The 144,179-nt window shown below is 42.8% G+C and overlaps 1 protein-coding gene across 2 annotated transcripts; it reads left to right on the forward strand.

The window, feature by feature from the left end:
• The first annotated feature begins 15,284 nt into the window (after nucleotides 1–15,284).
• LOC124596233 (troponin C) lies at nucleotides 15,285–73,078 on the forward strand. 2 transcript variants are annotated; one of them, XM_047135297.1, is made up of 7 exons: nucleotides 15,285–15,405; nucleotides 24,151–24,157; nucleotides 41,781–41,805; nucleotides 47,702–47,839; nucleotides 60,544–60,663; nucleotides 64,743–64,874; nucleotides 72,833–73,078. In XM_047135297.1, exons 2-7 carry the CDS (start codon nucleotides 24,155–24,157, stop codon nucleotides 72,859–72,861), a joined length of 447 nt encoding a protein of 148 aa, XP_046991253.1. In that variant the 5' UTR covers nucleotides 15,285–15,405; nucleotides 24,151–24,154; the 3' UTR covers nucleotides 72,862–73,078. The 2 variants fall into 2 exon arrangements, with proteins under 2 accessions (XP_046991253.1, XP_046991251.1); XM_047135295.1 differs by lacking the exon at nucleotides 24,151–24,157 and having other exon boundaries at nucleotides 15,292–15,426.
• Nucleotides 73,079–144,179: the final 71,101 nt, after the last annotated feature.

Here is a 144,179-nt window from a genome sequence, read left to right on the forward strand (position 1 = left end):
TTCTCCGATTTACTCTCAAACCATACTGTGTACTCATTAGACTGTTGATTCCGTTCAGCAGATCATTTAATACTTCTTCACTTTCACTCAGGATAGCAATGTCATCAGCGAATGGTATCATTGATATCCTTTCACCTTGTATTTTAATTCCATTCCTGAAACTTTCTTTTATTTCCATCATTGCTTCCTCGATGTACAGATTGAAGAGTAGGGGCGAAAGGCTACAGCCTTGTCTTAACACCCTTCTTGATACGAGCACTTCGTTCTTGATCGTCCACTCTTGTTATTCCCTCTTGGTTGTTTTACATATTGTATATGACCCGTCTCTCCCTATAGCTTACCCCTACTTTTTTCAGAATCTCAAACAGCTTGCACCATTTTATATTGTCGAACGCTTTTTCCAGGTCGACAAATCCTATGAAAGTGTCTTGGTTTTTCTTTAGCCTTGCATCCATTATTAGCCGTAACGTCAGAATTGCCTCTCTCGTCCCTTTACTTTTCCTAAAGCCAAACTGATCGTCACCTAGCGCATTCTCAATTTTCTTTTCCATTCTTCTGTATATTATTCTTGTAAGCAGCTTCGATGCATGAGCTGTTAAGCTGATTGTGCGATAATTCTCGCACTTGTCAGCTCTTGCCGTCTTCGGAATTGTGTGAATGATGCTTTTCCGAAAGTCAGATGGTATATCGCCAGAGTCATATATTCTACACACCAACGTGTATAGTAGTTTTGTTGCCACTTCCACCAATGATTTTAGAAATTCTGATGGAATGTTATCTATCCCTTCTGCCTTATTTGACCGTAAGTCCTGCATAGCTCTTTTAAATTCCGATTCTAATACTGAATCCCCTATCTCTTCTAAATCGACTCCTGTTTCTTCTTCTATCACATCAGACAAATCTTCACACTCATAGAGGCTTTCAAAGTATTCTTTCCACCTATCTGCTATCTCCTCTGCATTTAACAGTGGAATTCCCGTTGCACTCTTAATGTTACCACCGTTGCTTTTAATGTCACCAAAGGTTGTTTTGACTTTCCTGTATGCTGAGTCTGTCCTTCCGACAATCATATCTTTTTCGATGTCTTCACATTTTTCCTGCAGCCATTTCGTCTTAGCTTCCCTGCACTTCCTATTGATTTCATTCCTCAGCGACTTGTATTTCTGTATTCCTGATTTTCCCGGAACATGTTTGTACTTCCTCCTTTCATCAATCAACTGAAGTATTTCTTCTGTTACCCAAGGTTTCTTCGCAGCTACCTTCATTGTACCTATGTTTTCCTTCCAAACTTCTGTGATGGCCCTTTTTAGAGATGTCCAATCCTCTTCAGCTGTACTGCCTACTGCGCTATTCCTTATTGCTGTATCTATAGCGTTAGAGAACTTCAAACGTATCTCGTCATTCCTTAGTACTTCCGTATCCCACTTTTTTGCGTATTGATTCTTCCTGACTAATGTCTTGAACTTCAGCCTACTCTTCTTCACTACTATATTGTGATCTGAGTCTATATCTGCTCCTGGGTACACCTTACAATCTAGTATCTGATTTCGGAATCTCTGTCTGACCATGATGTAATCTAATTCAAATCTTCCCGTACCTCCCGGCCTTTTCCAAGTATATCTCCTCCTCTTGTGATTCTTGAACAGGGTATTCGCTATTACTAGCTGAAACTTGTTACAGAACTCAATTAGTCTTTCTCCTCTTTCATTCCTTGTCCCAGGCCCATATTCTCCTGTAGCCTTTTCTTCTACTCCTTCCCCTACAACTGCATTCCAGTCGCCAATGACTTTTAGATTTTCGTCCCCCTTTACATACTGCATTACCCTTTCAATATCCTCATACACTTTCTCTATCTGTTCATCTTCAGCTTGTGACGTTGGCATGTATACCTGAACTATCGTTGTCGGTGTTGGTCTGCTGTCGATTCTGATTAGAACAACCCGGTCACTGAACTGTTCACAGTAACACACCCTCTGCCCTACCTTCCTATTCATAACGAATCCTACACCTGTTATTCCATTTTCTGCTGCTATTGATATTACCCGATACTCATCTGACCAGAAATCCTTGTCTTCCTTCCACTTCACTGACCCCTACTATATCTAGTTTGAGCCTTTGCATTTCCCTTTTCAGATTTTCTAGTTTCCCTACCACGTTCAAGCTTCTGACATTGCATGCCCCGACTCGTAGAACGTTATCCTTTCGTTGATTATTGAATCTTTTTCTCATGGTAACCTCCCCCTTGGCAGTCCCCTCCCGGAGATCCGAATGGGGGACTATTCCGGAATCTTTTGCCAATGGAGAGATCATCATGACACTTCTTCAATTACAGGCCACATGTCCTGTGGATTCACGTTACGTGTCATTAAGCAGTGGTTTCCATTGCCTTCTGCATCCTCATGTCGTTGATCATTGCTGATTCTTCCGCCTTTAGGGGCAATTTCCCACCCCTAGGACAAGAGAGTGCCCTGAACCTCTATCCGCTCCTCCGCCCTCTTTGAAAAGGCCGTTGGCAGAATGAGGCTGACTTCTTATGCCAGAAGTCTTCGGCCGCCAATGCTTATTATTTATCAAAATTTAGGCAGTGGGGGGGGGGGGGGGGGGAAATCGAACCCGGGACCGAAGACTCTTTGGTTATGAATCAAATACGTTACCCCTAGACCACGGGGTACACTCTGATGCCTTACAGCAGCTAACTAGGAAGTTGAGACCGAAATTCGCAAATAACACTGAGATTGGAGTATTAAATAAAGAAACAAATGAAGTAGTTTTGTAAGAGTACACACACAACAGTCGTGCCTAGAGACAGAAGCTGAATCAATAACCAAAATGATATGGAACCGGACGTGAACGCGGAACAAACTATCAGAAACCTACCGAACTGGCAGTCACAGTACTGCTACAACAAATAGCAATTGTAGCTATGGTTACTGCCGATGCTCGGCTCACTCGCATCCTTAAAAATCGGAAGCTCACCAGAAATATCAGTACAACGACCCACCGTGGAGCCGACCCAGAGTAGAGCCGACCCACAAGTTCATCACGGCGGCGGTCCTAGTCCGCCTCCAGGTGCGGTCGGTCGCTGAAGCACTCAACACGCTCCTTCCCTCGGCACGCGCCGCACGCAGGCCACAGGCGGCAGCGAGGTAATACGGTTCGCAGTCAAGGAGCCAGCCTGAGTGTCTCTTTCTGGGATCGCTGCTAAGCTCAGGTTCTGTTACTGTAATCTGCCGAACTTTTACCAGCCATCAACTGCCGGCTCACTACTCGCCTCGCCGCCAGGTTCCAACTCGGCCGTCTCACCCCGAGCGAACTGTTTCACCTTCTCGGTCTCGCTATCACTGCCTTCGCGACTCCGATCTTCGCTCGAACCACGCCTTGCTAATGCAAAGATGGTCTACTAGAGACCGTGGCGCGACCTATCAATCACGCAATGGTTCACCTACCATAACATTATACGATCATACTTTGCATCTTACTATCTCCTGAAACATTTAGTAGTAGATATGTAACTACTTGATATGTAATTATAACCAACTGTACCAAGAACAATGTGCTTTTTGGATCCTCAATCTACCATTGCTTTGAAATGCCTACTTTCGTAATATGCAAGTTGTAATAATTCTTTAATCACTTATACGTCGTTACCCATCATTTCATCACAACTAATCGTCCAATTAACGACAGATTTTCCAGATATCCTCAGATTGCTAGTGCTTAGAAACCTCATATGTACACTCGTACCATAAGTTAAGGATAATGCTGATACATGGTGAAACAACGCTCTGGTGGGCGGTTTGCGGGTTTAAATCATCTCGGGCTATGACTGTGCGGTGCATCTGACCAGCGGTCGTCGCACGGTGGGGCTGGCAGCAGTCCACATACGCAAAGGGGTGTTGGTGCATGTCAGAGTACGGTGCAGCGAGTAAGTGTGCAGAGGTTTTCAAACGTGCTAATGGTGACTGTGTGTTGAAAATGGCTCAAAGGACACATATTGATGACGTTATGGAGGGAAGAACACTAGGGCGACTGGAGGTTGGTCAAACGCAGCAGGCCGGCCTAAGTGGCCGTGCGGTTCTAGTCGCTGCAGTCTGGAACCGCGGGACCGCTACGGTCGCAGGTTCGAATCCTGCCTCGGGCATGGATGTGTGTGATGTCATTATGTTAGTTAGGTTTAACTAGTTCTAAGTTCTAGGGGACTAATGACCTCAGAAGTTGAGTCCCATAGTGCTCAGAGCCATTTGAAACACAGCAGGTCCTAGCGCGGGCCTTCCGTGTGCCACAAAGTACGATCTCACGATTATGGCAACGATTCCAGCAGACAGGAAACGTGTCCAGGCGCTACGGGACGGGACGTCCACAGTGTACAACACCACCAGAAGACCGATATCTCACCATCAGTGCCCTCAGACGGCCACGGAGTACTGCAGGCAGCCTAGCCCGGGAGCTTACCGCAGCCACTGGTACAGTTGTCTCCAGACACACAGTCTGCAGACGTCTGAACAGACATGGTTTATTCGCCCGGAGACCTGCATTCCACTGACCCCTGGTCACAGGAGAGCCCGTAAAGCCTGGTGTCAAGAACACAGTACATGGTCATTGGAACAGTGGTCCCAGGTTATGTTCACGGACGAGTCCAGGTATGGTCTGAACAGTGATTCTCGCCGGTTTTTCATCTGGCGTGAACCAGGAACCAGATACCAACCCCTTAATGTCCTTCAGAGGAACCTGTATGGGGATCGTGGTTTGATGGTGTGGGGTGGGATTATGATTTGTGCACGTACACCCCTGCATGTCTTTGACAGAGGAAATATAACAGGTCAGGTGTACCGGGACGTCATTTTGCACCAGTACGTCCGCCTTTTCAGGGCTGCATTGTGCCTCCCCTTCCTCCTGATGGATGATAACGCACGGCCCCACCGAGCTGCCATCGCGGAGGAGTACCTTGAAACAGAAGATATCAGGCGAAAGGAGTGGCCTGCCTGTTCTCCAGACCTAAACACCACGAGATGCTCTCGGTCGACGTATAGCTTCAGGTCTTCAAACCCCTAGGACACTTCAGGAGCTCCGACTGTCACTGGTGCAAGAATGGGAGGCTATACCCCAGCAGCAGCTCGACCAACTGATCCAGAGTATGCCAACCCGTTGTGCGGCCTGTGTACGTGTGCATGGTGATCATATCCCATATTGATTTCGGGGTACATGCGCAGGAAACAGTGGCGATTTGTAGCACATGTGTTTCGGGACGGTTTTTTCAACTTATCACCAATACCGTGGACTTACAGATCTGTATCGTGTGTGTTCCCTATGTGCCTATGCTATTAGCTCCAGTTTTGTGTAGTGCCACGTTGTGTGGCACCACATTCTGCAATTATCCTTAATTTATGAGCATGAGTGTACATACGGGCTTCCACGGAAAGCCAATATGGCGTCTCGCGACTCTGTAGTGAAGGGAGATGAAGTGCATGTAGCGTAGGTGACGCTCTTCCGTCTCATCCGTCTACGTTCAAACGCACATTGAGAATATGTGACATGCTAGATACTGCTCTGCACGTTCGGAAAGAATCCGCAATGCGCTTTTACCGCGCTATGACGTCAGAAAAGCACCTTCGAATGCTCGGTCGGTGTGCCAAAGATTTTACAGCATGCAGTTGGACAGATGCTGGTGAACGCCCAAATTGTTGGTGACTGTCTGCAGAACCACATAGCCCCGATGCATGGAATAGCCCTTTCCTCATACTTGGTGCTGACAAACTGGAACACCTTTAGCTAGAAATGACGGCTATTTATACTTGTTAGGTGCTCATTTTCTATGCTGACGTACCGCTTCCAACCACGTATAGTATTAAAAGTTCGTAACTTGATGATGTGGAAACCCGGCCATCCGGTCCTGCAGTAGTTCCGTCCTTTTGCTGTTTCGTCGCTATTGCGACGCTCAGCTCGCCTCCGCTCGGAATGCGTAAACGAGGTGGTTGCCGCAACTTCCGTGACTGTGTTTTGGCTCCCGTGGGCTTCTAAAGATTCTTGCAACTATTGCGGCAGAGTTTAGCTATTTTCACAGTAGCGCCCAAAAGTAGTGGCTGCACAACAGAAAATACTAAGACCATGAAAAAATATGGGAATAACCTTAAATTTTCGAAGACTGGGCATAAAATGATAACAGCAATCAGGCAAATGTAATGAATTAATGTTATTAATACTGAAACGTAAGAGAAAATAATTTAACCAGATAGCTAAAAAAATGAATAAGTTCTCAAGGTCAACAATTATTTGATCTTTTATTGAGAAATTTTTATTTTTCTCCTTATTAACTTATATTTTTCTTCCAAATATTACAGCAATGAAGGCTAGCGAGGATACGCATAACTAGATGATGCACACAGTTGTGAACCAGAAGTAGGGGGCTGCTGCCTGGACTACGAGGGACTACGAGGTCCTCATGGGCTTGGAGGCCCAGAAAGAAATATGAAAATGGAAAGCAGTTACCGAGAATGCTGCGGAGAAATAGTTCTGCAAAAGAGAAAGAGTAAAAAAATAACATGTCAGAAAAATGTGTTTAGTTCGTTATATCTCCATGATGGACGAAATATTCTTTTCAATTCTTTAAGATGTTGTATAATAAGTTACTTTTAAGAAAAAGAAAATATTTCTTTCAAAAAGGATACACTGGATTTACATCAGTTATAGAGGCGATTAATTTAGTTATGGAATAAAAAGCGATTGAAGCTGAAGGTAGCTATCCAAAGCAAGAAAAGAACAAGAAAATAAAAGTTAAAAAAGGGATAGCGTCTTTGATTAGTAGTAAAAAAATCCTGGATCCCTGGTTCGATTCCAGCCATTGCTTAATTATAAATAAAAATTGTCAGCAATGGTCACCAAAGACTTCCGGTATAAGGCCTTCTCAAAGAGTACGGAGACTGGACAGAGGTTCAGGGTAGCCGCTTGACCGTGTGGTCGCAGACTGCCCCTGAAAGGCGAAAAAATTGGCAATGATCAACGGCAGGAAGATGAGGAAGGCAGTGGAAACATTACATTAAAGGGATACAATGTGTATAGAAACGATATGTGACCTTATCGATGAAGAGTCATGACGATCTCTCCATTGGCTAAAGATTCTGGATTAATCCTCCATTCGGACCTGCAAGAGGTAACTGGCAAGGGGGAAGTGACGATGAGAAAAAGATTCAATAACCAACGAAAGGGTAATGCTCTACAAGTCGGAGCGCGTACTGTCAGATGTCTGAACGTGACAGGAAATCTAGAAAATCTGAAAAGGGAAATGCAGAACCTATGATAAGATATAATGGGGGTCAATGGAGTGAAATGGAAAGAAAATAAGTATTTCTTATCAGACGAATTTAGGGTAATATCAACAGCTTCAGAAAACTGTGTAATGGAAGTAGGATTCGCTATAAATAGGAAAGGACAGAGAGAGAGTTACTGTGAACAGTTCAGTGACAGGGTTGTTCTCATAAGAACTCACAGCAATTCAACCGCAACACCAATAATTCATGTACACATGACGATGTCACAAGTAGAAGATGTAGAGATAAACTGTCTGAGGAGGTTAACCGTGTAATTCAGTATGTAAAGGAACATGAAAATCTAGTATTAATAGGTGATTGGAACGCTGTAGTAGGGAACGAATAGAAAACAAGAGTTACAGGAAAATATGGGCTTGGTAGCAGGAATGAGAGAGGAGAAAGGGTATCTGAGTTCTGAAATAAAGTTCAGAAAACATGAGGAGATATACGTGGAAAACGTCCTGAGACATGGGTAGACTTAAGCCTAGTTACATCATGGTCAGATATTTCAAAATCAGATATTGGATTGTAAGGCGTATCCAGGAACAAATATAGACTCAGATCGTAATTTAATTCTGATGGAGGGTAGTCTGAAGTTTCAGGGGTTCTCCCTGAAGAATCAAAGTGGGGAAAATAGGGCATATTGAACTACTAAAGAAAGATGAGCTGTGTCTGAATTTTTCCAAGGATGTAGATGTTGCGATTGCTAATACCACAGTAGGCAGTTAATTTAAAGGAATGGATATCAATAAACGGGGCAATCACAGAAGTTGGACTAACAAACATAGGTCCAGTGAAGATAACTGCTAGGAAATCTCGGCAAACAGATCAGCTGATCGACGAGAGAAGAAAGTACAAAAGGCAGAAGGCAGAAATACAGCTTATGTCACTTACCAATGTAAAAAATAGGAGGAGGAAGAGAAGCCAAACAAAAGACTACATGAGAAATGTGAAGAAATGTAATAAGAAATAGTTATCAGAACGAGTGATTCAGACTATGGAAAAGTCAAAACAAGCTTCGGTGACGTTAAGGGCAATGTGCATTCAGAGTGCTATGGGAGTTTCACTGTTAAAAGAACAGGAGTGCGCGGGTAGATGGAAGGAGTACCCAGCAGGATGTAACCTCCCCCTCACTTATCGACCTTAATGACAGTGAAAAATGAAACCGCGTGTACCTAATGGGAATTTTGGAAAAGCAATCGTCACCGAAGTTAACCTGTCGGTAAAGAGGGAGGAAAGGGTTACATCTAAATGAAAGGAAAAATGCAAGTGAAACTGGTGGAAATTAATTTTGAAATAGGGATAAAGTTAATAAAGAAAGTAAATGTGCGGCCGTTACGTTAACAATCAACTAGCGGTAATTAGATATTTGAGATTTGGGGGAAATTACGGTCGCCAGTCCTATGGACAATTACTATAATAGCTGAAAAGGAAAGGTTATTACACATATAATTAGCACTAGAAGCGTGGCAACTGAAGGTTGACACGTGTAGCGTGAAAACTGAAAGTTTGTCAGAAGTAATAAATTTCGCTACACTCTGACTTAATTTAGCAAAAGAATTAATAAAACTGGAAAATCGAAAGTTAATTTAGTGACTGAAGTTAATAGTGAGCTTTCTTTCTGAAGCACATCGACATTCAGTAAAATAAGGTTAGTCTTGGACTACCTCAACAATCATTTCAAAAGCTACTTGAATCTACGCAATTTAGAAATAAGAGAATTAACTTTGAACTTGAATTAAATGATTCTGAACAATTAACAATAGTAAAATTTAGTACGTACCAAGGTGAGCTGCAGTCACAGGTAACTAAAATACGGTAACAAAACTCGCACTCTTAATTTGTGCTTGTGCAATCTAAATATTGTAGCCAGCTGAACTTTGAAATTAAAGCAGTGAAATCGAATGATGCTGGCGTTTGAATTTCAACGACCCTCGGGCTCATTTCGGAAAAGGAAGGGACCCTGCTTGGCAATGCAATTGGGACAATGAGCAACAAAGGTTCATGCTAAGTTGCTGTAATTTTGCGAGGCAAATGGAACAATTTGAAAAGCTGAGGTCTGCCATACAGATCTGAAACTTTACGTGCTTTTAGTCTTCCTTGTTGGTTGATTGAAGGTTTGAAGCCGTCGATCGAGGAGGTGGCGACAGTCACTCACTGTCGGCCGTCGCTGTTGCAGAAGCTGGATGTTGGAGCGCCTTCTTCTCGACACGGTCACCAGGCGAAACGGGCTCTTGATGTGCGCCAGCTAATGCTTCCCGTCCGCAACACCATGTCAGAAACTATCATCGCGAGTCGAGCGCAATTACATGCTGCCAAACCCCGAAAGCGCGGTAACTCGCGGGAGCGTCACACAACACACCTGCTCCACTCGCTACCCCAGCCAGACTCTCTCTGCCCGCGCTCCACGCGGCATAGTTAACACTACCAAAGATCCTACACACTTTGATTCTTCACACGACCCATCGATGTAATCGTTCGATAGCAGTTTTCCCTAGGCAAGACCCAGCGTAAAAATACAAATAATATTTACGAAACAAACCAATTATACATCGACATGAGTGCATAAATACATATATACAAACAGTAAAACAATTACAATATATAAAGAAACAGAAATGTCATATCTTGAGGTAACAAAACAAGGAAAAAAAATAATAGTACAATAGATGGAAATAGGAGGATATGCATTTCCGGCGTTACAAGGACTCTTCGAGGGGGAAGACTTGTGTAATGATGAGATAGAAGAAGATATGGCAGTCGACGAGGAAGGTATAGCGGATCCAGTATCAGAGTGAAAGCTTTGTAAGACTGGAGGTTAAATAAGACAGAAGGCTTAGATAACAGTCCTTTGGAAATTCTATAGTCATAGGGGTAGGTGTCAGCCAAACGGCTATTTAAATAGGCGTGTAGAATCTATGAGACATACCATCTGACTTTCGGAAAAATATTTCCACACAATATACAGAAGATTGGAAAAGGAAGTAGAGGTTCTCCTAGGTGATGATCAGTTCGGACTTCGTAAATGTAAAGGCACCAAAGAAGCAGTTTTGAAGTTGTGATTGTTAATGGGAGCAAGACTTAAGAAAAATCAAGTCACGTTCATAGGATTCGTGGACCTAGAAGAAGGAATCGACAGTGTAAAATGGTGAAAGAGTGAAATTTTGGAGAAACTATTTGTGAGCAACAGCGAAAGACGGGTAATATATAGTATGTACAAAAACAAACAGGGAAAGATAAGAATGGAAGACCAAGAACGAAGTGTTCGGATTAAAAAGAGTGTGAGCCAGGGATGTGTTTCGCCACTACATTTAGTCTATACATAGAGAAAACAATGAAATAAAAGAAAGGTACAGGAATGGGACTAAAATTCTGGGTGGAAGCATATCAGTGATAAGATTTGCTGATGACATTGTTAGCCTCACTGGAAGTTAAGAATAGTTACAGGATCTACTGGACGGAATAAACAGTCTAATGAGTACAGAATATGGATAAAGCTAAGGAAGACTAAAGCAAATAGGAATAGAAGAAGAGGAAATTAATGATAAAATAAAGTAAACGAAGGAATGCTGCTGCACTGGAAGAAAAATAACGTATGGCGGACGAAGCTAGGAGGTCACAAAAAGCAGACTAACTTAGAAGAAGAGTGCATTCCGGGCCAAAACAAATCTGCTAGTGTCAAATATAGACCTAAATTTGAGGAAAAAAATTATGAGAATGTACGTTTGAGTACAGCACTGTGTGGAAGTGAATCATGGGCTGTGGGGAAACCGGAACAGAAGGGAAACGAAGCGTTGGAGATGTGGTGTTATAGAAGGCTGTTGAAACTTAGGTGAACTGATAAGATAAATGTGGAGATTCTTCGCAGAATCAGTGAGGGAAGGAATGTATGTAGGACACTTAGAAGATGAATGTACAGGGTGACGGGTATTGTATTAAGACACCAGGGCAGTGGTCGTTAAACTGCGCCTAGTTAAAAAATTCGTGCAGCCCGCTGATCACACCAGCATTTCATAACAAGCACCTATGATCCAAAAACGTCAAATATGGTTAAGAGCTTCTTAATAGTGTAGTTTTCCTGCTGACTGACAAAAAGCGAAGGTAAATTTTAAAAGATGCTTAATTTTAATTAACGTTTGTGAATTCGGCCATGAACTAAGTAAAGTTGGCAGCTTACGTTACGGGCAGAGGCAACCTCTGTGGAGTTACAGGATGTATGAGGAGGAATGTTCTGTTATATGCAGACAACCTTGTAGGCAGGGTAACAACAGTTATGAATAGTCATCTTGGGTATTAGTATCTGCTTCACCCGTATTTAGTCCTTTATTTTGTTGGATCACTACCGGTTTTGTGGCGCTAAAAGCCACATCTTCAGCTTTCCCGCTCGAATGTTTTAGTCATATGTTCACCTGAAAATGTGGCTTTTGGTGCCACGAAACCGGAAATGATCCAATAATAAAGGACTAAATACTGCTGAAGTGGATATTAGTACCCAAGATGGTTCTGTTATATGTCTTCCAGTATGCCAATTAATGGGCGTGCACGACTCATACCGATCATCTGATATGGTACAATTTTTGACACGAAAATAACATGGATTCCTAAATTTGCATTATAGGGGAGATCATCTTTTAATGTGGGTACTTATTTGTAGCAAGAAATGAGAAAGTCAATTAAAGCCTTTTAGTACAATACAATGAGGAAAAGAAAAATGACATTCAACACATTTCGCAAACATTTGTGATCGTGTCTCATACTGTATAATTCATTAAATATAAGTGCAGTTACTGCTATTAATCAATTAATCGTCCGCTCAGAAAGCCACAATTACTTTGTCACAACATTGGGTCACTCAGTGGGACACCAGTCTGAAACAGAACAGTTGACACGAAGTGTTTCGAATGGTGTCGACGTTTAACAATCAGTACTTGGGAGCTGGCGGCCAACCTAACACTCGCCTTTAGTCTGCTGAGAGCTCAGAACCTAGTAATTTATGTGAGTCACCAATTAATAATGACATCCGTACGTACGCGGCTCGAGATGCCGTCCCACAGTGTCAATATTGGCTCTTGAGCAAAATGGTATGACGAACCCTGCATCAGGAAGTAACTTCCACGGTATGAGAGGGAGCTGTAGTAGATGAAAATTATAGGGGAAGGCAGAAACTGGAATATCTGCAACAAATTATTGTTGACGTTTCCCAGCAAGTACTATTCAGAGATGAATAGGATGGACAGAATAGGAAGGAGGTCCGCATCGCTCCAGTCAAAAATGACGACGAAAATGCAGAGGCATATTTCGGCACTGTGACGCGGTGATTTCGATGTGTACCTGTGAACATAATTTTTTCGTGGCGGTAATTAGAACTCTACTAGTGCCACTGTCCCTCGTAGCGCTAGAAGAACTGGTGGTTAGGTGGTGTCTGTTACAACTTAAGAGGGAGAATGAGAACTGCTCTATGGCTGGGAAAAATCTTCCGGCTAAAAGCGACGCCGATATTTTAACCCCGAATAACCGGTATATTTCGGAATTTGTTTGGTCTCGGTTATAACAGGTATCTTTTATTTTTAATAAATTGACGAGGAAACACCGAAATGTCAGTTAGCCATAGCAATTTTTATACATACGATTTGAATTATTCTGAAATATTGGGTTATTATAGAAAATGTGGCAACCGATCAGTGCTATTTTAATAACAATGCTAACAGAAACGGTCAACAAACGCATGGCACAAGAATTAGTACACCATAGCTAAGACAATAATGTCTCTGTTGCTTGTGCCCTGGCTTAAGGTACGCGTGTGCGTGCAGTGGGCAAGACTTGCCCCCATCTGTTCTATACGATAGTTTCTCATTGTCGTCTCCAAACATCAGCTGTACTGCACCCCAGTGTAGAAACACGAGGGCTATTCGGAAAGTAAGGACCGATCGGTCGCGAAATGGAAACCAGTGTTAAAATCAAAAATATTTTGTTTCCAATTGTTAGCTACACCTTCCAGCCGCTTCTCTATATAGTCACCGCTCCGATTTAGACATTTGTCGTAGCGCTGTACCAACTTTCCAACACCTCGTCATAGAAGGCTGCTGGCAGTGCTTTTCGCCAATTCTCTACGCTAATCTACGGCACGATGTCTGGGCCAAAACATTGTCTTCAGCCAGCATTTCATGTGAGCAGAGATCAAACCCAGGGAAAGCCAATTACGGTCTGTATTGTGGGTAATCAGACAATTCCATCGATAATGCTGCAGGAGCACCTTCATTGTCCCCTGGCCGGCCGGAGTGGCCGAGCGGTTCTAGGGGCTGCAGTCTGCAACATTGCGACCGCTACGGTTGCACGATGGAATCCTGCCTCGGGCATGGATGTGTGTGATGTCCTTAGGTTAGTTCTAGTTCTAGGGGACTGATGACCTCAGAAGTTAAGTCTCATAGTGCTCAGAGCCATTTGAACCTTTTTTTTTTTTTTTTTTTTTTTGCATTGCCCCTGCAGAGTGCGGCCGAGAATTGTGACGAAGAAGGAAGAGTATTACAGTTGTGTTTTGTGGGCAGCATGACATCAGGCGCAATCTCTCACCAGGTCCTCATACTTGGCGGAAGACACTAATTTCTAGGCATCTCTAGGTGCTCACCCTTCGCTCAGAACTTAAAAGAGCGACGTGACACAATCGACAGGCAGACTAGAGACACTTTCCAACACATATGTGCAAAGCTTCATCAGATTTTTCACTGCAGTTTCCATTTCGTGATCGATCAGAGCTTACTTTCCGAATAGCCCTCGTAATTTTTTTTTATTTTACGAATTGATGTAACAATGAATCGCAATCCTTCATTTGCTCTAACAGATTAAAGAAGAAAGATTGACATAGTAAAAGATGAAGGAGATTAGGTAACAGAAATAAATTAAAAACATAAGAACTATTCATTAAAAATGCACAGTTACAATAGAAATTAGCTCATCTGCTGCCGAGGTCTACACAATACGCCTTTACCTGCTTGTAGCCCTTGAAAACGCACAAATTAAAATGAAAACAGACTTCTTCAACTTCAATGATGACGTCTTCTCGGTTTATCAGCCGAGTCAACCCGTCGTTCTGTGGAAATTTTTCAACATGTTTCCTACTTGTCATCTTCAGATTTCGCCTGAAGATGATAAGTAAGAAACTTGCTGAAACGTTGCTGCAGAACGACGCCTTGACTCGGTTGATAATCCGAGAGGACTTTATCATCGAGATTCGCCGAGAAAGTCTAAATTCGCACTTTCTTCAACCTCCGTTTTCAGTCTTTAGCACTGACTATTCGTAAGGCGTAAGTGCGTATATGATCCATGATTACAATATAATTTCTGAGCAGAGATTCAAAAAATTAGAATCAATAAGAGAATGGTGATTTTTTTCTAATATTGAACCACTTACCACTTTTCTTTGTCCGATTTCTACCTTTATTACAGGAAATAATGTGAACAAAAAACAGAAAACTGATTATTTCAGAAACCGGTTGCCATGAGTGCTTTTAGCAGTCAGGTTAAATTGGCGTAGAAAAAAACCGATGTAACCGAAAACCGATTGTTTTAGTAGTAATCGCCATCCTTAAACTGTTGCCGGATGTGGTCTAATTTCGATTCGTTCATAGTTACGTATCCTTAAAAAAGGAAAGTGATAAAATTGTGTTCAACATCTCCAAAACAAAGTTCCTAGGTACGCTAGGTTATACAGTAGTAAGGTCGCAACTAATAACTTTGCGATCCTCAGTGTTTTTCCAGGTCTGAAAATAGGGCTGACGCAGCCGTGCAGTACTCGCAGAAACCGCTGACGACGTTTTGCTGGCAGGTGCCGAGATTCCAGCAGCGACAATGTACGGCGCCGCCCACGCTCCCCGTGGCCTATTTTTATTGTCACTAGGATTTCCGCCGGTGCTGGTGGGTGCGGCCTCGCAGAAGCAGGGAGAGGGGAGAGAGAGCGGCGCGCATAGCCGATGTGACGCTGCAAATAGTCGTCTAGCTGCTTGGGGCGGCGCCTGCTATATAGGCCGCCCGCGACGCACCTCGCGTTCGCCAGTCCGCTCGCAACAGACACCGCCGAGGCTTCGCCGCCAAACACCACACCAGCGTCACCACACCAGCAGCCATGGTGAGTCACGAGCTCCGCAGGTGCCACCCCGGGCAACTGGCCACTCGCCGATCTCCGTAGTATCAGGATTGCACCGCCCACTTGTACAGTGGGTCTGGCGGATTTCGAGTCATCGTGGCAATAGCGTGAAGGTTTTGAATGTGCCGTTACAATCTGAAGCACTCCGATAATGCAGTCGACCAGAATCATGTAGGACTACTGAAACCATTACCGGGCTCCACTGTTTCAGGGCAGCTCAAAAACCTAATAAAAACAATCGATTCGGTTGATTTTAGTTCTGCGTATCACTTGGATTATTATTCACTCATTTCTTTCGAGTGAAACCAGTCTGTGGTGACAACCGAACAAAACAGACGATTCAGATCATTGTGATTTTGCATATTGACTGAATTGCTCTTGTTTTTTCAAGTGAAACCTGTCTGTACTTCTTCTGTCGGTTGAACTATGTATTCGTTCTTTCAGCCAAAAACTCTCTTAGGTGTTTTAGTTTACTGAGCTATCCATTCGTTCTTCTCAGTGAAACCAGTCTTTTCATCACTTAAAACTGATTAAATCATTGGTGGGAATTGTATTGTTCCAGCTACAGTTGCCTTGTAATTAATTAAGCCGATATATCGTTGGGGGTACAATTTTGAGCGTAAAAGTTGCCTTATGGATACATAAAGAAGACGGGAGCATTGTCAAATTTTAGCGACTGGCTGCATTTCATTTCACTGAAAATATGTAATCTGTCCATGAATTAAAAAGCATTTAAATCTACAGTCGGAACTGCTGGTCTAGCGGTGGGAAGCGAAAATCTCCAGTGAGATTCTCCTGCGTCCCAATAGAATCTTCCTTCCCATAACGAAGAACGATACAAATATGTGGCTTGTCGGACGTTATATTCATTACGTAGTGGGAAGCGGATATGATCCGGACCCTTGTAGCTTTTACCAGTATATTACGGCCCTGGATATGGCAAAGGATACCATGCTATCGTGGGCGTTTTGCGAATATGATGTATCTAGCATTAGTCGTCAAGGATTTGGATGAAAAGTAGTAACCCTTTTCCGTTTGAGTGTTCTGTTTCTGTGTCCTCACTTTTGGTAAAACAAAAAAAAAAAAAAAAAAAAAAGAAACAAAAAAAAGGTGTTGAGTTAACAGGTCCTCATAGTATTTTCATCATGGTCCCTTTGCAGTGCTATTGATACACAGTGTATTTCCTTTATGTGGCCCTCATTGTCTTGGTTTTTTTCGTTTGATTCATAAAAAATAAAAATTGTTGCAGCTCACGACTGGAAATGATTTTTTTCTTTTTTATATCGCTGAAACCATGTAGCATAAGCTCCGATTTTGTTTCTTTCTTTCTTGAGTAGCGAGTTGTAAGGTTTCACCAAAAAACAGATAAATAAAAATAAAAAATCAAAGGCCATTACTATGTGGGACCAGCACAGTGACAGGCTGGAGGGGGGTGGGGAGGGAGAGGGTGCAAGTTATCACGCCGAGGCCTCGGGATTCCACCCCATCCCTGCGTACCATGTCTCCACCCAGCCTGAACCTGACTTTCTCCGTTCTTTCTTGCCACTACCAGCTAAAAAAGAGATAGTAAAGTGCGTGCATGGAAACCAGAAGGTAGCGGAAAAAAACAGAGAAATGGGGTAGCATCTAAAAAAAGCTGTAAGGCACCTACCTGAAAACAGGTCACAGCATCGAATTTAAATTCGGTCACGGATTTTTCAGTCTTCCTTTTAACTTAGCCTTCACATCTCAGTGATGTGAGGAGTCGCCAAAAACGACACGTGGTTCGGATTCCACGTTAAACAGTATGTCCACTTTCCCCGGTTGGATAGCTGGGGCAGATTAGAGACATGCAGGCCGCCGAAGTGGCGTCCGATAGAAAGACTTGCATCAGGCCAGTGAGCAGTACGAAATTAGTATTATTACTTGAATTTAGTACTTAAAATTTTATCCAACTATTTGTGCCGAAGGTAAATATATTTTACAGGATATTACCTTATTAGGTACGTGCAAACCAATTTACATTTTACAGCTTTGCAGGTGCAGTATTTCACTGGAGTGAAAAAGTACTATTCACATTCACACACTGGTGCTTTAGTTACACAGTTAAGCTGTTCTCTGGCCACCACTGTAAACAGTCTGCAACCACGTTCGAACCTCCCTCGACCGCTGGAAGAGACAAGTGGAGTCGCTTGCTGCAGGTGCACCCAGTTCCGAGTGGAAACATTTGGCATCAAATGATCGTTTTGGCATTGTTAAATATCTTTGCGCACGCTCCGTTGTCGCCCATCATCACTGTTATTGCCGTTCCAATACTTGCTTCTTATTGAGTACTACAAAATAGATTTACTTCAGTTTCTCATCTATATTTATGAAACGGTATTTTCTTAATACTGAACTTTGTGTCTGGATCGGAATCCGAAACCCTCAGTGGCGTATTAACGGAAGAAATCATAAGACAAGATAAAAAGCGACCCTATAAATTAAGTGCAATGTACAGTGTCTGGAAGTGTGCTTCATCTTCTGAAACTATACTAACTAAAGAAATTTTCAGAATAATAACGAACGAAGACAAATATTTATTGTGAAAGAAAGAATACTTCCGTCAGGTGTCAAAAAAAGAAAAAAAATGTTCAAATGAGTGTGAAATCTTACGGGACTTAACTGCTAAGGTCATCAGCCCCTAAGCTTACACACTACTTAACCTAAATTATCCTAAGGACGAACACACACACCTATGCCCGAGGGAGGACTCGAACCTCCGCCGGGATCAGTCGCACAGTCCATGAATGCAGCGCCAGAGACCGCTCGGCTAATTCCGCGCGGCGGTCAGGTGTCAGTATATGCTTAACGAGCCAGTGATTAGCTCACCAAACAGTTAAAAAAATTATCATGTGCTTGCTGTTCACGTCACCTCAGCACTTACCGAAAGAATCGGTGATGAGTCCAAATCAGTGCGAAGAGAGACACAGGGCTTCAATAAATTTAAATAAAAATTAATTTTTTATTTATTCAGAAATAAATTCATATTGTAACACCACCTATTAACCTTTGCAAACCAATCAGAAATCCGTGTTTAGTGCCGGAAGAACGATAGAAATAACATTTAAGAATGGAAATATGTAAATTTCGAAAATAATTCAGTTTTATAAATACCCTTTTTACTCATCTCTGTTTAAAATAAGATTTTGCTCCAAAAGTGTTAGCAGCCCTAATTATGGTTCATATGTAAACGAAATGGTTAAAAGGTTTAAATGAAATAATTAAAACCCGGTGACAGTGGAAACAATCATAAACTGCCGTAGCTGCTAGCGACTTGTGGCAGTAGGTTTTCTCACATTAAGTGAAACCACTGAAACACGGAGAGTGAGTGAGAAACATTCACGTAGCGGAAATGGCTGAAAGGATAGTTGTTTCCACACGACTGAAAAAAAAAACGACTGAACGAAAAAAACTACCGACTGTCCAGTCGGTTGGCCCATCAGTAACATTTGTACAGTGGACCTTGCGGATATCTTTCCTCATGCGAGAGTGTAGGTTTTAAATATGTCGCTGCGATCTGAAGCACTGCGATGATGGAGTAGGGTTTTTTTTCGCTTTTTAATAATAAACCGGTAAGAAGCAACTGACAAATCAATTTGCTATAGCAGCTGTATAAAAAGTTTTGGTTCTTAAATAAACTTTCGTTCAAAAATGAGCAATGTTTATTTGCAAAATTTCGATTGCGTTGAAATACTGGGCTACTATTGTAAATGGGAAAAGTGATATTACAGCACCAACAGTAGAAACGAGCAACAAACACCCGACATAAGAATCGTACCTCGTTTGTATTGCAGAAAGGTATCTCCGTAGTTTTAAAGTATTTTATGAAGTGCCGTAGCAATAAAACACACTGCTCCGTTTGCTTCACAAGATTAAAGACGGAGGAGGCATAACAGACTTGCGACCTAACACTAGGAGAAAACATTCACAATGGTTCTTGGGATAGAATGTAAATTTGACTGATATACTTGTAATTTTATTGGCATGTTACAAACCTGGGATAATAACTGAATCCTTAATTTTATGGTTACTTCAGGGCGAAAAATTGTTGCCATCGAAAGTGACGATGCAGAACAGTCATCAACTTGGGACCTTTCACTCACGATATTACCGCGCGTCTCCTTCACCTTCACCATCTTTGCTGCAGACAATGAGACCAATTTATGCCACAGCCCCGATCCACTATCGATCGAGATGCCTTAGATTACTTCAGACGGTTTTAACAGTTAGGTTAAACTGGAGACGAGAATACTGGTATAACAGAAAACCGATTATATAAGAAAAAGTACCACCACAGCTGTACCTTGAGAATGCCTTTATTCTAGCGCACGACTAATTTGGATGGCACGTTATTGGCATCCTGACACTGCCAAAAGCGTATTTGACTTCCTTGGCGCATTTACTGTGTGACCCTTGTTACTAGCACACGTGGGCTAGCATTCATCTGGGGTCTATACTCGACACCACGTTGTTTCCAGAGAGTTGAAGCAGCACAGAACAACTTACCAATAACTGTCCTCCCATCCCAGTTTGCCTTGCTGCCAAACTGGGTTAGAGTCTTTGTTGTTGCTAGATGTGTAACAAACTTCGCACCCGGTAATCCCCCGCCAAGGGACTTGCTGCAGTGGTAACACCGACCCCTGTCACAACACCGAAGTTAAACGCTGTGCTACTTGGCTAGAACTAGAGTGAGTGACCGTCCTGTTCTGCCGAGCGTTGTTGCCAAGCGGGGTGCACTCCGTCCTCGTGAGGCCAGTCGAAGAGTTACTTCACTGAGAAGTAGCGGCTCCAGTCACGAAAACTGACAGAAGCCGGGACACCGCCGACTACTTGCCCCTGCATATCCGCATCCAGTGACGCCTATCGGTTAAGGATGAGACGGCGGTCGAGAAGTGTCGTTGGCCCTCGCGATGCCTTTTCGGACGGAGTCTGTAATCCCCCGAAGCCTAAGGGCTTGCTGCAGCAGTTCTAGGCGCTTCAGTCCGGAACCACGCTGCTGCTACGGTCGCAGGTTCGAATCCTGCTTCGACATGGATGTGTGTGATGTCCTTCGGTTAGTTAGGTTTAAGTAGTTCTAACAAGGGGAGCCCATGACGTTTGGAACGCGGATTTACTGCAAACTTCGTACACTCGTAGTACTCCATAAGGACTACAAAATGTATGAGCAGTAGCATGTACTCCTCAAGTGTTATTGAGAAAATCGCAAGATAATTTCGGTCGTCAAATATATACCTGCGTGTGGCCATTTTTACCATGAAGCGGCGGCAGCCGAGTGGTTAGCGTTCAAGCCCGTAATCGCTGGATCGATGGATCTAGGCCCGTTCGTCAGTTTCTTTTTTTATTTTCAACAGAGTCATTTTCTTTACTGTTTATATGACATTTGATATAATGGGAAAAATACATGTAATCGGATGAACTTTTATGATATTTACAATGTTTTTGGCTGTCTACAAATTTTTTTATCACAAATAAAAATACTATCGAATAGTAAACGACCAAACGCATAAAGTGATACTGAAAATGTATGCTTGTCCGTGATTTGAGAAATCCCTTATACATGGAAGGAGCCCAAAACTACCTGTTACCTGCAAGTTTTGACCGGCACACACGGCTTTCGAAAGATGTACAATTAATCGTCGCTTTCGACATTACGAGTACAAGTTGCAGGATGGTATTTTTCGTCAAAACATGGAAAACCTAAAGTTATGAATATTATATTATTTGTGATAATAAAAATTTGTAGATTGCCAAATAACATTGTAAATTTAATAAAAGTTCATCCGATTACACGTATTTTTCCCATTATATCAATTGTAATACAAATAGTAAAGAAAATGACTGTGTTGAATATAAAAAAAACTGACGAACGGGACTCGATACAGCGATTCCGGTGGTTGAAAGCTAACCACTCGGCTGCCGCCGCTTCGTAGTAAAAACGGCCACGAGCAGGTGTATATTTGACGACCGAAATTATCTTGCGATTTTCTCAATAACGCTTGAGAAGTACGCGCTACTTCTTACTCATTTTTTTGTCCTCATGGGGTACTACGAGTGTACGAAGTTTGCAGTAAATTCGCGTTCCCCTTGTAAGTCTAGGGGACTGATGACGTCAGATGTTAAGTCCCACAGTTCTCAGAGTCATTTGAACCATTTTTGAACCCATCAGCTCACGAAAAACATTGGTTGTATAAATAAAGCATTTTTCCAGTAGCTCAAGGCGGTAATACGACAGTTTTCGAAGTAAGCGCAGTCAGGCTTGACTAGCACTTGGATGGGTGACTGTCCGGTTCTGCCGCGCGTCTGTGGCAAGCGGGATGCACTCAGGCCTTAGAGGCCATTTGAGGAGCAACATGATTGAGAAGTAGCGGCTGCGGTCACGAAGGATGACAGCGGCAGGGAGAGTGGTGTGCTGAACACATGCCCCTCCATATCCACATCCGTTGACGCCTATCCGCTGAGGATGATACGACGGTCGGTCGGTGCGTTGCGCCTTCAAGGCCTGTTCCGACGCAGTTTCGTAATTCCCAAAAATCACCCACAAATGTATTCTTCCTACTGTATCATGAAGGCACAAGACGTAGAAGTCGTAATTTCCCATCGTTCCTGATGTTCCGGATTTTTATAGACAACATTATAAGAATGGTCCTAGAGATAACTGAATGGCTAGGTGTCTCACAAGTCTCGAGCTCCCTTGTGATTGATTTTGCGTGAAACGCTGTATACCAATTGGTTCTGTAAGATATTTCACTGACAGAGCGCCTCTGAAGTGGCTGTGGAGGAACTTTTGCAGGTACATAAGGTAAGCTTGTGAGGAGGTAGCCAGACGTGCAGGTGACGCACAGGCAGGTAGACCCATAACCTACGCCAAACCTCGGGCCGTTACACACTGTCGTCAGCCTTTTATATCTGACACTGCGACCCGTATTAATAGAGCAGGGCCCTGCTTTTATTCTGCAGAAATGCGCCTGGCTCGCACCCAGCACCTCGTTACGCCAGACGAGCCGTTTATCTTTGCCACACTGGGGGAAGATAACGGGAAGACTAACTGCGTCTCACTTTGAACAATAACTCGGGCGGAGCTCCGTGGCAAAGGTACGTCTTTGTTGCTAGGGAGACTTCTTTCTGAATGAGCTGCTGAAATTATGGCGACCTGGCACGGTCGGAGGTGTTGCCCTTTGTCTTCCTTACTATGTAAATCAATTACTGAATGTAGTGACAGTAACGCCGACGTAAAATCCACACTGTTTCTGATCTCTCACCACTCTGGACTCTTCGGGCACCAACGACAACACGTGAAGTGACAGTACCTGCATATTGGAACCGTATAGATAATACTGTTCGTTGGTGAGAGCATTTAATAAAAGTCTTAAAGTTCGTTGACTACTTTACTGTGTACAGGACAGCCAAACACCTGTCGCATGGACAGATTCGTCTTACGATATTTCCTGGAAACTGATTTAACTGTAGACTGGATACGGCGGCGGGAAATAAACGTCTTCAACACTATGACGTTACTGTTTACTAAATAATTTCACACATTCTTTTATGCTATCAGCACGACGGATTGATATGCTGCCTTTTTTATCCACAGATCACCGATCGAGTTGTATGCGCGGTATTTTGCGAAAATAATTTAAACTTCTGTTCACTCGTGTTATTCGCTGAAAATTCTCGCAAGTCATTTAACTTTATTGTGGAAAATATTGCGAGCCCGCAGACGTAAGCATTTCAGAGCCAAAATGGACAAAAATCTACCGCAGAATATCTGAAGTTCGTGAGCACGTGAAGAGATTTTACAAGCTTCTAGACCTGTGGGATAAAATATTTTAAACATTGTTAGAAGCGATTGATTCGTTGCACATCCGCAAAGTTCTTTTCTAAGGCCACTTTCACCTCTACGAATGCTTGCAACAGACTGACTCCGAGCAATGTAGCCTTCATTTCGCCATTAACAAACTCATAACAGTACATTTCCTGTACATGATACAATGCAAACTTTATATATAGCCACACAACTTGAGGTTAGTGCTTATTTCTCTGAAATGTTACAATATTACAATTTCATTGTGATTCGATGGTACATCTTGTGCGTAATAAACTTGCTCCTCACGTGCAGAGTTTCAAGTGAATAGAAACTGTATTAAAATTAATATCTATCACAAAAGTTACATATCAATGAGGACTAGAATTTTGACAGTTTTACGAGATGTCTTGCGTTTTTTCTGGGGTACTTACTTTCGGTTTTATCTGCTTATTATTATCATTAATCGGCCAAACATTAGAGCTACTTTTAACTATTTTTTTAAAATTAACAAAAGTAATGTGTCTACAGCTTGCTACTCTCGTTTATTAACATATAATGCCACTATACTTGCAGTTTTTCGTATTATTGTTACATAAATTATTTTTTAATTATCGGAATCGACATTGTGCCCCATTATTAACGTTGCATATTTTTAATGAAAAATCTGATACTTAAATTCGGTAGGGCTGGTCAAGCGCTGCCAGCAGACACTTTGTTTCCTATGACGGATTAGGGCAAATTGAAGTTATTAATGTATAAAGAACAAAGCTGGCTCTAAATCTATGATCGTCCGTAATTAACTATTCCGCAAATATGATCGGTCTTTAAATTGCCATTCGCCGTGGACTTCCCGATATATAGCAACCTGTTGCTCTCATTAGAGCCATGGTTTACTTTATGTTCGTACATACTGCCGGTACCGGTCGCTGCACAAACTCTGGCAGTTCCCACATGCCATGTGTCCGCACTCACGCCACGCCTCCAATCAAACCTACACGCGAGAATGTTTTCGTATTACAATGTGGAATTAGTTATTCACAAATGATGAATGCTTTTGAATGTACACGCGTCAGACCAGTTGGGAATAACATCTGAAATGCCTTGGATATCTGTTTCAACTAAGTGTTTACAAATTCAGCGATAAAGAAGTAAAACGTTTCCAGAGCATCAAGCCTAGCTGTCAAGAATTTTTTCTTGAATAATATCTTAAAAAACACCATATAGAATCACCGTTTACTTATCAATACTTGCAAATGAAGTAGGTACTGCTAATAGAGAATATTTATGGACATCGTGGTAAAAATTAACTGCCAGTTCGTTCTGAATTATAATGAAATCGTGGCAGGAGTTGCCAACATATCTACTGTTAGCTGTCTATCTGCTTTAATAATTGGACTAGCCTTTGCTAGGCAGAGCCGAGACTGAAAAAAATTATTTGAAAGGTGTGCCCTAGAACCATATAATACGTGATTATATTTTAGTGTAAATGGGTCATTCATTGTAGGGACAGATCTGTGCTGTTGTATTAGGTCTAAAAATACATAAAAGAATAACTGATAAAAGTATACACTCATATTGCTACGGAAATAACACCACTGGTTCGTTTACAAGCTCAAACAATGCCTGCATCTCACCAGTCGCGCTCCAGCTCTCGGCTGATGTACATCTACAGAGCGCCAGGTTAAGTGTTTGTCTTTTTCTGTGTATATTTATAACATGTTGTGCGTGTTTTTCTGTTTAAGAGGTTCAATCTCAGGTTTTTGTCAGTGTGAATTCATTCAGCACTTCCTAGTGTACCCGACGCGGTGGATCCGCTCTCGCAGCAGGTTGAGTGGCGGGTGGTAACGCGTTCGCGTGGCTCGAGGAGGAGGGCCAATGTGGAGACTGGCCACTTAGCCTCGCCCATTCACCCTGAGACTGGACAGGTGGCCGCTCCTTCAGCAGGGTCCGAGCAGGGGAAGAGGTTTACTAGTTATCGGGAGATCCAACGCTAGTCTTGTTACGGAGCCCCTTAGGCAGATAATGTGCAGGACTGGAAAGAAAGCCAATGTGCAGTCGGCATATCTGCCGGGGGAGTCTCATCCGAGATGTAGAAGCAGCTTTGCCTGCGACTATCGAGCCTGCACGATGCATTCTGCAAGTTGTGGCTCACGTCGGCACCAGCGACACCTGTCGCCTGGCTTTTGGGGACATCCCCAGTTCATACAGGCGGCTGGCGGAGGTTGTGAAGATTGCTGGCCTCATGAGCGGGGAGCAAGTAGTGCTCGCAGATTGCAGCATTGTTCCTAGAGTTGATAGGGGCCCTTTGGTTTGGAGCCGAGTGGAAGGTCTCAACCAAAAGCTTCGTCGACTCTGTGACGGTTTTGGCTGCAGATTTATGGACCCGCGTTATCGTGTGGTCAATCGTAGGGCTCCCCTTGATAGGTCAGGGGTGCATTACACAAAGGAAGCAGCTACTTGGGTAGCTGAGTACCTGTGGAGCGCACATTAAGGTTTTTTAGGCTAGGTGGTAGTTTGAGGTGGACTGATGGGACACTCGCCAGTCGATGCCCAGCAAGGAAAGTCAGACAGCATATATACAATTCAAGTGTCAAGACTTCATCAGTAAACTGACGAAGTATTCGTAATAAAATTCCCTATTTTAGTGCTTTCCATGAAAGTTCTCACGCTCAAATTATCCTTGGAACCAAGAGCTGGATGAAACTTGAAGTGGAAAGCTCTGAGATATTTAGCAAGTCGTGTAAAGCATATCGGAAAGACAGATTTGGAGCCATAAAAGGGGAAGTGTACATGCTAGTTGACAAAAATATCGTCTCTATTGGGATCGAAGTTGAGTGTTCAAAATGGTTCAAATGGCTCTGAGCACTATGGGACTCAACTGCTGAGGTCATTAGTCCCCTAGAACTTAGAACTAGTTAAACCTAACTAACCTAAGGACATCACAAACATCCATGCCCGAGGCAGGATTCGAACCTGCGACCGTAGCGGTCTTGCGGTTCCAGACTGCAGCGCCTTTAACCGCACGGCCACTTCGGCCGGCCGAAGTTGAGTGTGACAGTGAAGTTATCCGGTGGTGTATAGCAGGTGTGGGCGAAACTAAATTAATTGTTGGACGTTTTTACCGGTCGCACGAATCAGCTGTGGCAGTTCTATAGTCATTCAAAGAAAGTCTACGGTCAGTAGCGCGGAAATACTCAGATCATGCCATACCAGTTGGAGGCGACCTTAACCTACCGAGTATACGTAGACTGCGATGTTTATGGATTCAGTTCGAGGGGTACAGACAGCCAGTCATTCGAAATACTTTTGAACACGTTTTCTGAAAGCTGTCTTGAACAGCTAGCTCGGCAGCCCACACGTAATGGAAATATCTTAGATCTTGTACCTATAAATAGGCGAGACCTTATCGACACTGTCAGTATAGAAACGGGGATTAGCGACGATGATGTCATTATAGCAACTATGGTTACTAAATAAGGCTAGGAGAGTGTTTCTGCTAGACAGAGAAGATAAGCAGTTGTTAGCACCTCACTTAGTGAACTGAAATTAAGTGATTTCAGTAAGATGGACGTAGAGGAATCATGGGCAAAGTTTAAGCAGACTGTAAATCGGGGTCTGGACTATTATACCCCTAGCAAGAGGAAAAAGGATGGGAAAAACCCACCATGGGTTAATAACGTTATTCAAAATGTTCAAATGTGTGTGAAATCTAATGGGGCTTAACTGCTAAGGTCATCAGTCCCTAAGCTTACACACTACTTAACCTAAATTATCCTAAGGACAAACACACACACCCATCCCCGAGGGAGGACTCGAACCTCCACCGGGACCAGCCTCACAGTCCATGACTCCAGCGCCTGAGACCGCTCGGCTAATCCCGCGCGGCAATAACGTTATTCGGAAAATGCTGAGGAAGCAGAGGTTGTTGCACTCTCGGTTGCAAAGAAAGCACTCAAATAACGACAAGCAAAGTTTAGTAGAGATTATTGCGTCTGTGAAAAGAACTACATACTAGCATACAATAATTATGAATGGTGGGCTCCATGTGGTAACCAAGTCTTTCTGCTATCGTAAACCATAAAATTAACAAATATGCAGCAACCAGTCGCAAAATTACGTTTTATTTATTCACCTCTGCAAATCGATTTCAACCGATTAACAGCCATCATCGGTGCTTTAAACCAATATGTGCCCTGAGTAGTAATACTGCTCTAAGCAGAGGTCAAAAATAAAGTTTATGTACCGATGATGGCTGTTAATCGGTTGAAATCGATTCGCAAAGGTGAATAAATAAAACATAATTTTGCGATTGGTTGCTGCATGTTTGGTAATCATACAACAATTACCAGCGTCACACCTTAGCAAAAGATCTGCCACAGAACGCTAGAAAATTCTAGTTGTATGAAAAGTCGCTAAGCGGATCTAAGGCTTCCATTCAGTCCCGTGGTAACCAGTCTCGTGCGGGGGTTGAAGAAAGGAAAACTAAAGCCGAAGTTCAAGAAATCGTTCATGCAGAAGAATCTTACAAATATACCGTCATCTGACCATCGGATAGACTCTTTTACGGGTGACATAGTAATAAGCATCTCTGTAGAGAGACAACTGAAAAATCTGAAAGCATCAGGTCCGGAAGGAAACCCAATTCAGTTACAAAGAGTACTCTATGGCATTAGCCCCTTAACCGAGCTTACGTTTATCGAGAAACGCCCAGCACCAAGACTCAAGCGACTGGAAAAAAGCGCAGGTGTTTCCAGTGTATAAAAGGGTAAAAGAACGGACCTCCAAGATTACAGACCAATACATCTAACTTCTGTTTGCTGCAGAAGCCTTGATCATATTCTCAGTTCGAATGTAATAAACTTTCTTGAGACTGATAAGCTTATGTCCACGAACCAGAATGGTTTTAAAAAGCATTGCTCGTGCGGAACTCAGCTTGCCCTTTCCTCGCTTGGTATACTGCGAACTGCGGATGAAGGGCAACAGACAGAGTCGATATTTCTAGATTTCCGGAAAGCATTTGACGTTGTGTCTCATTGCACGCTGTTAAGGTGAGAGCGTATAGAATAAGTTCACAGATATATGAGTGGCGCGAAGACTTCTTAAGTAATAGAATCCAGTTTGTTGTCGTCGACGGCGAATGTTCATCAGGGATAAGGTTATTGTCAGAAGTGCCCCAGGGAAGCGTGATAGGACAGCTGTTGTTCTCCACATACATAAACTATTTGGTGGACAGGGTGGGCCGCAATCTGCTGTTGGTTGATGATGATGATGATGTGGTGTACGGTAAGGCGTGGAAGTTGAGTGACTGTAGGAAGATACAAGGCAATATTTCTAGTTGATGTGATAAATGGCAGGTTGCTCTAAATATGGAAAAAAATAACTTAATGCGGATGAGTAGGAAGAACAAATCTGTAATTTTCGATTACAGTGTTACTAGTGTAAAGCATGACACAGTCAAGTCAAGTATATGGGTGTAGCTTTGCAAAGCGATTTGAAATGGAACGAGTATGTGAGAACTGTGGTAGGGAAGGCGAATGGTCGACCTTGGTTTCTTGGGAGACATTGAGGAAAGAGTGGTCCACCTGTAAAGGAGTCACTGGGAGACACTGGGACGACCAATTCTTGAGTATCGCTCGAGTGTTTGGGATCCGCACCAGATCGGATTAATGGAAGACATCGAAGCAATTCAGAGGCAGGCTGCTAGATTTATTTCTGGTAGGTTCGAACAACATGCAAGTGTTACGACGTGCTTGGGGAACTCAAATGGCAATACCTGGAGGTAAGGCGACGTTCTTTTCAGGAAACACTATTTAGAAAATCTAGAGAACCGGTATTCGAACCTGACTGTCGAACAATTCTACTTCCGCCAACATGCATTGCGCCCAAGGACCACGAAGATAAGATTCCAGAAATTAGGGCTGATACGGAGGCATATAGACAGTCGTTTTTTCCCTCGTTCTGTTTGAGAGTGGAACAGGAAAGGAAATGAGCAGTAGTGGTACAGGGTACCCTCCGCAACCCACTGCACGGTGGGTAGTGAATTATCGATGTAGATGCAGGTGTAGATGTAGAAAGAAAACCAAGCATGAGACCAGTAGTGATTCTCAGCAGTAAGAGGTTCCTACTCAATGGTCTGAAGATGACCACAGCAGTGGTCGAAACCAGTCACCTTGATAAATAAATCGTGATCAAGACTGTTTTTAATAGTAAATATGAGACCATTAAATTTTGTGTCGTTGCTACCCCGACAGCAGAAAATGGTCCCATACTGGACGTGTTTGTTCTTCACTTTTCTTCTGTGGTCGTCCAAAGAATTATCAAAGATATTCTTGTGATAAGCCTGGGTGTTGACTCAAAGATCACAAAACAAAGTGGGCTAGGAGCTTCATTTTGGAAGTGCCACTGACTGCCCTGGTCAACTCATTTTTCAGATCATAATTTGCTGCAGATGCCCATCAGTAGAAAGTTAATGGTTGCTTCACTGTGAGTACAAGGTTTCTAGAAGTGATCGTTAATGGTACTCAGCGCTTTAGCGTAGGTGGCACACATTCAGTCTGATGAGGTGCCTGTATTTACACACTAAGGGAATGTCAGGTGTGATGTCACTCATGTTACGGATTGGTGGCACCACCCTGGTGTCCATGTGCCCCCGGTTGTGATCCAATAATAAAGGACTAAATACAGCTGAAGCGGTTTATCAATACCGTAGATGACAGCTCGTAGCTGTGGCTGGCCCACCTTCAAGGGTGCTGCACTTCTCTGTTTGCTTTCGTACTATTCTGTGAACATGAATATTTTGTAGTTAACCTACCAATATTGAGCATCTGTATGAGAATTTAGAAATGAGGTGACCAAGTTTGACACGGTACAGTGTGTGAGGAAATTCCGCCTCAGTTTCTAATGATGAAAGCTGCTCCTCCAGATCAGTAGAGACACACAGTTGTTATCTGGACTTTCCCGCGGCCGGATCAGCTGCCGCGGAAACCTGCTCAACTCGTGAAGTGTTTGGTTCGTATTTTTCAGTGAATACTAGAGCATATCAGGTATAACAGCACCCCTTTCCACTTTCTGTACTGGAAATAATTCTGTTCAGTTTGCACTCAAAACCGTCCCCTATTGCAGTATTCCTAAAGCAACTGCAACAATTGTTTTCTAAGCTGTGCTGCAAGTTCATGGCTTGAGTTTGTTCTCTCATGTACACTGTAGTCAGCGTTCCTTGCTGGACATCTAACGTACTGAAACCCATACTCAGGAGTTCCCCAGTGACCATTTGCTTGGCTTGAGCATTGTTCTCCTCACTGAAATTACGGTTGGAAATTTTCAGGTCTGTTGACAACAGATGCAGGTGCTGATATTGTAATCTTTCAGGGAAAAGCAGAGATACCGTCTGTCGCACAGATTAAGGTGATTAGTGGAGTATACGAGGGGGTATCCCTCTCCCCCCCCCCCCCCCAAAGAAAACCGGAACAACAGTGGCGTGAGCGGAGCTTGTGTAGTACGCATTTCTACCGCTAGGGGTGTATAGCGCAACTCATTGCGAGTTCCATGCCGCTTTTGTTGTAGACCCGGTTTGTTTTGCTCATTTGCAGTGATTGTTTTTGCTAGTGCTGTTCTGTTCTTGTTTCGTTTTCTATGACGCCAAGTTTAAGTCAACAACGCATAGATGTAAAATTTTGTTTTCTACTCGATAAAGATGCCACTGAAACTGTTTTAATGTTGGAAACATCTGACCAAGCTTTGGGAAAATCTCAAGTGTACGAGTGGTTAGATCGATTTAAAAAATGTCGACATGTCGACTGATGACAAACCTCTTCCTGGACGTCCATCAACTGCCCGAATCGATGAAAATATTAAAACAATTCGAGAGCTTGTGCTCACAGACCGTCGACAAACAATTGTTCAACTCTCAAAGATTAGTGGGTTATCTTGGAGCTAGATTCAGCGAATTTTAACGGAAGATTTAGGAATGAAAAGGATTGCCGCAAGTTTGTTACTCAGTTTCTGACCAACAATGAAAAGGAAAGTCAGCTGAAACATGTCGTGCTTTGAAACAACAGTTTTAAACTAATACAGATTTTCTGCCAGTGATCATTTCTGATGAGAAGTCATGCTACTATGGTTACGACCTAGAAGCAAAGCGACAGTCAAGCTAATGGAAGACGTCATCGTTACCCTGTCCAAAAAAATGTTGTCGAGTCAAATCAAATATCAGAACAATACTGATTTGCATTTTTGTTGCCAACGGTGTAGTTCATTCAGTGTTTGTTCCCCCAGGTCAGACTATCAATAAAACCTTTTATTTGGAAGTTTTAGGAAGATTGTCCTACAGTGTTTGTCAAAGAAGATGCGATATGTGCCAGATAGGAGATTCTTCCACCATGACAACGCACCTGCACACATAGCCGTCTCTGTTAGATAGTTTTTGGCTAAAAATGGCGTGGTTACGCTGCCACACGCGACTTTTACTGATTTCCACCCATGAAAAGGGGCACGAAAGGACAATAATTTGATAGCATTGAAGAAGTCAAGAATGAAACGAGGGAGTAGTTGCCAGCCATTTCTAAACATGACTACAAAAAATGTTTAGAACTGTGGAAACACCAGTTAGACAAATGGATTAGTTGTAATGGAGAATGTTTTGAAGGGGATAAGGTTGTTTTGTAAACATTTGAGAACATGTACCTTTAAAAAAATAATTCCTTTTTTTTTTGGGGGGGGGGGGTACACCCTTGTACATGTACAGGTAGATGTTGATGTTACGTTCTGGTCACTTCCATGTAAAGTAAAAATTTGTAAAAGTTTTCAACAAAGATTATGTTAGAGATTAATAGTAATCCATCTAGAAATAGGTACACTACTGGCCATTAAAAATGCTACTCCAAGACGAAATGCAGATGATAAACGGGTATTCATTGGACAAATATGTTATACTAGAACTGACATGTGATTACATTTTCACGCAATTTGGGTGCATAGATCCTGAGAAATAAGTACCCAGAACAACCACCTCTGGCCGTAATAACGGCGTTGACACGCCTGGGCATTGAGTCATACAGAGCCTGGATGGCATGTACAGGTACAGCTGCGAATGCAGTTCAACACGATACCACAGTTCATCAAGAGTAGTGACTGGCGTATTGTGACGAGCCAGTTGCTCGGCCACCATTGACCTGACGTTTTCAATTGGTGAGAGATCTGGAGAATGTGCTGGCCAGGGCAGCAGTCGGGCCCGTACAGGACCTGCAACATGTGGTCGTGCATTGTCCTGCTGAAATGAAGGGTTTCGCAGGGATCGAATAAAGGATAGACCCACGGGTCGTAACACACCTGAAATGTAGCGTCCAGTGCTCAACGTGCCGTCAATGCGAACAGGAGGTGACCGAGACGTGTAACCAATGACACACCATACCATCACGCCGGGTGACACACCAGTATGGCGATGACGAATACACGCTCCCAATGTGCGTTCACCGCGATGTCGCCAAACACGAATGGAACCATCATGATGCTGTACACAGAACCTGGATTCATCCGAAAAAATGACGTTTTGCCATTCGTGCACCCAGGTTCGTCGTTGAGTACACCATCGCAGGCACTCCTGTCTGTGATGCAGCGTCAAGGGTAACCGCAGCTATGGTCTCCTAGCTGATAGTCCATGCTGCTGCAAACGTCGTCGAACTGTTCGTGCAGATGGTTGTTGTCTTGCAAACGTCCCCATCTGTTGACTCAGCGATCGAGACATAGCTGCACGATCCGTTACAGCCATGCGGATAAGATGCCTGTCATCTCGACTGCTAGTGATACGAGGCCGTTTGGATGCAGCTCGGCGTTCCGTATTACCCTCCTGAACCCACCGATTCCATATTCTACTAACAGTCATTGGATCTCGACCAACGCGAGCAGCAATGTCGCGATACGATGAACCGCAATCGCGATAGGCTACAATCCGACCTTTATCAAAGTCGGAAACGTGATGGCACGCATTTCTCCTCCTTACACGAGAGACATCACAACGTTTCACCAGGCAACGCCGGTCAACTGCTGTTTGTGTATGAGAAATCGGTTGGAAACTTTCCTCATGTCAGCACTTGTAGGTGTCGCCACCGGCATCTTCTTCCTGTCAGTTAAATTTCGCGTCTGTAGCACGTCATCTTCGTGGTGTAGCAATTTTAATGGCCAGTGGTGTATTTTGTCTGTGGCGAGCGTTGTCTTGGGAACTGGACGAACTGTAACAGCATGATCCGAGAGTAGTGCTCTGTGGTTGACAGGGTTAGGTGAGCATAAGCGACCGTAAAAGTAACCCTACCAATTATCTGACAATAAAGAGGGTTTAAGCCTCAAGCACAACTGTATTTTGTTTTCAGGTAGGGTGTTCAGAAAATACAGTGTTTGCATACCGTTTACCTCCAAGTGAATTCTTATGAATGGTTGTCGAGTTGTGAGGCTGCTGTAACTTCTAGCTGTAGGTGCTCCGCGGCTATCCATTTTCCTCCTATTCTCCCCAGTCTGCTGGAACATAGCGGCTAGACACGGAGCCGGTTTTGGCGCGCTGATTGTCAGTGCTCAGTTCTCCTATAAGTCGTTTTGGAACGAACTGTCTCGTTAAACTCTATCCGCATTTGCAGCCGTGTCACCGAGTTTTCCGACGTCACTCGCGACGCAGATTTGCGATGTCTTGCTCTCTGCTCGGATTTCTATTATTTTTAAAGCGAGACTCGGTCGTAAAAATAGTTGGGATGTATGTCGGCTGTCGGTTGCAATTATAGCTCAATTTCTTTGTAAACAAGAATGTTAGATGGCAGCAGAGCGAATGTGAAAAAGGAAGGAAGAGAGCTTGCGGAAAATTAATGCCTGTGCGTTTCGCCGCGAGTCCTTTGAGAAATGAGCGGCGGGCTGGGACTGGCAGAGGAGTCGGGTCTGCTGCCAGCGTTTCCGGCCCACGCACAGCGGCAGCGCCTAGAGGGCCGTCTGCGTTACGTAATTTTAGGGCCGTATCAGAGGCGGCGCCGTAAATAGCAGAGGCAGCGATCGAGGAGCGGTGGTGGATGTGTTCGCTGACCATCGGCCACGGCTTCTGCCGGCCGACGTTCTCTAGTCCTCCAGAGAGCCGCCAACCTTCTCCTCTGGGAAGTTGTTCCACTGCGTAAAAGGACAATAGTTATTGTTACTCTTTAAATCTTTACTTTGAAAGTTGTTTAAGCTTCGTATGAAGTTCATATACAGTAGCATCCAAAATTAAAAATAAGGAACATAAAAAAATTGCAGCAACGGTAGAAAAAATGGTCTTCGCTTTTTCCCACACAACGTATTTACACACACATCCAGACAACTCGTTAATCTGCTCACTATGGGGTGTGACCACCTCTGGAAGCAATACAGGCCTGACAAGGACGAGGCATGCTGTGAATGATGTCATCAATCTCACGTTGCAGAGCATAATTCGCAAGCCACCTGACGGTGTGTGGCGGAGGGTACTTTGAGTACCTGTATCGGTTCTCCCTTCTATTCCAGTCTCGCATTGTTCGTGGAATGAAAGATTGTCGATATGCCTCTGTGTGGGATCTAATCTCTCTGATTTTATCCTCATGGTCTCTTCGCGAGATATGCGTAGGAGGGAGAAATATACTGCTTGACTCTTCGGTGAAGGTATGTTCTCGAAACTTCAACAAAAGCCCGTGCCGAGCTACTGAGCGTCTCTCCTGCAGAGTCTTCCAATGGAGTTTATCTATCATCTCCGTAACGCTTTCGCGATTACTAAATGATCCTGTAAGGAAGCGCGCTGCTCTCCGTTGGATCTTCTCTATCTCTTCTATCAACCCTATCTGGTACGGATCCCACACTGGTGAGCAATATTCAAGCAGTGCGCAAACAAGTTTACTGTAACCTACTTCCTTTGTTTTCGGATTGCATTTCCTTAGCATTCTTCCAATGAATCTCAGTCCGGCATCTGCTTTACCGACGATCAACTTTATATGATCATTCCATTTTAAATCACTCCTAATGCCTACTCCCAGATAATTTATGGAATTAGCTGCTTCCAGTTGCTGACCTGCTATATTGTAGCTAAATAATAAAGGATATTCCTTTATATGTATTCGCAGCACATTACACTTGTCTACATTGAGATTCAATTGCCATTCCCTGCACCATGCGTCAATTCGTTGCAGAGCCTCCTGCATTTCAGTACAATTTTCCATTGTTACAACCTCTCGATATACGACAGCATCATCCGCAAAAGGCCTCAGTGAAGCTCTATGGGGCTCAAATCGGGAGAGCTAGCAAGCCACGCCATGTGTCGAATATCTTCTGTTTCCAAGGAAACATCAAGCACCCGCGCTCTATAGGGTCGAGCGTTATCGCCCATCAGTACGAAGTCTTGGTCCACAGCAGCTCGTAAAAACCGCACACTGGGCCGCAAGGTCTCATCAAGATAACTGACAACAGTTAAACCCTGCCGATTCACTTGTACAATTTCATGAAGAAGTGTTCCGTGATCAACATAATCCCTGCTCACACCATTAGGGATCTTCCTCGATGTTTGGGTCCCGAAAACGTGTTCCACGTCCCTCCAGATGCAAATCCGTAGAGAATCACTCTCCAGCGCAAATCGGAACTCACCTATGAAAAGAACATTGGGCCAGCGTTCGACAGTCCAGGTGGGGTGTTAACGACTCAACTCTAGACGCTCCCTTCTGTGAAGACACGTTAGAAGTTCACATACAGCAGATCTCCGACAATAAAGGCCACTCTGTCGAAGCCTTCTGTACACACCGTCTGCCCATCAGTACAACAAGTCCAGTGAATGCTGCGACGTCAGATGCCAGTTGCTTGCATTACTAAGGCGATACTGTCGTGCCCTTACAGCCAAATAACGCTCCTCTTTTTCTGATGTTACACGTGGTCGGCCCGGCGCTGGAACAGAACGATTCACAATCCAATCTTCCTATGGCCCTCCACCGCAGAGAGGCTGGAACGCGTCTTCTCTGCACCGTCTGTGACTGTGCACACCGCGATTCTGGATGTGGGACTACCCGGAAAACGGTACACCATTTGATAGGTGCCCTGACGTCATCGTCGGCATGGTTGCCCGTTGACCGGAATGCGATCTTCCGTGCAAAGCACGTTCTTACGGACATCCGTTGACTGTTTTTATAGTTATTTTGGGACAAAGGACGGTGAAATAGTGGTTTGTTGCTTTAATTTTGGACACCAGAGTAAATTCGATTATACAGTGCTGTGAGGAGAATGATGTCCATTTCAAGTAATAGTACACGTAGTTAAAGTCGAACGTCTCTCAATAGTTACTATTCGCTTAGGGATATGGCTGGCTTCATAAGAGTATGACAGCGACTTTTCTCTTAAACAGCAGATTAAATAGGACAACATAATCTATTTTATTTTCAGGGTGAATGTGGTTTCTGCTTGTACGGCTGTTGATGACCTAGGACACATTCACAAGTATCTGATAATAGTAAAAGAAATTAAGTTGCTTCGTTGTTCAATCTACGCGGCTGGCTGCGTTCTGGTGTACCTGAAGTAATTTGTAATTCTAACCATATGCGCTTCTATTTATTGCACATTTTAATCAAGCCAGTTTTTAGCGAATATGTGAGCGCCAGCCCAGCTTTAGGTGAATGTAGAGGATGTTGCAGCAATGGTTGCCAACAATTAACGTACATTTGCTACGCTGAAATTGGCAACAACTCGGAGGAAAAGTGCTCGACACATACATGAACATTAAATAGAATCAGTTATTTTATCTTAACGAACTATAATTATATTCTGAGATAACAAACAGAAATTATTACATCACAGACCTTTCCATCCACATAACGAAATGTTAGCGTAGACGTTTGCGTCTTATTCTGCCAAGGACTCGAACAGAAGTGTAACGGTCATTACACAATTAGTGTGAACAATGAACATTGTATTTTCTATGATTTTGTTGCAACACAGACACGACTAGTATCTTAGCTTAGCGGATTTTGTACTTTCGTCACTTCGTATCTTTTCACACGCAAGAAAATATTTATTTAGCACTTTTTCCATTTTCAGGCGACTATACAGTTAGTTCCTCTTCGTACTCAAAGCCACTGTTTCTAAGAGCGTTAACACTGGAAATAATTTTGAACTACATTAGGGAAAGAGCGCAATTCGAACATATGTGAAGTTATTACTTGCAATTGCATAGGACTGTTATACGAGGGCGTTCGATAAGTAATGCCTCGCATTTTTTTTTCTGAAAGCAGGTTGGTTTCATTCGGGATTCCAGTACACCATATTATTCCTCGTTCGTTTGGCTACAAAACCCTATTTTTCCACGTAATTTCCGTTCAATGCGACGGCCTTAGGCCATGTTACTGGAAGGGCCTCTATGCTAGCATCGCACCACTCTTCTGGTCGACGTCGGGGCCAACATCTTGCTCCATGAATATTCTCAACATCATCCACATACCGCTTCCCACCAAGCGCATCCTTGATTGGGCCAAAAAGATGCTCTTTACAGTCTTCTGTTAGGCAAAGACGAGGCCAGCGGGCACACATCTCTCGGCTCCCTAACTGTTGAACGAGGCGTTCAGCTGAGCTGCAAGGAGTTTCATTGTGATTCGCAGGCCCCCCTCAGTGAGAGTATACGCACGTTCCAACACTGCAGGAGTCACAGCTGTGTACGGCTGGCCGACACGTTAGAGATCGGACAGGTTTGCTCGAACTTGGTGCGATGATGACAGACGCCTCGCCCAACGACTCACCGTGCTTTTGTTCACTGTCTGGTCCCTGTAGTCTGCAAGCGCCTGTGAATAACTGCGATGCTTTGATTTTTCGCTAAAATAAACCCAATGAGCTCTCTGGTTGGAACGCCATTCCGTTATAGACCCCATTTTGAAGGATATGTATAGCGCCGTCACCTATCTGAACTTCGTAGAAACTGTGGAGGATGAAGCGGGAATATTCCAACAAATTTCGTATCTTTTCAACGGAAACTGGCCGAAAGAAAGGTTTCAATATTTACTGAAGGCCTATCGTATATCTCTCTTCATTTTATGGGGGTGCTTTTTGCTGTCAACAAACGTTTCTAATGTAACCCATCTTATCTATACGTTAAATTTAACTTGCAGGTTATTTTTATGGGCAAGATAATCCAAATATATCACCATACGAGACGGATTAAATGTAAAATATGAACTTTCACGGCCGAAAACGTCACGGTTATTGTTTTTTTTCTGATTTAGCACAATATAATAGTTGCTTCTCGTATCCTAGCTTCCAAAGTTTCCTATCTTTGCAATCTTTCCAATTTGTTTTCGGGCGTCCTTTTTTCCATTAGCTGGGGTTCCTTCCATCATCTTCTTACTCCATCCACCCTAACTTAGACGGCATACGTCGACATACAATCTCAAACCTTTTGTTTCGATTATGTCTGTTACAATGGTACCCAGGTACATTCTCTTACATGTCTTTCATTTCAAATGTTATCCTGTTGTGTTAACGTACAGGAACACCTCGAAAATCCCTCGCCATTGACAATAAGTTCCTCATAGTGTGCATCGGACCGTAGAAAATGTTACAACCCCCCCCCCCCTCCTCCCCCTCCCCCTCCGCAGATTCCTTTGGGGAAGGGGTTGAAACGTTGGTTTCCAACAAGAAATTTGTACGACCACGGCATAATAGGCCGAATAGGCCGGAATACTTTAAGAAGTGTGAATTGAACAGATATTGTTAGAACAGTAACAAAATATAATGCACTTCAGCTCATGATATACAAATCCAAAGTCGTAGTTTTTAATCAATAACTTGATCCACTTTTTCGGATTACTTCTTTTTTCAGTCACAAAATCTGTTTAGAAATATCTTCACAATTAGCTTCTCTCACTCTCACATCAAAAAGCACCAAAAGTAGTGTCCAGTTTTAAAAAATGCAGGGCTCAACCATGAGCTGTTCTCCAGTACTGCTCAACCAAGTAATGTACTACAGTTACAAGTGCGTGAGATATCTATAAAACTTTCAACAATACAAAGCCGCGCTCTGTTCTTAACATTCCCAATGTCAACCAAACTGCAAAGAGCTGCCAGCTTCTAGTGGTATTCCCTTGTTGTCATACCTGAATCTTTATCCTCGAAATCGCTATAGAATTGCAAAAAAACATCGAATCAAACACATGATGATTGAATAATTACAGCACTGAACTTAAGCTTGGCAATTTTATGTCTGAATATTTTCCACAATCGTTATTAACACTTTCACAAGGTTTTTGTGTAATTTATCACAACTCTACACAAATGAATCCTTAAGTAATTTATCACTGCTGAAAGTTTATATGAAAGCTATTAAAAAAACAATGAGTACCTCCTACCCACTTGGAACCATTATCAAAGCGTTAAATGTCATAAGAACAGATACTAGCACAAAATAAATACCAATTATACGGAAATCTTGCAATTGCAACCGAACGTGGAAGAATGAAGCACCCCAATTAATAAATTAATGTAACTACGAAAAAATACATACGCCATCGCGTTACCTACAAATTGGGAACCGTGCTCCCCAACACCACCCATCATTGGCAAATATATTGCAACTCTCTTTTACTAACAGATTTTCTGTTTATTTCCTCTGCAAAGTGCCAGAAAGAAATTGGAAGCTCTGTGTAGGAAGACTTAGAATATTTATGGGTAAAAGAACTTTCGAGAAGGTGAAAGGTTTGTTCACGCTAGAAATGAATTCCATTAGAACTAAGCAAGAGATTCAGCAAGCGTTTTATCTAGGACGCTGTACTGTATGGCAGCGAATCATGGATAGTCAAGAGGAAAGAGGAAATATACCGGGATAAGTTATGCTAACAATGATATGGACAGACAGAGTGATAAATGAAGGAAGAATTCTAATATTGGCACGCGAAAGAAGTGGAAATGATACAAATGAGGATAGCAGACTGCGAAGAAACTGCTGCAACGAACAGTCATTGAGAGAAATATTACTGGGAAGGCAGGAAGAGGAAGAAGAGGACTTGAAATGTTGAATGACATGAGAAATGGACGAAGTTAGGATCAAATTGAGGAAGAAGCGGCAAAAGACAGTTGAGAACGTCCAGTAGATACACGGAACACGTAATAGAGGGCAGTAAAAGTAATAAACAGGACTCACTAACTATCCAGAAAACGCTAAAAAAGTAACGATTGTGTGGTGTGCGTACTGTAAGACCTTCGGTACACACACCATCAGATTATTTGACTTGTCGCTCTAACAAAGTAGGCGAGTGTCAGCAATATGTCTCGCGGTCTTATCGTTGCGTGTTTATCTTCTGCCGTTAGGTCAGATGATAGAAATGCCACTTGCATGCTTAGAGTAGCAGATTGACAGTGACCAACTTTAAGCAGAACTTGATTAATTTTCACACACATTTATTAAAATAATAACAAGCATAAAAATTACTTCACTTGGTTCTGGATGCTATTTACAATTGACAATCGGAAGTTGCTTTGGTATTGGTACATTAATCTTATTCTCACATATATCTCTGATACATGACAAAAGTGTCTATACATTTATCTTCATGGCTATGTACAGGAATATGGTAATCTTATTAGGCGCAGACTGAAACTTGAGTATAGACTGGTACAGACAAATGTAGACTGGTACAGACTGGTGCAGACAAATGCACACTGAATAATCGGAGGTCTGTACACTCCTTATAATACATCGCGCGTTCATGTATCACTGCGCAAGTGTGATCCGCGAGGAGAAAAGGTTCTACGTTAGCAGCAATCTCATTGGCTGCGTTACATATTAATACGCGGATCGGCGGAAGCAGAATTTGGTCCGTCATTAAGGCAGCGCAATCTCGTAGTGTGGAGACGGACGAGCGCTGCGCCTGCGCTGTTGTGCTTAGCGGGGCGCGCTCTAGTGGGAAAGTTGTGTACATGCTGACTACGTAGAACTATGTACACAGTAGATTGTATCTGACTTGCTGAAAGAATGGTCTAGTACTTAGACGAGATACAGGGTGAGTAAACACTGTAGGTGTATCTGAAGGCATCCATGAGTGCTAGTTGTTAAATTAACCTAATTCCAATTAGTTTAGAGTCCAAGGAATAGCAGTGACTAATGATTAAACCAAATGGATCATAATTTTACTAGGCAAAATATTAGCCAGCCCATGTAAGAGCCGATTAGTCACTTCAAAGTACTGTAGGTGGAGTAGGACCTGTCCCAGACTCTCCACCACTGATGTCCGTCATTGTGGTGAAAACATGTGGTTGAGCCAGACGGGTGCATGGAATTAGCGCACTGTACCTGATATGTATGGTGCTTAAACATACATTATAATATCGTTCCCTGTAACATAACATGCTAATTTAGGTACTACCACAGTTTTATATTCGTTTGTCTTTTCAAGATATGTTTGTGTATTACTTTTTTCTAGTGAAACTTATAGTGTTTAAAGTAACTGTCTGAAGTGTTGGCATTACATCAAGAGGTGGATATTAACTGCCTTCCCTTTTATGTTTCCAGGAGGACGAAGAGCAGAAGATGCTGAGTAAGTACCTATACGACGAGTGGCTATTACAGCGTGAGCGGTATGTTACTGAGCATAATTAATTTTAATAAGAAATCCTAAAAGATAATTCATCGAAAATATTTCAGATATATTTTCAGTGTCTAGTTGTCTGTGATAACATTTTTCCATTCCAAATACCTTCCTTTCCTTACCGAAAATGTTTGAATAGTCGAATATAGGCTGTCGCAGACTTTGAACACTTGGGGGAAGGGAAGGAGTCACACTTCACCAACAGATCACAAAGGACATGATCGTAATAAATATAAGGAGAACTTCGGGAAGAAGATCTACCAAGAATTGGAGAGGGTAAGGCCTTAAGTACATCGTAATGGGGATTAATGGGAACAAGATAGGTAAAATCATATTGTCCAGTCCACATGCTCTCCCTTTGCAGATGTTAGCGCCAATAAGGCTATAACTTTGATAGATCACTTCGTGAAGAACGAATATGGATGGTCACTAACCTACACTGTAGACCGCGTGGTGAGTCATCTGCAATCCTTTAAACTAGACGTGAAATATTACGACCGACACAGATTCAGATGGATAGTGCTAAATGACACTATTAACTTGATGGCCCTGATGGCGCTTGACCAACACACGAACTCGTCGTGTTAATGCCAGGATTTGAGATTCAGTAGCCCACTGACGTTAACTGAGACTTCTGTGAAGAAAGTTTAGCACTTCACACGTCTCGAGAAATACTTTGGGCCGTGGTAGCCTAGTGTACAGTAATTGGGACTGTCAGAGGCTCTTCTGCCTAGGCTCTCTTTTCTAGCCCGTATTAAGAAATATTGAGATACGTGGATTGAGCGAGCTCAGGTAATTGCTTTAGCACATCCAGATACATCTACGCCCATCCCATGATATATAAAGTACGGCGAAATAAAAAATACCGCACACCTTCGATATACCTTTTTTTATTTAGGGAGAAAAAATTATAGAAATTAGGACTAAATGTTTGTTAGTGGAGCTGGAAAAGGAGTTGAATAACAGTAAGTAAGGATAACAAAAGTAATGAAAACACAACCAACGATCGAATGTAATTAAAATCAGAAAATACTTCTTCTTGAAGAAGAACGACATCAGATAATTCAGGATAGGATTTATTGTAAACATTAAGTTAAAGATTCTCGTAGAAGGGTAAGATGTGTTTTAAAAATTAACAAAAAGTGTTCTGTGGGAATCATTCAGCTCTATACGCCGTTGTGTTTACATTATGATGGGGGTGTAAAGGACCCTATAAAGACTTGCTGAAACTTATAAACGACAGCAAATCTCACTGCAATGTACTAATGGAGGATTTTAATTCATGTATAAAAACAAGAGAATGATTCTTTAGTAATAAATTTCGGGGTTGATATACGAAATAATCGAGGTCATACTGAAAGTTTACCTTCCTCCAACTGGTAGTTCATAAGGGACTACGACCCTGGTTTTATGCACTGAAATGTTACTACTTTTCGTATCAAATTTCACTCACGTATAAATAACGGCAATCTAAGAAGATTATGAAAATTTTGGACTGCAAGGACTTTGTGAAGCGCAACCGAATAAAAAATATGGTGTGTTATAGGTGGGTGGGGTTTAAGTAAAATTAACAGAGGCAAAATTGAAATTAGAATCCTCATCGTAGCCTTCATGCTCATTTGGTACTGTACAGGTAACTAAATTGAATCTTATAGATTGAATTTGTGTAAAACAAATGGTTTTGCCATATGTGCCCTACAGTACCTAATAAGCTGAAAAACCGAAGTGGTAGCAGAAATTATCTCGATAATACCGTCTCCACTGCTACGTGTCTCCACTGCTACGTGTGTCTAAGTTACACAGTGACACAGACATACCTGTGTAGCTGAAATTCTTCTTTAATATATTTATAATCTCTGCTTACGGCAGGCGACTTCACTCCAGCTTTGATATCATTAAAATGACCGGGGGATGTTTCGAGAAAGTAGCTCTTGAGTGAACACATAAGCAGGTATGGAAAACTTGAAATGATTCGTTCAACAAAGACCAGGAGGAGGACAATGAGTTCACAAAGTACCAGCTGTGCCATTCGTAACATAATGATCAATATTCATTTACACGATGAGATACTTGATGTATCAACACAATTCAGTAGACCATATATACAAAAGAAGAGAAAGTTGCAGCACATCATTATTAATTCGTGAAACATTGTCTTACGAGAGGAAGAACTTCGAGATAAGTCACTTGAAATCTTGGATGGCTAAATTAGAAATGGATATTGATCAGCACGTGTTCTGGCGAGACGCAAACGAGCAAACGAAAATTCTTCACGCCAAATATGACTGCATAATGTATCACGGGTAGAAAGGTCTCGTAAATTACAATCATGTAAATGTAGTGTAAATTGTGCAAGCCAGCAACAATCTCACAATAAGCCAGAATCAACTCACTTAAATGTGTCCATTTCATTATTAGAAGACAAACCGAAAATTGGCACAGCCAGTGCTTATGGCAGCAGAAGAGGAAGCAAAGTACCTTTGTGTGCTCGGCCATGGGGTCTTCTGAAAAGAATTCTGTCACCTAACATTCCTATTATCCATCGCAATCAAAACTAGCACCATCCGGCAATATATACCTTGCAGTTTCCTCCCAGGCATGTACTACACTAACAGACAGATAGGTGACTGCATTTCTCTGAGGCTGTCAAATGACTATTTGTAGCGCGCATGAACACGTAAAATGAAAGGTTGTCCGCGCCAAAACAGACGCCTTTCACTACGATAGTAGAATTTTCCAGGGGGAAGGAAATGATTATCAGGAACACAGTTTCACGAAAGGAAATAAGTAGAAACATTTGACTACTTCAGCTAGGACTAAAAACTAAACCGACTATTTTTCATCAAACAGTAAAAAAAGTGCAAGATGTGAGATTCTATGGCAAAGTCAACATGAAGTAAGACGGAATTATGGGAAATAATAATATATTTAAGAACAGACCATGTTAAATTAGCCAACTAGATCAGTATCTTATATAATGGTTGTACACACATAGACGCAAGTTTTTCCTTTTTTTAAGAAAAGTTACTACTCATCACAGTTGGTAATGACCATGAAGGTCGAAACAGATTGTGTGCAGCCTATTGTGTTTTTCCAGAACGTCTTTTACTGAATCCGTTAAGGCTGTTAGCGACTGCTATCATCCAACCTTTTATAGTAATCGGAATTGTGCACTATTAGCAAGACTAGTTTTAATATCAATAAATTTTTAAACGTGCATAGAAAACAACGTAACTGCACGTCTCTCATCATTCAACAGGAAAGGACGCCAGAGCGATAAGATACCAGGAAATGACGGTATCCTGAATACTATAAAAATTTAGGAAGCAAATTATAACAGAAGAGATAAATTTTATCAACCTCATACAGTGACGACTGAAATTTTGTATCTGCAATGTATGAATGAGCAATAACACCATAAATACAGAAATATTAAAACTGAATAGTTTTGAAAATCCATTGCAGTTAAGGCGGCTACAGATTGTACTGTAATTTAATGTTTTCTATCGTCCGTTCGTAGAGATAGTAATCTAAAAGTATGATTCATTGTGCAGAACTGAACATTGAACGTTGGTGGAAATTGTTCGCGCCTGTTTTAGATCTTGAAAATGCAACATTCTCATGCACCTTGATACAAATAAAAAGGAAAAAAAGTAAAGTGGATGAAGCTTGAAGTTTTGCCTTGGTAAACCTGATCCTTAGGATGTAGATATAGTAAAGGAAATGAGACTCTGGCTTGCCTTACTGGTCTGCTTTTTATTGCATCTTCATGTGTATGCAGTGAACATACAGAAGAGCACAGACACTAGTTTACAACTTCAGTAAGTGTAAAACACTGATAAGGCTCGGTACATTCTCCAGTCAGTCACCAGAACAAATAGCCACCCCGAACCAATATGAAAACTATTCCGAAACCGAAGGATGATCACAGAGCAAACGGTAGCCGCATGTTGGGAATCGCTAAGAGCTGCGGAAAGAAATAAACCAAGGGCCGTACTGGATTTGGAGACGCCATTATGAATGTAAGGCAATTACAATGTCGGCGGCCGGAATACGGAGCCAAGCAAATGGATGGTGTATGGATCAAGAAAGTGCTTTGGTGACTTGAAGAGATAATAAATGCTAGGGCTACGACGTGATGGAAAGCAGGTGGGTGGCGTTAGAAAACGTGGGTACTTATTATCTCTGACGGTAAAACACCAAAATATCCCAACGTGGCCTGGATATCAGATGGCTAACGTTAGCCATCACGGTGGCCTACTTAGTGTTAAATTTTAATGTAAGTTGTTAACATGCGGTAAACAGTAACGATTATTGTTAAGGTGTAGCTTAGACACACCAATTCATAGAATGAGGCCCAACGAAAATTATGAAATTGCATTTAGTACGAACGTGGGATAGAGAGTAAAATTCTGGGTAGAAATAATATCAATGACAAGATTCGCGGATACATTGCTACGTTCATTGGAAGCGAGGAAGGGTGCAAGACATATTGAATGAAGTGTGCAATATACCGAGCTCAGAATACGGAGTGAGAGTTAACCGAAGAAAGACGAAAGCGAAGAGGAGTAACAGAAAAGTGATTAGTCATAAATTTAAACGTCAAAATTGGAGACAAGAAGTAAACCAAGTGAAGGAATTCTACTTCGGAACAAAACTAACTAACGGATAGGACATGAAGAAAGGAGGACCAAAAAAAGCGGACTAGCATACGCAAAGAGGGCATTTCTATCCAAAAGAAATCTGCTAGTGACAAATACAAGCTTTAATGTGAGGAAGAAATTTCTGAGACTGTACATGTGAAACACAGCATTATGTGGAAGTGAATGATGGACTGCGGAAAAACCGGAAAAAAGAAGGGAATCGAAGCGTTTGAGAAGTGGTGGGATAGAAGGATGCTAGAAAGTAGGTGGAATGGTGAGAAATGAGGAGGTTCTTCGCAGATACATGTGGAAAACGCTAACAAGAAGAAGGGACAGAATAACAACAGCACGTGTGTAAGACATCAGGGGATACGTTCCATGCATCTAGATGGGGATGTAAAAGGTAAAAATCATAGAAGAAGATAGAGACTGCAATATATCAAACAAATAGTTGAGGACTTAGGATGCAAGTGCTACGCTGAGGTGAAGGGGTAGGCGCAGGACAGGAAACCGTGGCGGGTTGCATCAAACCGGGCAGACCCATAAAAAAAAGAGAAAACATAATCTTAATTGGGATAAACAGTGCCGTAAGGACTACGAAACCGGGATGAATGAGAAACAGTAGGGAGAGTAATCACGTGGTTCTGTTTGGTCTCAAGAAGAAGATCCTTCGCACATTGGGTGTCAGCAACGCGAGCATGCATGCTTTGCCACAGCATTAGTAACGTTGCGGGAAGAGTAGCAGCGAGGGGAGGGCAGCGTCGACTTTTCCCTGCAGTGCTAACACCATTACCCGTGTTTCGTGATATTATGTAAGCCGAGGTGACTCGCTGGCTAATGTTGGCAGCGCTCGGAGATAAATCAGTATCTTTCAGTTACTGCCGATTTTCTCCATTAGTGGCAGCACCAGTATTTTGGCTCTTCCTATTGGGAACAAACAGTACTGACTGTTGTAAATCAGTACATTACATTACATACGTTACACTTTACTCTTAGCCAATAATAAATGTGAGTTAGTCTGATTAATAGGCTCTTTCGGGCTTGGTTCAATCCCCTCCTCAGGGAAGTTGAAACTGGGCGTGACATACGTGTAAGCTACCTCCATTGTGCCATCCATTACCTTACACATTTATTTAAATACATAAAAGAAGGATTAAGTATTTCGACTGTGTCACAGAAACTTTTTGTTGTGACTGTTACAGTGTTGCGCAAGGCATTCCAGATGTTCGCCAAGTCGGGTACCATCGATACCATCAAGATCAGCACCATCTTGAACACCATGGGGCAGCTCTTCGATGACGGAGACTTGCAGTCCATCATTGACGAAGTAGACACAGAGGGTAAGCGCCACTTCCATTGCAATGCACGGAATTCATTGCGTCAGTCTTACGAAGTTTATGTTGCACCAGAACATTCTTATACACCAGGATCGTCCGCAGCTCGTGGTCGTGTGGTAGCGTTCTCGCTTCCCGCGCCCGGGTTCCCGGGTTCGATTCCCGGCGGGGTCAGGGATTTTCTCTGCCTCGTGATGACTGGGTGTTGTGTGATGTCCTTAGGTTAGTTAGGTTTAAGTAGTTCTAAGTTCTAGGGGACTGATGACCATAGATGTTAAGTCCCATAGTGCTCAAAGCCATTTGAACCATACACCAGGATCCAAAATTTTATAACAACCAGGGAATCGGAGTGTATATGGGTGTGGGATATCGGCAGGGAAGCAGAACAAGGTGGAGCTTACTCATAATGCATTCGGTATATAATAAAATCTGAAAATACTCCGCCGGCCGGGGTGGCCGAGCGGTTCTAGGCGCTTGAGTCTGGAACCGCGCGACCGCTACGTTCGCAGGTTCGAATCCTGCCTCGGGCATGGATGTGTGTGATGTCCTTAGGTTAGTTAGGTTTAAGTAGTTCTAAGTTCTAGGGGACTGATGACCTTGGAAATTTAGTCCCATAGTGCTCAGAGCCTGAAAATACTCCAGTAGAAATCCCTCAGCCGGAGATAAAATTTTCAAAAGAGGTAATGAAATCAGAAAATGTATTCCATAAACAGTTAACAGCTGGCGAATAAGCTTGGTAGCGATGTACCATGCTCTCTGTGTGGCGATTCGTGAGCTTCGTTGACAGTCAATCCCATTCCTAGAGAAGTGCTGAGTGACGGTCATACCGGGGCGGTGACGGACTGCTGTTTGTCTGCACATCCAGTGCCAGACAAGCCCTGTAGAAATCAGTACCAAAAGCCTTGACCGCCATCCCGTATCAAGAGTTTATCTGTAAGATACTCGTCTGCCAGATGATCTCAATAAAACCTGGTTTCTTTTTGAATACACTTCGTATTACAAACAATCCTGTCGGAGGTACATCCGCAACAGAGCATTATATCAGAGTTTGAAAATACCGCTATAGTTGTAAGGTTCTTTTATTTAAGACACGATTGGTTTCCTGCTCTTATACGCCCATCTTCAGGTGTCGTAACTTGGTGCTGTGACCCCGAGCGTGGCGGAGGACGTGTACAAGACGCGGCGTGTTACCAACGACCGCTCACTGGTAGCACACCGTGTCTTGTACACGTCCATCGCCTTGCTCGGGGTCACAGCACCAAGTTACGACACCTGAAGATGGGCGTATAAGAGCAGGAAACCGATCGTGTCTTAAATAAAAGAACCTTACAACTGTAGCGGTATTTTCAACCTCTACGACTTCGTATTACACTACTGGCCATTAAAATTTATACACCACGAAGATGACGTGCTACAGACGCGAAATTTAAGCGACAGGAAGAAGATGCTGTGATATGCAAATGATTAGCTTTTCAGAGCATTCACACAAGGTTAACACCGGTGGCGACACCTACAACATGCTGACATGAGGGAAGTTTCCAACCGATTTCTCATACACAAACAGCAGTTGACCGGCGTTGCCTCGTGAAACGTTGTGATGACTCGTGTAAGGAGGAGAAATGCGTACCATCACGTTTCCGACTTTGATAAAGGTCGGATTGTAGGCTATAGCGATTGTGGTTTCTCGTATCGCGACGCTGCTGCTCGCGTTGGTCGAGATCGAATGACTGTTAACAGAATATGGAATCGGTGGGTTCAGGAGGGTAATACGGAACGCCGTGTTGGATCGCAACGGCCTCGTATCACTAGCAGTCGAGATGACAGGCATCTTATCCGCAAGGCTGTAACGGATCGTGCAGCCACGTCTCGATCCCTGAGTCAACAGATGGGGACGTTTGCAAGGCAACAACCATCTGCACGAACAGTTCCACAACGTTAGCAGTAGCATGGACTATCAGCTCGGAGAGCATGGCTGCAGTTATCCTTGATGCTGCATCACAGACAGGAGCGCCTGCGATGGTGTACTCAACGACGAAACTGGGTGCACGAATGGCAAAACATCATTTCTTCGGATGAATCCAGGTTCTGTTTACAGCATCATGATGGTCGCATCCATGTTTGGCGACATCGCGGTGCACGCACATTGGAAGCGTATATTCGTCATCGCCATACTGGCGTATCATCCGGCGTGATGGTATGGGGTGCCATTGGTTACACGTCTCGGTCACCTCTTGTTCGCATTGACAGCATTTTTAACAGTGGACGTTACATTTCATATGTGTTACGACCCGTGGCTCTACCTTTCATTCGATCCCTGCGAAACCCTACATTTCAGCAGGATAATGCACGAGCGCATGTTGAAAACGTCTGGTCAATGGTGGCCGAGCAACTGGCTCGTCACAAAACGCCAGTCACCACTCTTGATGAACTGTGGTATCGCGTTGAAGCTGCACGGGCAGCTGTACCTGTACACGCCATCCAAGCTCTGTTTGACTCAATGCCCAGGCGTATCAAGGCCGTCATTACGGCCAGAAGTGGTTGTTCTGGGTACTGATTTCTGAGGATCTATGCACCCAAATTGCGTGAAAAGGCAACCACATGTCAGTTCTAGTATAATGTACTTGTCCCACGAATACCCGTTTATCATCTGCATTTGTTCCTGGTGTAGCAATTTTAATGGCCAGTAGTGGAGATACAGGTGCTGTCGCATGCATACCGATGACATGAAAGGCGACTTTAAGTGAACTTTCACTTTCACTCTGTAACGAGGTACTAGAGACCATGCGATCCTTACACTAAAATATTTAAAAAATGTAGCCGAAAAACTTCCTAAATTTTGCCGCTATAGTTCATAGTCTCTTTTTGAGCCGAACAAACACAGCGGAGACAGCCCTCGTTACAGTTTTACTTCGCCCAGACACTGGCAGACTATAGCGAGCCGCCGGCCAGACTTGAGCAGCGTTACGAGCCAGCGAGCTGACAGCCGTCCGTCCACGCAGTGTCCGCACTACACAGCCGCAGAGCGGCGGCGCTCGTTAAATAAGCTCCTGGCCGGCCCGCGTATTGTGGCAGAAGGGGCCTCGCCTCGGCGGCCGCTGTCACGGATGACGGATGGCGCTCTGTTTGGCAGCCGTCCGCCGCATTCCGGGGGCAAATATAAAACCCGGCGCCGACGCCGCTGCGCTGACAGACGCCTCTCACCTTCTGTCCCTGCCGTCCCCCCCCCCCCCCCCTCTGCCCCCCTTCTGTTTTTAACCATCTTTTCCTGCGCTGAGGACGCCGGCACTCTGCTCACCCACCACGTGTCGGCCGTGGGTAATTGCGTAGAATCCGTTTGTGGGATGGAGGTGCCTTCGTTCTGTATGATACTCAATCGCAAGCAAATGTTGCGGAACGTCTGCGCTCGGCGGCATATCTCTGGCACAGCCCGGCAGGTGTTTTCCATTCACAATGGCCTATTATTCGCTCCATTTCAAACTTTTCAACTCCTAATTACTCTGTTCTTTCGCAGAAATGTCTTAATGTTTTAAATTCCCTAACATTGCGACAGGGAAAATAATGCGCTATTATAATATTTATGGCACCAAATAGCTGCTACTGATGTCATTTTACCTGTGTGCGCCCCCGGTACCTGAGTGTTCAGCGTGACAGATTGTCAATCCTAAGGGCCCGGGTTCGATTCCCGACTGCGTCGGAGATTTTCTCTGCTCAGGGACTGGGTGTTGTGTTGTCCTAATCATCATCATTTGATCCCCATCGACGCGCAAGTCGCCGAAGTGACGTCAAATCGAAAGACTTGCACCAGGCGAGCGGTCTACCCGACGGGAAGCCCTCGTCACACGCCATTAATTAAATTTGACCTGTTCGAATGAATCTAGCCACCTTCGGGCAACAGGTATTCTGGAGATACTGATATTGCATGTGATAAGACTGTAACTTCTCAAGCGCCTGTCTTCACCGCTGTTAAAGCTCCGATGAGGACTATGTTTGCGAAATTATGTTTACACATACGATAATCGATTTTTAATATTTAGGAATGCCTTGAACACACACAAGGAGTGGACAAAATACGGAAACACTAAAACACTATCCCGCGTCCGGCCAGCCTGATTTAGGTTTTCCGTGATTTCCCTAAATAGCTCCAGGCAAATGCCGGGATGGTTCCCTTCAAAGGGCACGGCCGACTTCCTTCCCCGTCCTTCCCTAATCCGATGAGACCGATGACCTCGCTGTCTGGTCTCCTTCCCCAAAAACAACCAACAACAACCACTAAAACACATCACATTATCGTGCTCAATAGGGTGGTGGCATACAAAAAATTTTCCAGTCGCCTTGCTGTGGATAAATACAGATCCTGTGTGGTTTTCAAGAGAATCGTATGCCGTACTTGCTCCAAAATAGTGTTAAGATCGAGTAACGATGATGGAGGTGCATGGCAATCACACTTCTCTCCAAACTAGACCACAAAGGCTGAATAATATTGATATCTGGTGATTGGGGTGGCCAGGAGAGACACGAAAATTCATCTTCGTGCTCACTAAACCAGTCCTGGACTATGTGAGCTGCGTGAACAGGGGCTAGTGTATTGTTGGAACACAAAAAAATTGTTCAAATGACTCTGAGCACTATTGGACTTCACATCTGAGGTCACCAGTACCCTAGAACTTAGAACTACTTAAACCTAACTAACCTAAGGACATCACACACATCCATGCCCGAGGCAGGATTCGAACCTGCGACCGTAGCGGTCGCGCGATTCGAGACTGAAGCGCCTAGAACCGCTCGGCCACACCGGCCGGCGTTGGAACACAGCACCACCATTGGGGGACTGATATTTTACCATTAACGGATCAGTCTAAATGTGAGCACAATCACTGGCAGTAATGCAACCGCCGGCGGGAGTGGCCGAGCGGTTCTAGGCGCTACAGTCGGGAACTGCGCGACCGCTACGGTCGCAGGTTCGAATCCTGCCTCGTACATGGATGTGTGTGATGTCCTTAGGTTAGTTAGGTTTAAGTAGTTCTTAGTTCTAGGGGACTGATCACCTCAGAAGTTAAGTCCCATAGTGCTCAGAGCCATCTGAACCATTTTTTGAGTAATGCAACCCTGCATAGTAGAGATGTGGCCAATGGAATACTACAATATGGATTCCCAAATCATCCTGAACACTCTTCGAACGTAAAATCGGGCAGAAGTTGGGAACTGTGTGGATCAAGACACATTCGACCAAATGATTTTTCGTCCATTGATCCATAGTCCATGATGGATGATGATGATGATGATGATGATGGTTTGTGAGACGCTCAACTGGGCGGTTATCAGCGCCCGTACAAATTTACTCAGTCCAGTCTCACCATTTTCACGAATGATGATGAAATGATAACTCAAACACCCAGTCCCCAGGCGGAGAAAATCCCCAATCCGGCCGGGAACCGAACCCGAAACCCCGTGATACAGAGGCAGCAACGCTAGCCAGTAGTCCACGAGTTGCGGACTCCACAGCCCAGGTTTTATGGCTTCGGGACCACGTTTCCCTGTTACTGAAATTTGCATCACTGATGAATAATTTTGGGATTCCAACTCGCCCTGCATTTCCCAGCTTACGAAGAAGTTGATTTTGTGCTGACAGCGGTCGATACTTCGTGTCGTACTCTTTCTTTTTCGTCACAGTCCTCTTCGGTGACCGTCTGTCGCGATGACTCAACACACACTTTCATCCGCGTTGTTACTTAGCGGATGATGTTTTTCTGCATTTCCTGTATGTGGTATAAATCTTCGATTGGCACCGCTTGAAACACCTAACACTTCGTCTGCTTTGGTTGCGGAACTACCCACCATACGATCATCAACAATTTTCCCACCTTTGAATTTACTTAGCTCCGACATGATGCACTCACAACTGCACAGAACACTGTTCTGACCATGACTGACACTTGTAACGTGTTCAGGACATTTCACGGGTTCCTTTCTTGGTAAATAGAACAGCGCAACCTGCAGCTAGCACATGCATTTATGTTCAAGCAAGAATTTCTCGCACTGTTTCCCTATTTCGTCCAACCAATGTGATTCCAATAATAAATCCAATGTAGACTGATAACTACTTACCAGAGGACACCAAAAAGAAAGTTACACACTTTTATGGCTAGCCTAGTGACTTCTATTGAATGGTGCAATACACTTCAAATGCACTACTGGCCATTAAAATTGCTACACCACGAAGATGACGTGCTACAGCCGCGTAATTTAACCGACAGGAAGAAGACGCTGCGATATGAAAACGACTAGCTTTTCAGAGCATTCACACAAGGTTGGCGCCGGTGGCGACACCTACAACGTGCTGACATGAGGAAGGTTTCCAACCGCTTTCTCATACACAAACAGCAGTTGACCGACGTTGCCTGGTGAAACGTTGTTGTGAGGCCTCGTGTAAGGAGGAGAAATGCGTACCATCACGTTTCCTACTTTGATAAAAGTCGGATTGTAGCCTATCGCGATTGCGGTTTATCGTATCGCGACATTGCTGCTCGCGTTGGTCGAGATCCAATGACTGTTAAGAGAATATGGAATCGGTGGGTTCAGGAGCGTAATACGGAACGCCGTGCTGGATCCCAACGGCCTCGTATCACTAGCAGTCGTGATGACAGGCATCTTATCCGCATGGCTGTAACGGATCGTGCAGCCACGTATCGATCCCTGAGTCAACAGATGGGGACATTTGCAAGACAACAACCATCTGCACGAACAGTTCGACGACGTTTGCAGCAGCATGGACTATCAGCTCGAAGACCATGGCTGCGGTAACCCTTGACGCTGCACCACAGACAGGAGCGCCTCCGATGGTGTCCTCAACGACGAACCTGGGTGCACGAATGGGAAAACGTCATTTTTTCGGATGAATCCAGGTTCTGTTTACAGCATCATGATGGTAGCATCCGTGTTTGGCGACATCGCTGTGAACGCACATTGGAAGCGTGTATTCGTCATCGCCATACTGGCGTGATGGTATGGGGTGCCATTGGTTACACGTCTCGGTCACCTCTTGTTCGCATTGACGGCACTTTGAACAGTGGACGTTGCATTTCAGATGTGTTATGACCCGTGGCTCTACCCTTCACTCGATCCCTGCGAAACCCTACATTTCAGCAGGATAATGCACGAGCGCATGTTGCAGGTCCTGTTTGGGCCATTCTGGATACAGAAAATGTTCGAATGGCGCCCTGGCCAGCACATTCTCCAGATCAGTCACCAACTGAAAACGTCTGGTCAATGGTGGCCGAGCAACTGGCTCGTCACAATACGCCAGTCACTACTCTTGATGAACTGTGGTATCGTGTTGAAGCTGCACGGGCAGCTCTACCTGTACACGCCATCCAAGCTCTGTTTGACTGAATGGCGAAGCCGTTATTACGGACAGAGGTGGCTGTTCCGGGTACTGATTTCTGAGGGTCTATGCACCCAAATTGCGTGAAAATATAATCACATGTCAGTTCTAGTATTATATATTTGTTCAATGAATACCCTTTTATCATCTGCATTTCTTCTTGGCGTAGCAATGTTAATGGCCAGTAGTGTAGTCATGACACTATTTTTATACATAGTCACCAAGTCTCTGTAAACTAGGTCGGATTGTCTGCTAATAGTTGAATTCCTCTAGGATAGAGATCCGCTCCTTGCTCACAAAGCCATTCAAGAGCCGTTGTGTGTCTCATCTTCGGAAAACCTGCGATTGCTGCGAACTAGTTTCTCGACTGCCTGGAAATTATCCTTTGTAGTCGATGTCCACGACCTTCGTTCCTGATCAAAATCGCCCAACTCTGTGCGGAATTGGTCAAATTCTAGGGTACATTTCACTACATCTGGACGCTAAATTGTATGTAGTCGATTCACCACCAGAATTTCACGGTGAATGTGTGTGCGCTTTATACGTTTTGCCTACAAGAGCCGTACTATCCCGTGTAATCCAAGTTTGGTGTAATTTTCCAGCTGCCTCGCTACTTCACTTCCATACTGCGATACACGTGTTATATGTACAGCAGCTGAACTGTGTCTCCAGGAAATCGTGAATGTTTTATCTGTTCTGGCAACGCGCCACTGATGTTGCGCACTATTCATAGCATGGTACCTCATGAGTAACTTATGTTTTGGTCTTCTCGTATTGCAATACGAAATTCAGTACGGCCAATGACTTCCTGTCATAGGCATTATGTGTAGATTGAAAGTCTTGGAAGGGAGAACTGCTGACAAGGAACACCGTGCATTTTCCTAAGCTCACTGGCGTTAAGGAAAACGCGAATTTCGATCAATCCACTGTGACGTAGAAAGAATTACAGGAGGCCGCGCTGGGTAGCCGTGCGGTCTAGGGCGTCTTGGCATGGTCCGCGCGTTTGCCCCCGCCGAAGGTTCGAGTCCTCCCTCAGGCATGGGTCTGTGTGTTGTCCATAGCGTAAGTTATTGTAACTTAGGGTAAGTAGTGTGTAAGCTTAGGGACTGATGAACTAAGCAGTTTGGTCCTGTATGATCTTCGCCCACCACAAAAAAGAATTACGGGAACAGCCTTCTGAAAGTGTGAAGACACTGCCAGTCTTACATCTGTTTTAAGCTGTTGTCGAGACCGTTTGCCATTTCAGCTTATCCGCAGTGTAATTCTTATTTAAAAGACAGATCTATTTAGGCTAATAATGTCCAGGAGTTGTGAGCTGTTTCCCTCAGGAAAGATTCCACATCTCCATCACGAAGTTGCAAACATGATATCAATGTTCCGGTCAACATACGTGTGTGAGAGACATTTTTCGATTATGGAACGAAATAAGACACGATTATGTGATCAGGTGAGTGACGAAAATCTGTAAAACTGCCTACATCTTCCCATCTGCTGACTGTCTGTGAGTTATAAATTTTATTAAGTCTTCAACACACCAGAAATAATTAAATATTAACAATTTACTCTGTATGTGATCTGTTTTGTTGAGAAATACGAAATAAAGCCGCATGCTTTCGCAGTTCCCGTCCCTTCCCCCTCTTCCCGCTCAGACAGCGTGAAGTGGCAGACGGGGAAGAGTAGAGCAGGAAAGTGGCTCAAATGGCTCTGAGCACTATGGGACTCAACTGCTGAGGTCATTAGTCCCCTAGAACTTAGAACTAGTTAAACCTAACTAACCTAAGGACATCACAAACATCCACACCCGAGGCAGGATTCGAACCTGCGACTGTAGCGGTCTTGCGGTTCCAGACTGCAGCGCCTTTAACCGCACGGCCACTTCGGCCGGTCGTAGAGCAGGAAGAGTGCGCTTTGGTGAGAGGGAGAGACTGGCACGCGTGCAGGCGAGCAGAGTTGTTGGCCTTCCCTGGCCTACAAGGTCAACTACCTAGGCCTACAATTAGGACGGGGTTAAAAGTATTACATGTCTTTGCATAAAGAACATGTGTGATGGACACAGTTCATTGCTGATCAAAATGAGTACAACATTCAGTAAGTACATGAACAATAGAATGGTGTCAGTAACTAAAGGCTACAGAGAGTCGGTATTAAACTTCCAGTTACATGTCCGAGCACCCATAATGATACGAAATTTTAATCTTGTAACACTTCTACAATTCCAAGTGTCTCCATCACTATGTGTAATGTAACATCTCATGCAAGAAAGCATACCTATGCTTTTGAAGGGCAGGAGCGAGGTCGTGACAAATTACAACTTTGCCACTGCGATGTGCCTGAATGTCTCAAATGGTAGGATGTTGCCTGCAAACGATATAGGCATGGGCTGCAAAAATGTTTTATCTATCACTCGTAATATGATTATTAGATAATCGTGGCCAGATGTTCCATTAACAGTAATGAACATTAGTCAATACTTCCATGCAGGGGCATACGAATAGAATCCTTATCAATGTGGGTTAGCAGAAGAGATAGAGATAATACAATGAAGAGCTGCTAATATCCTGTACCGTGCACTGTAACAGAAGCTTGCCTAGTATATATGTTGAAGTTTGGCTTCGTGTACTGTAGATTCCGCCCCAGTGTGCGAAACACAACAGACTGGATCTTGATATTGATACATGCATGCATGCACCCTCTCTGGGACTACATCTGTGGAAGTGTGGAGGTTGGCTCTACAGCAGGACAGGTTTCACGTTGGCATGATGGGTTGCCGTCTGGATCTCTCACGGAAGAATCGGATGTAATTCAACATTCGTGACGAGAATGGACGACCTGTAGCATTACGCGAATGGCCTCTGTTCCCAGAAATATCGTATGTGGCTGCCAGTTATCGGGGACTGCTGGAGGTACGTTAACGTAAATCACGGCGATCAATATACCAGAAACAAATGGAACAGCACCGACGTTCAGAATCGTAGACGTACAAATATTCTCACAAAAACCAGATTAATTCTTTGTGTCCCTTTTTGCTGTTCTGCCATTGGACTACTCATCTGAAAGAACGCCGACTGCTTCCCAGCCCTATTAAAACTTGTTGCCAGTTTGCGGAGGGCCGTATATGCTGTGCAGCTATGTGTAATATGTACATCGGACTAATCAGGCAAGAATGTGACAAAAATCAGAAACTCTTAGAACCAGTAAACGAAATTTGTGTGAATACTGATTGATAACTTTCTTGTGGGCAAATTTAATAAGCTCCGCGACGATGTCTCCCAACAACTTGGCAAATATGAAGCAATTACAAAAGTACAAGAATCATACCGCGATTACGTCCATGAAGATACACGAATGTACAACCCTACTTGGCCATTATTTTCTACTTCTTGCCCTCTGTCATCAGTCATAGCGTAGTGAGAGTCCATCCGACCATAATGTTTTTGTCTTCATCTATTGGATGCAATGTTGAGCGGTTATACAATCAGCGGGCATCCTTTCGTGTGATACGACCTGTTGATACAAGACGTTTGCATTAGCCTTACGATATTTGAGTTGAATCCGAATCTACTGTTATTCAATGTCCGGCACTTCTGTTCCGTCAAAGATTTTACATGAGATTTTTAGCTCAAATTCTATTGTAGTGTTTCAAATCTTATCGTGTATTTTATCAGATAATTGGATATCGTCTGCCAATTTCGGAACATTACTTTTGTACTTACGAGTTGGCTGCGAAAACAAAATGATTTCCAAACGTTTGCCCAGAATGCATTCATTTAAATGGACCTCTTTTCCCTTTTCTTTTATACAATGCCTACACGGGACCGGCTTCATTATTATCCAGATTTGAACATTTGGTGTTTCGAAATTCACATAAAGACAAAAATGGACAAAACAGCGTTCCCCAGAAAAAAATAGAGATACAAAAACTGATTCACGTCACATGTATTCGTTTGCCTGCACATTGGCATATTTTTCTATGTTACGTTAGTCAATCCTATAGCATACAAACAGGCGCTAATTGTTTGAATATTCTTATACTGCAAAGAAACAAACGATACGCTGCTGACTATTCTAACCGTGTACTACAAGTGTATCCATTTAGAAATGGGCATAATGGGACAAAACCGATTGTGAAAATATAACTTTCTTGGAAATGAGAGTGGAATGAATTCGCTTCAGATAGCAATCAAACGACCTTCAGTTTCATTATAACATCGATTTCGAGGCTTCTAGCCTCATCTTCTAATGCACCGGAACATCTGCATTAAATCGATGTTTGGTGTGTTAGGACCAAGTCTTTCTGTCTTCAGTTGACCTGCAGTAACGTGCATTATTAAACCACGTACCCACAGCCCCACAGGGTATTCAGAATATGTTTCCAAAGAAGTCACGTCTTCAGAACAATTGACAACAAGATGTAGTACTAAAATGAACATACCAGAAATCGATTTGATGCATATGACGGGGCTAGAATTCTTCAAATCGATCATGTTGCCATAACATTGAAGGTCTGTTAATTGCAGTGTTATGTAAATTCATTCTTACTCTCAACTTACCATACGACTGCTTTCCCACGACGATGAAATGTTTAAATACTAAGTAAAATAACTTGTATCTGGTTGCGATGTGCCTCAATAGTCTTTAATCGAAGAATAGCCATGGGGTACAAGTTCAAGTATCGGACAAATACCATTATTTGAACTTACTGAAGAGAATACATGTCCACCCTAATTTGAAGTAACTTTGGTTTCACTTACTGGATAGTTTGACCGGTAAGTCTCTTTTACAACCAGAATAAAGTAGCTCAATTCTGAAGGTTGACAGCGAGTAGTTGACTGTTGCAGTGTTTCCTAATAAGGAAGAAAAATGTACGAGATGATATGCTAAAAAATCTGTGCAGCCTCATTGTTCATCGTTTCCTTTGTCAAATATGCTGAGCTTGCAAAATAATATAAATGTAAATCTACGAAATGTGCATCATACATTGAACATTTTGGTTCTTACATCCTATTTTCTGCGATTATTTTTTTTCATTCCGTTTCTTGCAGTCCCTTACGAAATACTATGCTAATACTACAGGTGTTAGTCATTTGTACATTCTTTTCGAACATTTTATTACTACTTATTGGGATACCGGTACTGATACTATGTTTGATGCTGATGATAAAGTTTCATTGCAGAACTGTATACTTATTCCTTTCTATGATTGTCTATGTACATGCTCAGTAGTTTTGGAGCTACCTGATGGATGTTTGCGCCGAAGAATACTGTGCTCAGAGGTTATAATCAGGAAATAAAAACAGAACGTAGTTACGATGTTCACTAACTGTTGCAGGATCAGGCAAGGTGAACTTTGACGGCTTCTGCAGGATCGCCTCCCATTTCCTGGAGGAGGAGGACTCGGAGGCCATGCAAGAGGAGCTAAAGGAGGCTTTCAGGCTGTACGACAGGGAAGGTGAGCGACGATACCTCTCAGTGAACTTCTTTCATATTTCTTTACAACTCGCCGAAATTTTTCTGAAGTCGTCACCTTTCGGCTGGTTTGAGGCTTTTCCTACCCTGTGTTTATCTTTCCATCCCTACATAACTATTATAACCAATATGCTCTGCATGTTTTTGAGTAATATAGCTCTGGATTGCCCGTACTACCTCTCTCCTCTACTGCTCATTCCAGCACCGACGCCCCGTTCCTGTACCTGATGTCTTCACGAACCTGTTCATTCATCCTGTAACAGTCGTCCGTTAACGTCTATCCTTCATCATACTTTGTGCTAGTACTTCATTTCGTATTCCACTAATCTTTTAATCTTTAACAATGCTCAAGAGCACAACGTACTAGACACTTTCAGTTTTTTCTTCTACGGATTACTGATGCTGATGCACACAGCATTGTGCTCCAGACGTACACTTTTCAGGAACTCCTTCCTCTGTCCCACTCAAATTTCTTACACTGGTTGAGCTCTTTCATTGAAGAAAACTTTAATCACTGTGCCAATCAACTTCTTATACACTATCTGATCAAAAGCGTCCGAACACCCCTACGTAATGAGGAATTTACCACTGTTGCGGCTTACCTTGATGCGGCAGCAGAGGGAGTTTGGCCGACAGTAACTCGCCGAACGACAACGCTGGACCCCGGGGAGTAGGAGGGCTTCATTTTTCGATCAAGTCCTGGTTCAACGTACACCATCGTGACAGACGTGTTCAGTTGTGAAGTCTTCCAAAGCAACGAACGTTGCCAGATTGCATTCGGCATCGTCATACGGGTCCAGCAACTGATATGATACTATGTGGTGTCATTAAGTAAACCACACTTTTACCTCTACTTCGCGTAGTCTGCAATTTGAGCGACAGGCGTTATTTTGAGTAAAATAATTTTAGTTGTTAGGCTGCGTCATTATAAAACACCGTAACATGTAACTGCCAACGTTTCGAAAGACTTTACAATAGTCCTCTTCAGGACGGTTAACTACACTCTCCAGCAGATAACTGCCCTGAAGAGGACCGCTGCAAAGTCAGTCGAAACTTCGGCAGTTACTTGCTTTAGTAATTTATAATGACGCAGCTAAGTACGCAAAATTATTTTTTTCAAAATAACACTGGCGTTACAAGCCTACGAACTTTTAGGAGTTGTTATGTTTATGACGTCTAAGGATGAGTGGCATTCAACGGCTTCGTGATATCTTCCTACGACATAACACCAAACCACATATTGCTTGTGGTGGCATGACCTACCTCGACACGGAGGCTGTTCGACTGTTGCTCAGGCCGGCGCGTTCTCCAGACGTCTCACTGGTTGTAAACATCTGGTCACGGGTTTCACACTAATGGCTAATCGCTCTGAGGATTCGAACCTGCGACTGTAGCGGTCGCGCGGATCCAGACTGTAGCGCCTAAAACCGCTCGGCCACCTCGGCCGGGACGGGTTTCAGAGATTGGTCCCTTACCACTAGCCCACCTCCACGATTGCCTCTGAACTCCGGCTCAGAGTTGAAACAGCATGGATTGACGTTATCTTATCTGCCATTCAGACTCAGTACGACTTGATGCCTAGCCGGATTGCTGCTGCCGAAGTTGGTGTCCAGTATATCCCCAGACCTCTTAAAAATTTAACCCTATTTTCTTCCTAGAATAATGTTTATGCACAGTAAAACGTAAAAGTTCGTTATTTGATATCCTTTTTATTGTTGTAATTTGATTGCTGGGCATGGATGACTTGCATAAATATTTCGGAAGTATCAAACTTTTGAATAGCGCCACGTGAAAGATGATATAATTGTACATAATTGTATCACACCCCTTTCCGCGAGAAAGTTTTAGCTGTGTTACGCGTATTGTAATCTAGTGCAAGTAACACAGTGGAATGTATGCTCCTAACTTGGGCCAGGCCCCATCCGCTTCACGCTGTCGTTAGCCTGACGGCGCGACCCGTATTAATAGAGCATAGAGCGTAGATCTTTGTACCACATTTTACGTGATATTATACCCTCTAAATCATTTACTGTAATTTTCCTAATATGATGAATACGCAAAATAAGTAAAATTTTATTATTTGCTATTCTTTCTAGTGTCACACTTTTAAAGGTCGGACTTTTTGCACATATACGAGTATACCGAAGGCTCCAAACTAAAAAAAGAGAAAAAATGTGAGTGTGCCTTTCCCTGTACACAAGTCTCAAAATTGTTTCTACTGCAGAAAGAAACTTAGTTTTTTTCTGTGGAAGCTTAAAACATGTCAGCTCGCTTCAGCTTTCCAAGGTCGTCATTCTACCCGATTCTACGTAAGTTTTAAACCTCTAAGGCATAAGAAGTGGAATTCAAAACCCAGAACTGTAATTTCGGCAATCATTTGTCAGTGTCTCCAGTGTCAAATCTAGAGACAAACGACATAATTCCTGTGGGTTAAATCTCACCGTGGCTTCATTGAAAGAAAACTGGCTTTAACGTCCGTCGACATTGAGGTCATTAGAGACGGAGCACAAGTTCGGATCGTCTCAAGGATGGGGAATGAAATCGGCCCTGCCATTTCAAAGGAACCATCCGGGAACCTGCCTGTAGCGACTTGAGGAAATCACAGGAAACCTAAATCTGGACGGCCGGACGCGGATTTGAGCCGTGGTCCTGCCGAATGCGAGTCCAGTGTGCCAACCACTGCGTCACATCCCTCCGTTGTGGTAACATTCATAATGAAGTAGTCAGAATTCTTCTTACAGAAACCAGAAAATCTGGAAAACTGATCGACCTGAGACTTTCTCCTTCTGAACTGCATCGTTGCTTTTCAGCAGTGTCAAAAGGACTGGAACATATCTTAGTTCTTCAGGGACTGATGATATTATGCCTATGTTCAGCCTGTTATTTCACATAGACCCCGTTTCACGATGTTCGCCTACCCAGATGGTTGATATCCTCCTTCTACCGTATGAGTTTCAACCTCGACAGATTTCCAAAACATCTTTATCACAAAGAAATTTTTCCAACTGTGGCCTGTGACTGCGTACACTACATAAGTTGACTTCAATCACATCGAATGTGCAAAATGGGAGAGACTCAAACAATCGTTTTTGCAACAATTACGTACGCTGAAAGTAGATTTTCCTGCGAATGCTGCCATTTCTCTTTCTTTGGGTATTCCCCGCGTATAATGAAGAGCTTTGTACATTTTTGCAAGCTGTCAAAGTATCTTTGTGTTACTAATGCAGCACTGGTTGTTTCACGTTCATAATAATGTATTTTATATGTGTATGTATCTCAACTTAGGTGCTGAACATTTTTATCTCTGCTGGTCTTCCTGTTTTATTGCACAAACTTGTGGTGCCAAAATAATCAACTCTGTTGAGCTACTCTGTAAAATTTTTCACTGCATGTCAAGCACTTTTGTTAAACGTGTACTTGTATCTTCATTTACATTTGTGTCAAAACACCGTTGCTAAACATTAGTGTTGTTATTTTGTTATTCCATCTTTTCCTTTAAATTTAAAAACCTTTTTTCACTGTTTGCAAGCATGTCAATTAACAGCAAGCTTCTGAAGCCCTTTCTTAAACTATCATCAATTTATGTTTTGTTCTGCATGTAAGTTACTTACATTTTAGCTGACTAAATGGGCGCCAGAGTAGAAATAAAAGCATAAAAAGAAATTAAGGCTAGCAACGTAATATTGGTTAAGACACACTGGAGTATTCTACCTCGCCAATTTTTGACAGGTATTCACTTTTGGCCAGTATCGGCCCTATAGGTCATCTTCAAGGGTAGTAGGTGTCACCTACTATCGTTGAAAATGACTCTTAATGCCCCAATTGGCCAATTTTGTAACATGTGGTAAAGTGAATACTTGTGAAAAACAGCCGAGGTGGATTACGTCAGTACGTCCTTCAACAAGCTTAGTGCTGTGGTACCCCACATGGAGAAAATGAACGTAATATTTAACGGGAGTTGAGGGAATGTCTCTGTCGTGTCTACCCTTTGTCACCCCGACGTTATTTGAAAGCACGAGCGTGTCGACTGTATTTCGTTACGCGTGTGCGTTTCTTGCGCAGGGAACGGCTACATCACGACGGGGACGCTGCGAGAAATCCTGGCGGCGCTGGACGACAAGCTGGGACCAGAAGACCTGGACGGCATCATCGCCGAGATTGATACCGACGGCTCCGGCACCGTCGACTTCGACGGTGAGCGCCCTTGGAGATAACACTCCCTCACCTTCTCTTCGTACTGAACAATACGAGCCATCAGATACGCTTCTCCATCAGTACAGAAAATCATAGAAGTGCGGGCTATCACAGCCATTACCGATATGAGTAAAATCCTTCTGGGTGTTAGATGGTGTCGCTTTCTTTCTTTTTTATCAGTCTTCTGATTGGTTTCTTGCGGCCAGCCGCCAGCCAAGAATTTTTTTTTTTTTTTTTTTTTCCAGCGCCAACCTCTTCATTTCGGTGTACCACTTGCACCCTACGTCCTAAGTTATTTGTTGGGTGTATTCCAATGTCTGTCTTTCCTGCACCGTTTGCCCTCTGAAGCTCCCTCTAGTACGATAGAAGCTTTTACTTGGTGTCTTAACACATGTGCTGTCATCCTGTCTCCTCTTCTTGTCAGTGTTTTCCATATGTTCGTTCCTTCGTCGACTCTACAGTGAAATTCCTCATTCCTTTCTTTTATCAGCCCACCTAATCTTCAACATTCTTCTGTAGTACCACATCACAAATGCTTCGATTTTCTTCTTTTCCGCATTTACCACAGTCCATGATACACTACTATATAATCTGGTGCTCCAAACCTAGTCTCAGAAATATCTTCGTGTCAAATTGAGGCATATGTTTGATATTATGAAAACTAGTAGGCTTCTTTTGGCCAGGAAAACCCTCTTTGTTTGTCCTAGTCTGCTATTTATGTCCTATTCACTTCGTTCGTCATGGTCAATTTTGCTTCGAAGGTAACAGAATTCCGTAACTTCCTCTGCTTCGTGATTTTTATTTTAAGCTTCTCGATTTTCTCATTTCTGCTACTTCTCATTGCCTTCGTCTTTTTTCGGTGTATTCTCAATCCCTATTCTGTACTCATTAGGCTGTTCGCACCATACAACAGCTCCTGTAATTCTTGCTCACCTTTTATTTTCGTCACTGCTTCTGCGATGTAGTGTTTGAACAGTAGTGGCGAAAGACTGTCTCACAATTTTTTTATCCGAGGGACTTCGTTCTTGGTCTTTCAATCTCATTGTTTCCTGTAGGTACTTGTACATATGTTATATTACGCGTCTTTCACTACAGCTTACTCCTATTTTTCTCAGGATTACGAATCTTGCACGATTTTACATTGTCGAAAGCTTTTTCCAGGTTGACAGATGCTATAAGCTTATCTTCATTTTTCTTCAGTCTTGCTTCCATTATCAACCGCAATGTCAGACTTCGTCTCTGGCGCCTTTATCTCTCCTAAAGCCAAACTGATAGTCATGTAACATTTCTTCAGTTTCCTTTTCCATTCTTCGGTATATTATTCTTGCCAGCAACTTGGATGAATGAGCTGTTCAGCTGATTGTGCAATAGTTCTAGCACTTATCTGCTCTTGCTATCTCCGGAATTTATGGCGTAATTGTCCAAAATCCTGAGTCTACACACCAACAAAAAAACTCGTTTGGCCGCTACTTTCCTCAATGACTTTAGACATACCGACTGAATCTTGTCTATCCCTTCTGTCTTATTTAATCTCAAGTCTTCCAAAGCTCTTTTAAATTCTGACTCTAATACTGGATTCGCTATGTCCTCCATATCGACTCCTATTTCTTCTTCTGTCACGTCATCAGACAATTCCTCACCATTACAGAGGCCTTCAGTGCTCTCTTTTCATCTGCCCGCTCGCTCTGCCTTTGGCAGTGGAATTTCCATTGCACTTTCGTTATTGCCACCCATGCTTTTAATTTCACAAATGGTTGTTCTGACTTCCGACTTTTGAGTCAGTCCTTACGATAATCATTTCAAGTTAGATATCTTCGCATTTGTCCTGCATCCATTTTACTTGTCTTGCTGTATTCTTGTCGTTCCCTGGCCATTTTTATCCTTCCTCCTATCGTCCATAAATTGAAGTATTTCATCTGCTACCCGATGTTTCTTCGTAGTTACCATTCAACTAATTGTGTTTGTCTTTTCAACATCTGCGATTGATCTTATCAGAGATGCCCACTTCTCTTCAACTTAAGTGTCTACCATGGTATTCCTTATTGCAGTACCCAACTTCAAATGCGTCTCGACACTCCTTAGTAGTTTAGTATTCCCCTTAGTTCCACACTGATACCCTAGTACTAACCTCTTGTAGTTCAGTCATCATTACGAAAATGTGATCTGAATCTATATCTGCTGCTGCGTACGGTTTACAATCCAGTATCCCGTATCTTCAGGCCTTTTCCAAGTATATCTCCTCCTCTTTTGATTTTTGAACATTATGTTTGCTATTACCTGCTGAAACTTATTGCAGAACTCGATGAGTCTTTCTCCTTTTTTTAGTCATACTACCAAGCCCATATTCTCCCGTACTTCTTTCTTCTATTCGTTCTCTTATTACCGCGTTGCAATCACGCATGATTCTTAGGCTATCATGTCTTTATACATTTTGTATTACACATTATATATTCTCATATACTTTCTCTGTCTCTTTATCCTCTGCTTGTGATGTCCACTTGTATCCCTGAATTGTTTTTACTGGGGTTTAGTTGCCGTCTAACTTGATGAAAATAATTCTATCGCTGAACTGTAGTGACTCGCTCTCTGCTACACTTCCCTGTTCATAACATGCCCTACTCCAATTACAACATTTTCTGCTGGTGCTGATGTTACCTTACATTCGTCTTCACTGACCCCCCACTACATCTAGACTCAGACTTTGCATTTCCCTGTCCAGATTTTCTAGCTTCCCTATCGCGTTCAGTCTTCTGACATTCCACGCTCCAATTCGTAGAATATTGTCTTCCGTTGGTTATTCAATCTTTTTCTCACGGTCACCTCCCTGTTTTCAGTGCCCTCCCGGAGATCCGAATGGGGGATCAGTCCTGAATCTTTTGCTAATCGAGAGATCATCATGACACTTTTTCACTTGTAGGCCATATTCCCTGTGGATACATGTTATGTTCTTCAATATGGTGGTTTCCATTGCCTTCTGCATCCTCATGCCATTGATCATTGCTGATTCTTCCGTATTTTACGGCAGATTCCCACCTCAAGAGCAAGATATTGCCCTGAACCTGTGACCGCTTCTCCGCCTTCATTGACAAGGCCGATGGTGGAACAAGAATGATTTCTTATACCGGAAGTCTTCAGCCGCCATTGCTGATGATATTAATTCCAAATTTTAGCTGCGGAGAGGTTCGAAACAGTGGTACAAGATGTTTTAATTACTTGTCAAAGATGCTGCCATTCCACGACGCGTCGATTGTTTTGGTGCTATTATAAAGCATTAAAACAGTATAGATATGACTTCAGACTGTCTTTGTATCGTTCCTCCTCAGGGCGGCCGAACAGCAGTCGGATATATAGGTTTTAATGTTCCATAATGTCGTCGCCTAACATCTAAAATGATTTTATTCAAATGCAAATCATTTTGCAAACTGATGTAGAGTTTCGGGCCGATGTACCCGTGAATCTGGTGTGAGAATCCACGACTCTCAAGAGAATCACTGTGTTCACCTTTGTAAGGTCGGAATACATTCGACAGGAAACGCTTTTTGCCCGCAGAAACAGTCAAGTACGTTGAATCATTAACGAATACCTGTAGTGGTTTCACTAGATTACTTGGCGAACCTCGATTACAATGAGAAACACAGCCTTTTGCAGCTAGTTCCGCTAGTTATTTATTTGTCAGCTAGGCTTCCATTTATTCTCCTTTTACTGGCGTTACTGACAAAGAAAATTTTTTGCATAATGGGACAAGACAGCAAAGAATTTATAATCGTCAGAGAAATTAATTGTTAATGCTAAAAATACAAAAAATTAATATTTCACACTCATAGAGCTCTAAATTAGTAAATGTCATATGCAGTAACAATAGGTTACTACTTAAAAAAACTGCTGGGAGAAACACACAGGTCTGACAATATGAAGAAGTAGAGAGTAAGTTTCACTTTGTTTATTCAGTAACTATTCAGGATGGTTCTGGCGGTGCCTCCTCATCTTAAGTATTTCGAGCAGAGAAACTTTCTTTCCACAGAGAGGTTATGTAGTAGAAGCACTCTAGAGAAATAGGGAATGCAGGTTTTTTCGACATACTTCATTGGTGAAATCGTCTCACGTTATCAGCTGAATCGTGGAGTCGTGTTGTCGCAGTACTTCGACGAGTTTCTTATTCGTCATCATCGCCTGAATTCGCGTCCCATTATGGTCGTTTATATATTGCTACTGCTTTCTTTTGACTGATTACGTAACCCTTCGAAATGAGTTTTGAATCGCCAATGGGAAAGTCGTATACAAATAATCTATCGAGATGGCTAACAAATGTTATTCCGAACAAAAAAATTATGGATGAGCCCATTTTCCAGCTAACTTGTTTTTTGACTTATTTGTATGGTGTTGATGAAAGTGTTAATGACAAATGGATAAAAATGAGGGAAGGACTCATGGATGCTGCTGAAGAAATACTAGGAATTAGAGTACCATAAAGTAGCAGGAAAGAATGGATAACAGAAAACAGGTTGAAAAAGATGGAAGGGCCGTGAGAGTGAAAAAATGTAGAAACTGAAGAAGGAAAAAAGTGGTACAGGAAACTGAATGATACCAAAGCTATATTTACACAGAAAAGTAAGGATAAGGATTGGAAATGGAATGTCTGAAGGAAGCAGCACTGAACGAGGTGTTAGACAAGGTTGTTGCCTTTCCCCACTGCTGTTTAACGCTTATCTTGAAGAGACTATCGCGAGAGGCTTAGGTGGGAAAAGAGGAATATGAATTGGTGGAGAGAGAGTAGAATGTATAAGATTTGCTGATGACATGGTATTAGTGGCAAAACGTGAGCGGATAGTGAATAACGTGCTGAAAGATCTGAATGAAGCTTGTGTGGAATATGGGATGCAAATAAACACAGCAAAAACAATGAGTATGGTCATCAGTACAAGACGCAGACTGTCCAATATTAAAATAGGAAAAGCTATCATTAGCCAAGTAAATGCATTTAAATATCTTGGAAGCACAATAACTGAAGACTTGAGATGTCACCAGGAGTTGAAAACTCGAATTGCCATAGTGAAGGAGGCATTCATCAGAAAGAGGAGTCTTTATGTGGCAAATTAGATAAAGGTCTAAGGAAAAGGCAAGGCAAATGTTTTGTCTGGAGTGTGGCACTATATGGGGCAGAAACATGGACGCTGAGACGGGAGGATGAAAAAAGGTTAGAAGCATTTGAGATGTGGATATGGAGGAGAATGGACAAGATAAGCTAGATTGAAAACGTAAGTAATGAAAGAGTATTTGAAAGGTTTGGTGAGAGAAGATGTCTGCTGAAGGTTATAAGAGAAAGGAAAAAGAAAAGTTGGGACATTCATTGAGAAGGGAGCGCTTGCTAGCAGATGCTTTTGGAAGAACTGGTTTGTGGGAGAAGACTGAGATGAAGAAGGAGATACAAGATGATAGACGACAAAAGGGAAGAGGAAATTATGCGGACCTGAAGAGGAGGGCAGAAGACCGGACAGACTGGAGAACTACCATGTGAAAAACTGCCTTTGGCAGAACACTAATAATGATGATTATGATGTATGGTACCTCAGTAGTTTGCGAAACTATCTCAGTCCTACTTCTGAGTCAAAACTTCTACACATGAATTAAGATTATCTTCCATTTATTAACCACGCCTGCTACTTTGATCCTGCATCTTCTACTTAATCGACACATTCACTGATCTTTAAATAAATTAGCCAATCCGCAGGCTCCTGAACCAACTTAAGGGATACTAAAGATTACCTTCATGTAAAATATTAGTGAGTGTAATCACTGAATATACCCTCGCCTGCATTTTTATAGGATGAGACTAGCCCCAATTTACACGCTTACCTGAGCTGGATTTTATATTACTTGACACGATTGAAATATTCAGTACATTCTGTCCGGCTACAAATCCGCAAGCTGCCAAATTCATTATTTGCCAACTACATCGTAATAGCTTTACGGACATAAATCTGAGAGAATTAAATTAAGCTGCAAAAAGAGACTTACGGTACTGATATTGATAATCATCTTTCTAGGGTTGGTACCTCCTGTTGACTTTTTCCCGTATTGCGAATTAACGTTAAGTTTTTGATCTCCGCATTCTGCACGACACGATGAATCTCTTTCTTCTATTTACCCAGAAGTGTTTCGACACCTATGTGTCGTCTTCTGTGGATGTAGATTCGACTTATTTTTATAGAATTATTATAAAAAGTTCACAATTGGTTTTCTATTTTACGCCTATAAATTCTGACATGTATGGTCTTTTGACTGCTCACCTGAAATTACAGTGATTGTGAAAATTTATAGTGCTCTGCTTCTTTCGTTAAGAAGACACGGCATTATGACAACATTTTATTTCTAATTCAATTTTTTATCAAATGTTTCCAGAGACCATTTCAAGTCTCAAATAGATACGATGTATGTATGGAGATTGAAGCCACGAATTAAAATTTGTAGCAAGGCCAGGATTCCAACCTGGGTGCCTCGCTCACTTGGCAGATGCGCTAACCACTACGCTACACTGGAATGGCGACTTTGCGCAACTGCACAGACTACCATAGCACGTCTCCCTTCTCACTCCAAATTTCCATTCACACCTCAGCCTGCTTGCTATTCCCCACTAAGCTCGAACAGCATTGCAGAGTCTTTCCATCTGTACTGGAACAGCACCTCTGCATCGAAAGAAACGAGGGATTCTGCCTGAAACTCGAGCAGAGGTGCTTTAATCAAATGAAACTATATCGTTCCAGAGATATTTTCAAGTTACAAACATCTGTGATGTATATATGCAGACGGAAGTGACGTATAAAATTTGCACCCAAACCAAGATTCGAATCCCCGTGCCGGCCGAAGAATTGTGAGAAATAATCTATCTATAAAGTACATTAGTCTGAGTGTGAGCCGGCCGGTGTGGACGAGCGGTTCTAGGCGCTACAGTCTGGAACCGCGTGACCGCGACGGTCGCAGGTTCGAATCTTGCCTCGGGCATGGATGTGTGTGATGTCCTTAGGTTAGTTAGGTTTAAGTAGTTCTAAGTTCTAGGGGACTGATGACCTCAGAAGTTAAGTCCCATAGTGCTGAGAGCCATTTGGACCATTTTTCGGACCCGCGTCTCCTGCTCACTAGGCAGATGCGCTAACCACTAAAGCACCCTGGCACAGTGGATCTGCACAGCTGACGGGCTATCCTAGTGCGCCTCCTTCCTCAATTAAAATTTCCATTTTCACTCATTGCATCAGTCTGCCCGTATACATCATAGACGTTTGAGACTTGAAAATGTCTCTGGAACCATATAGTTACATCTGATTAAAGCATGTATGCCTGGCTTTCATGCAGGGTTCTGCGTTCAGTAGGTTGCATAGATGCTATTCCAAAACAGTTGGAGAGTGTCTGCAATGACTGGCCGCTGTGGGCGAGCGGTTCTAGGCGCTTCAGTCCGGAACCGCGTTGCTGCTACGGTCGCAGGTTCGAATCCATCCTTGGGCATGGGTGTGTGTGATGTCCTTAGGTTAGTTAGGTTCAAGTAATTCTAAGTCTAGGGGACTGATGGCCTCAGATGTTAAGTCCCATAGTGCTTAAAGCCTTTAGAAAAGCGTCTACAATGCTGTTCGAGTTTAGGGTGAATACCAAGTGGGCTGAGGCGTGAATGGGAATTTTGATTGACGAGGGAGGTGTGTTAGGCCAGTCGTTGCGGTTGCGCAGAGAGAGCCATTGTGCCAGGGTGGCGTAGTGGTTAGCCATCTGCCTAGTGAGCACGAGACCTGGGTTCGAATCTGGGCCTTGGTAAAGAATTTCTCGTCGCTTCGGTCTGCGTATACACACAATTTATTATGTTTTTGTGGGCCAAAAGTAAGTTACCAGGATCAAAGCACATCTTTTTTTCTGTGTGCAATTCAGTTTTTTTTTTTAGAATAAGAGTTCCATTTGTTTTCTCTGGTGTGTTGCAGAGTTCATGGAGATGATGACGGGAGAATAAGCCAGCAAATGCGAGGGGTACGGCGCCCAGCGGTTTACTCACTACGAACACCAGGACCAAGTGCAACAGCACCACCTGCTGCGTCATCGCCAAAGCCGCGAACCCTCCTGAAGGGCCACGGAGAAGCAGCACTCATCACACCCACGCAGCACTCGTCTCAGGCACTATTGCTAACACTTAGCAACAGACATTGTAAATAAATAATTTCACCACTAAACTGCTTCCGTGTGCATTCATTTTCTTTTCCCAGTTCACTTTGTCACTCTCCTTATCATCTTGCAAAAATGGCGTCAACGATTGTGGCGCAGTGACATTTTAAGTGAGATGAAGAGATCGTCGATAATGGAATTCCTCAAAACATGATCTTCGCAGCTTGGTTACACCTGCTTTTTACAATTTTTATCGTTCTGTGTACCAGATATCTCCTGCTTTACAACCACGGCCTAAATTCTAAAAAAACAGGTGGCATCAATGTTGTGATCACTGGTAATGACAATTTGTGTTACATTTCACTTACGTTGGTTGTAGAATTGGTGTGTGTTGGTATCCGTAGCATTGTGATAATTCACATACATCCTCGTGCAGAGAAAACATTGAAATAGAAAAACTCCACTGAAAAATCGTGTAACTACGTTGAAAATATTCTTGAGAAGCTTCTAGGTGAAGCGGAATAATATTACGATAAAATTGTGCCAAATTAGTCTAATCTGCAAGTAACGAACGAACAAAGAAGGGGAAGAATGAAGTTGACATTCAGCAGTTAGTCGACATCGAGGGCAGTAGCAGTAGGGATGGAGAATTAGTTAAGTCTGAAAAGGCTGCGGCGAGGAAGCAGTCGTGGCGGCGTAAAGAAATATTCCCGAAACGGTAGAGAAAACCACGGAGAAAGAAAAATCAAAATAAAGAAAAAAGTTCTGATATAAAAGGAATAGCGAAATAGTACAGAGAAATCATGCGGTTGATGTATGCTTTTAACAGGGCAAGAACAGAGGGTCTGTTGCTGACTTCAGAAATGGTAAGTTGCGTAATTTATATACGAGGGGCAGTCAGATGAACACGGAACCAAGGAATGCTTTCACTGAAAAGTAATCACCATAAACGTTAAAACATTGATCCAAATGGGAGACGAGACAATCAAATTATGTTTGTAAAACACGGTCGGTCGCTGACGGATCCACAACATCCACTCTTGCACTTCCTCGTCCGACTGAAACCAATGTCCACCCATATTTTTCTTCAGGTCGCCAGCATCGAGCCTGAGGTCGAACGGCAAAGCCAGCAGTGGAAAAATCCCACTTATCACCGCCAAAGTAGTCCAGAGCTGTTCGCACAAGTTCAAGTAAGGTCATGATGACCTCCTTCGACTGCAGGGTCCCTCTGCTCGTCAAGTTCCCGGAGCGTCACCTGGAGCGTCAGAGCACAGAATTGTGGAGACACTTTGCATAAACTGCGCCATAAACTCTAAACACTCAGGAATGCTATTGGATGTAATCATGCTGTCTCACGATAACGCCCGCCCGGGCGGTGGGTATCGGACGAATGCTACACTACACTTCAGCGATTTGGTTGGGAAACACTGCAAAATTCTCTGTACCGCCGTGATCATTCACCATATGATTCTCATATCTTTGGCGATCTGAAGAAACATGTGTATGGATGTCGGTTTCAGTTGGATGAGGAAGTGTAAGAGTGGGTGCGATAGTGTATCCATCAGCGGCCGACCGCGTTCTACGAAAGAGGAATTGATCGTCTCATCTCCCACTGGAATAAATGCCTTAATACGTCTGGTGATTACTTTTTAGTGGAACCATTCCGTGATCTCTTTGTGGGTGGTGTTCCGTTTTCATTTGCTGCCCCTTACGTTATGCATGCTGACATCCATTGGTGTAAGATGTACCCCGTTGTTTTTGAACTATATGAATATACACACACCAGGTGTTTCACAATTTTTATTACAGGCTGCTCTTAGGGGTTGTGGAGAGGCCTTACTAGATAACATTTCGTTAAGGAACCCAGGTCTCGAAATGTACCATGTGGGTGTGATATAAGTTTTGTAAGCTCCCAATTACATGTTTCTGTAAGAAATTTAAGCCAAATTTACCTCCCACTCTATAAAAAATCTACATTTTACCAAAATTATGTACCCACTAATAGTTATCCAATTTAAAGTCGTATGCTGACCTTTGGCTAAACAGAACCTAATTTGAATTCAACTGTAACTGGTCTGAATACAACGCGTCTTTTTTATTGAAAGAGCAACTGAAGTAAAACAGTTATCTGACCCTAATCAAAACCATTGCATACCATATGGTGCAATGTGGCAATGCGTAATGATAAACCTTTAAACACTGGGACGGGGAGTGTAACTATTCGAATGACAACGATTTTAGAATGAAGTACGTATTAAAAAATGCAGTGTCTGCGCACAAACATAGGTCTGAACAATACTACGCTTAACAAAGTGAACAATGATTTGAAAATGCTACAATGTTAACAGAGAATTTCTATAATAAACAAACAGCTTAGTCAGCTGATATGTTAATGCATGATTCCAGGAAGTGGGATGCTCTCTCTCTCAGCTTTGAGCGAGTAAACTAGCTGACAATAATTATTCCTACACACCAGATGCGCAGTGCTGCTGTCTTATCTCAAACTACTTCTTTTCAAAATTAGTAACCGTATTAAAAATTGTATTGTTTACGCCCTCCAATATATACATCGTATTCATAGTTGCTGTCGTTTACAATAACTCTTCATTCATCTAACGGATGCAGTCACATATCAGCACAGCCTTACTAAATAAATCCATCACCTACCACATTTCAACTAAGAATGTATCAGACTGCGGAGAGGCAAAAACCGTGCTACAACAAGACCAAAGATTGTTTAACAGTAACATAACTTGCTGTCTTTCTGACTTTTACATCGACAACTTACAAAAATCAGAATGAGATGCCTACCTTACAGTTTGAAGACGGGATCACTTTCACATCTCCCGCTTCACGTTACGCGTCCCGCGTGGTCTAGGCCGCCTTGCCATAGTTCGCGCGGCTGCCCACTTGGGAGGTTAGAGTCCTCTCTCGGGCATGGGTGTGTGTGTTGTCGTATGGAAGCTTAGGGACCGATGACCTCAGCAGTTTGCTCCCATAGGAACATAACACAAATTTCCAAAATTTTCACGCTACGCACACAGCGGAGACGATGCGGTCTGATCTACGTACTCTACGGGAGTGCATGGCATGGACAGCGTTACAAGTACACGCCATCGGATTCTCTTGTACATTACGGAGGACGTTCTTTTCAAAGTAGAGAGTGCATCCCGTCCGTGGAGCATTACAATCAACCCTCCTAGTTGCGGACATACCAGTTTCTGCCAGCTATTGTTGTAGCTAGGCGCGACTGGTATATGATATAATTACAACAGTTAATGACTATGGTGCCCTTTCCCCACTTTGTGTGTGTACCGTGAAGTGGGAGATTTCATAGTGACCTGATGTTGAAACTCATTTTTTGTCCAAACAGTACACTTACAGACACGGCTTACTTGCTAGAACTTTACTAAATCCGCTCTACAGCCCCTAGGAACTTGTAATCGGAATTGTGAAACACCCTGTGTAGTAGCCTGCAAGCACAAAGAACACTGCTAAAATCTCATCACCTTTATGAGGGCCATTTATATGTGCAGTCGAAACGCTAATCGTTTTCACGACATGACTCACATAGATGTAAAAGCTTTGTTGCAACTGACTGAGGGTCTACACTTGATATTTTATTTTAGAGTACGAACAATCAAAAATCGATCGGTGTGGAACCATCTTCACGTCCTCTGTATTCTAATCTACATGCGTCATTTTATAAGATTTATTGTTTCAGCATGGCAATTTAACTTCGAATAAAATGATAATATCATAAATGGTATAATACAACAAGTAGCGGCTATATAGTGTAGCATTCTTAGATTATACCATATGCTAAAATTTGGATCTGTATCGTGTTTTATCACTAAGTGAATTAGCAATTTTTCCGTAGTTATACGTATGAGACTGCCAAATTCACCCTAATTATTGTATAAAGGGACACATGTACCACTTCTGTCCTGCGTTCTACATAGTCTACACTTGAGTACAACGTACAGAATACGACAAGTTGAAAAAGACAGGGCTAGGCGGAGGGTGATAAGCAGGTAGATGTGATAAACCCCTTCCCTTGAAAGTTCCTCTCCTTCATACCTCCTCTGTCACAGATGACGTCTCACTCATCTCATTTGTACTAAGACTGCAGCACAGGCGCTGTGCCAGTTTGCTTCAACCGTCCTGAGTGGAATTTATAGGTTCTAATTAATGTTCACCAGCCTGCAGTCTTCTACAGTTGTCGTCCCCTGCGCATAAAAGAGCACAAACGTCGTTAACCCGCTATATTCAGGCTGTAATAAACTCTTAGCGAGGAACTGATATTGTATGAATAACAAAATTTTCAATTAGGTTGTTTATACGGTATGCCACTCACTTTTTATTAGCAGAATACGAGAAACTGCACAATTATATCCCACTTTATGAATAATAAATCATTTCAATTCTTCACACTCTCATAAAAAATAAACAAAACAATGAACTGCCTATTTGCATAGTTTGCAACTTGAGCGTCGTGATGATGAAATGATGATGAGGGCGGCACAATACCCAGTCCACGAGCGGAGAAAATCTCCAAGCCGCACGGGAATCGAATCCGGGCCCACTGTATGAATGGCAAACTCGTTACCATTCAGCTAAGCAGTCGGACTAGTTACGAGTCCAAACAACCAGAGATTGCTAATTAAGTTCCCAACCGATGCCGACCAAGACAAACAACACCTCTGGTGTCCGAGACTACCGAACCAGCTCTGATCTTACAGCTGAACCACTTCGCCCGCCATCCAAGCTAGGTGCGATCCGAAGATCTCCAAAGTGCTTCGTCTGCCTTTTCGTTTAGCTGTAGTTTATTCTGGAAATTAACACTTTTGAACTAATGGAATGATAGCTTGCTATTGAGAAATGCTTTTACATGAAGTGCAGGTAAATACAGCACTTTCTTTAGTTTTTCTAACGTTAATAACAGGAGATTATCATTTTGGCGCACAGCTTCCGAACGCAGCAGCCAATCGTGGAGGAGGACCACGACTTAGGCGGTCTTTCCCACGACACACGTACCGAAGAAACCATCTGTCATCGGTACCTGTCACCATATAACGTCATCTTGCCACTGTTGTCTTCTCAGCTGCTCTCGGAAGGGCTTCTTGTAGCCGAATATGATACTGTAAAGGCAGATATATTACAAAAACGTTCGTAAAACAACGCGGAACAGCCAGAAAAGTCATTCTTTGGGATGTCGTTGAACTCGCATGTCACACTGTGTTAAATGTCGGTTTTCATCAAGGCGTTGACCCTTCATGTGAATTTCTGCCCTTTGTCTTCTTGAGATGGGTTTGTATCAACAACACCAAGTCTTGTGACCTGTGACAAATTTTTACAGGAAACAACGGCCCGCGTTTTGCGTTCAAGTCGCGGCAGACGTCCACAAGTCGTTTTTGGTGCACGGGAGTCAATATACGGCATGTGGGATAAACTTTGCACACTTCTCTCTTCTTCTAAACAATCTGGACAATGTCTTCCTAATTTGATTTAGAGATGTTGCTCCACTGCGATTCATGACACAATAATGTTGTCACCCCACTGCCGCACGTCCACTACTCAACACCTCCTGCATATAACTGACTGCTCGAATGCACATGTGTTGTTTACACTTGCCACCGCATTTACTGCTCTGGCGTAGCTTACATTCAAGGAATAAAAGCAGTGCGGGACTTTTTGGAAGGACAGTGTATATATTGCAGAATCTAGCTCATCAGAAAATAGGGCCGGCAAGTTCCGTGATTTCAACGAGCGTTCTTCAAAGTGACATTCTGGTTTTTGTTCACGGTAACCTGAGTGAATGGCGACAAGTCAGGGTATGAGGATCACCCCAAAACAGTACATAACTCCCGCCACACTTTACTGGTTAGGCGCCTCATTAGGCCGTCGGTGAGCGCCCTATAGAACGGTAATCGTCCGACTAGATTGTCGAGCGTATACGGTCGCACACGACCGACTAATCCCAAGACACGCAGCGCGACTGTGAAAGTTAAGTGTAAGAACTCTAAACTCGTGTCTGTGTTTATTGAAACTCGTGTTTATAGACGCCTGTTTGGAACCTGAGAAGAGTATAAAACTTATTTTGATATATTATTATTATTATTAGTGTTTTGCCCTTAAAGAGCGCATTTGGACTAAACTACATGGCCAGTTCCTTTTGCTGCCTTCCTTGCTGCCCAAACTTCCCTCATTCGCTCGCTGTGTTTCTGTTTCCGGTCCTCTGTCCATGCTTCTTGTCGGCTTTGTGTCTTCGGCTTCATCTTGATTGCCTTTTTGGTTGCCCATATTTCTTTCATCTTCTGGCTGTGATCTTGCTTGCGTTCTTCGGTCCATTTTATGCCTGTTCGTTTGTCACATTGTATCTCATGTAGTTTACTTTTCTTAATGATGTTTCTGAACTTTATTCTGTCGTTTATTGTGTCTGCTGTTATGTTGAGTTGGTTCAGGTCGTTTTCTACCTCTGCCACCCATTTGTTGTTTCTGGTGGTTACCCAGTCAAAGATCTGTTTGGTCAGCCTGTGTGATGGCATTCTGTATAGGTGTCCATAGAATTGTAGTCTGCGTTTTCTAATCTTTTCTGTGATTGTCTCCGTATGTTTGTACAGTTCCTCTGTAGGTTTCTTGATCCATATTCCATTGTTGTTAGTTGCGCCAAATATTTTCCTAAGTATTTTCCGTTCTACTTTTTCTAATTGTCTGATACGTGTATGCCCTAGGATTAGTGTGGTCTCTGCTGCATATAGTGCCTCGGGGAGCACCACCGTGTCGTAATGGCGTAATTTGGCTTTTTGTGAGATAGACTTCTTGTTGTAATGATTCCACACTACTTTGTATGCCTTGTCCAGTTTAGTCTTTCTTTCTTCGTTTGAGTCTCTGTTATGTCCACTCATTTGTAGTGTTTCACCGAGGTATTTGAAGTTTGCCGTTTTGTAAATCGTGCCATACTTTGTGTTCAGAGATGAGAGTTTCTTTGTGCTCATAAACTGTGTCTTTTCGTAAGAGATCTGTAGTCCAGTTTTGGAAGCGATTTCGTGCATTTTTTCAATAGCGTCTTTTGTTTCCTTTATACCTTTCGTGACAATCGCCAAATCGTCTGCAAAAGCCAGGCATTTAATCTGTAGGTTTCGTAAGGTTATCCCCTGTTGTGATGTTTCCCATTCTTTTATGACCTTATCTAACACCAGATTGAAAAGGAGAGGTGAGAGGCCATCGCCTTGTCGGACACCTGTGCGAATTTCAAAGGGCTCTGATAGTTCCCCACAGAACTTTACTTTGGAGGTCGTGTTGGTTAAAGTTTGCTTTATGATAGCCCGTGTTTTGTTGTCCACTTTGTATTCTGCTAGAATTTTGAAGAGAGTTTTCCGGTCGATAGAGTCGTACGCCTTTTTGAAGTCAACAAAGGTAATGATCAGGTTCTGTTTGTGTTCTAAAATCATTTTCAGGTTCCAAATTTGTTCCGAACAAGACCGCCCTTTACGGAAGCCTGCTTGGTATTCCCCAATCAAGTGGTCGGTCTGGCATTCTAGTCTGTTCAGTAAAGCTTTAGAGGGGAACTTGTATGTGACCGGTAGTAGGGATATTCCTCTGTAGTTGTTCGGGTCAGTCTTGTCACCTTTTTTGTGTAGTGGGTGTATTAGGGCAGTTTTCCAGTCGTCAGGGATTTTCATGGTCTTCCAGATGTCTTCCAAGATCCTGTGGATGTCTTTGGTGAGTTCTGGCTCTTTTAACTTCCAGATTTCCGCGATGATGCCATCTTCTCCTGGTGCTCTACGATTCTTGAGTGACTTTATTATTTCTTTAACTTCTTCTAGAGTTGGAGGTTCACTATCTGGATTGTATGTGCTCGTTTCTGTCATCATTTCTTCCATGGGGGGGGGGGGGGGGGGGGGGGGTCCGTGTTGAGCAGTTTTTCAAAGCACTTTGCCAGAATGTCACAATTGTTTTTGGTATTGGTTTCTAGGGTTCCATCCGGTCTTCTGAAGCACAAGTTGGGTGGTCGATATCCAGTCATATTTTCTCTGAACGTTCTGTAGAAGTTTCTTGTATTGTTCTTCATGAAGTCCGATTCGATCTCTGTCAGTCGCCGTTTGTCATACTGTCGTTTTTCACTGCGAATGATTTTTGCTTGATTGCTTATGTGTTTTCAAGAAGTTCATCCAATTCTCTTAGGATTTATGGCTACTAAATTTTTCCATGCACTTATTCGTTGGTCAATAGCTTGGTCACATGTGTGGTTCCACCAACGGTGTTTCCGTGTGCGTGGTGCTTGTGCTACTTTCATGGCCTCTGGGATTCTTCGTGAAAGTTGTGTCCAGTCTGTCGTTTTCTCCATTTTAATTTTGTGTAATATTTGTGTCTGGTTTAAAGTAACGTATTCTGGTTCTGGTCTAACAATTTTGTTCTTCTGGAGCTTTTTCTTGGGCAAAAGACGAATCCCGATCTGTAGTAGGTGGTGGTCTGAGTCGAAGTAGCCTTTACGGGTGTCTATGTTCAAAATTTATTTTTGTGAGTCTTTCTGCACTATTACGTGGTCGATTTGTAGTTCTTGCTTTCCGCTGGGGAATTTCCATGTGGTAAGTTCTCGTGTTGGTTTCTTGAATTTTGTTGACATAATGGCGAGGTCGTGGCTTTTGCAAAAGTCTATCAGATGTTTTCCGTTTTTGTTGGTGTCCTTGTGTGGAGTAGGTTTTCCTGTGATATGTCTGTATATCTTTTCTTTTCCGAGTTTGGCGTTGAAGTCTCCCAGTATTATTTTGACTCTATGTGCAGGAATTTTTCTGATAGTTTCTTCCATTGTCGTCCAGAAGTCATCAATTTCGTCCGGGTTTTTTCCTGTTGTAGTCATTAGTCGGTGCATGTGCGCTGATTATTGTGTAGGATTTATTGGCTGATTTCACTGTGATGGTGCTGATTCTTTCGTTTGGTGACGAAAAGTCGATTATGCTGTCCGTGATGGACCTGTGTGCTGCAAATCCTGTGCCAAAAAGCCTTAGGTTTTTCAGTTGTCTCAATGGTTTTCCTTTGTATATTCTGAAATTCTCCGTGTTGAAATGGTCTTCGTCTGTGAATCGTGTTTCTTGCAGTGCACATATTTTGATTTGAAATTTTTTGAGAGTGTCTGTCAGTTGTTTCATCTTTGCTGTCTTCATCAGTGTGTTCACGTTGAGTGTGCCGATGTAGTGTTTGCTTTTAGTCTTGAGGGAGTTTGAGAAGCTCCGATTCTTCTCATGATGTCCGTGAGCCCCCGGAATCCGATGCTCACGACAATCCCAGTCTATTGACTGGGGCCCGGGGTAATGAGATTTTTCTCGTTGTACCATCATGATGTTTAGTAGTTGGATGTATGGCATGCTGCCGAGTACAACCTGACTTTCCAGATCAGGAGGTTGGTTGAGGCCGCCACTGACATGTGGAGCAGACGCCTTTTGTAGCCGCCCGCTGTGGGAACAGACGCTACTAGTAGTTTTGGTCCGCCCCGAGTATTTCATTTCCTCGGTACCACCTATATCTAGGAGGCATTCCCCTATCCGCCACCTGGGGAGGCGCTCGGTTGCGGGTCTACTAACCGCCCCGAGATTTTATATAAAATTCAATTTTGAATGTAAATACGATGCGCAAATCCTGGCTAGCCGGTACGACGAACAATTCGTCTGCGAGAAAGCAATCCGTTTTCATTGAAAGTTACATATGCCATCTGCCTTGCAAATCAAGATGACTCAGATTTAAATGTTGGCCCCGAATATAGGTAATATTTATCTTCAGTCTTGCAAACAATCACTGTACCAGGACTGTTATTCTAATTGTACAGAAACTGAACATAAAATTTAGCGCATCTGACTTTCTGATAAAACTGTTTGAAAACTCGGTGAAATCTTGTTCTTGTATTAAGCCTCTGAACAGATATGACATTATTTTCACAAATACACTCTGAGACAGTGGAAATGAATTCTGATGATAATTAAATTTTTTTGTTACATCTGTGCGCACGGAACTCTTGTCTATTCTGCAACCTGTTATTATTAAATAACAGTTCTTGAGACTGTAAAAAATCAGATTTTATTTGTCGTGCTTGCGATGTGCAACCAAGACGCTATCTTACTAATTTTCAGAAAATGTTTCTCAGTACGCAACTCACGATGTGCAATGCGAGTATGTCATGAAAGTAAAGCAAAGTGGGGGAAAGAATCTTAACGGCTAATAAATAAGAACAAGATTCCAAGTTTAGCTACGCTTCATTAAACCATGACAACAATACACCCTTTTCATAAAGTTCTTACACTTAGACAAGTTTGCAAAATATTTCTTAACAACTTTACTATGTACAGTTAATTTCCTTGACACTTGTTTCAATCATAATACAAAGTCATATGCTGTATTGTAAGATTTCTTCAGTAAACTTCGACCATACGCAGTGTTCTAACAATTAGAAATTGCACAATTACAAATATACAAAACCGGATTACCTTTAAAATTTTCCTTTTGACATTCTTGCAATAATTTTATCTCCTTTCCACAAAATTTTTACTCAAAACACATTATTACAAAATCATGTTTAAATAGTGCTTCCTCCACTGCACGGCAGGTCACCTTCCATTGTTAGCTTCCATTCATCTCAAAGCAATTACGTAGCCAGAGTGTCTAATACACACTGTTACTCTCTTCAAAAGCAGTAACCTCTCTGACCAACATATAGGTCTCAGGAACAGATTTTATGGTTATAACGATACTACACATGTTGAGTACATTTGTCACATTGCTACTTCATTAACATTTACAATCAAAACTTCCTGAAAATCGTGACAGCAAGTAGGATAACCTCCTTTTAACTGGTACGCGTTCACGCAAACGGTGAAGCAGGCCTTGCCCCTTCATGTGAATTTCTGCCCTTTATCTTCTTGAGATATGTTTGTATCGACAACAGCAAGTCTTGTGACCTGTGACAAATTTTTACAGGAAACAACGGCCCGCGTTTTGCGTTCAAGTCGCGGCAGACGTCCACAAGTCGTTTTTGGTGTCGTTCATCTATCTGGGATCCTTACCAGATAGGATTGATAGAAGAGATAGCTCCAACAAAGAGAGGCACGTTTTTTCGCGGGATCGCTTAGTCGGTCGAGACCGTTACGGAGATGCTAAACAAAGTCCACTGGCAGACCTTACAAGAGAGATGTTGTGCACCACGGAGAGATTTACTACTGAAATTTCGAGTGAGCACATTCCGTGACGACTCGGTCAACATATTACTTCCCTGCTGCAACCCACGTCCTCCTGAATCTGCTTAGTGTATTCATCTCTTGGTCTCCCTAAGATTTTTACCCTCCACAGTGCCCTCCAATACTAAATTGGTGATTCCTTCATGCCTCAGAACAGGTCCTACCAAAAGGTTCCTTCTTCTATTTAAGATGTGCCAAAAACTCCTCCACTCCCCAATTCTATTTAGAATCTCCTCACTAGTTACGTGTTCTACCCATCTAATCTTCAGCATTGTTCTGTAGCCCCACATTTCGAAAGCTTCTATTCTCTTCTTGTCTAAACTATTTATGGTCCATGTTTCCCTTCCATACATGGCTACACTTCTTACCAACACTTTCAGAAAAGACTTCCTGAAACTTAAATCTATATTGGATGTTAACAAATTTCTCTTCTTCATAAACACTTTCCTTGCCATTACCAGTCTAAATTCCAGCAGAGATGGAAGTTGGAAGTTTGTAGTTAGCAGAGATGGAGGTTAGAGGTCTCAAGTGTTAGCGCGAGCGGACGGTCTGGACGTGTCCGTCATAGAGATTTAAAAGTATTGACGATTATGTAATTCTTTGGAACTGGATGTCACGGACGATTAAATAATTTTTTGAACCGGATGTCACGTTATTAAGGTAAAATTTGGTAAATATATTCTTTGCTCTGCAAATCTTCTGCACCTAGTGATTCTTTGGTCAAAATTAAGTAGTAGTTGTTGTTTCTTGGCGTTTTTTATAATGGGTTTTTGGCGCGCAAGAGACATCCCATTATAGTCTGAATGAAGAGGGATCGAAACAGTAAGTCAGTTATCACTGTCTTATTCAGAAAGACTCAATGCGATAATAGACATTTTTCAAATCTAAAAGTGCGAGCAGCAAGGAAGCGTTAGCTGCTACGCTATTAATACAACGTCTCCCAATAGTGCTAGAACCTCTCCTACGGATCGGGCAGATACTGTGCTAAATAGATGCTTATCCAGTATTAGGGTAATGCCTGTCCGCATTCGTGCATTAAGGGCCCAGGTGTACAGCTTGAAGTCAGCTTTAAGGCACATGATGGGTCGATAAAGTTATAACATTCTCCGCTAGGTCTGCTTGTCTGTAAGGACTGTGATTCCTTCAACGCAAGCCTCCGATAATTGTATACCACTTAAAAATCCATCAAAGATCTGCAGCTGTTGCGGCCGCAGTTAAGCGCCAAAACCTCTTAAAAAGTTCGTGATCGTACCATCTGCTCCAGGCGCGGTATTAGCTGGAGCCTATTGCAAGATTTGCATCAGTTCTTGTAGATCGAGTGGTTGAAAAAGGTCGGGGCGTGCATCCTTCATGATATGAAAATGGTCAGGGTTTCTAATAAGCCATGACGGAACTTTTGTAGCAGGGTCAACTGCGCTGGTGTGCAGTTCTTGTTACTTCTGGGTTATTTAGTCTTCAATTGACTTTTATTCTACAGTGTACCTGTCCCCATGGATCCATCAAGGTGGCGGTGAGTTGTTGCTCAGCTCGATTGTATTCTTTAAGTACATGGTATTTATTTGCAGTTTGACCGAACTGTAACGCTATATCACTCGATCAAAGTTGCATATCCTAGCTACAATAGTAAGACGAAAAATCTTATCCCTAATAATACTCCTGAGTGGATCGTCTTCACTGAGCCTTCGTCCAAGTACAGAGCTTTAAAAATTGTTTTCGGCCTGGCACAATTTAGCCACAAAACAATTCCACTTTTGTATCTTAGACCCCTAACTGATATCATCCCATGTTATAGTTACCTGTCTGACAGGCAGCTTGCGTTTAGCCTCCATAAGTTTCTAGTTCTGTAAATAGATAGTCTAACATGACGCTACCGAAAATCTAAGTGGTAGTATTTAACAGCCTACTATGCCCAGATTTGTAATTTAACCTGATCCAAAAAGTAAATTCTGTATCCTCTCCACTTCGACCATTATCAGTTTCTTTTGCTCCCCAAATAGCAAAACTCATCTACTAATTTAAGTGTCTCGTTTCCTAATCTAATTCCCTCAGCATCACCTGATTTAACTCGACTACATTCCATTAACCTCGTTTTGCTTTTGTTGATGTTCATCTTATATCCTTCTCTCAAGACACTGTCCATTCCGTTCAACTGCTCTTCCAGGTCCTTTGCCGTCTCTGTCAGAATTACTATATCATCGGCACACTTCAAGGTTTTTATTTCGTCCCCATGGATTTCAATTCCTACTCCAAATTCTTCTTTTGTTTCCTGTACTGCTTGCTCAATATACAAATTGAACAACATCGCGGAGAGGCTACAACCCAGTCTCACTCCCTTCCCAACCACTGCTTCCCTTTCATGCCCCTCGACTCTTAAAACTGCCATCTGGTTTCTGTACAAATTGTAAATAGCCTTTCGCTCCCTGTATTGGACCCCTGCCACCTTCAGAATTTGAAAGAGAGTATTCCAGTCAACATTGTCAAAAGCCTTCTCTAACTCCACAAATGCTAAAGACGTAGGTTTACCTTTTCTTAATGTATTTTCTAAGATGTGTCTTAGAGTCAATATTGCCTCACGTGTTGCTACATTTCAACGGAATCCCAACTGATCTTCCCCAAGGTCAGCTTCTGCCAGTTTTCCATTCGTCTGTAAGGAATTGTGTTAATATTTTGCATCCGTGACTTATTAAATTGGTAGTTCGGTGATTTGCACATTTGTCAACACCCGCTTTCTTTGGGACTGGAATTATTATATTCGTCTTGAAGCCTGAGGGTATTTCGCCTGTCTCACACATCTTGCTGACCAGATGGTAAAGTTTTGTGAGAGCTGGCTCTCCCAAGGCTATCAGTAGTTTCGACTTAGGTCTTTCAGTGCCCTGTCAAATTCTTCACGCTGTATCAAATCTCCCATTTTATCTTCATCTTCGTCCTCTTCCGTTTCCATAATATTACTCTCGAATACATCGCCCTTATATAGACTCTCTATATACTCCTTCCACCTTTCTTTCCCTCTGTACAACCTCTGGTTTAGTCAGTTTATCCAGGTCCCATCTCCTTAAATTCCCACCTTTTTGCAATTTCTTCAGCTTTAATCTACAGTTCATAAGCAGTAGATTGTGGTCAGAGTCCACATCTGCCCCTGGAAATGTCTTACAGTTTAAAACGTGGTTCCTAAATCTCTGTCATACCATGATATAATCTATCGGAAACCTTCCAGTGTCTCCAGGCCTCTTCCATGTATGCAACATTCTTTCATGAGTTAAACCAAGTTTTAGCTGTGATTAAGTTATGCTCTGAGCAAAATTCCTCTTTCAATCCGTACCCCCATTCCATATTCACCTACTACTTTTCGTTCTCTTCCTTTTGCTATTATCGAATTCCAGTCCTCCATGACTATTAAATTTTTGTCTCCTATAACTATTTGAATAATTTCTTTTATCTCATCATACATTTCTACAATCACTTTGTCATCTGCGGAGCTAGTTGGCATATAAACTTCTACTACTGTGACAGGCGTGGGATTCGTGTCTATCTTGGCTAATATAATGCGTTCACTATGCTGTTCATAGTAATTACACGTGCTCCTATTTTTTATTCATTATTAAACCTCCCCCTGCATTACCCTTGTTTGATTTTGTATTTATAACCCCATATTCACCTGACCAGAAGTCTTGTTCCTCCTGCCACCGAACTTCACTAATTCCCACTATATCTAACTTTAACCTAACCATTTCTTGTTTTAAGTTTTTTAACCTGCCTGCCCGATTAAGGGATCTGACATTCTACGTTCCGATCTGTAGAATGCCAGTTTTGTTTCTCCTGATAACAACGGTCTCCTGAGTAGTCCCCGCCCGGTGATCCGAACGGGGGACTACAATACCTCCGCAATATTTCACCCAAGAGGACGCCATCGTCATTAGTAAATACAGTAGAGCTGCAAGTCCTCTGGCAAAATTACGGCTGTAGTTCCCCTTTACTTTCAGTCGTTCGCAGTACTAGCACAGCAAGGCCGTTTTGGCTAATGTTACAAGGACCTTATAAGCCACTTCATTCCTTAGGATTCTCCTATGAATCTGGCTATTCATCTCCAATTGCGAATACGACCAGCCACACAGAGTCTCTTACAGAGGGCGCACATCGCTGTCAGAGTTTTTAATACAGTCTATCGCCCTGCCAACATACAGACACATAAAGAGGCTACTTACATAGCCCCACTGCTCCTCTCAAAAAATTTTACAAAGTGTTTTGGGCAGTGACCAAGGCTAATTTGTTAAAAAAAATTATATTAACATTATCAAATAGATTAGATGCACACAATTAGTAATTTACTGTTGGTCAATAAAACAAAAATTGTCCCCACAGTCCCTAAAGACAGTCCTAATCATTCATCAGAAGAGTAGTCTATGAGAGTATTCTGCGCACAGTCTGAGCAGTAAAAGAAAATGCCCATGTAAGTAGTGGAATATCCCACATGCCGTGTATTGGCTCCCGTGCACCTGCTGTTTTTCGCACTATTTTTTAATGTGGTTATCCACTTAAGGTCTCTCCGGATAGTTAATCCTAGATATTTTACTGTTTCCAACGGTTTGGCATCAATGATGTAGTTACACAATAGTCGATTTCTTTTCCTATGTATGCGCAATGTGTTACATTTATTTACGTTCAAAGTCAACTGCCAGAGTCTGCACCATTCGTCAATTCTCTGGAGGTCATTCTGCAAATCGTTACTATCTTCTGGCTTTGCTACTTGATTATAGACAACCGCATTATCTGCGAACAGCTTCCGAGAGCATCCGAGGTTTTCTACTAGATCACTTATACATATTGGAAGCGGTAACGATCCTATCACACTTCCTTGGGGTAATCATAAATTACCATTACAGCTTTCGATTTTGTTCCTTTAAGAGCGTCGTGTTTTCTGAATCTTGAATCCAGTCGCAAATCTGCTCCGATACTCGATAAGCTTGTATTTTTTTCACAAAACGGCAATGCGGGACGATGTCAAATGGCTTCCTGAAGTTAAGGAACACGGCATCAACTGAGCGCCATTGCCTACGACACTCTGGATCTCATGGGGGAACTGAGAGAGCTGAGCTTCGGCGAATGAACTCAAAAAATAACGAAAATCTGAGATGAAGACACAACACCTTTACCGGCGTGCAAAGTAATCACCATTAGTTAGAACACACTTCTGATATCAGTTTTAAAGCTGTTGGAAAGTGTCAGCAAACGCTTCTTTTGGAATCTCTTGAAGAGAGAAATGTGATATCACTCAACAACAAAAGATAAAGGTGAACAACACAGAAACTGGTCCGCCTCCACGTGGCAGGGACGGCCAACATCGAGGGTGGCCGGAAGCTAACAAACTTGCGGCCACTCACGATGGCTAAGAGACCAGAAAACCTTGTTGGGTATATCACAAAAGTATTTTTTGTGGTAAAAAAAGGACCAGCCATATACCCATAGGCGGCTGGTCACCCACCTGGTTTAATGGAAAAAAAAAATCGCACTTGAAGTGTTTGCTGATAGTTTCCAACTGCTTTACCTTCGATGTCAAAAGTGTGTTGCAGCTAATGGTGATTACTTTGAAGACTAGTGATGGTAATCTGATTGTGAGCCTAATTTCCTTCCGTAACTTTTCAGATGCACTTTGTGTAATGCGGCTCCGGACCGCGGGCTGTGTGAATACTTCATTCGGGCCGTGTGTGGCCCTGAGGTTTCAGTTTGACGACCACCTGTCTTCAGCGCTCCAATGCTGTCTTTGTGCTCTCGTGATGAGCTTATGTTCTGCATCGTTCCCCGATGGCTAAACTTGCGTCTTCGCAGCTTTACATGTTATATTCGAAAGTCATTGAGCTGCAGTTATCCGTGTTGGTTGTTTTCGACTAGAACACTACCTATATCGGTGCATCGAAATCTTCAGAATAGACCTTCCCTATATCGGTGCATCGAAATCTTCAGAGTAGACCTTCCCGGCGTATTAACAGATCAGGCTCTTGTCGGATCAAACTGTCATCTGCACACAATATTTCCGCTGTCCACCTGGCCGTCATCATCAGGTGAGGAAAGCTAAGCCGCATATCTGTCATTGAGGCTACGAATAGTTCGGTCAATGTACGAGGGCTATCCACAAAGTACGTTACGTTTTGGAATTAAAAATAAATAAAGTATTGGAATTTTTTTTATTATATACAGATGAAAGCCACAAATAAATACTACTTTTCTACATAGTTGCCATTTAAATTAAGGCATTTATCGTAGCGATGGACGAGCTTGGAAATTCCTTCGTCGTAAAATTCGGCCGCCTGCGCGTTCAACCACGTGGCTACCTCTTCTTGAAGCTGTGCGTCGTCATCAAAACGCTGCATAGCCAACCACTTCTTCATTGCTGGGAATAACTGGAAGTCGCTCGGTGCCAGGTCGGGACTGTACGGCGGATGAGGAAACAACTCCCACTTAAAAGATTCGAGAACTTCACGAGTGGCATTTGCCGTGTGGGCCCGGTCGTTGTCGTGAATCAGCAAGATCTTTGAGCCCAACTTTCCCCTGCGGTTGTTTTGTATTGCTCTTCTGAGGTTGTGCAGAGTTTGGCAATACCTTTCAGAGTTTATTGTAGTGCCTCTTTCCAGGAAATCCACAAAAATCACACCTTTTCTGTCCCAAAAGACAGTCGCCATCACCTTCCTTGCCGACATTGTCTGCATGCATTTCTTGGGTTTTGGGGGGGAATTTGTGTACCCCCACTGCATTGACTGCAATTTTGTCTCGCAGTTCACATGCTTAACCCATGTTTCGTCACCAGTAACGATGCGATCGAGTAACGAGTCGCCATCTTTCTCGTAAGCGTCCAAAAACGTTAACGCTGCAGCCATTCGTTGATTTTTGTGACTCTCTGTCAAGATTTTTGGTATCCATCTTGCACAAAACTTGTGGTAACCAAGCTTTTCGGTAATGATTTCGTGCAACAAACTTCGTGAAATTTGTGGAAAACTCATAGAGAGTTCCGTTATTGTGAAATTAGGTTTTCACGGAACACGGCATCGACTTTTTCGACAAGTTCGGCAGTCATTATGCTGGTTCTTCCACTTCGCTCTTCATCGTCAACGTTAGTTCGGCCATTTTTAAATTTTATGACCCATTGACGCACTCCACCTTCAGTGATTATGTTGTCCCCAAACACTTCACAAAGGTGTCGATAGATTTCTATCGGTGTACAGTTTTTTGCAGTCAGAAATCTTATTACAGCACGCACTTCACACTTCGGGGCATTTTCAATTAACGCTGACATTCAAACTGTCACAGTAACTCAACGGAGTACAGCATGAACCTCTCACTAGCACGGCAGGATGCCGACTGAGCAGCGGAATGCCATGACACCAAGATGGCCGCGCTAGCCCCGCCCCTAATGGACACAAACGAAAACTACTGTACTTTGTGGATAGCCCTCGTATATTTCACCGCATTCACATGGTATTTTGTAAACGCCTGGCTTCCTGAAACCAAAATCATCCTTAACAGAGCCAAGAAGTGCTCTAGTCTTAGCCGGCGGGTGGAATACACATCCGATATCATGTTTCTTCAAAGACCTTCCTATCTTGGCAGAGACGTTCCCAGCATATGGAAGGAAAGCCACAGAACTAAAAGTGTCTTCAGCTGGTTTAGGTAGAGGTTCTACTCAAATGCATGTATAATAAAAAACAGACCCGAAAAATTACAGACTTGTGTTTGCTGTAGAATCCCTGAACATATTCTCAATTCGAATATAATAAACTTTCTCGAGACAGAGAAGCTTATGTCCACGAATCAGTAAGCATCCCTCTTGCGAAACTCAACTTGCCCTTTACTCACACCATATACTGCGAACTATGGATGTAGGGCAACAGCCATATTCAATATTCCTAGATTTCCGGAAAGCATTTGACACGGTGCCCATTGCAGATTGTTAACGAATGTACGAGCATAGAATAAGTTCACAGATATTTGAGTGGCTTGAAGACTTCTTAAATAATAGAAACCATTATTATGTCCTTCACGGTGAGTGTTCGTCAGAGGCTAGGGTATCGTCAGGAGTGCCCCAGGGAAGTGTGATAGGACCGCTGTTGTTCTCTCTATATATAAACAATTTGGAGGAGAGGGGTGTCGCAGTTGAGTGACTGTAGGAAGATACAAGACAGACAAAATTCCCAGTTGATTCGATAAATGGCAGCGAGCCCTAAATGTGGAATAATCTAAGTTAATGCTGATGTGTGCGAAGATCAAAGCTGTAATATTTGGATAAAGCATTACTAGTGCTTTGGTTGACACAGTCAAGTCGTTTAAATATCTGGGCATAATTTCAAAGCGAGATGAGATGGAACTAGCTTATTAGAACTGTGGTAGAGAAGGCGAATGGTCGACTTCGGTTTATTGGGAGGACTTTAGAAAAGAGTGGTTCACCTGTAAAGGAGATAGCATATAGGACGCTGGTGCGACCTATTCTTGAGTACTGCTCGATTGTCTGGGATCCGTACCATGTCGAATTGAAGGACGACATAGAAGCAATTTAGAGGCGAGCTGCTAGATTTGTTACTAGTAGGTTCGATCAATACGTAAGTGTTACAGAGATGCTTCGGGAACGCAAATGGGAAACCCTGGAGGGAATGCGACGATCTTTTAGAAAAATACCATATAAAAAAATGTAGAGAATGGGCATTTGAAGCTGACTGCCGGACGATTCTACTGCCGCCAACATATACTGAAGAGCCAAAGAGCTCGTGCACCTGCCTAATATCGTGCAGGGCACCCGCGAGCACGCGGAAGTGCCGCAACACGACGTCTCAAGTAGTGCTGGAGGGTACTGACGCCATGAATCTTGAGTATGGGTGTATGGAGATTTCTTCTGAACAGCACGTTTCAAGGTATCCCAGATATGCTCGATAATGTTCATGTCTGGGTAGTTTTTGGCCAGTGGAAGTGTTTAAGCTCAGAAGAGTGTTCCCTGTAGCAATTCTGGACGTTTGGGGTGCGTATTGTCCTGTTAGAAGTGCCCAAATCAGTCGGAATGCACAACGGACATGAATGGATGCAGAGGATCAGGCAGAATGCTTACGTACGTGTCACCTGTCAGAGTCGTATCTAGACGTATCAGAGGTCCCACATCATTTCAACTGCATACACCCCACACCATTACAGAGCCTCCACTAGCTTGAACAGTCCCCCTGCTGACAAGCAGGGTCCATGGATTCATGAGGTTGTCTCTATACCCGTTCACGTCTATCCGCTCGACACAATTTGAAACGAGACTCGTCCGATTAGGCAACATTTTTCCAGTCATGGACAGTGCAGTGTCGGTGTTGACGGGCCCAGGTGAGGCGGAAAGCTTTGTCATGCAGTCATCAAGGGTACACGAGTGGGCCTTCGACTCCGAAAGCCCATATAGATGTTGTTTCGTTAAATGTTTCGCACGCTGACTCTTTTTGATGGCCCAGCATTGAAATATGATGCAGTTTGTGGAAGGCTTGCTGAACGATTCTCTTCAGTCGTTCTTCGTTCCGTTCTTGCAGGATATTTTTTCCGGCCGCAGCGATGTCGCAGATTTGATGTTTTACCGGCTTCCTGATATTCACGAATGGTCGTACGGGAAAGTCCCCACTTCCTCGCTGCTCGGAGATGCTGTGTCCCACCGCTCGTGCGCCGACTATAACACCACATTCAAACTCACGTAAATCTTGATAACCTAACATTCTAGCAGCAGTAACCGATCTAACAACTGCGGCAGACACTTATTGTCTTATCTATGCGTTGTCGACCGAAACGTCGTATTCTGCCTGTTTACATATCTATGTATTTGAATACTCATGACTATACCAGTTTCATTGGCGTTTCAGTGTACATTGCACGTAAGGACACGAAGATAAGATACCAGAAATTAGGGCTCAAAAAAATGGCTCTGAGCACTATGGGACTCAACTGCTGAGGTCATAAGTCCCCTAGAACTTAGAACTACTTAAACCTAACTAACCTAAGGGCAACACACACATCCATGCCCGAGGCAGGATTCGAATCTGCGACCGTAGCAATTAGGGCTCATACGGAGGCATATGGACAGTCATCTTTCCCTCGCTCTATTTGCGAGTGTAACAGAAAGGTGCATGACATACGGTGGAAAGTAAAATCACATAAAATGTAATATTACATAAAAAGTATTTTTGCCGTATGTTGTCCATCTGCGTGTCCCTGTGTCAAGACCCTTTTCTCTCAGGAACATAAAGCCGTATAAAGCTGGAATTTATGTCAAATTCGAAGTTCTATGGTTCCTTGGCGGTGTAAAAAATTTCAGCTTCTAAGCTATTGCAGTCTAAAGATACGGCAAATTATGTTATATACTCTGATACTCATGAAAACCTGTAGATGAACTATCTATAAACATAATTAAGTTTGTACTCAACCTCAGAGTGCGAGACATACTCGCACCTGTCCGTTCTTTATGGAATTTCCACGGTATTATTCTGGTTTGTGTAGAGTGCTTAACAAAGTGAGGTCTCTTCCGCTGCCTAACCATCTCGCTCTGTACACAGTTGAATCTAGCAGTATGTAAAAGTCTTTCCATCTTAACCCAACTGTTTCTTCACCAGTAGCATGTTCCGTTAGAGTTTCTTTCTGCGCAGTACTTCTTCCTTTTCGGTGCGTCGCAAACTACCTTCTGTAAAATGTAACCTTTTACTGTCGGAAAAATAACAATTAATAAAACATCCCGGGCTATTATGCCGTGTTCGAATGGATTTTACATTAAAGCCGGACGTCAATGACAGTAGCGAGACAGGATCTGAATCGGATATTCAAAGCAGCTATGGTCCCCCTTGAAAATGTCCTCTGCAGATGCGAACGAAATGACCGGTTTTAATGTGAAAGCCATTCGATCACTGCATAGTAGCTCGCGACATTTCATTGAGGCAGACTACCTCTCTTGTGTTTCCCGGCCGACAGTTACACAATATATGTTTCTTTTGGGCATAGTACATTTTCTCGACTGTGTACTATAATTCTCCTTTTCCTCGAGATTAATGACACGGAACATGTACTGAGTATTGCAATTAATTGTGAAATGCTTGACATCCTAATGCGTATCACGTGTCATCGTGAGCAAAATGTTGGCAGTACAATGCAAAGACAGCTCTTTATGTAACTCTAAAACCTCACATGAAAGCTTCTCTTGAATCTTGGCCAGTATTGTTGGAAAACAAATGAGGCAATAAAACCTGCCAACTGCAGCACCTTTGTCTTCTCGTTTATTAATTATCTCATCATTTGCGACCATTCAGACGGTGCACTGAAAGGGTTTCCACTGCTACCAATAGAATAAATGAATAAGGTGCAAAACAAACAGGGCAAGGAAAGCCATTCACATTATGCTGTCATGCTTCTAGAGCCACTTGTCCAAATCCGACAATTCCAATACCTACTTCTTTGCTTTCTATTTTTATTTTTGCCATTGTGATTCCTCCCATCAATGCAGTCCATCGATAAACGAGTGTCACATTTATTGATTGAGAATAGAAGATAAATCATTCATGCCTTGATCTCATAACTAAATTTTGCAGATGTATGCAGAAACTTGGTTAATTAAAACTGGGTTGATCACAAGGAAATCTGAAACCGATTATTCTCGTGTGAGAGACCAGCGGTTTGGTGTTCGATTCTGAGAAGCTTACATGATTTGTTGATGTATGACGGGAAGTAAAGGACGAATGATACAATAGTATAAAGAAACATTGCAGAGTGCCAGTTGTTACCATTAGCTACTACTGAGTGGTTGGTATAGAGATAACTGCAAGGGCATTAGTGACTACTGAAGCTTTGGCTTGCAGGTAATGCTGTGAAGCAGGAGATCTTCCCAACCACGTAACAGAATCTCCCGTATTTTTATTGTATTCTTTCAGAAAAAGTGCTAAAATGAGTACCATTCACAAGTTGTTCACGGTTAGTATCTATCAAAGTAACAAATCACAAAACATAATAAGCGACGTATGCGCGGCATTATGTCACAACTTCCCTAGCATCAGACAAATTCAGCGAAGCCGTGCTGAAATAGCTTTCTGGCTTCGGTTTTCGTTCAACATTGTACCTTCTGAAGACTTTGGCACCAGGCACTGTAGTACTTCTCACAGTGATATGTTGTATTTCAGTGAGTAATAATCACAGATTCCCTAGTTGTTAACGCATTAGAGCTTCAACACGCGAGCACAAGGACTTTACCAAAATTCATGATGTTCGTGCACACATTGTTGTTCTTCTGTTGCAGGTAATACATACTAATTAAACAATTTAGTCACGCAAGATAATCATTTGACGCCGAGGAGTTTCCCTAACCTAACCTCCTGTTGCTAACTCCTCGCTTGACATATAAAATTCAGCCATGTGTCTTATTGCACCACAGCTGGTTTCAGTCCTAAAAGTCTATTCTTAATTAGTATGTAATGCCCTGCACTAAGGACGAAAAGACGTTCAAATGGTTCAAATGGCTCTAAGCACTATGGGACTTAACATCTGAGGTCATCAGTCCTCTAGACTTAAAACTACTTAAACCTAACTAACCCAAGGACATAACACACGTCCATGCCCGCGGTAGGTTTCGAACCTGCGACCGTAGCGGTCGCGCGGTCCCAGATTGTAGCGCCTAGAACCGCTCGGCGATCCCGGCCGGCTTCTCGTATCAATACTTCGCAACTAAAGAGAATAAGTTGTTATTATTTGCAGATATACTTGTTAATTCAATTATGTTTATCATGTAGATAAAGATAAAAATCATCTATCTTCTGCAACTGAATTTTTACATGGTGAAATGTATTCATCGTTTGATTCTGTCTGTTTGAAGTGTGTACCCAATACTCAATAGCGTGTTAAACGAGCGAGTTCAATGCACATTATACATCATTCGAACAAGTAATCACAATATCTGCTCATAACCTGAATGATCAGAAGGTTTTGCCGTTGTATTGAAACGCAACGCCGTCACAACGAGAGAAACAAATTAGAAACAAATTAGAAAATCAGAAAAACTGACTATATTTATTTTTGCCTAACCACGATCAGTTGTAGAACAACAGTTTAGTTCTGAGATTCAAATCACATCTGAGTTTCATGAGTCATTTATTTACGCTGAGATCTCGGAACATGCCACATTGAAATAACGAAGAATACGTTTCTAAGGAAATGAACACAAAGTCTCATAAAACTGACTGGGAAACTTCTCCAGCACAACGAGCACAAAGTCACCTAAAATTTTTGAAACACAAAGCTCTTTAGAAGCCAAATTTATACCAAGAATGTCCCGCTAACACTATGGGAAGGTGCTCATTTACGTGGAAGACTACTAGGGAAAAGCTGCGAGTTTCCGTAACCTGCGCAATTCGCAACATAAAGTTAAGGAGTCCAGGACTCACGAAACAATGTAATTAATCAGGCAACACAAGTTGCGTAGCAAATCCCACAAATTGTGAGTTACTCAGGAAGTGGACAGCGCTAATGTGGAGCGCGACACTTACTCCAAACTCGCAAATGTGCGCCAGGCCGAGTCGATCGCCCCCCAACCGGCTTCAGCAAGCGTGCGTCCCACCGGGCGCCAGGGCCAAAAATCTCCCTCCCTTCACGGCATGACCGCAAGAGTCCGAAATTACGTTCCTCTAATTATAGCTCCGCACTATTTAGAAAACGCCAGGTGAAAGGGAAAACTCAATGCTACTGTCAACGAGGCCACAAAAATGTTGCATTACTTACGTGAATGCAGGGGAACCCTACTGTAATTTCCCATTCTTGGCTTTCAGAACGCATCTTAATTTGGAAGAGGTCTGTACTGGCTACTGCCCATCTTCCACTCGTTGGCTGATCCCTTGACGCCAAGGCACAGTGACTGATAAGACGCATTTGATTGAATAATAACATTTGGAGTGTCAAGATACGAATTTTTTCACAGTGGTCAAACCGAGCTGCAGTGGCCCATTTTTAAATCTGGGTACAGTGAGGAGAATCCGTCACGCTCAGTGATACACTAGGGACACGTAGTGGCTTCACGACAGGCTGCCTTCAGAGGAGGAAACCGCATTTGCTGACAAAGCATGGCGCTTTAGCTTACAGCAACCAACTTTCGCAAACTGCCAGTACACTGGAGACACACATCCCTTTTGTAGAGCCTCTGCGACTGAACTCATGTGGTCAAGCCGGGCGACACGGTGAACACCTGGACCCGCTCGTTTTTTGGCAAGATAATCTGAAGCCTTCGTCTTGAGTGACCAAACCTTGTACTCTCCTCAAAAATAGCCAATAAATAAGCAGAAAAATAATAAAATATCCTACATCGATATGTGACTGTCATGTCACAATTGTTTTTAGCCAAACATGTTTCACTTATTCGTATTAGGTACATACAAGTCTATAAAGAGGGAAATAATTTTTAACTATGCCTATTTTGTAATGGAAAACTGAGCAATGTCACAAGTGTGACAGAAGAGAAAGGGGTGAAACAGAACTTTACGATTACTGCCCAACACTCATACTGCCTGGTGGGGTCGTGGGCTCGTGATTTGGTAAGGAAAGTATATAAACAGAGCAAAAACGAATGGCAAATCATTTTAATGACGATGTGGGCTGCAGACGAGGATATTCACAGATGTAAACGGCTTTGACACAGGGTGGATTGATATTGCCTGGTGGCTGAGTACGAGCATCTCAGGAATGGTGGAACTGGTCGTCTGGTCGCGTGCTATTGTCGTCAGCGTCTGTGGAAAGTAGATAACAAATTCGACGTCCACACCTCCTCACAGAACTTGGAGGGGGGAGGCCTACCGGCTCTATAAATCAGGATATGCAACGAAATGTGGAAGATGTGACTACAAAGTACAGTGCTGATGTTGACACAACTTTACGCAGCAACCTGTTCAGCGAACATTATTGGGCATGGCGCTCTGATGCAGACGACCCCTAAGCTTTCTCATGTTGAGACACGTTACGCAAAAAGCTGGGAGAACAAAATGCAGTCCTTCCGGATAATCTTGCGAGAGCACAGACTACGAGACTTTGACAGAATGCAGATGGCCCATTTTGTCAACACCAGTGCTTTGCCTAAGCACCACCACGTCGCATCAGTTTGGAAATTTGGAAATGTGTGGTAAGTTTCTATGGGACCAAACTGCTGTGGTCATCTGTCATCTGTCCTTAGGCTTACACACTACTTCATTTAACTTAAACTAATTCATGCGAAGGACGACACACGCATCCATGCCCGAGGAGGATTCAAACCTCCGATGGGGGAGGGGGGGGGCGGGGGGGGGGGGGGGGAGTCACGCGAACCGTGGCAAGCCGCCAAGACTGCGCGGCTACCCTACGCTGCTCGCATCAGTTTTCCCCCCTCCTGGACAACAGGAACAAATTCTGGAAGCCGCTGCTTGGGCACTCTGATAGTCTAATTTCTTCAGGTTATCCTTTCTAACGATAGTCATTGTATTGTATTGTATGTTAACCGGAGGCCTAGAAAAGATGGGAGAGGCTCCGTCCCCGTCGCAGCCGCAGTGGTCCACAACCCCACGACGACTACCGCAGTCCACTTCACCGCTCCGGCGCCCCATACCGAACCACTCTTTCAGGGTTATTGTGCGGTTAGGCCTCTGGTGGACCGCCCCCCCTCCCCTCTCCCCCCCCCCCCCCCCTCCCGCAGGAAACGTCTCACACCAGACGAGTGTAACCTCTATATTTGCATGGTAGAGAATGGTGGTGTACGCGTACGTGGATAATTTGTTTGCGCAGCAATCGCTGAAATAGTGTAGCTGAGGCGGAATAAGGGAAACCAGCCCGCATTCACCCAGAAACCATCCACAGACTGGCCAGCTCACCGGACCTCGACACAAGTCCTCCGGGCGGATTCGTGCTGGGGACCAGGCGCTCCTTCCCAATCCGGAAAGTCATGCTTTAGACCGCACTGCTAACTGGGCGGGCGACGACAGTAAAAAATTTTTTCGGAAGGTGGCAAACCTGTAGTGTATTTCAACATTCTGTTCTGCAGAAATATTTTCAGTTTCCTACCTGCTAGTAGTAACTTTGTGACTAAAACTATTGAATATCCAACTGGGCTAACAAGCCTATTTGCTGCTATAAACATGTGTAGCGATTTGTCCGATTTATCAGATAGATCACACCCCATTAACCCAGATCCGGAAAAGAATCTATCGCTTAACGGATTGAACGATATAAATACAGCGGCCTTTGTAAATGATTTCTGGGTTTTGGTTGTTACAACAAGCACGAAAAGTTTACTTAATTAGAAGGGCGTTCATCTAGATCTATATCTATAACTACATCAGTAGTCCAAAATCTACCTGACAGGGTGACGTGGAGGGTACTTCGGTACCACAAACTGATCCACTCTTCCCTGTTCCACTCACGAATGGCGCTTGGGAAGTATGATTGTCGCTAACCCTTTGTATTAGCTCTAATTATCAAATTTTCTCGTTGTGGTCATTTCGAGCGAGTTATGTTGGAGGAAGTAATATGTTAACCGACTCTTCCCGGAAACTACACTCTTTCGAAATTTCAATAGTAAACCTCTCAGCGATGCATAATGGCTCTCTTGCAATGTCTGTCACTGAAGTTCGTTCAGCATCTATCTAACGCTCATGAGATACTATACGATACCGTGACAAAAAGCGCCGCTCTGCGTTGGATCCTCTGTCTCTTTTATCAGTTCTACCTGGTAACGTCTCAGATAAATGAATAATACTTAAGAACTGACAAGCGTCTTACAAGTCACTTCTTTAGTGGATTAATTACATTTACGTAAGGTTTGTCCTATGAATCTCAATCTGGCATCTGTTTTTCCTGCTATTTGTTTTATGTGGCCATTTCACTTAAGGTCGCTCCGGATACGGTGGTTACTGTTTACAGCAATTTGTTATCAACAATAAAAGTTGTACAGTAGTGGATTTCTTTTCCTCTGTTTGCGCAGTATGTTACATTTATTTATGTCCAGATCAACTGCCACTCCCACCGCCATTGATCAATCCTCCGAGGATCCTTCAGCAAATCGATACTGTCGTCTGACTCTGCTACCTTCCTATAGACAACAGTATCATCTGAGAACAGTATTAAACAGCTTACGATGCATTTTACTAGATAATTTGTGTACATTGTAAATAGTAACGGTCCTTTCACACTTTTTGGGGTACTCCCAAAATTATCTTAACACCTGTCAATTTTGTTCCCTTAAGAGCAACGATTTGACTTCTATCTACAAGGAAGTCTTGAACCAATCGCGAATCTCGTCCGATACTCGGTAAGCTTGTATTTTTTCACTAACCGGCAGTATGGGGCCATGTTAAATGCCTTTTGAAGGCGAGAAACACGGCATCAATCTGAGCGCAGCTGTCTACAGAGCTCTGGATTTCGTGGAGGAACAGAGCCAGCCGAGTTTTGTGGAATCCCTGCATGCGGAATTTATGTCGATTTTTATAGAGGAGATTTTCATTCTCCAAAAACGTCATATTACGTGAGCATAAATCTACAACAGATTGATGTCAACGAAGTGGGTGAGCATCTCTCCTACGACCCTTCTTAAAATGGGAATGAACAGCGCTTTTTCCAGTCGCTAGGTACCCTTCGTGCTCACCGGCCGGCGTGGCCAAGCGGTTCTAGGCGCTTCAGTCTGGAACCGCGTGACCGCTACGGTCGCAGGTTCGAATCCTGCCTCGGGTATTGATGTGTGTGATGTCCTTAGGTTAGTTAGGTTTAAGTAGTTCTAAGTTCTAGCAGACTGATGACCTCAGATGTTAAGTCCCATAGTGCTCAGAGCCATTTGAACCATTTGAACCTTACTGTAGTAACCCCCCCCCCCCCACCCCAATTCAAATTTGAACTTAAAATTTCGTTGTTTTTGCACGTCTGGTTTCAACTAACGTTCTGTTCCTAATACTACCTGAGCATTGAAACGCTCGGCAAGTGGTACTAATTCTGAGATATAACCATGGACGCTTCTGCAGTTTACTAATATCAAATTACTTTTTTCTATTTCCGATATACTACGGGGTCGAGCATTTTCTGAGAATAATGTGGGCAGACAATTCAACTCCCCCCCCCCCCCCGTCCTGGGAGGAAGGTTCCTCTAACCGAAAAAAAACCACCACACGCCACACGTACTCCGATACGCTAGTAGCCATTTCCTGCGTATGGTGCACGCCTGATCTGTAAAGGATAATTGAGGGGAACCCTACAACTCTCCACCCGATAGCGGAAGTGGAGAAACTCGCAACAGATACCGTCGTAGAATTGTCTGAGCTTCTGGTTCAGACCTTTCGCTCTGTTCGAAACCAGAGGACAATGGGTACGACGCTGCAAATAGTAAAATGACTACTGAATCAAACGTCTTGGTCCAGATTGATCCCAATTTATTACAACTACTCCTCAAGAGTACATACATAAATAAAATGCAATAAATTACACATTGCCGTGATAAGCAAAATATAAAGTGTGAAAAACTGCTACTTATGAACATTCAAACAAATTTAAACCAGAGATAGATTTAGCAAAGCCTGCAAGGTACAAGTGGGAGAAAGCATAATGGTTGGTGGATGTGCAAAGATTGTCCCAATCGTGCCAGAAAGATGTAAGGAATCCACATGCAAATGACAACAACTGATCGGTCATAGATGAGTCGTCGAATACCTGACCAAGTGTTAACTCACGGGACGTAACCAAGTTTAAAAGCAACGCACTAAAAACCTCCTAACCCGCGTAGCCTGTGAAGCCAGACATTCTCACCATAGTTGGCGAGCTGGAGAATCGAATACCGCCTAGGGCCGGGCCTGCTGCTAAACGCTGTTCTTCAGCTGCTGTGACGCGCTGCCCCCATAAATGGAAGTCTGGAATCCGCCGCATCTCCAATGTCAGAGAGTCCTCACATTGTCCGCATCCCACATCTGCAAAACCCAAGTGTCTGCTTTACCTCTCCATCCAGAGTGTCCTCTCTGCTCTGCACAAAACCCACTGCTGTTAGGCAGCTTGTGTTTAGCTTCCACAAGTTTCTGGTTCTGTAAATAGGTTGTCTCGTATGCTGCAACTCAAAGTGACAAGCAAAGTGATCTGAAAAACTAAATGGGAATATTACAATCTGCTATATCTTTTGGAAAAATAGTATTTTGCGGTCTACTGTGTCCGACAGCATTTGCATGTGAGCGTATACCCGATCAAGATGGCTAACTGCGGTAGCTGTGACGTAGGTGAAGGCCGACTATAATGGGAGCTACTTGCATCATACATTGATGCACTATAGTTTGCTCATAATTAGTAGCCGTTCGACATACTAATTAAAATTAGGATTTTGGTCAATTGTTCTATCAAGCAATGAAAATCGCCCACTGTAAACGTACGTATTCCAAAGTTTGTGAGAAGTTGGGTCAGCTGTACTTCAAAGAGTTCTTTTCTCTCGCTACAAGTCCGACGGGATGTAAACGTTCACAATTTGTATGTCAAATTCATCAATCGGAACGCACTATTAGATACTAGCCAATCACACTTTGTCTCAAAACAGCGATCCAAAGCCTCAGCTAGTAAATGTTTCGTAAGCTATCAATGAGCTGCATTCCAATGTATACAATTCTAAGAAAACTGAGCTCCAAAATCTCAATTCTCAGATATCATTTAAATATATTTGCCGGAGATTATTCCACGAATATAGCAATTATTTCTCAGCATGTCGGTTCCCATACTTAACGTATACTGTCTATAATGAATCTATATTCCCTGTTTTCAATCCATGAGTGAGCATCTTGAAGTAACTGATAGTTTAACAGTTGATCACGTATAATTTCGGGCTTATACTTTAGTGCGTATATGGTTTATTATTATGACCTTGTATCTGTTACACGTGGACCTCGTGAACTAAACTAGTACCCAAATTTCGAGCTCTAAGTTACGAGCTGAGCTTAGTATTGTAAATTATGTGGAATGGTTGTACGACCCCATTTGTAAATTAATGACTACATTATTTTCATATGTAACAAAGTGAACCATTTAGCGTCTTTCTTGATGATTAGAATTTGAGTAAATTCGCACAGATATCGAGCAATAGCTTTTCATTGTACTTACAGTTTAGACTGCCCTGTTCGTATTGTGGAGTATTTGTTATTTGTTTAAGGAGATAAGGATTACAGTTGTAAATTCTTCTTATGTTGCCTTTCTACAAATATAATACGCAATAAATTTAAAAAATGTTTTACTACGAACTGTATATACTATATCTTGTTCTCTACACTTGACTTGTTTTCCGATATATTTAGTTTGAACAAGCTTTACGTTGGGCTTCCATAAGTCAAACTGAATGACAATTTTGAATAGGTTGCGCTTTTATGGTTAACAAAGAATTATAAAGATAATTTTTAAAAAAGTTTTTAAGTTGATTCTTAAATAATGAAGTATGTTATACTATGATTTGGCTCATTCTCTGTATACATTTATATTTGTGCTTTGGCTACATACGAAATGCTGTAATTTAGTTTACTGCTGTAGTGACAGCTGGTGGCTGACTGTAATATCTGCCATGTTTACTACCCTGCCTCCGTCTGTATGCGGCTTTTAGGCAGGCATGAGAATCTATATTCGGTGCACTGTGTGTGATATTTTATATCATGATTTTTTTAAGTTAGACACGCTATGCCATGCTTGTTCTTGGAATGTCTTTTTATTGTGTCACAAATGATTATACACATGGACTAGGGTCCTTGAAGTGTAGTGTATAATGTACGTTATGGATCCATATTATGTTAAAAATGTTATATAGATATCCCACACCCAGTTTTGTGCTTACTCTGTCTTTGCTTTACAGTTCCGAAGATGGCAACGTTGTTTGCTGAAACCGGTTGTCTGAATAAATGCGCTACAAAGGCAATGATGGAATTTTAAAGTATGTTACCTCTATCTTGAGATCTTTTTAAGTTGCCGAATGGGCTGTTTTCTCGCATAGGAAATTTCTAGGAAACAAAATCCTAAACTCCCACTTACAGGTATTTTTTAGATCACTCTGTGAGCTACTTTCGCACCTTGTGTGAGAAAGAAATTCTCACTCCACGTGGAGTGGTGCTCGACTGTCAGAGTTCCTTCCTCATAAGGTTTAAGCTGACTCCCGCCCCCTTCCCTCCCCCCTCACCCCCTCTACTGTCCTATTAGGTTGTGCTTACGTTCGTAGCGTTTCTGTTTAGCGTGTTGGTATTCCGATTGCTATGGGTTTGTTTATCGATTATTATTTTTTATTATTTTTGTAGGTTACGTTTGCTCTTTGTGTTTACATATTACCATTTTGTCATTTGGAGACAGTGAGTGGAGCTGTGGATACTAGAACATAAGAGTGGCACGTGGAGAAATCGGAACATTTCCGATGTATTCTTGTGTTTGAGTTCAATAGAATGGTGACAGCAGCACAAGCAGCCAGAAACACTTGCTCCATGTATGGGGATAATTCCACTGGAACACTCGAACAAGGCAAGAAAATGGTTTTCTGGTTTTCAGCAGGATCGTTTTGACATTAGTGACTCTCCACGTGCAGGAAGACCTTCGGGAGTTGATGGAGATTGTTTGAACGCGTTAATCCACAATGATCCACGTCAGTGTATTCGCGAACTAGCAAATGTAAATCAGGTATGATCATTCCACCACCAGGCGACATTTACATACTTGGGGAAGATTCAAAAATTGGTTGTGTGGGTACCACACGCTCTTAGCCAAAATCACAAAAACCAGCTGGTGGCCATATGTACATCTCTGCTTGCTCTTCATCAATTGGCTCTTGAACAACATCGACCATTCCTAGCCTGTATCGTTCCTGTTGATCTCATCCTGATGCTAACATAAGGAACAGAGAAGAATGGTTGAGCCCAAATAAGGGCCTGCGCGCATACACAAAAGATAATGTAACACATCTGGTGGAACAGCGACGGTGTGATGAACGAGGAATTGCTTCACCGAGATGTAAACGTCACTGGTGACTTTTGTGTTAGCAGAAGAGCCAACACCGTGTTACGAGTGGAGGCCGAAATGCACGCGTTTTAGCTCACGCAGGCTGGCGTGAAGAGGGAAGAACTATACTGACGTGAAGTCTGGAACATGGCGAGGAATGAGAATTCAGAAAGCGGACATAATTAGTTTGATACTTAACTTTAATCCATTAATGATTGAACTTCCTTTCCGGAGAAAAATCCACCCCGAAAATGGATCGACGAGTTCTTCGCCTCAAAACCACGTGATTTCTACTGTCGCGGAATCGAAAAGTTACTCCAGCCTTGGCAGATTGTTGTGAACAGTGAAGGAGAATATATTATTGATAACTAAAATCTCTGTTATTTGTATCTGTTGTGTTCATTAAACTTGTGAAACAATAAATGTCACCAGTGACGTTTACATCTCGGGGAAGCAATTCTTGGTGCATCAGACGGTCACCCACCAGATGCGTCACATTATCTGGCTAGCCTGATAAACAAAGTAAGAGCCTACGGAATATCAGACCAGCTGTGTGGCTAGATTGAAGAGTTTTTAGCAAACAGAACACAGCATGTTGTTCTCAATGGAGAGACGTCTACAGACGTTAAAGTAACCTCTGGCGTGCCACAGGGGAGTGTTTGGGACCATTGGTTTTCACAATATATATAAATGACCTAGTAGATAGTATCGGAAGTTCCATGCGGCTTTTCGCGGATAATGCTGTAGTATACAGAGAAGTTGCAGCATTAGAAAATTGCAGCGAAATGCAGGAAGATCTGCAGTGGATAGGCACTTGGTGCAGGGAGTGGCAACTGACCCTTAACATATACAAATGTAATGTATTGTGAATACATAGAAAGAAAGATCCTTTGTTGTATGATTATGTGATAGCGGAAAAAACACTGGTAGCAGTTACTTCTGTAAAATATCTGGGAGTATGCGTGCGGAACGATTTGAAATGGAATGATCATATAAAATTAACTGTTGGTAAGGCGGGTGCCAGGTTGAGATTCATTGGGAGAGTCCTTAGAAAATGTAGTCCATCAACAAAGGAGGTGGCTTACAAAACACTCGTTCGACCTATATTTGCGTATTGCTCATCAGTGTGGGATCCGTGCCAGGTCGGGTTGACAGAGGGGAGAGATAAGATCCAAAGAAGAGCGGCGAGTTTCGTCACATGGTTATTTGGTAAGCGTGATAGCGTTACAGGGATGTTTAGCAAACTCGAGTGGCAGACTCTGCAAGAGAGGCTCTCTGCATCGCGGTGTAGCTTGCTGTCCAGGTTTCGAGAGGGTGCGTTTCTGGATGAGGCATCAACTATATTGCTTCCACCTACTTATACCTCCCGAGGAGATCACGAATGTAAAATTAGAGAGATTCGAGCGCGCACGGAGGCTTTCCGGCAGTTGTTCTTCCCGCGAACCATACGCGACTGGAACAGGAAAGGGAGGTAATGACAGTGGCACGTAAAGTGCCCTGCGCGACACACCGTTGGGTGGCTTGCGGAGTATAAATGTAGATGTAGATTTAGATGAACGAGCTTATGAACCAAGACAATATTTATTGATTTATAGTTAGCTATGCCTTGCTAAAGTCTAGCTGGTTGGAAAATCAAACATCGTAAGTAGCCAGTTGCGGAGGACGAAGTTACTCACAAGGTACATGCCCAGATACTTGAAGTTCTGACCGTGAGGCTAGTCTTTCGCACTGTTCTGTAGTTTATTCCCTCCCAAAATATTCTAATAATAGTGAAGAGGTTGTAAAAATCTGAACATTTTTTATGACACAGTTAATTTATTCCAGATCAAATTCAGTTATCATGTCTATAAAAGTGCTGAGCGCATTCACACTATAACTGCAGTCACTCATCTACCGTGAGCTTATATGAGTTTACTATTGTCGATTCCTTACTGTGCGATCGCCATATAGTTATATAAGAACTTCACAGATACGAAATTTATCCCGAACTTCAACATTCTTACTTTGCTCACACACATGCGTGTCACACCCGTGGATGGCTCTGGCAAACCTGTCTATAATCTTTCCACAAAATACTTCACTTGCGATATCGCGGAAAGTGCTAACACGTGGGACCTGTCCTACAGGCATGCTCCGGCATTCTGTTGATTGACTCCGCGCCAAACGACCTCCACGCGCCAGTCTGTCCCTTCTGGAGTTATGGGGCATCACCGTCAGCCATGTCGCTGCACTGTAGCGAAGAAGCGTAGGGGTAGATTCGATCCTTCAAGTACAAGATTGGTATCCGTATCCTTACCTCCCGAAATCAGTTGTTTTCAAAATCCGAGTGCAACAACTATTTTTGAAAAATAAAAAAAATTTCTCTCAGGTACTAAAAATAAGGAAATCCCAACTAACTGAAAATAATTTAAAATGACAGCAGTACCCTTATGACTTTCTCTTTCTTCACACATGCCACATCCATCCATTTCCATTATTTTGGACATTTACAAAGATGCGGGGTGACAATTATTGAACTACGTGAAATGAAATCGACGTAACTTCTGAACCGTTTGCGTTAGGACGTTCAAACTGCATGGTTAGCCGCGGGTCATGATGGCAATTGGTATGCGCATGTGCACGCTGCGTGTTGTTGTCGGCCATTTGCACGTGAAAATGTCACGGTACAGCGTGCCTGAGCGTATAGCGCTTGTGAAGTCCTACTACGCGTACAATAACAGCCCAACTGCCGCTCAAAGGAAGTTTGCGACCGAGTCCAAGCGTGTTAATGATAAAAAATTTGATTCGCAAGTTTGAGAGAACGGGTAGCGTTCGGGATGACAGTGTTCGCAATGTCGGTCGTCCAAAAAGGATGAAAACGCCTGAAAATATCGAGAAGACACGCGCTGTGTTTCAGACAAGCCCCAGGAAATCGATCAGACGAGCTGCGCAACAAGTGGGAATCAACTGGAAGACATTGCGACAAACTGTTGTTGAAGACCTGCATCTCTTCCCATGCAAAATTCAAAACCTTCAGCCATTAAGCCCCAGGGCCATGGAATAGCCAACACTATTGTCCACAGAATTGACGAACAGTACTTTGATGTGAATATGGTTTGGTTTAGCGACGAAGTGCTGTCATTTGGATGGGTTCGTCAATAAGCAAAATTGGTGCATTTGGAAGACTGGAATCCGCATATTGCGATAGAGAAGTCTCTTCACCCTCAACGGGTGACTGTGTGTGGCGCAATGTCCAGTAGCGAAATAATCGGTGCGATATTCCTTGACAGCACGATGACTAGCGAACGGTTCGTGAAGATTTTGGTAGATGACTTCATCCCCATTATCCAAAGTGACCCTGATTTCGACAAGATGTGGTTCATGCAAGACGGAGCTCGATCCCATCGAAGCAGGAGAGTGTTTGACGTCCTGGAGGGGTACTTCAGGGATCGCATTCTGGCTCTGGGGTACCCAGAAGCCGCTGGCGTAGGCCTCCATTGGCCGACATATCCTCCGGATCTAAACACATGCGGCTCCTTTTTGTGGGGCTGTATTAAAGGCGAGGTGTACAGCAATAATTCCAAACCACTGTTGAGCTGAAAACAGCCATTCAGAAGGTCATCGACAGCGTCGATGTTCCGAAACTTCAGCGGTTCTTGCAGGTTCGCTATTCGTGTGCGCCATATCATCGCCAATGATGGCAGGCACATCGAACATGTCATAACCTAAATCCGAATATTTGTAGTGACGTGTTTTTCTTCATATAGTTCAATAATTGTCACCCTGTATATACAATTTCACAATGTACAGAATTAATTAGACAGGAGATTACGTTGAAGATTCCTACTGCATTTCGTATCAGTTCTCTCAAAATTCATGTTGAAAGGAAAATACATAGAAACACATTTCTCACAATTCTTCATACCATATATTGTTATTTAGTTTAAACAAAGACCCAAAATCAGCTAACTATTTCAGTGAAAACAAATGTTATGTGTGAAACGAAATCTAGAAATCAATGAACTTTACCATATTATCAAAATATGTCATAGAAATTCTTTTGAAATGTAATAAACATGTACAAGGCATACACTAGAAATTTCAATTTTCTGCAAAGAGACAGAAAAGACTACCACAAATAAGAAAAAGATATGATTCGGACATTCGTGAGCACGCCTTTACACTGCTCAATAAACACACAGGGAGGCACTACTGGCATATCAAAACAGGATCCGCGCACACATCCACACTTAATCATTGTGAAGCGCCGCAAACTCATTCTCCATGCACGCTGCTTTGGCATAGCGCTGCATTAGATACGCAACGACTATGCAAGGTGCCTAAAGCTGGCACGCATAAACTGTTCTCACCTGAAGGGGTCGTAACCGAGCTCGCTGAATTAGTCCTGGCAGCTGTTGGATTCTCCCCCTCCAGTTCTCTGCTTCACGCACTGCCAGAAGTCTTGTCAACGCCCAGGCTCTTCTCCACGGTGCCGCTTTGCGGTTATGCAGCACCTCGCGTCACCAACTCTCGACATGTGACAACACATCATTCTGTGTGAGCAACAGCTCGTAATTTCTCTACGGCCGCTCGCACTTGTCACACCATCTGACAAGCGTCACAAGCGCAGGGCCCACTCTTTCTACCTTTTAAATCACTGAGCTTTAACGCAACAGTATAAATAAGTGGTCACGTAACTGAATATGTTGAAAGCAACCTTAATTAGCATAAAACAGGAGAGTGCATATACAGGGTGTTCGGAAATTCCCGTTACAGACCTCTAGGACTTGTAGATGAGACTGAGTACACAGTATTTTGAATAGGAAACCATGTACGGGAACGTAACGTTTCAGCCCTACGACGGTTTCAATTCAAATGTTTAACCCATCCACTTCTGCTTGAGCAACTGAATTCGGTGTGGCCCAGAACTATTATTGTGTAACAATCTGAAAGGAGACATAACGAATACATCCATTTATCACTTAAGCACATTTGTTTGTATTAACACCTAAACTGTACCTACAGGATGTTGTGTACTTTTTTGTTTTGGAATAATGTAAACACATAATGTATAAGAATTAGTACAAACACATTTGCTTAAATGATAAATGGATGTTTTGTTATCTTTCCTTTCAAACTGTTACCCAATAATTGTCCTGCCTAATGCCTAATTTAATTCGTCAAACAGAAGTGAATGAGTTAAACATCTGAACTGAAACCATCTTAGAACGGGAACGGTACATTTCCCGAGATGGGTTCCTATTCAAAATGCAGGGTGTTTTAAAAAGGACTTTACAAATTTAAAAATTCATATAAATTTATTGAAAGAAGATATGGAGCTGGGTTTAGTGTTATTTTTCAGGGAAACACATAAAGTTTTTATTTACCTTAAACTAAAGATGATGTATGTGGCTTCCGTTGATTATCCTGCGCACATTCCATCGGAAGTCAATGTCTTCCCAAACTCGCTGTAGCATTGCAAGTGTAACTTTCTCAGTAGCGGCGTAAATTCTTGCTCGAAGTTCAGGTATAGAAGCCGGCACAGGAGGTATAAACACGATATCCTTGCTGAAAACCCGTAAAAAAAAAGGGAGTGGTGTCGGGTGTGCGGAACGTGGGGGCCATGGAATTGGTGTCGTCGTCAGATGTGCTTGGACAATTTCATGATTTCCCATGTCTTGCCGAGCACCCTGTTTCTACAAGAAAGGCCTAATAGGAGGATCTTTAGCGTACTTGGTACGGAAATTACGACGAACCGTTGTCACCGACTTCGGTTCTTCAAACCAAACCGCACAGCTATCACGCTCGGATCCAGTGAAGGCAGCCAGCTGGCCAGGGTGGCCGAGCGGTTCTAGGCGCTACAGTCTGGAACCACGCGACCGCTACGGTCGCAGGTTCGAATCCTGCTTCAGGCATGGATGTGTGTGATGTCCTTATGTTAGTCAGGTTTAAGTAGCTCTAAGTTCTAGGGGACTGATGACCTTAGAAGTCCCATAGTGCTCAGAGCCATTTGAACCATTTGAAGCCAGCCATCTTTACCGCAACTGCCGCTAGCACTCTTTACGGTGCGATTCAGTGCTAGCGCACTACACGAGACAAAACTTGATGTATTTCCCTACAAATTGACACTACAATCACCTCTGTAGGTACTATGAATTAATTTGTATGAATTTTCAGAGTTGTAAAGTCCTTTTGAAACACCGTGTATTATGCACTCTCTTCCCTCTTCAAGTCCTAGAACTTTGTAACGGGAATTTCCGAAGCCCGTACATAACATTTCTTTGACATTGTTTATTAGTACAGCCAAGACAAACACACAGCATTGTTCTTAAGAGAAGCATATCAAAGTCTAACTGCAATTTTATTACGCTGTTTATTCCTGATAGTCGCGCCTTTTGCAGTTAGATCTTACTTTTTCAACACTGCTGATTTCTTTCTGCTTTGCCACACTGACTAAAGAGTTATTTTACTGAACTCTAGGCCTCTCTATTTTTCTTGTATTCAGCATTTTTTGCAGTTATTTTTCTACTATTCCTTTTCTGGGCTGTGGGATCGGATGAGGCGTCTTAAAGATTAGTTTATGAGGCTTTATTCTTATATGTTGTGGTGAACCTTTTGTTGTTTCCACTCTTTTTTTTCACAAATCTTCCAAATTCTTTCAGTTAATAGAGATAGTTGTCCAGCTGCTACAATTTCTATGTTAGAAATCCCATTTATTTTGCTGTTAATTTCTTTCCATGTAAGATCATGTAAGCCCATGTAAGCATCTTCCTCACGGTATGGAGGTATAACACCTCGGTTAGGATCTACTACATTTTCCTCTTCAGCTTCCTCTTCACAGGCTGCCAATCGGTGTAACTGGGAAAAATCTACTATTCTATATACTGTCGTTTTGTTATAAAATTTTACTTTTTTCTCCTTTTCTCCGTCGGTAAAGCCTCGTCTCATTTACCCCATAATCTATCTCCGCATTGTGCCCCGTCAGCCAACTGGAGGGAATAATGAATTCCTCTTGCAAATTAGACACGACAACAGCGACCATTGGCTATGATTCTCCTTCCATTTCAATTTGCATCATTATTTGAAAGTTAACTGTTTTCTGGTATTCACCCACAGCTCCTTTTCTTTTGACTCTACTGACCTGTAAACTCAGTATTTCATCTTCTGATTTCAGTAACTCGTTATAAGCGTGTTTTCAGTCACACACAATTGGCTTCCTGAGTCGACTAATGATTTAGTCCCATGCCCAGATAATTTAACCTCATTTATAGGGGCGATTACTGCCTTACCTTTCAATATAATACCTTCTTCTAACACGTCTTCTTCTTCGCCAAATTCTGCTTTTATTACGTACACGTTTCTCTCTGCTTCCCTGGGTATTAGAGAACCCGTACGTTTCAGGTCGGACCAACCTTAAACCTCTAAGTTTCTCGTCTTCTACCGCTCTGCCGCTTTCGCCCCACTTCTCGACTTCCAACTTTCATATCTAAGTTCGCGCTTAACTGCGTTCTTCTTCCTCTTGTCCGTCTGCATCGAATAACTTGCTTCGTGTCTGCGGCAGTCTTTTTATGCACTTCTGCTGCACAAACATTCTTCTCTGTGTCTTTATTTCTACACTTTTGTCCACTTGGTAGACACATATTTTCCGTTCAATTAGAGCGCACGCTTCAAGTTCGATCAACATCCATATTGCTTGTTCTTCTTCCACTGTTTTCATATCGGCGCAAGCAGTATTCATACGTTGTAGCGACATCAGATGTTCTTCATAAGTTTAATCTGGGAATTACAAAGTCTATTCATGTCATTGCCCAAGAGGCATGTCTGCACCTTAATTTTCGTCAGTTTCGCTCACAATCTTCTGTTTGCACTGCATCCAAGCATATCATCCACAGCTTCTGTTCATAGTTAAGACATGGCACATTGGTTGCTTGTGTCTTATGTCACAATGTTTACTAGAGTTGAGGCTTTCGTAACTTGTTTGACATAATCTTCCACCGGCTGGATGATAAAGAGTTGGTAGTCGGTTGACTGATCGAGCCATACTAATATCCCAACTTCATATTCCTTGAATTTGTCTTTAACGTAATTAATCTGATTCTTGGTTCCTTCTTGATTTATTTCTTGAAATACCGTTTCGGAGTGTGAGTCCGGATTTCCTCGATTTCCGGTTTTCTATCCTTACAGGTTTTCTCATCTGTCCTTTCCTTCCATGTTTTAAACATTTTCTTGATATTCTCCTCATGCTTCTCCAACTTTTTACCAATTTTCTCCTCTTCTTCCTCCAATTTTTTATCAAGATTCTGAATTATTGATGACCGGATTACTTCGATCGACGTTTTAACTTCTTTTCTTTCCCTTCCACATTTGTTCCATATCTTCCATTTCTTGCTTCCACATTTTTCTCAATTATTGCATTAATCGTTAAAGATCGATACCGGTTCCTGCCCTGAGTTTTGGAGCTTCTACTGACGTGTAATACCTACTGTTTTTCTGGCTAGTGCTGTTAGTTCCTTTCACGTTTACCGCGTCTACGGTGTTGATAATTTACCTGCGCTTTCCTGATACCCTCCGCTATTCTCAGAGAAGATTTCAGTCTGTCCCCTTTCTCATAAAAGTTGTTCCTACTCCTCTACATTTGACTGATAATCGTCCTCATCCGACACACTCTCTTTTTTGATCTTACCTGTCGACAATTCTAAACCAACCATTATGCTTCCTAAATATTACGTAATTTCTATCAATATTTCAAACTTTTGAGACACAATTTTTCGTCACAGACAGTTTACATCAGTCCCTAGCCTATGCTTCACTGTTAAACTATTTCTACCGCAGTAGTTTTTGTTAGTGACTCTTAGGAATTTGCGACACTTATAGGCTATATTCTCCGCTCCTGTTGGATGTTGTACTGCTGGCTGCATTTCGTTGTGACGTGATAGCTGTTTGATTCTTCGTATCTTTCTGTGGTGCGGCTCCTTCTTCTTCTTTCTTGTAATAGTTGTTCCGCCGTACCAAAACGTTTGAAAACTATTTTTGTACTCGTTCCAGACCTCCTACGATTGCCTCCTGTGAGTGTCACAGCTTGAAAATTGTGAGCCACCTCCCCCCCCCCCCCCCTCCGTACTATTTATTGATTTATGGTTGATTATTATTTTTGTTATAGTTTGGCTGCTTGGAAAATTAGGCATCCGACAGTTAAAAGCAGCCAGTTTTGGAGGGCGAACTTACTCCCAAGGTACATGCTCTGATAACTAAAGTTCTGACCGTGAACCTACAGCTTATGCCCTGTCTATCCATAGACACTGTTGTAATAATAATGAAGTTGTAATATGTGGATAGTTTTGTACGACACAGATAATTTCTTGCACTTTAAATTCAAGTCTTATGTCACTACTGGTTCTGAGTGTACTCACATTGAAATTACAGTCACCCATCTATCATGAACTTATGTGAGTTTACCACTGTCGCTTCCTAACTGTGCTATACCCATTTAATTATGTAGCAACTCTCCTAGATACGAAATTTATCCCGACTTTCAACATTCTCATTTTGCTCACACACATAAGCATCCTACTTGCATGATGGCTGTGGCGCCACTGCCTATAATGTTTCCATAGAATACCTCACTTTTATGCGCCACTGCGGGAAGGGCGAGCACTTGGGATTTTCCCTGTAGAGCTACTCCGGCTCGACTGAGTCACTCCTTCGAATCAAATGATCTCCAGACGCCAATCTCTCCCTTCCAGAACTATAGGGCAATCCCCGTCAGTGACGACACTGTACTGCAGCAGAGAAGTATTGCGGCAGATTCGAGCCTTCAAATAGAGGATTGATATGTGTACGTTTACAAAGGGGAGGATAAAAAGCTTTTAACAACAAACAGCCACCAAGCTCTCCACGATGTATAGATATAGTATAGATGATTATCTCCCGGCCAGCTATCCGTCCTCCAGTTTTCTAGAAAAAGAGTTACTAGCATGAACATCATATCACAATACTACTCTTCGAGCGAAAGGCGGATTTGTAAAAATAATTTATTTTCTCCTGGCCAAACAGGCAATATGGTTCATTATAAAGGACTCTTCAGCCAGTCTCGCTGGTGCTGAGGCCTCCAATACGAGACCCACAAGCAGCCACCAGGTGGTCAGTGTCCCGGTCGCTCCAAGTGCCTTAATCTTTAGAGGTCGACTTTTCTCCTACAGGGGGGGGGGGGGGGGGCTGTTCCCCAATGGCCCCTGTCACCTCCTACTACTAAACACCTCATTCTCATACATCACCATTGATAATGACTGAGACGATCACAGAGTCCGCTCATTCCCTTAAAGATTGGAAGCTGAATGCTGAAAATTGCGGAGAACCGCCAGCAGTCTCTTTGAGCTACCCAGATGGGTTGGGAGGGGGGGGGGGGGGTGGAGGCCCAATCAACCTTGCAGGCTAATGCAGACTCAACACAGCTGTACTTATGACTTAAACTACTTTACAAAACATTCGCCCCAGGTATTAAGTTGGCAGGAAAACTCAAGTAACACTTACATCTTTGAACTATTACTGCCCTACTCACAAAATCACACACGCAAAACATTCACACAGTGCACAGCTAATTGTAGCATGTTGGGAAAAGGGAAAAAATGCATGTACACCAGACAATAAGGTAACACAGTTGTGTTAATTCCTTCTCCAAAGGCTCTCGGTACTTGAACAGATAACATGACCAATGTGCCACTGACACACACAAAAAAAAACACACTATATCACTATGAGTGAAAGTAATGGGACAGTACTAACGGTACCGTCTCAATCCTTCCTTAATATAGGGTCCTAACGTACATCTGAAGTTGGACACAAACATTTAAAAAAAATCCTCTCATACTTTATCTGAAAATAGTGTTCGAACACCCGTCAGACATGGTGGTTAATAAAAAGCAACCTCACATCGCCTTCTAAACGACAGTGTAACTCGCAACTGAGCTCTACCTTTCCTCTAACGGCGTCACAGATAAGTCAAATCTGGAACCCGTTACAGTACTCAATAAAAGAAGACCTTGTCACATCCAGAATGACTTGGCTAAAACAAACTCCGTGTCTCCACATAACTATATACCTTCAGCAACAAAATTACCTTGGGTCTTCACTTTTCTCGTGAAGCCTAGCAGCCAATCAAATATTCGCTTGGCACCAGGACAGTCGCAAATAAACACCTCGTACGTCGTGCATCTATTACACTTTCTCGACCTCCAGCCATCTACCACCTTTCATAAAAAATAAGAAGAGAATGTACGTTCCGCGAGAACTTTCAGGTCGACAAAAACGGACGTTAAAATTGCTGCGGCACAATCAGCGATTTTTCCTCACTGCCATTCTGCCTGACTATTAGCTCGTTTTTCTCTGTCTCTGGCGTTGCCGAGAAATAATTTTGATTTTGCCAGCTGCACCAAGCATACTGTTCTACTGTGCAACACTATGCTCTGCTACAGACCTCTCGGGCCGTGCGGTTAAAGGCGCTTCAGTCTGGAACCGCATGACCGCTCCGGTCGCAGGTTCGAATCCTGCCTCGGGCATGGATGTGTGTGATGTCCTTAGGTTAGTTAGGTTTAAGTAGTTCTAAGTTCTAGGGGACTGATGACCACAGATGTTAAGTCCCATAGTGCTCAGAGCCATTTTTACAGACCTCTCGAACAAAGAACAGTGTCCAGTAGTTGGAAGTAAGGGAGGCCACACTCGTCTACAAGAAGAGTAGCAGAAATGATCAACAAAGCTACCATCCAATATCCTTGACACAAATTTGTTATAGAATCTTAGACCATTTTGAGTTTAAACGTATGAAGTATCTTGTGACAGAATGACATCCACCGTGTCAATCAGCATGGATCCCGAAAACTTACATCGTGTGAAACTCAAATCTCACTTTTCTCACATGACATCCTGAGAGCCATGGATTAAAGCAGTCAGGTAGATGCTGTATTCCTCGATTTACTAAAATCATTTCACTCAGTATCATATCCACGTCTATTATCAAAAGTATGATCATACGGGGTATCTAGCGAAACTTTGCGACTGAGATGAGCATTTTTTGGTAGAGAGGATACAGAAAGTTATCTTATATGGAAAGTTTTCAAAAGATGTAAAAGTAATTTTGGGCATGCCCCAGGGAAGTATGTTGGGACTCTTGCTGTTCATGTTGTATATTAATGACCTTGCTGTCAATATTGACAGGAATCTCAGACTTTTTGCAGACAATGCATTTATCTCTAATGAAATACTGTCTGAAAGAACCTGCGCAAATATAGACAGAACTTGGTAAGATTTCAAAGTGGTGGAAAGATTGGCTACTGGCCCTAAACTTTGAGAAATATAACCTTCCTACAGAACAAGCACATGACCATAGGATATTCACATATGACAATGCATATAGTAACCCTATTTACTTCATGTAAATCTGACTTATTTCTCGATGGGCATATATCACTTATATATATATATATATATATATATATACCTTTTGTTTTGATTTTATACTTCATTTTCGTGTCCATAATACCTAGACATCGGCCAACACATTGCATTGATGTTACGTATACATCATACATGATTTATGGATATCCATGACACAACGAATGATAAACATACATTGTATTATTTACAAACCAGTGATCGACTTACAGTGTATTGCTTACTCATTCTTTTTGTTGTTGTTTACCAAGCTCACGATTGGTATGTAGCACCTAGAAATTGGGTTACAATGTGGATTCACTTAATGAATACATTACATATATAATAAATAGATGTTTTGCTTATTGTTTGTGTTTTTATTTTTGATTGTAAACAAAAGAATTGTACTTTATCTGTCATAATTATGTGTGATACTATTTTGGTCTTCCTGTTCAATAGTTAGCACGTAGACCTCAGTTTATACAGGGCTATTACAAATGATTGAAGCGATTTCATAAATTCACTGTAGCTCCATTCATTGACATATGGTCACGACACACTACAGATACGTAGAAAAACTCGTGAAGTTTTGTTCGGCTGAAGCCGCACTTCAGGTTTCTGCCGCCAGAGCGCTCGAGAGCGCAGTGAGACAAAATGGCGACAGGAGACGAGAAAGCGTATGTTGTGCTTGAAATGCACTCACATCAGTCGGTCATAACAGTGCAACGACACTTCAGGACGAAGTTCAACAAAGATCCATCAACTGCTAACTCCATTCGGCGATGGTATGCGCAGTTTAAAGCTTCTGGATGCCTCTGTAAGGGGAAATCAATGGGTCGGCCTGCAGTGAGCGAAGAAACGGTTGAACGCGTGCGGGCAAGTTTCACGCGTAGCCCGCGGAAGTCGAAGAATAAAGCAAGCAGGGAGCTAAACGTACCACAGCCGACGGTTTGGAAAATCTTACGGAAAAGGCTAAAGCAGAAGCCTTGCGGTTTCGAACTCATTGATGGGGACATGCTGCGCCGAGTGTGGGAGGAACTTGATTATCGGCTTGATGTCTGCCGAATCACTAAAGGGGCACATATCGAACATTTGTGAATGCCTAAAAAAACTTTTTGAGTTTTTGTATGTGTGTGCAAAGCATTGTGAAAATATCTCAAATAATAAAGTTATTGTAGAGCTGTTAAATCGCTTCAATCATTTGTAATAACCCTGTATTTCTGTTTAATGTGATGAACACGTTACACAGGATCTATGGACGTCTTTTACTTAATGTTCGTGTCAAATTTCTGGTCTATAATTTGTCTGTAGTGAATATACTGCACTTTAATTAAAATTACGTTTGTCATCCTCTTAGCAAACAACGTAAAATGTTCGGTGTATATGTGTACCAAAATAAATGCATTTTACTTCTGTTTTATATTCTCATAACTGGATTGGGTTGTGATTTTCCAGTTTCGCCTTTTCACATACAATTTATAGTAGTTCATATGTGTAGACATTAGGCTACAAGCTACATAATCTTTGAGTTTATTATTCATACTAACATGGCATGACAAAGTATTGGTCAACATCAAAGTACAGTATCATTTTGTTAACCTTTTCCTATGTACAAAAACTTATATGTGTTGGTACTGGTATTATATTTAATGTAAATATACTTCTGTCACCTTACATCTTGTAACTAACACAAGCCAAGTCAGGCTTGTAATTTCTTAGACTTTCCCTGTGGTTCGGTGTCATCTCGTGGAACCGAGTGTACTGCCGGTTGTCTGCGTCTTCCCAACACAATATTTCGACGTCATAACTCAGAGTCTTCATCAGATGTTTGCTGCAACTGGTTGGGAAGGTGACTGTGTGCTGTTTTTAGGCCAGGGCGGTGTCTGGTGTTCACTATGCCGTCCGTGCCCATTGCGGACACAGACGCACGTGACTTCTGAAGGTCTCTTAGGACCTTGTTTCGCGTAGTTTGAGCACTGACGATGCCTAGCCTACATATAGTCTTGGGTTCGTTAAATTTGGACCTCGTGTTCTCATTCAGTTTTGTGAAACTTCTCTTGTTGCTTGCCACAGGATTGCTGCTCAAGAAGCATGTGCGGCCAGCGAGTGGTCGGTAGCCAGTGGACCTGGTTGGCGATGAACGTATTTTCTGACTGCTGCGCCAATGCGTAAAATTCGGTTTAGAAGGATATAGAGCGTTTTCATACGCCCTAGTGCTTTCCCCATGAACACTCTGACGTGCTGTCCGCATGTTAGATGTCTATCGAGGGTCACGCCTAGGTACTTCCCGGTTCGCGACCAAGGGATGGGGCCTCCCACGATGCGAATAGGCACTAAATTTCCCGGTAGCCTTTTCCTGGTTATGATTAAAGCCTGGATCTTCGCCGCATTCCTTATGAGCCGCCACTTGGCCGTCCAAACTCCAAGTGTGTCGCATGCTTGCTGAAGGCAAAGGCCTAGTACGTGTATTCCTAAACTGAGCCCAACACACTAATGTATATGTGGTGGGTTAATATGTATCATGTAGTTTGGAGAATAAAGATATTTTTAATTAAAAAAAACTGCGCGCAAACAGTGCAGTGTCATTGGCGTATAACGCCAGAACAGCTCTCGGGGTTTCTGGAGTATCGGTGGTGTATAGATGTATAGCAGAGGCCAGAGTACAGACCGCTGTTGCACTCCCGCCTTGATTTGTCGGCTTTGACATGCACTGTTCTGTTACTCAGGTATGATTTGAGGAGGGCCACATGCGACACCAGTACCTCCTGGTCAAGAAGCTTGAACAGGACAGTTATGCCACATGCTGTCGAAGGCTTTCGACACATGTAGTAGTACTGCCCCAAGGTACTCCCGGCGGTCTAGCGCCCCTTGCCCTGCTCAAGTAGCGTGTGTAATTGTTGTGTGGAGTGCCCTCTCCGGAAACCGAACTGCTCGTCCGGTAAGAGGCGCTCCGCCGCGGCATGTCTTCCTAGCCGTTACAAACTTTCGAATACTTTCGAAAGAGACAGCAGAAGGCTTATAGGCTTATAATTGCTCACAAGTCTGGGGTCCTTGCCCATTTTCGAATGGCTACCGCCTCCGCATGTTTCCACACGGAGGGGGATGTGCCACTCCACTAGATGTGTTTCTGGAGGCGCTATATATCTCTAGGCGTTCCGTGCTCCGTCCGCGCCGTTTCAGCGTTTTCCCCGGTGGCAGCCATGCCAAGCCGTTATGTACTAGGTCCGTGCCCGCCATGCTCTTTCCCAGCATTACCGACACGCTGCAGGCGTTTCTTGCGCTGTTGGCGACCGCTCCGGCATTCTATCGTGCCGCTATCATTCTCCTGGCCTTGTGGGTTCGCTACGCCCCTGCGAGGTGTGCTTCCTGCAGAAGCGGGTTGCTGTGGAAATTGCATTTTCTGTCAGTGCACGCCGTAGCTGACTCTCGTGGCAGTGGCTGCCGTCTGGAGTTCGGTACTGTGTCTACTTCTAGGATGTGTGGTGCCTAAGGTTTCGAGTGGTTAATGTTGTTCCCTCTCTTGTCTGTAAGCTCTACAGTTGTCTCCCAAAGAGGTAGTTTCCGCCCGGCGCTCCATAAGCCATTCGATTCCATTAATTATGCCCCTGGCTGTCTGACGTTCGTTGGCGGAGAAGGGAGCTTTTTTCCGTTGTTTCTTTAGTAATTAGCAGTCTTCGAAAGGGAGGGAAGAAGGAAATGACAAGTATTTTGGACAGGTCAGGAAAACTGCTGGTGAATCCTGTTGATGCCTTGGGGAGATGGAGGGACTATTTTGAAGAGTTGCTCAATGTAGGTGAAAATACGATCAGTAATGTTTCAGATTTCGATGTACAAAGGGATAGGAATGATGATGGAAATAGGATCACATTTGAGGACGTGGAGAAAATGGTCAATAGACTGCAGTGCAATAAAGCGGCTGGAGTGGATGAAATTAAGTCGGAAATCATCAAATACAGTGGAATGTCAGGTCTTAAATGGCTACACAGGATTATTGAAATGGCGTGGGAGACGGGAGAGGTTCCATCAGACTCGACAAAAGCAGTAATCACACCAATCTTAAAACACGGAAACAGAAAAGATTGTAACAACTACAGAGGTATCTCTTTAATCAGCGTTGTGGGTAAAATCTCCTCAGCTATTGTTGAAAGGAAAGTGCGAGTATTAGTTGAGGACAAACTGAATGAAAATCAGTGTGGGTTTAGGCCTCTTAGAGGTTGTCAGGACCAGATCTTTAGCTTACGGCAAATAATGGAGAAGTGTTACGAATGGAACAGGGAATTGTATCTACGCTTTATAGATCTAGAAAAGGCATATGACCGGGTTCCTAGGAGGAAGTTATTGTCTGTTCTACGAGATTATGGAATAGGAGGCAAACTTTCGGAAGCAATTAAAGGTCTTTACGTAGATAGTCAGGCAGCAGGTAGAGTTGACGGTAAATTGAGTTCATGGTTCAGAGTAGTTTCAGGGGTAAGACAAGGCTGCAACCTGTCTCCACTGTTGTTCATGTTATTTATGGATCATATGTTGAAAACAATAGACTGGCTGGGTGAGATTAAGATATGTGAACACAAAATAAGCAGTCTCGCATATGCGAATGACTTAGTTGTGATGGCAGATTCGACTGAAAGTTTGCAAAGTAATATTTCAGAGCTAGATCAGAAATATAAGGACTATGGTATGAAGATTAGCATCTCCTAAACGAAAGTAATGTCAGTGGGGAAGAGATATAAACGGATTGAGTGCCAAATAGGAAGAACAAAGTTAGAACAGGTTGACGGCTTCAAGTACTTAGGATGCATATTCTCACAGGATGGCAAGATAGTGAATGAACCGGAAGCGAGGTGTAGCAAAGGTAATGCAGCGAGCGCTCGATCTATTGCAGTGAGCGCTACGATCTACTCTCTTCTGCAAGAAGGAAGTCAGTACCAAGACTAAGATATCTGAGCACCGGTCAATCTTTCGACCAACTTTGTTGTATGGGAGCGAAAGCTGGGTGGATTCAGGTTACCTTATCAATAAGGTTGACGTTACGGATATGAAAGTAGCTAGGAGATACTAGTAGATGGGAACAATGGCAGGAGGGTGTCCACAATGAGGAAATCAAAGAAAAACTGGGAATGAACTCTAAAAATGTAGCAGTCAGGGCGAACAGGCTTTGATGGTGGGGTCATGTTACACACATGGGAGAAGCAAGGTTACCCAAGAGAATCATGGGTTTAGCAGTAGAGGGTAGGAGGAGTCAGGGTAGACCAAGGAGAAGGTACCTGGATTCGGTTAAGAATGATTTTGAAGTAATAGGCTTAACATCAGAAGAGGCACCAATGTTAGCACTGAATAGGGCATCATGGAGGAATTTTATAAGGGGGACTACGCTCCAGACTGAACGCTGAAAAGCATAATCAGTCTTAAATGATGATGATGATGATGATGATCTTTAGTAATTCAGGGGCCGGATTCCACGCTGTACTGAGTTGGTGTTCTCGGTTGATCAGGTTCTCAGTCATCTTGTTTTTGATAGATTCAGTAATCACGCTATCTCAAAATCTGGGAAGAGCCAGGCTCCTGGTTTTCGCATTATACATGGCGTGTGCAAGTTCCGGGCAATGTTCTGCTTCTGTTGATTCAGTGGCCTGTCATAGCCTGGTATATGTTTGGTGTTCTTTACATCTTCTTTCAATTGTTCCGGAGGTTTGATGGATGTAAGACATACTAGATTCATGGTATATGACCGTTATAAGGAGCGAACTGATCTTGTTTGGCGGGCGGAACACGCTTCTGATTTTGTGTTTTCTCAGGCTCCTGCTAATCTTAGCAGATATGGGCACGGAATACGCTAGAAAGGCTACGCTCCTAGTCTCTTCTTCTTTTTCTTCTCCCGTTATATTAGGTCGTCTGGTGGGATGTACACTTTGCAGACGTCACTGTTTGAGTACCCGTCGTATGTGAACACTTCCTGTAGATGTTTTAACTCTGCTACCAAATTGTCTAGGTCAGACGGTGTCTTGACTCGTTGCACAAGTGTTTTCAGTACTCCCATTCTTCTGCGACAGACGATGGCAGCTATCAGCCAGCAGATATACACTGAAGCACCAAAGAAACTGGTATAGGCGTGCGTGTTCAAATAGAAATTTGTAAACAGGGAGAATACAGCGCTACTTTCGGCAACCCCCTTGTAAGACAGCAAGTGTCCGGCGGAGTTGTTAGATCGGTTACTGCTGCTACAATGGTATGTTATCAAGATCTAAGTGAATCTGAACGTGGTTTTATAGTCGACGCACGAGCGATTGGACACAGCATCTTCGAGGTAGCGATGAAGTGGGTATTTTCCCCTACGACTATTTCACGAGTGTACCGTGAATGAAGATCAGGAATCCGGTAAAATATCAAATCTCCGACATCACTGCGGCTGGAAAGAGATAATGAAAGAACGCGGGACCAACGACGGCTGCAGAGAATCGTTCATAAGTGCAACCCTTCCGCAAATTACTGCAGATTTCATTGCAGGGCCATTAAGTGTCAGCAAGCGAACCATCGAACGAAACATCATCGATATGGAGTTTCGTAGCCGAAGGCCCACTCGTGTAACCTTGATGACTGCACGACACAAAGCTTTACGCCTCGCCTGGGTCCGTCAACACCGACATTTGACTGTTAATGACTGCAAACATGTTGCCCCGTCGGACGAGTCTCGTTTCAAATTGTATCGAGCGGACGGGAGTGTACGGGGGTATAGATAACTTCATGAATCCATGGACCTTGCATGTCAGCAACTGTTCAAGCTGGTGGAGGCTCTGTAATGGTATGGGGCGTGTGCAGTTGGAGTGATATGAGATTCCTGATACGTCTAGATACGACTCTGACGGGTGACGCATATGTGAGCATCCTATCTGATCACCTACATCCATTCATGTATATTGCGCACTCGGAAATTCCAGCAGGAAAATGTGAGACCCCACATGTCCAGAATAGCTACAGAGTGGCTCGATGAAAACTCTTCTGAGTTCAAACACTTCACTGGCCACCAAACTCCCCAGACATGAATATTATTGAGCATATTTGGGATGCCTTGTTGTTCAGAAGAGATCTCCACCCCCTTATGGATGGCCCTGCAGGACTCATGGTGTCAGTTCCCTCCAGCACTACTTCATCCATGAGTCGAATCCATGCCACATCGTATTGCGACACTTCTGTGTGTTCGTGGGGACCCTACGTTATTAGGCAGATGTACCAGTCTCTTTGGCTCTTCAGTGTATATTTAGATCATTAGTGTTATCAGCAGGAACAACTTTTAATGCTCCTAGTTTGAAAAATGTAATGTGCCACTGTCCTACAACATGTTAAACTGTGTCTAACACTGTTGGCCCGGCTTTCCGACATTAAAGCTCCACATTTCCTTAGGTACTTGGTGGGGTATATCCATTCAACTTCACGACACCAAGGGGGGGGGGGGTGGAGGCTATATTGTGCTCACCTTTTGAAAATATTGTGAAGAAGTTCTGAAAAAGATATGTATTGTTTTTAATGAATTCCTCTATCAGATTCCATACATGTTCAAATTTTTCAGTTAAACTTAACCTAAAAATGTGTCTTAGTTGAAGATGTGACTTTCCAGTGAACAACAAGTTCAGTATTTCCAGGTTCAGGATCTTCCTTATAAATCAGTATCTCTTTAAGAAGTACGTCGTGATTAAAAGTCAATAGGAGTTAACGAATTTTGCGTTTTCTTAAATTTTTTCTACGATGGCCATAAAGTATACCCTTATCCCTATCCCCCATCGGGCTTACTCGTTATTGAAAGTATGTGGATGTTGCCAAGAGTGTGCTAAATATATCTTCAGGTTATGGATCCTACTTACACATCAATATCTCGTAAAACATGTATTGTTAAAATAAGTCAGGAACAATAAATTTATGAATTTTGTGTTTTTATTCACTTTTTTTAATGTGGGCGTAATGTATTCCTCCCCTCTCCCTTGGTAATGCGCACTATGTAAAATGCCTTCGTGTTGTTAAGGTTAAGTTTAAGGTGTCAATCTGAACCGCGGGTTCTATTCCGGCTGCGGCAGCCGCGTGCTGAGCATGCCGGCCTTGCAGTTGGCACGCCTGCGTCGCATTTAATGTGCGCAGCTGGCGAAAGCATGCCGGGTGTGATGTCAGGCCACGCTCTTTGATCCCACGATCCAACGATAATGGAATACCTGCGAACGGCGCGTGTCCCTTAATTAAGGGGCAACCATGATGGCGTAACCCGCGAAAGTGCCACAAGAATAACCATCGCGGAAATATCCAGAAACACGTGCCGAGTAATAGGACAGCCAAATATCGATTTATTATGTTACGCGAGATCAACAACTCTTTTTTTTCATGTACGATATGTAATAATAGGAATCGTAGTCTACTACTGGGGTAAAATAAGAAGTGAGACGAAGCAAAATTTATTGGCTTCAGAATAATTTAGAGAATTTTGTGATTCATCTATTCATTAACAAGACATGATACCCTGATACTTGAATGCTGCCTGTCAGTCTGGGGCCTGTACCAGATAGATCAGTGATGTTTCGAAAATACTGATGATAGGAATTTAAATGTCAGTGTTCCAGTATTACTACTGATGCATTTGCCGCATCATATCATAGATATTACAGATATTATTATAAATATGTCACATTATATATCGATATATATACACATATCAAAAAACGTTTTGCATCATCTCTGTTCCCAGAACTCCTGAGGACAGACGTTGACTGTGGATGTTGTATCACAGACACAGTCTCTTTGACTGCCAGAGATGTCACTAAACCCGCCCAAAGATGTGAGCAGCTATGAGTGAGCAGCGCCAGCGCCTATTAGACGGCGGGGATCCGACAGCCGACCAGTTCCAGTCATTCCGTCAGGAAGGAAATACACGGCTCGTGTTGTCTGTAGTTCAACCATGCCTAGACGGTCAATACCGCGGTTCGATCGCGTTCGCATTGTTACTTTGCGCCAGGAAGGGCTCTCAACAAGGGAAGTGTCCAAGCATCTCGGAGTGAAAGAAAGCGATGTTGTTCGGACATACAGGAGATACAGAGAGACAGGAACCATCGACGACATGCCTCGCTCAGGCCGCCCAAGTGCTACTACTGCACTGGATGTCGGCTGCCTACGGATTATGGCTCGGAGGAACCCTGACAGCAACGCCACCATGTTGAATAATGCTTTTCGTGCAGCCACAGGACGTCGTGTTACGACTCAAACTGATTGCACTAGGCTGCATGATGCACAACTTCACTCCCGACGTCCATGGCGCGGTCCATCTTTGCAACTATGACACCATGCAGCGCGGTACAGATGGGCCCAAAAACATGCCGAATGGACCGCTCAGGATTGGCATCACATTCTCTTCACCGATGGTTGTCGTAAATGCCTTTCAACCAGAAATTCGTCGGAAACGTGTTTGGAGGCAACCCGGTCAGGCTGGATGCCTTAGACACATTGTCCAGCGAGTGCAGCAAGTTGGAGGTTCCTTGCTATTTTGGGGTGGCATTGTGTGGGGCCGACGTACGCCGCTGATGGTCATGGAAGGCGCCGTAATGGCTGTAAGATACGTGAATGCCATCCTCCGACCGATAGAGCAACCATATTGGCGAGGTATTCGTCTACATGGGTGACAATTTGCGCCCCCATCGTGCACATCTTGTGAATGATTTCATTCAGGATAGCGACATCGCTCGACTAGAGTGGCCAGCATGTTCTCCAGACATGAACGCTACCGAACATGCCAGGGATAGTTTGAAAAGGGCTATTTATTGACGACGTGATCCACCAACCACCCTGAGGGATCTACGCCGAATCGCCGTTGAGGAGTGGGACAATCTGGATCAACAGTGCCTTGATGAACTTGTGGATAGTATGCCATGACGAGTACAGGCATGCATCAATGCAAGAGGACGTGCTTACTGGGTACAAGGGGTACCGGTGTGTACAGAAATATAGACCACCACCTCTGAAGGTTGTAATGGTACTTTGACTTCCGCAAAGTTATAATTGACGATCGCGCACGCAGAAGAGTGCTGCGCCAGCGACCGATTTTATAAATAATTGTGTTCTTTTTTTTTTACTTTTGCGTAGGTTTTTGTTTTTAAGAACTAATTGATGACTCTCTCTCTTGTCTTGATACGAAAGACGTGTATTTTTCGGCGATGGTTGAATGTGCTTTGGGTGAAAATTAAAATTACATTACAAAGTGAGGTTGTTTCAATAGTTAATGAGGAGAAGATAATAAAAGGTAATACCACAATTGGCGACTGTGACAGGACTTGCAATCTTCGGGTTTGATACAAGTGCAGTTTGGATTTGATACAAGTGCAGTTATTATAAATTTTGGACATTTTATCTAATTTTAACCACTTAACTGCATCAGAAAATGAATTTGGACTAAGTTTCATTCATTTCAATTGTAATGTTACGTGCATGAAATTTACAATAATATTGTTTTCCCTGTTATTAATTCGTGTTAATTTTCATTTTCATGTTGAGGAAATTAATTTGGTAAAAAAAGGGGGAAAAGGATAACGTTCCATAAAATAATTTGCACGGACGCGAAAGAAAAATTTTGGATAGAAAACTGTATATTTGATGCTACATTTGCAACATAAGACTGAAAAAAAAATGGTGACTACAGAAATTTACATTTTTTCCAGTTTCAAGCAGCCATCTGTACTTCCTTTATTCCGATCCATTTATTTCGAAATTATTTTTTCAAATTGTAGTTAAAATTGATTTACTACTATTATTGCAAATGATAAGCGAAGAGCATATTCACAGTCATTTGTTTGTGAGAGGGAAATTTCAGTACCAGTTTAATAATTCAATTTCTAATTAGAAATCATATAGAAATATCCATTTCCATAAGAGAAATTTCAGATTTCAACATATCGTATTTAATTTTTTTTTTTTACCGTTGGAAAATTTTATTTGCAATTAATTACGAAAATCGCAAGATGAATTTTAAGTTGAATATTCTAGCGTGTTGCCACAATTATCTTCAAATGTTGCAAGTGTAATGGAAAAAAAAGAGCTAACAAATAAAATAAATAAAATGTATATTTCAATCTGAATGTAATGTAATTCACATGTCAGCACAATGATATTGAATGTAACGTAAAAATTTACTATATTTTTCATTTAATTCTGTATATGTGCTATATGACAACAATGTACTATCTCATGTAATGATTAATTGTAAATATTTGTATATTTATGTACTTACTATATCAAGAAATGTATTTTAAGTAGATGTTAATGAGCTGCAAAGGACTTGTGCATGTAGCACATGATTCATATAAATGGAACTGAAAATGCAAAGAAGAAACCAACGTGATGGAACACTGGTCAAGCAATATTTATGTAGTGTCAATATGCTTTGAAGTGTATGGTATTGTGGAAGCCGGCAGGTCTTCAGGTTGGTGTAAAAGACAAGCTCATCACCTGTCGTAGGCAGTGAGGTGTTTCCTGTGCCCTCATTGACCATTTATACCCCGGTAGACGCCACCAAAATTCGACTGCTGGAGATCACAATTTCGTGTTGACACAGTGAACGAACTTTGGATTTTCTTCAAGTCACACGCAAGAGATCCAGGCGGTACACACACACTCAGAATCCGATACTACGTTTAAAGACATTGGAGCAATATAATAGAAACATTTATTGTTCGAATTAATTCCATTGTAAACACGAATCATGTGAACTGAATTCAAACGCTGTGCTAAGCAACGATAATACGCTGCAATTCAAAGACATTAATGTTACGACTCCTAAAGAAGACACACACCAAAAAGACTTTATACAAAGACTGATATGCAAAGAGCATTGTGCTCAGAAATATTTTTTGTAATATGTAAATTTCTTATTTTCTCATATATATATGTATCTATGTAAATTTTCTATACTGCCACGCTCGCTTGCGGAGCGTGTCAGTAGAGGAGGCATTGTAATGGTACTTTGACTTCCGCAAAGTTATAATTTACGATCGTGCACGCAGAAGAGCACTGCGCCAGCGACCGATTTTATAAATAATTTTTTTTTTTTTTTTTTTTACTTTTGCGTAGGTTTTTGTTTTTAAGAACTAATTGATGACTCTCTCTCTTGTCTTGATACGAAAGACGTGTATTTTTCGGCGATGGTTGAATGGGCTTTGGGTGAAAATTAAAATTACATTACAAAGCGAGGTTGTTTCAATAGCTAATGAGGAGAAGATAATAAAAGGTAACACCACCCGGTCATGGAAGGCGCCGTAATGGCTGTAAGATACGTGAATGCCATCCTCCGACCGATAGAGCAACCATATTGGCGAGGTATTCGTCTACATGGGTGACAATTTGCGCCCCCATCGTGCACATCTTGTGAATGATTTCATTCAGGATAACGACATCGCTCGACTAGAGTGGCCATCATGTTCTCCAGACATGAACGCTACCGAACATACCAGGGATAGTTTGAAAAGGGCTATTTATTGACGACGTGACCCACCAACCACTCTGAGGGATCTACGGCGAATCGCCGTTGAGGAGTGGGACAATCTGGATCAACAGTGCCTTGATGAACTTGTGGATAGTATGCCACGACGAGTACAGGCATGCATCAATGCAAGAGGACGTGCTTACTGGGTACAAGGGGTACCGGTGTGTACAGAAATATAGACCACCACCTCTGAAGGTCTCGCAGTTTGGTGGTACAACATGCAATGTGTGGTTATCATGAGCAACAAAAAGGGCGGAAATGATGTTTATGTTTATTCCAATTTTCTGTGCAAGTTGCGGAACTCTCGGAACCGAGGTGATGCAAATTTTTTTTTGATGTGTGTATTGTAGAGATCATATCATAGATATTATAAACAAAAATATCTATCTTCAAGTTGACAAAAAGCAACTAGGCTGTCAATTCATTTTTCAGTATTTAAACGAATCTTTTCTTGAACATGTATCATAAAGAAATGTATCATAAAGACATGATAACCTCATTTCTGCAACTTGTGAAACGTGAACATGGCATGGCGTGTGGGGCATGGGGGTGGGGAGCTAGGGTGGTGAGACAATATTATTGAGCAAACTAGAGCAGGAACATTGGCTATCGTTGTAAGTAAGCGTGGAGCAATGCCTCTCATTGTTCATTCAGTTCAAGGTTTCTTGGTGTAAAGTTCTGTGTTCCTGTATTTTTAGAACGTCTTTCTCTTTATTCGCTAAAAATGGCACCTAGTATTATTTATCGGTGTTACCATTTATGATGAGTAAATTTACATTATATCTGAGTAAACATAAGTATCTGTACATAAAGAAAGCAAACATGTTCACCATTAAGGTTGACAGAGGACAAGTCACTCTCTCACATATTTTCGTATTCAAAGCTACTATTTATGTCGTTATTACACTCTATACATCATTTTTGTGAGGCGACAGGAAGTTATCACGATGAGCAGGCATCGTTGGGACCATGTAAGATTTTTATGGCAGCTCTCCTTCGAATAATATTTTCTGGTGTTGAGAACAAGCAGGCAGTTTGGTTATTTAACAATAAATCTTGCAGTGGACATTTGAGTCTTGGAAGCCACGTGCAGGTGCTAGGGAAAGGAACATTTCAAAGCACTTACTGGGGATCCAAGAATTTCTCGCACTGGTGTGCAGACAATGCCTTCGGCCGAAGAGGCGAAAAACTGCGTACCTCGATATACATATTAGGCGTTTCTGGCCACGACAGGAACTGGTGTGCAGGATAGAGGTGGTTCGCCCGGCCAAGGCGCTTCAACAGTATCGTAAACGTAAACGCCCATTGTGTACAAAGATGGCGTCCTAAAAAAAATCCGCGAGTTTCCATGTTCTCCTAGGATCAGACGCAATTGTCGAACCATTAGGTAGTGTCATCCCTCTACCTACCAAGTTTTTTGGAAAGCATCAGGCCTTTGGAAGAATTTTACGATGAAATGTTTTACGTTGGGACAAAAAAGCACTGCTCTTAGTTTAACCGAAGACCCTGGTCTGACATGCTGTAATGTTTGGCCCGTTCATATAATGATCTCTGTGATAAATGTGTTGTTCATTTTAGGCCTAAACGAAAACTCGAAACACTCTGCCTAAGGCGGATCAAATAGTTCAAATGGCTCTAAGCACTATGGGACATCTGAGGTCATCAGTCCCCTACTTAAACCAGACTAACTTAAGGACATCGCACACATCCATGCCCGAGGCAGGATTAGAACCTGCGACTGTAGCAGCAGCGCGGTTCCGGACTGAAGCTCCTAGAGCCGTTCGGCCACAGCGGCCGGCGCCTGAGGCGGCCATGGTAACAAAAGTTAGGGAGCGCAACGTCTTCTCTTCCCTGCGCGGAGATTTACGAGTCAGGGACTGGCTGCGCCTCCGGCAGGGAAAAGAATATTACTAACTTTGGTTAGAATTGGCTGGAAGGTAAAGCAGACGAGCTAGAGGGAAGACATGGCGCTCGTGGACTCTTGTGATTGTCACGAAACCCTTGTAGGGGTGGTTGCGTGGCGCTCTTTAGGCGTTTACCAAGGTTTGATGGAAATGGAGGTCTGGTGCCTTGACGTTTGATCTCGTTGTGTGTAGCCTCCTTGACGTTTGCTCTCCTGTTGTTTACTGCTGTATAATTGAGTCAAATTGGTCCATGGCATGACCAGTGAACGGAAGTGTCACATGCTGAAATCTGCCGAGATTTCAGAGTTCCATCAAAGAGTAATTGTGATGTGTCTAACAGATCGCCATCCCGCAAATTTGCTTATTTCGTGTCCCCGATAATGAATGACAGGCACTGAACATCGCTACTCTGCAGACGCTTTCACCACGTCCGTCACCTGAGACAGCATTACACATCGAGAAAGGGGGTATAGTATTGCTGCTCCAGCTTGTTGGGGGAAACAGAATCACAGTGTCGCCACTTGTTCTCAGCTGCACCAGTGTAGTATAACCTCCGTGTAGAATAAATCCTTCAAAGTCTATTCAGCGTTAGATAATTTCAGATTGCGTTATCCATGTTCTGAGCCAGGATAGATAGATAAAACAGATAAACCTTAGTTTTTGTCAACCATACATCACCCAGTGGAGTTCTAATTGTTTGTTGCTTCCATTCATGTTGCCAACAGTTCATGATATATTTATCCTCTCGCTTAACTTCTTTTTGTCCCATTTTATCATCAATAAACTTTGCCATTTTTATAGCAGATTAATCAAACATCATTAATTGACTACAATAATGACATGATCACAACTTCATTAAAATATTTCAGCATTCAAGCTCTATTTAAGATTCTAATAAGACTGATAACCTCCAATGCACCTAGCAACAACAGCCACTGTCAGAGGGAAGAATGAATTTAGCAGATGCCTGGCCAGCTAGACGTGTGGGGAACTTACAAGTTGAGTGATCACTGTCTGGTGTAAAATTAGAGTCGCCTATAGCCCTTCAAATTAAACTACAAGGCCAGTGTAGTCTTGCAATTTGGTGTCCCTGCCAGGATACCAAAATGATGGCACCTTCTGTGACCATCAGATGCAATTTCCGCTATTACGCTCTTGTTTCCCATGTTGAAATTCATTTGGAGCACTGAGGTAAATTGGTTTTCCATAACCATAAGAATTTCTGGCGCGAAATATATTGACAATTTGTAAGTTTTTGTGTGTTGTTTGTTTGTATTTTCATTCATTTGTTGTTGTGATTTCTGTGTCACTTGTTGATTGTTCCTGGCAGAGAACGGCGTTGTGTTAACGTCTGGGATGATAGATTATTTGAGCTCATGTATGTTGTCATATATCTGGGATGTTTTTATTTGATACGCGTTGTCAGGGATTTAGAATTAGTGGCTTGCTAGAACAAATTTCAGGGACAGTTGTCTGTATTGCGATGAGGAGCAATTGAATTCTCTTGGGAGTAGAGATCTGAATACATACTTATTAGAAGCAAGGCACGTTTGTTCGAAAGCAGTGAGACTATTCGAATCTCAGCACAAATAGATTAGTGTCAGACCAGTAGCATTGATCAAGAGAAAGTTGCGGAGAATTCTGAGTCGAATGTAGTAGCTGGCCTTGCGGATATGTCCAACGGAGAATTTTCTGATTATGACGAGGTAATTCAGTCAGACAATGAGAGTGAGAGTGAAACCGCAGCAGAGTACCAAGTAGAATCAGCAGGCATGGCAAGATGTACCGTTAGTGAGAGTGGTGGATCACAGGGCAATCGAATCGCTTTCGTCTAATCCTGGAGGTATTACCAGAGAATCTCATTGTGAGCTTCTCGTGTGATTCATGCAGATGCAGATCGGAAGAAACAGGAATCGGAGAAGGAAATGCAAGAAGCAGAGATGAGGAGGCAGGAGAGAGAGAGAGACACGAAGGAGATGAGAGAATTAATCACTAAGGAGACGAAGGAGATACGGATGGTAGCTGAACAGATTGTTGGAAGTATAGAACACGTTAAGCAGGAAATCGCAGGTGTTAAATAAGAAGTAGAAAGCGTCAATAAAACGTCAGCAGAGACGCGATAGGTCGCGAACGAGGCAAAACGCGATGCCAGGGCGGCAAGATAAGTAGCCCAAGATGCACCCAAGGACGCCTTGTTAGCTAAAGAAGAGGTAGAACAGGCCAAAATCGAAATGTACAAAACAAAAAAGGTTTTCACCAAGCTCCAAAAACGAGGAAGACAGATCGTCCAGGAACCGCAAGAAAAAATTAGCGAGAACGTGAAGCGCATCGAACAGGTCAAGAACTAACAGGAAGAAATACCTGAGGTTAAAGAAGACCAGATACGGATCACCTCACAACAAAACGATCTAGCAAAAGACGTCCAGCAAGCACGTCAGCTGGTTGCGCAATTAGAATCACAGTTTGGTATGGCAGCGGTCCCTTCGTGATCATGGCACGAGAGAAGCGCATGTTTTACGACATTTAGATGTGCAGTAGCAGCCTATATCACCGACACGAAGGCAAATGCCGCAGGAGATCACACCAGCCGCCACAGGGCGCACGATAGAGCGGCTATTGCCGGTGACGCAAAGCATGGCAGAAACCGAATCATAATACAATTGTGTTCGTCCTCGGCGGACGGAAACATTACTCAGAGTATCTGACGACACAAGAGGAGGCCTTAACAGTGCACAAGGATCGTGTGAACACCGATTTGTGGAGACGCGTGCTGCAGAAACGAGGGAAAATTTGTTCGCAGGAAACGTCGAACCATAAACATTCGGCCATAAACATTTCTTACCTGTTCAATATATCGGAATCGTGGCCAATGAAATACAAGCTGGAATTTATCTGCGGAGTTTAAGAGGGACCGATCGCGGATCATACAGTTTTGCTCACTGCTGTCGCAGATATAAAGAGTTCAAGGAAGCATTCCTTAACACATGCTGGTCGCAGGACAGGCAAGAGTGAATAAAGCAGGAGGTTATGGTGGGAAAAGACCGAGAAGAGTCTGGGTTCCGTCGTCTGATGAAGTTCTTTTAGTCATTAATTAAGGAGAATCGGTTTTTACCAGCCGTGCAGTCTCAAGGAAATCATGAGGCACTGTCACGCCAAATTACCTCTGACCTGCCAGCAACTCCTTATCGGAAGGGGCAACAATCCCACTGATTCAGTCAAGAGTGCGCTACTCGAATTAGACTACGTCAACGAAATACAAAACGCAAGAGACAGGAACAGAAACAATGGCCGCAGTTGAGAAGGCTCGTCAGAAAGGAACGACGACAGACAAAATGGTGAAATTATCGACCACAGGGAAACAACAGCTCGAACTATAGAGAGAATAACCAGCCACCGTGAGAGAACTGAGGTAGGCGAGGCAATTACAACAACAGTTACGGCAAAACGGGAAGTCAAGAGAACAACGAAATCGAAACCAGTTTCAGCAGTATGCTGGAGAACCAGAGCAGTAGAGAAACAACCGGGAGAGCAACAGTCAATGTCAGCAAAATAATCAACATGATCATAACATCCAGATTAGGCCACACAATCCGTCACAAGGGAAACGTAGCAGACGTCTGAGTGGAAACTGGCCCTAAGCTGTTGCGGAGACAGCTCTAAACAATGCCATAGAAACTATCGGAACGAGCAACATCAACGTGTTAATATATGGAGGCAAAAGGTTTGTAGAGCAAGTCTATATGTAGCTCATTTAGGCCAGAGTAAAGAATCAGTTATTACACAGAACTTTAATGGAATAGTAAATTCTACATGATATTGTGTTGCGTAGTCTACATTAACCGTTTACTGAATTCTGTAATTGATGTATTTGTAATTGTCATTTATTAGATTACGCTATGACTCCTTGAGGAAGTTGGTCAAATGAGTTGCGTGGTTGTTATATCATCGTATCAACGCATTCACTGCCTGCTTGAAAATCAAAGTCAGGATTGAATAGAAATTCGTTATGAGTGACAGTTCCTCTCTTGTGGCTTGAGAAGCGACGCACGTTGACTGAACTAAGCTTGGGTGGAAATGGAAATGTGTGGTAAGGTCTTATGGGACCAAACTGCAGAGGTCATCGGTCCCTAAGCCTAAACACTACTTAATCTAACTTAAACTAAGTTACACGATGGACAACACTCACACCCATACCCGAGGGAGGACTCGAACCTTCGACGGGGGAAGGGGCAGCACGAACCGTGACAAGGCGCTTCAGACCGCGCGGCTAAGCTTTGGTTCAACCAGCATTTTACCTAGGTGACAAATCTCCATTACGTCTTCGGACCGCACGCTAGTTGTCAATTATCACACCCCAAGAGAAGAAGAATGTTAATTAAGGAACGACCGCATTATGAACATCTAATTCAACTGTATAATTCTCGTAGCAAAGTCTTCTATAATATCACAATAGTTCGTAAGATTATTTCCGTCCTTTCCCATGGTATCTTGTACATTTCTGTCCTTTCCCATGGTATCTTGTATACTGCCCAAGAGGCGAATCTACGTTGCTTTCCACTGTTACGCAGTGACAAGATTGCGGCCATGCCACAGTGCAAGCTTGTCTCTATTTTCGGCTGTGCTATGAGTGGTAGTAGCTGCCCACGCATTAGGTGCACGGAGACGCTAATTCTGCTGGGATTCTGGGTCATCGCCAGCTGTGCGACGAAGGATTTCCCGAGGTCTTTGTATTTTGCTGGCGCCATGAGAGCGCCGCGAGCGAAATGTGAATCGCCCGCTAAACCCGCTGGGCAGAACAAGTAATAGCATTGTGGAAAGGGGCAAGGGTTGAAGTCAGTTTCTGCTCCTAATTGTCATTTATTGTAATTTAGCAACTCTTTCACGGCTGAGGGCCTCCAACAAGAAATCTTAACATCTACATCTACATCTACATCTATACTCCGCGAGTCACCTTACGGTGTGTGGCGGAGGGTACTTATTGTACCACTATCTGATCCCCCCTTCCCTGTTCCATTCACGAATTGTGCGTGGGAAGAACGACTGCTTGTAAGTCTCCGTATTTGCTCTAATTTCTCGGATCTTTTCGTTGTGATCATTACGCGAGATATATGTGGGCGGTAGTAATATGTTGCCCATCTCTTCCCGGAATGTGCTCTCTCGTAATTTCGATAATAAACCTCTCCGTATTGCGTAACGCCTTTCTTGAAGTGTCCGCCACTGGAGCTTGTTCAGCATCTCCGTAACGCTCTCGCGCTGACTAAATGTCCCCATGACGAATCGCGCTGCTTTTCGCTGGATCATGTCTATCTCTTCTATTAATCCAACCTGGTAAGGGTCCCATACTGATGAGCAATACTCAAGAATCGGACGAACAAGCGTTTTGTAAGCTACTTCTTTCGTCGATGAGTCACATTTTCTTAGAATTCTTCCTATGAATCTCAACCTGGCGCCTGCTTTTCCCACTATTTGTTTTATGTGATCATTCCACTTCAGATCGCTCCGGATAGTAACTCCTAAGTATTTTACGGTCGTTACCGCTTCCAATGATTTACCACCTATGGCATAATCGTACTGGAATGGATTTCTGCCCCTATGTATGCGCATTATATTACATTTATCTACGTTTAGGGAAATCTGCCAGCTGTCGCACCATGCATTAATCCTCTGCAGGTCCTCCTGGAGTACGTACGAGTCTTCTGATGTTGCTACTTTCTTGTAGACAACCGTGTCATCTGCAAATAGCCTCACGGAGCTACCGATGTTGTCAACTAAGTCATTTATGTATATTGTAAACAATAAAGGTCCTATCACGCTTCCCTGCGGTACTCCCGAAATTACCTCTACATCTGCAGATTTTGAACCGTTAAGAATGACATGTTGTGTTCTTTCTTCTAGGAAATCCTGAATCCAATCACAAACCTGGTCCGATATTCCGTAAGCTCGTATTTTTTTCACTAAACGTAAGTGCGGAACCGTATCAAATGCCTTCCTGAAGTCCAGGAATACGGCATCAATCTGCTCGCCAGTGTCTACGGCACTGTGAATTTCTTGGGCAAATAGGGCGAGCTGAGTTTCACATGATCTCTGTTTGCGGAATCCATGTTGGTTATGATGAAGGAGATTTGTATTATCTAAGAACGTCATAATACGAGAACACAAAACATGTTCCATTATTCTACAACAGATTGACGTAAGCGAAATAGGCCTATAATTATTCGCATCTGATTTATGACCCTTCTTGAAAATGGGAACGACCTGCGCTTTCTTCCAGTCGCTAGGTACTTTACGTTCTTCCAGCGATCTACGATAAATTGCTGATAGAAAGGGGGCAAGTTCTTTAGCATAATCACTGTAGAATCTTAAGGGTATCTCGTCTGGTCCGGATGCTTTTCCGCTACTAAGTGATAGCAGTTGTTTTTCAATTCCGATATCGTTTATTTCAATATTTTCCATTTTGGCGTCCGTGTTAAGATAGACTGATGACCATAGATGTTAAGTCCCATAGTGCTCAGAGCCATTTGAACCAATTAAGATAGCAATAAAATACTTCAAAAAACAACATACGCACAGTGCAATACAAATGGCTGAGGGCCACAATTAATTTCCAAAATTTTATAATATATTACCATAGATCTTTAAAGGCAGAAGCCAACAAGAAATCTTAAAAAAATCAAATTTCAATTAAGATAGCAATAAAATAATTTAAAACCCTTAAGGCAATAGATACAAGGTGCAACACAAATGGCTGGGGGCAAAAATTAAATTTCAAAACTTCAGAACATATTACCATAGACCTTTAAAGGCAGAAGGCTAGCATGTTTAACAACAAGAAATCTTAAAAATCAACAAGATAAAAATCCAATTAAGACAGCAATAAAACAATTTAAAGAAATAACATGTGCAAGGTGCAATGCCAATAGCTGAGGGCCACAATCAAACTTCAAAATTTCAAAATATATTACCATAATCTTTAAAGGCACAAACAAACAATAATCACAAGCTTAAAATTCAAAACAGCTGACAACAGATAATTAAACACCGGTGGCACTCAGAAGGCCACCAGGGAGGTTGGTCTGCCCTCGTTCACTTAGGTGAACAGGTGGTGAGCCCAACTACACTTGATCCATCGGAACCCAACCAGGGGGCTGCCACAGACCGACCGACACAACTACTTGCTTCCCATCAATCAGTACATGAGAACCCCAACCTGTGTGCGTGTTAGACACTCTGGATGCAACACCTGGAACTATGATCTGGGGGCAGTTTCATATGAGCACTCTCTTGGCTATCTCCCACATTCTGGCCGCAAATGTGTATGTCAGTCTGTGGATTCAACCTGTTGTGCTGCAGTGTTTTCTAAGAGGATAACGCTCGGCCTAATGCCACTGTTGTAACCCAACACTCTCCACAGAGTGTCGACATGTTGCCTTGGCCTGCTCGTTCACCAGATCTGTCTTCAATGGAGTACATATGCAACATCATAGGATGACAACTCCAGCGTCATCCACAAATAGCATTAACCGTCCCTGTACTGACTGTCCAAATGCAACAGGCATGGAACTCCATCTCACAAACTAACGTCCAGCACCTGTACAACACGATACATTAACGTTTGCATGCTTGCATTCAACATTCTGGCAGTTCCCCCTGTTATTAATGTACCAGCACTTCACATCTGCAGTGGCTATCTCGCGCTCACGTTAACCTGTGATATTGCAATGTTAATTACTTAAATATGTTACCTAGATAAATTTATTCCCAAAATTTCATTACTTTGCGTTAATTATTTTTCGGTGTTGCGATTTTTTTCCCGTCAGTGTGTTTTCACCATATGAAAGAAACTGAAATAAAAGTATGTGTACTAAGATGTCCGAAAGAACGGATACCATCTTAGTAAATATATAGTTAAGGCTCACCGGCCACTTGACCATCTTCTTCTTCTGTGCGAATGCGCAAACAGTGCCCGAACTCTTACGGGAATCGGCAACGCGCCGCGAGTAATGAGTATAATGGGCGGGGGCACTACGAATGTAGTGCGTGGCAATACGTTGAGAATGTGGGTTTCGCGGGAGGCATGCCAGAGATAAATCCCTGCAGTCGCACTATCCTATGTGTCCACGGTGGCTCACATGGATAGCGCGTCTGCCATGTAAGCAGGAGATCCCGGGTTCGAGACCCGCTCGTGGCACACATTTTCATCTGTCCCCGTTGACGTATGTCAACGCCTGTAAGCAGCTAAGGGTGTTCATTTCATTGTGAAATAAAAGTGCTCAAACAGTTCGTGTTGCGTGCAGAAAAAAAGTTGTAGTAATCAAATTTGTAGAGAATTTTGTGTTCTTCTACAAAGAAATAGTTGCCAATTTGTAGGAGCACAAAAACTGATTTAAAAAAAAAAAAAAAAACTCAGAAAATGGCCCAAGTTTCCGAGGTTTTTTTTTTTACTACAGAAAGTTTAGCCAAAATAAATTTTGTTGGCAAGACTTGCTTTTCCAGTCTTTCCAACCATATGAACGAGTTAAAAAAAAAATCTTCTACCCCACCTTTTGCACGAAACATGTTCCTTTCCAGATAATTTGACTGGAATATGTGGAGAAAGAAAAACCGTTTGTAATTCCCTACGCTACCAAAAGAGCGGAGCAGCTTGTCACCAGCAGTTACTGTAGTCTTGTAACCGAGAAACGCAACTCTTCCGTATAGGATGCAACATACATTAGGCACCAGTTTGAACGTCATGGGAAAGGCACTGTCCTTTTATAAACATCAGAGACTAATATTTGACCGATTATAGGTTACTATTCAGCATTAATTTTTTTATCTTGCTTCAGTTGGCTTCTACTTGCATATGAAACGACGGATTTTTTTCCTACTATGCCTTTTAGTTGCGAATCACAGACTAGGGTGGGTAGTAGAAACATGACTATGTTCATAAACACTCTCCATGCTACTCCACCCCCTCCTCCTTCCCCCCTCCCCAAACCACCAAATCTGCGATTTTATCCTCACTGCGGAGACCAAAAAGAAACTTCATTGACCCAAGTTCGTTTACTTCCACACGAATAAGAGCACACAATAAAAACAAAGTCAGAAACTAAATAAATACCGTCTATTTGCAGGGCTTTCTATCACTACCGTTCCATAAATCTCATGGTTAGTGGAATATGAACATAAGATAGGCTACATGATAAATCTGTATGCTTTCGAAGTGAGGTGTTCCCTTTTGTTCCCTATATTTATACACTATGTGATCAAAAGTATCGGGACAGCCCTAAAACATATGTTTTACATATTAGGTGCATTGTGCTGCAACCTATAGCCATGTACTCCATATCAGCGACCTCGGTAGTCATTAGACATCGTAAGATAGCAGAATGGGCGCTCCGCGGAACTCACGGACTTCGAACGCGGTCAGGTGACTGGCTGTCACTTGTGTCATACATCTGTACTCGAGATTTCCACACTCCTAAACATCCCTAGGTCCACTGTTTCCGATGTGATAGTGAAGTGGAAAAACTAAGGGACACGTACAGCAGAAAAGCGTACAAGCCGACCTCGTCTGTTGACTGACGGAGACCGCCGACAGTTGAAGAGGGTCGTAACGTGTAATAGGCAGACATCTGTCCACATCATCACACAGGAATTCCAAACTGGATCAGGATCCACTGTAAGTACTATGACAGTTTGGCGGTAGGTGAGAAAACTTGTATGTCATGGTCGAGCGGCTGCTCATAAGCCACACATCACGCTGGTAAATGCCAAACGACGCCTCGCTTGGTGTAAGGAGCATAAACATTGGACAATTGAACAGTGGGAAAACGTTGTGTGGAATGACCAATCACGGTACACAAAGTGGCGATCCGATGGCAGGGTGTGGGTATGGCGAATGCCCGGTGAACGTCATATGCCAGCGTGTGTAGTGCCAAAAGTAAAATTCGGAGGCGGTGGTGTTTAGGTGTGGTGGTATTTGTCATGGAGGGGGCTTGCACGCCTTGTTGCTTTGCTTGGCACTATCACAGCACAGGCCTGCTATTGATGTTTTAAGCACCTTCTTACTTTCCACTGTTGAAGAGCAATTGCATCTTTCACCACGATAGAGCACCTGTTCGTAATGCACGGCCTGTGGCGGAGTGATTACACGACAATAACATCCCTGTAATGCACGGCCTGTGGCGGAGTGGTCACACTACAATAACATCCCTGTAATGAACTGCCCTGCACAAAGTCCTGACCTGAATCCTATAGAACGCCTTTGGGATGTTTTGGAACGCCGACTTCGTGCCAGGCATCACCGACCGACATCGATGCCTCTCCTCAGTGAAGCAGTCCGTGAAGAATGGGCTGCCATTCCCCAAGAAACCTTCCAGCACCTGATTGAACGTATGCCTGCGAGAGTGAAAGCTGTCATCAAGACTAAGGGTGGGCCAACACAATATTGAATTCCAGCATTACCGATGGAGGGCGCTAAGAACTTTTTCATTTTCAGTCAGGTGTCCGGATAGTTTTGATCACATAATGTATTTTCGCTGTCTTTACCTAACAGCAATGGCGGATAACTACGTCCTCACGCTGACTCTAGACACGGATTCCACTTGTGACATTACGGTGGCATTTTCTTTCCTGCCCATGCCCATTACCAAATATCAGATTAGGTTGTAGAAAAATTTCCGCTACCAGTCACAATAAAAGGTTATTTATTTGTCACACGACTGGTTTCGGGCTTGCGCCCATCCTCAGGTGTTTATGCATTCATGTACTTGTTTATATTGCTGGAGATCAATACAGATGAAGTATCATTATTATAGTTACGCTGTGGTGACAGTTTTTCCACTTAGTTGCATACTTATTATCATTTTCACGTCCATATTTCAGTTTTATAAAGTTTAGCTGCATATTTCGCTGTTACGATGTGCACTCGTGAAATACACTGAGGATGGGCGCAAGCCTGAAACCGGTCGTGTGACAAATAAATAACCTTTTATTGAGACTGGTAGCGGAAATTTTTCTACACCCTATAAAGGAACAGTCACGGAGTTCAACAGCATCCACTATGGATAAAATTCATTTAAATATCAGACTATATAATAACGTAACCTCAACGAAACAAAAATAAGGGTAATGGAATGTAGTCGAATTAAATTAGGTGATGCTGAGGGAATTAAAGTAG

The sequence above is a fragment of the Schistocerca americana genome, chromosome 2 (genome assembly GCF_021461395.2).
Source record: "Schistocerca americana isolate TAMUIC-IGC-003095 chromosome 2, iqSchAmer2.1, whole genome shotgun sequence".
NCBI lineage: Eukaryota > Metazoa > Arthropoda > Insecta > Orthoptera > Acrididae > Schistocerca > Schistocerca americana.

Coding starts and splice junctions, on each gene's coding strand:
- LOC124596233 (XM_047135297.1), top strand. Junction 60,664..64,742: donor CAGGCTGTACGACAGGGAAG/GTGAGCGACGAT, acceptor TTTCTTGCGCAG/GGAACGGCTACATCACGACG. Junction 64,875..72,832: donor CGGCACCGTCGACTTCGACG/GTGAGCGCCCTT, acceptor GGTGTGTTGCAG/AGTTCATGGAGATGATGACG.